This window comes from Perissodus microlepis, chromosome 22, assembly GCF_051167445.1.
Source record: "Perissodus microlepis isolate ML-2025 ecotype Zambia chromosome 22, ASM5116744v1, whole genome shotgun sequence".
Taxonomy (NCBI): Eukaryota; Metazoa; Chordata; class Actinopteri; order Cichliformes; family Cichlidae; genus Perissodus; species Perissodus microlepis.
The window spans coordinates 25,521,083-25,642,440 of NC_140481.1; the positions used below are offsets into that span (position 1 = coordinate 25,521,083).

Genomic DNA, 121,358 nt, shown 5'->3' on the forward strand with positions numbered 1-121,358 from the left:
GAGTCAAGCTCAACTCCCAGTCCTACTGCCAGTTTCTGGAAGACACCTTCTTCAAGCAGTGGTACAGGAAGAAGTCTGCATCCTTCAAGAAAAACATGATTTTCATGCAGGACAATGCTCCATCACACGCGTCCAAGTACTCCACAGCGTGGCTGGCAAGAAAGGGTATAAAAGAAGAAAAACTAATGACATGGCCTCCTTGTTCACCTGATCTGAACCCCATTGAGAACCTGTGGTCCATCATCAAATGTGAGATTTACAAGGAGGGAAAACAGTACACCTCTCTGAACAGTGTCTGGGAGGCTGTGGTTGCTGCTGCACGCAACGTTGATGGTGAACAGATCAAAACACTGACAGAATCCATGGATGGCAGGCTTTTGAGTGTCCTTGCAAAGAAAGGTGGCTATATTGGTCGCTGATTTGTTTTTGTTTTGTTTTTGAATGTCAGAAATGTATATTTGTGAATGTGGAGATGTTATATTGGTTTCACTGGTAAAAATAAATCATTGAAATGGGTATATATTTGTTTTTTGTTAAGTTGCCTAATAATTATGCACAGTAATAGTCACCTGCACACACAGATATCCCCCTAAAATAGCTCAAACTAAAAACAAACTAAAAACTACTTCCAAAAACATTCAGCTTTGATATTAATGAGTTTTTTGGGTTCACTGAGAACATGGTTGTTGTTCAATAATAAAATTATTCCTCAAAAATACAACTTGCCTAATAATTCTGCACTCCCTGTATGCACACAGGTGAGAAAAAGCAACAGAAACAAGAAACTCTGGAGTTTTTGGAAAGTTTGACGACTGTCTTCTCTTTTTTCAATCTGGCAAGTGGGAGGTGAAAGAAAAGGTTTCAGTACAGTAACAGGATAATCACAGAGGAGGAAACAAGAACAGGAAGTAAAACTGTCCAATAACATGATGAGGAAGGAAATAAGGCCTGAAAATTACATAAAAAATAATTTTTTAAAACACCAAACCACAACATCTCCAGGTATTAATTACACCTCCTCTGTCAAACAGAGTGCAGTTTCCCTCCAGAGCTGTGTTCAATTTGTGGTCAAAGTCTGAAGGAAATTTGGTCTCAACCCCTCCCCGGGTATGGTATTAAATGTTGACCAGAAGTTATATTTCATCAATTATTATTTAATTTGTATGTTTTTATTTGTTGGAACACAGGGAAGTTGACCTTCGTCACAGCAGGTTCCCTTCTTGCTGTGCTCCTTCTATCACAAACTACCCCAACACTCGTCTCCACCAGCTACACCCGCTTGCACTCCCTTCTTCACCTCTTGTAAACTGTTGGTTGCTACAAATGTTTGATCCCACATTTTTGAGCTGATTTACCTTCACTCCTTCTGCTCCTTGCACCTGTCACCTTCTCATTCACATGTATGAGTTCTGTTTTGCTTCTACTGTTGTCAGAATTAGATTAATTCTTGATCTATGACCACAAACATGTGGTAACATGACGATTATCAGCTAAGGGTCATTGATAAATTGTTCACAGCTGACTACCAAAATTTAATCAACTGGTCCATAAGTCAAAGTTGTTGTTTGTCACGTTTGAGGTGTTCAAGAACTATCGAGTTGAAAGTGACCTTTTAACTGTGGCCACCAACGTTTAATCAATGCATCCTTCAGTTTAAGTGTTTGAGTTTGCATTTTGTGAGAATTTGACAGACAAACAGATTTATGTAAGGCACAACGGCCCCTGAGACATTATATAAAAATGCTTTAGGGACCTTTAGTCTAATCTTAGCGTCTAAAAATGAGTTCCAGCCAGAAAAAGCAAAACAAAAGCAAATCTAAGAGAGATTTGCTTTGAGAGAAAGAGGCACCGCATTGTGTAATCAGAGTATTTATACTCGCAGACATTATGTAAATGTTGTTGTCATGTTCTTTGGGAAAAGTGCACTGACTCGTCATCAACTCTTGTTGCTTTGGGCCTGCACCTGCTGCCTGCATCTCATCTCCAGAGCTTTACCCACAGACTCCATCATGGCAGACAGGCTCATTAATATTAAAGTCCCTGCTCCAGGCTGATGTAATCGTCCTCTTCTAAACTCTCTCCAGCCCTCTAAAGACCACTGATGTCATCTAATCCTCCCTCTGCCCAGCTGACATGTAACTGTACATCTGGATTTAAAAGCTCTGCAGGGTGACGCAGCATTATGTTCTTTGACATTTATCTCGAGCAACTTTTGGATGGCCGGGATGGAGTCTTGGCAGCATCGCCGCATCATTTCTACTTTCTGCTGGCCGTGAATCTGCAGCGTATTCATCTAACTGAAGGCTGAAAAGCTATCAAACTCATTTACTGGAGTTATATAAACACATAAACGTCATCTCTGCACAAACAGGAAAAAACAAGAAATAATTAAACCCCACACTCAGGCACCAAAATAGATGCCTGCTTTCCAGAACCATCACTGCTTTATTATAGATGCTACAGTGATTTTGTTTATTCATAGATGACATAAGAAGCTAGGTCTTCTGTGGGGCAACTAAAACCAAAGGAAATCCCAAATCTTAATATGAGAGTTGCTTTATTGCGGTTTAAGTAAAAAGCAATTTATGCACATTTCTAAATACCAATAAGCTGCCCTAAAACACTTACTCTACCACAAACAGAGCTCTAACTTATCTCACAGAGGCAGCAGGAGCTCTTGTTCGGTCTTAAAGAATAACGTTAAGATTTTTCATGTTTCTTTTTAAATAAATAAACCTTCTCTGATGTGATTGGCTGAGCTCAGGATGGCATGTTATGCGAGGCCCTGCCTGAAGAGGACTGAGGAGGATCAGAGAACTGAGAGGTGATGATAAAGAGGAACTTCCTACACACACACTGTACAGTGTAAACTCCAGGCTGAAGTGTAGAACAACCAAGAAAAGTCTGTAAAATAAAAGCAGCTCGAGAAGAGACTTATCGTTCTAACCTTGACAGGTGGGTGTCAGAGTGCGCACCTACTTAGACACACGGAGGTTCATTTTTTGTCGCACGCAAGACAAAATACCTGAGTAGAGGCTCTAAAATTTTCTGCTGCAATTTGACTGAAAATTCTTATATCTTATTACTTTTTTTGAATATTTTCCTGGAATTATTTAAATTTACCTGTTTAAATGTGGTGATAAAAAACACATACTGCAAAGCTTCTTTTCAACCTTCAGTCCAGATACAAAAAAAACCCAAACACAATATTTAAAAGAGAAAAGCTGGAAGCTCCTATTCAGCTGAAAGTTTTCTGTTAGATGTATGATTAATAAATTACAGTTAATACATCTGTTGACTGATCTGGAGATAAAGCATTCAGTATTTTCATAATTTTAATCTTGACATGGTGGATGAGCTTCTGAAGTTTAATACATAATCCAAAAATAGGGAAATGAACTGGTTTCGGACATATCTGGGACGTACGACTGGTTAGAAGCATTTTCAAGTTGGAACTGACCCGATCCAGTTTTCTTTGATAATATAGTGTAGATGTTTTTTTGTTTTTTTTACATTATCTTTAAAATAGGATTTTTTTTTAGGTCAACAGGTGTTTATGGGGTGTTATTGTGTTCAGCTTATCCAACTCAGGGCTGCAGGGAGGCTAACACACAGAGTGAGCCAATCACTCTCATGTATATTAACATGTTAAACCGAAAAATATAACACTGAACCTACTAAACATCATACATGCAAGGACTGACATTGGGATCTATTGGTATTCTTTTAGCACCAGTCTGCTAAAGTAAAGCTTCACTGAGCTGCTAGACTGAGACTCATACACCTTACACCCTGAGCTGCAACCCTGCAACCATGCTTCAGATTCCACCAGACGCAGCACATTTTCAGTGTGGGCTCCACATCCTTTAATAGCACCAGGTCTTTTTTTCACATAAAACATAATTTATGTTCCTGCAAATGTGCCGGTCTGTATAAATATTTCTTTTTGGACAGCAGACGGAGACAGCTTTTTACCAACTGCAAACATGCTCGCATGCGCTCCTCCAAAATCCCAAATGCAGATCGGTGGGTGCGTATGGCTTAGTGTTGGTGGGATTCTGATTGGATGAAAAGTGGGCAACAGCAGAATTCACCCCCTCCAGCGACAGCAGGCGCTCTCTGCAGGTAGATGCACAGGTCGACTGCCTTCACTCTACCCTTGCTCAAGCATAAAATGAGCACAAGTCGTGGCAAGACAGGCAGGCAACTGTTTCTGTGAGTAGGCCTGTCCAAGCAGCAACATTAAGGGGTAAATTTAGGCAACACATATGGCTGCATATTCTTTCCAATGTCCGCTAGTCTGCTAGGATCCCCTCGTGTCATCAGACGGTGAGCGTGAGGGTCCGTGTGGTACTAACCAACTAGTACAATACAGTACAATATGACAACACTCATGCACTTCATGCAGACTTTCAAGAAGTATAAGAGTGCCGTGTCTCCAGCTGTTGTGTTTGTCTCCACAGCAGAGGAACTGCAGTCTTGAGGCTGGTTCCATGCAGATATGGCAACACATTCTCATCCTGAAGGTTTGTCTGGTGCCTCTTGGGTCTAGTAATAAGTTGCTCTGTATCATCAGTGTCCTGAGGCATTTGAGAAACAACAGCCTGGATAAGGAAGCTCCTCAGGAAGTTGGTGGAGTAGTGGTGGCATCACTTCCAAGAGACCCTTGTTCACATTCCCACTGGAGCCTTTGCATTTTGCACAGTTAGTTTCTTTTTTTTCACTTGCTAAAAGCTACTTCCTTTGATTTGAAAAACATATCCTTTCAACAGTAATTCTGCAGTGACACATTAGGATTCACTCGCGCCATAACTCAGTGCCTCATAGCACACATGGCAAAAGACATCTTTAATTTAACCACACCAGTAGCGTTGACAATGCAGTACAAATTGATGCCCCGGGGATGAGAACAGGGTGGATGTGGACATATTTATAGCCTGGCACAGAAAGACAAAAAAAGCTCTTTATAGATTATTTCTGTGTTCTTGACAACCGTGAGATGTGTGAATTTATGACTCACATGATTAAAATAAAGTTGTGAAAAACTAAGGGTGTGACCGCTTTAAATAAGAGGGTGAGACAATCTTGATGCCTTTGATTACACTCCAACAAGCACCTAGTTTAAATCCATTTAGTTCTATTAACCTGCTTGAACAATACATTTACATGCCTCTGCACTCATTATTGCTGGTGTTTCTCTCTATGACCTCATAAATAGAAGCAAATTATGTCTCAGTATCACAATTAAAAAATATAATTTTAGGGATTATTTTTTTTACAACCCTGTATATCAAAATGAAACACAACAAGAAAGTCTAACACGACCTCTGCATAAAGCCTATCACCTACACATAAACATTTTATGCCTTTCTTTACTGATTAACATCCTTGTAGAAACATGTAGAAGCATGACCAATGCATCATTCATACTATTCCCAGTGTCCCAGCACATTCCTGTGATCCTCCCTGGCAGTTCAGCAGTTAGGTATGACGATGAGAGGTGTTGTGTAACTTCCTCTGCACAGAGTATGCATGACAGACATTTAAACTCATCCTGCTCACTGGTCTGCAGCCCTGCACACATGCACACACATATACACACCAAATTACACATGCATGACTGCATGCACACATATAAACACAAAGTATAATGAGTGTCAAGGAGATGGCAGAGAAAGACACTATTAGAGACTATATTAGGGTATCGCCACAGTGAATGATGGCATTAATTACCCAATCTTTAGGCATGATGTAATGTGTGTCATTACCATTTTGTTAACCTGTAAACGTAGCAGACATGGGGCTTCTGAGAATTATATGCCAGCGAGGAGGAAAGGGCTATTTTGGTATGTTATATTTTCCACCACACTCTGTCCTTCAGGGTAGACTGGCCAAATGCCCTACTATAGTCCAAGCAGTGCAGTGTCCTCATTACTGTCAGAAATTAAGCTGTCACATTTTTAATGGTGCTGAGCCTAAACTTTCCTTCCACTGCAAAGACTTTGTGAGAGCCAAAGTAGGTCAGTATCTTGGCAAAAACTCTGCGCTGAATTGATTAAATCTGGTAGAAGGACACATGTAGGCTCAACACACCCAAGCAGAGGTCCATTCACAAAACTTTTGACTGTGCCTTTGCAAACTTGTACGTTTGTATACTAAAGTTAAGTGGCTGGAAATGTCAAAGTGATTTTCAGTCTCGCTTATCTTGTCTGGCTCCTTTAAACATGTATCTGTTGAGTGCCTGTGAAGGTCTGTTTGTGCATGAAGATGTGTTGACATCTTATAGTGCTTACTTACTTACGTAAGGTCCACTAAATTTACACTGCACTGAAAGAAAAAATGTTTAAGTTATTTAAACCCTACCTTGTTTGTCTAAGTATCCAAACCCTGCGGGTGCATGAAGAGTCTCTGGGTTCTCTCTGCTTGGTCAGATGCTGCCTGCCTCCCATCGTTACGCACAAGGTGTCATCTGGCAGCGGCCCTTTGCACACGATAACAGTCCCGTTTTAGAGACCCACAATGTCATTAGACAGTTTGGAAGGTAGCCCTGGCAAACGTCACAGGTTTATCAGCCAGGAGAATGTGCTTTGTGCCCCCTTTCACCTGCTCGTTTGTTTTGTCAGATTTTTAATTTAGACACCTCAAATTACAAACCCAGTGTGTAAAATGTACCTAAGAACAGAATGCAATGATTGGCAGATCTCATAACATTGTATTTTATTCACAATAAATCAAATGTTTCAACTGAGATATTTTACTATTTCATAAAATTTTGAATTTGATGGCAGAAATACATCTCAAAAAAGTTGGGACAGGAGCAGCAAAGGCTGGAAAAGTAAAATCTGCTAAAGAGAAACATCCAGAGGAATATTTTGTTAATTGGCAACAGGTCAGTAACATGACTGGGCATGAAAAGAGCATCTTAGCGAGGCATCTCTTCATGCTGGCAGAGGTTTATCAGATCAGGGCCCAAAGATCACTGCAATACAACACAGGCATGATTTTGTCATGGAAATCACTGCTTGGGATCAGGAACACTTCCAGAAATCACAGTCTGTGAACACAGCTCAGTGTGCCCGTATCACGTAAAGAAGAAGCCACATGTGAACATGATCCAGAAATGCTACCCACACATTAAAATGTGTGGCTTATTTGTCAGAGGCAAGACTTTAAAACACAGGTGTCAAACTCCAGGCCTCGAGGGCCGGTGTCCTGCAGGTTTTAGATGCGTCCTTGATCCAACACAGCTGATTTAAATGGCGAAATTACCTCCTTAACATGTCATGAAGTTCTCCAGAGGCCTGGTAATGAACTAATCATGTGATTCAGGTGTGTTAACCCAGGGTGAGATCTAAAACCTGCACGACACCGACCCTCGAGGCCTGGAGTTCGTTGGCTTTCGTACTTGCGCTTCACTGTTCCACTTGAACGACGTATTGTTGTTGCAGTTAGCAATTAGCCTATAGCCTGTCGTTCACTCAAGAGGTGCGATGGGTGCTTCGACTTACGAAAGACCCTCGGGAACGAATTAATTTCGTAAGTCGTACGAAATTCATTCGTAATTAAGTTTTGTTTAAGCAAAAGTGTAGTTTTTTAAAATGTTTCTTATAGGTAACTTAAGTGATTTTACCCACATAGTTTTAGTTTCTAGTTTATTTTTAGTCTCTATACATTTAAACTTAGACACTGTGATTTTCCACGAAAAGTTATTATTTTCACTGTGTTTTTCCTGTTGTGACAAACCGAGGTATGCATAAGGCCAGGCTGACAAAGTTTTATTTATTTATTGGACCTTTCCTGATTCCTGTCTTTCAATGCCAAGTGTGACTCAACACTTTAGACTCACACGGTTCTTAAGAAGACTAAAGTAGCCCGGCCTGTTTCTATTTTTGTGGCAGCAACTGATAAGCTCTTCCATGTTCCATGGCTTTTTAACCAAGACTGACTTCAGGCTTCACTTCTTCAAAGATTCTGTTTTCCACAGATCTTTGTATGGCACGTGTATCAGATTGAATTTTCATGGGAAACAACCTACCGTGACTCTTAAAACAACAGAGCTCAGCCCAACATACTAACACTCACATACACACACACACACTAATGCAGACTAATGTCAGAGCTTCTCCTAGCATGACCTAGCTGCTAATCAGGTTAAAGATAGCAACAGGTGAGCCAGGACTGCTCGCTGAGTGACCCACTGTACAGACAGAGTAATCTCAATCCCTCACCCCCTGCTCACACGTGACTCGTCCGTCTCATCCACAGCTGACTTGGTGATCATGAAGCTGCAGGATACTGCTGAAGCAGGAAAATGGAGGACAAATGTGGCTGAGGGTCTGCAGGAAACTGAGACTTTGCAGCATACATCAGGGCTGCAAGAAACTTTATATTTATTTATCTTTCAATGTATGTTTAATGTTTTCAATGTGTTAATAATGATTCTGGGTATAAGGTGAGCCTGGGAAACCCCCCACAAAATAAAAATATAATAATAGTTTCATAAATACCCATTGTCTAAAGCAGGGGTGGGGGGACTCCAGGCCTCAAAGGCTGGTGTCCTGCAGGTTTTAGATGTGTCCTTGAACCAACACAGCTGATTTAAATAGCGACATTACCTCCTCAGTCAGTCTTGAAACTCTCCAGAGGCCTGGCAATGAACTAATAATGTGATTCAGGTGTGCTGACCCAGTGTGATATCTAAAACCTGCAGAACACCGGCCTTTGAGGCCTGGAGTTCCCCCACCTCTGCTTTAGACAATGGGTATTTATGACTGGAGTTCCCCACCCCTGGTCTACAGAATATAAATGTGTATATATATATATATATATATATATATATATATATATATATATATATATATATATATATATATATATATATTATAATATTATTATTATTAAAAAAGACATGTGCAGAGGAGGGATAGTTGATATATTGGACAAATGATGCTGAAGATGATGCTCCCAGGCATGAGGAAAGAAAGAAGACCAAAGAGAAGATTTATGGATGTAGTGAAGGAGGACATGGAGAGGGTTGGTGTAACGGAAGTTGATGCTAGGTTTACAGTGAGATGGAGGCAGATGATCCACAGTGAAGACCCCTAATGGTTGGGGCTGAAAGAAGAAGATGAAATAGAAGAAAAGAGAAAACACTTGAGGACCTGGTGCAAGCTAATTCTAAATATTTGTTTGTAAAAAGCCAACATATTAATCAGTCAGCATTACATTTAACATTAGATAAACGTTGTGCAGATTACAAATCTGATTTCACTTATGCCTGTCAGTTAATTATGAAGCTAATATGAATCTGGCTAACTTAGCTTAGTGTCAAGACTGTATATACGGGGAAACAGTTAGCCTAGCTCTGTGAAACAGAAGGCTGTTCTGCTGCTGCCAATGCAATGTCTCTACAAAACAGGTAATATCTTATTTTCTTAGGCTTTGTCCACATGCACATGGGTATTTTGGGAAAAAGTGAGTTTTCTTTCCTGTTTTGCTTTTTGCTCCCACCTAAATGATGTTTTAGATTTGCTTTTAGATTTTGATAATTATAAAAGCGCCACTTGTTGCACTTGATAGCACTTTTAATCCATTTTTGTATCTCCATGTGGATGGAGAGATTTTTCTGTGCATCTAGATATATCCTAAATCCCTTGTGATGCCAATGATGACAAGACTGACTGAACCTCTCGAAAACATGGAAGCAAACAAGAAAAAAACGAGTTGCTTCACACCAGCTTCACCAGCAGGGATTGTTTTTAACTTTGTGATAGTTCCAAGCCAACTCTTGCTTGTTTCCCATCTTGTAAAATAACAATTCAGTAGGCTAAATGTGATGTTAACCAATTATTTTCCTTATGTACGTTTTCTGAAAGATCATTACTTTTAAACGTGTGAAGTGTAAGTCATGATGAAAAGTAACCCCAACCCCCCCCAAACAAAGCACATTTTTCTATGTATTTAGTCCATTTGTTTAATATTTATGTATTTGTTCTCTGATTTTTAAAAACTCAAAACCTCAAATCATACATTCTGATAGCAGAGGATTACAGCTAGTCTTTAAAGCCTTGCTTTATCACTAAATTCACTAACATTTTAAGGACCCGCATTACTGTGTACATTTCTCATGCAGATTTTATCTTAGTACCAGCAGATAACCTCAATTCACAAAGTGCGTCACAGTTAAGACATGATAAGAGGTAAATTTGCTTTGGATACACAGTGCTGATGTTGTATAGTGCTAAACAAATCCATTTTCTTTCCGCTCAGGGGTCGGGGAGGGGCTGGAGCTTATCTTAGGTGTCATAGGGCGCAGGCCTTGCACACGTCACCAGTGTCTCACAAGGCTAACACAGAGACTGAGAGCCATTCACACTCACATTCACACCCACAGCCAATCTAGAATCACCAGATAACCTAACTTGGATATCTTTGGACTGTGGGAGGAAGCTGGAGACCCTGAGGAGAGCCCTCGCAGGCACAGGGAGAGACTCCTCATAGCCAGCTGGAGGGTTCAACTCCCAGACTTTCTTACTGTGACAGCACTGCCAACCATGCCACAAATCCACAAAACCATTAAAAAACACTTGACCGTGTTGATGTTGTCTTCCAGTCAAGCAAAAACAGAAAATCCTACTGTCTTTCTGGAAAAGTCAAGTAAACAACAACCTTTTGTTTTCCTCATTGGTGAAACACTTGACTCCTCGACAATGAAAGCAAAGATTGTCCGTGACAAACAGTCACATGTCTGACATCCAGCCACATAATCAGCCTTTTCCTTCACATTGACTCATATCGTTATGCTTCCTCTGCTCACACTCTGCCCTAATAGAAATTACACGTGAATCTGTCCAGTCACAAATCGCTGTGTTGGTGATGATTCTCGATTTCAGACTTATTATCATGAAGCATTCAGGCTGAGACTTTGTCTTCAAAGAAACCATCCATGTGGCCTTTTCTCAAGCTACATGATACCAGTCTGTATTTATTTTCACTTTCCCTGTGAACTATGTTGTGGAGGTGATGAGCAGGCTGAGAAAATATGTTTGTTGGCAAAGTGCATTCATTCGAGCAGAGGGCGGTGGATATAAAACGAGTCAGGCAAAGCTCACTTCTCTCTTTTGAGCATAATTTGAATGCGAACATTTGTAAACTTTCTCCGACCTCTCATGGCTTTGAAATTTAAATGTCGCTCATCAGCTGGTGGTGGGTGAAGTTTTTGTTTGCGTGAAGTCGGAGTTCAGCAGCAGGGCACGAATCTGTGCATCAGATGCTTTCTGTTCTGTATCATTAGAGGCAGAATGAGCGAGCTGCGAAATGTGTCACATAATAAATATGCAACTTCATTTAAGCCTCGTTTTTGGACGGCGGTTGTTCTTTTTAACAGCGATGCAGATTGTTTTCACACAGTCATCATGCTCCCGCCTCCTGACTGTGAAGGTTTCGACAGTTTCTCAGAGGGGGTATCAAAAAGTAAAATTTGATATGCATGAGGATTTTTGTGTCAGAATCAGAGCGAAGAAGCTCTTTCTCCATACCTCTAGTAATCTCACTTAATAATAATTACAGTTTTCCTTCCTCTGCGCCGTATAACTAACAGGATAAACCGTGTATTTTCCAGGTTAAGCCAGCTTAGCGCTCCTTCCAACTTGCTGCAGTCAAATCTCTTTGCAGGAGAACACTGCTACAGTACCCTGGACTCCACCTGAATACATTTTCAGCCCAATCTCACAGCAGAATGTAAAAAAGCAACAACAAAGCAGTGTATTCACCCATTAGCATAGGCACCAGCTGTCACATGACAAACAGAAGCAATCTGAAACTAATGTGTTTGAATGTCTGCAACACTTTTCTTTCCTTAAACCAAACCAAGAAGTTTTATTGCCTAAAATTTAACCTAACCGAGAAGTTTTGGTGTTTAAATCGAAGAGAAGTACAAACAATACCAAAGAAAATGTAAAAATGATCATTTCCACTGGAACATGAACTGTCATCTCTTTTGTCATCGACCCCTCCTTCTGGCAAATGTGGGTTTCTGTGCCCTATAAAACTGGAAAAACTTCCAGCTTTATTGCACATTGACACGAATCAATAGATATGAGATCAGACTGATGAAATATCAGCTTCATGTAAATACAAAAGGAAACTGAAGTCTGGCTGATGTTCATCCTGAATCCATTTACTTTTGCCAATTTTTTCTCCCAAGAAAAAAGTCACAAGTAGGTTAACCTCCAGGTCTCTTTGTATTTGTGACCAACTGACTTATCTGTAAGTCCCAGGTCTGCAGCTCCATTCAAAGTAGCTTCTAGAAACAGGTGACAAATTAACCCCCCGGGGCCTCCTTAGTCTTACGAAACAAGAGAGTCACTGTGTTCATAAGCTTGTTTGTTAACTGAGCTCCTGAGCTGTAAGTTTAAGGAACCTGTTTATAGTAATATGTTAACTGCATACACACGTGTTTGTCATGTATGTTATACTGAAAAATACATAAACTTTTTTTTTTTAAGTAAAACTAAAACAGTGGTCAGAAAATGAGAAGAGACAGCACAATGTTGGTTGATGTTCTTAATGAGAATCAAATGATATGCCGTGACCTTTACAGTCGCCCATTTGTTTGTTGGCACCTATGCAGGATTTTCCCAAAGCATCTCAGACAAGATTCAAACAAATCAGTGTGTTTTGGGAATTATACCATTTCATCCATCTAGGAGAGTTTAGGAGACACATAGTGCGAGTTTTTTTTACTTTATTTTTTCACCCATGTGTATTTACTTCTGTCTTGTACTTTGCATTTTGCACTTTTGATACTGCAGGTCGAACTGAAACATAATCTAATCTTAACAGGACTCATTTGAATACATAGAATTGGATCCAGGCACATAAAGACACTAATAAAACCACACTTCTTCATTTTCTTACTCTTCCATTACCTTCTTTAGCTCACCAGAATGTGATCACCTTAAGCTAAAACCAACTTTAGTTTGTTAGTACTCATATTTCTATCATGATGTTTGTTTGTTTTTTAAAATTAGCAGCAGTTACGCTCACTGAACTGCAACGCTTTCTTAAATGATCCAAAGTAAGAGATTTGTTGAGTGTAAATTTATTACAGTATGACTGCAGCTCACTCCTCCCAAAGCAAATCATAATTCATAGCAGCACTTTACTGACAGAGAAACAGTGTTACTCATCAGTGATGCTGTTGTTGCTGCTGTATCTCAACCCCCACATGCTTCACTCCTCACCACACAGCACTCATTGTTTGTGATGATAACCTAGAGCTCAAGGCTAACAAAACAATCATGGCTGTCAGTGTGACTAACCAGGTCTTTTTATCCCCCAAAATCCTGAGAGGCAGTAAGTGACAGAGGCAGAGGAGGCTGATGGGGAGTGAATACATCACTCCTGCAGTGGTGGCCAATTAAAAGCAAGTTTAAACCCCTCTCTGTCCTCGCTCTGTATTCCTCAGGTGGTTCCCATGTCATGGAGACTGGTTTCCCCTCCGGCGGGACTCCCGTGCTCACGGGAGCTGTAACCAGACACCTGCCTTTGTGTTGTTCGATGCTCTTCAGGTAGATAAAAAAACAGCCGAGGGTGGAGGAGGTGAGGTTAGAGTTGGGGATGCGTGTAGAGGGAGAGGAAAGGAAGGTGCGTCACAGATCTTTGGTTACAGCTGTTTGCAGGCTGTGCGATAAGAGGAAGAAACAGCACAAGAGGCAGAGAGAAGAGGGAAGTGCAGCGCTGAAAGTTATTTGTCTGTGAATCAATGACTTTTGTGAGCACAGCTGCATTGGGAGCCGTTGAAAAGTAGACCGATACGGAGAGGGAGGAATATTTACAGGAGCACTGCATCTCTCTCAATCACCTGGGCGCTCTGCAGCAGACAGACAGCCATTCATCAGAGACTCTCTGTGCCTGATATCAAATCTAATCAAACACTTAGGAGGACATGAAGACCGGCAAGAAATCTTTCATAGGTAGGTGCTCCTTTAATTCACTGTCTCAGAGTATCTGGGGAAAAATGTGCAGTCTCTCAGCAGCACAGCAGAGAGAGGGGGGGATGCACCATGAGACAAGCAACTTTTACAGCTCAGTCATCTAAATACTGTCCTCCCTGCTTTTTCAATCACCGTTTTATCCTCCTTAGTAACTCGTCGTATCTCTGCTCCTTTATCATTCCCTCGGCGTGCTTTGACGTCACTGTCTCTAGTTACATAAGATATTAGATGAAAAATTCAAAGACACTGTATAGCACGCTTCTGTATAACTTCTCACATTATCTGGTTTATTTTCACGATGCCCACATCGGAGTCTCTCACCTTCTCTCTGCAACAGCCGTACATCTCATCTCATTTGTCACCTGAGAGGATAAAAGCTGCTGCTGCTGGGCCTTGGTTTTGTAACTCAGACCAAGGATCAGATGATTCAGGTGTTTTGCGATAGCCTGAAAAACAGTTTGGGGCCCACACAGTTATTAAACCTTAAAGGGATAAGAAAATAGACCCTTTTTTTCCCCCTAAGAGTTGGATGTAATGTAAGAAGCTGCAAGCGGCAGATGGTTAGTTTAGTTTGGCATAAAGACTAGAAAAAGAGGAGACAGAAGGCCTCTGGCAAAAGGTAATAAAATCTGCCTGTAAGCGCCTCTAAAGCTCCCTCAATAACACACTACATTTCTCTGTTTAATCAACGCAAAAGCAAACTATAAAAATGTAAGTTATGATCTCACAGCATACAGAAAACCTCAACTTGTTGTTTATCAGCTACAACATGAAGACAAGAGACATGAAATTCATGACTATGACATCACTATCTTAAAAAAATATACAGTCCAGGAAATCCCCCTTTGGTTTGTGTTCAAGCTAAACAAATGAGATGTATTGTGTTAACAGGTGTGCTTCAAAGCTGCTGTTAGGCACCATTTGTTACATCTGGAAAGAACCTAGCAGGACAGAATATTGAATACAGATATTTTCTCAAAGCTTCCATTGTTATAAAATCTGGATGTTACAGATATGACCAAAAACTCCCCAAAAATGGTCCCTATAAGAGATTGAAACTCTCTCAGAGCTGAGAGTCAGACTACAACCTTGAGTTTTCAATAAAAGAATCCACAGGGTCCATCCAGAGGAAGAAGAAGGTGTAACGGGTCAGAAGTGTGACCAGGAGGATGCTCGTTGTTTTCTTAAACATTCAAACGATCGTCCAGCATAATTTGTCTTGTGGGGTCCGACAGTCAGCTTTGAGTTGTAGTGCAGTGTGTCATTGTGTCACGGCACACAGTTTCTTTAGTCGCAGAAACACAACCAGTTACTACGGGGCTCTCTATGACTTTGTCATCGTCTTCAGAAAGGTTTGTTGTTTGGACACGGTGAAGGGGTCACATATATGAATAATGCTGTTCTCACTACTTCAAATGGCATTTTAAAGCAGTGGGGTGCAAACTATGTAATAGTGTTGTGAAAACCATTTTCAAAGCCAGACACTAAATTTTACTTCCCTCAGTGTGCTTTAGATCGGCTGTGTGAGAATTTGCTTGATTTACAGGCATCTTTAGCAGAGTTAGAGCAGGTAATTGGATCAGTCTTTAAGTAACTGTCACATAATTGAAAACCATCTGGTTTTACCTGCATCTATAAAACTCCCTGAAGCTCTCATCTAATGTCAGTGTAATTTAATTTCCAACTTTCAGCTAAGATCAGTCGTCTAAAGACTTTGACTCATCCGGTCCTGCTCTTATCTCTTTAATGACAGTACCGTGTCCCCTAAACTCATCCAACCTGCTTTGTTGTTGCCTGATGGTTAATCTAATAATCTTTTTAACATACGGAACAACTCTGTTTGGTATTTTGGTAATCTACAAGTATTGCACAGCCTGCCACTAATTTTTACTTCCCTCTTTGTGGATTCGATCATCTCAGTGAGAATTTGTTTGATATAAAGGCATCTTTAGGAGGCTTAGAGCAGACTGGATTGATCTTAAAGAAGCTCTAAGGTAACTGAAAATTGTTCTGTTGAATAAATAAAACCAATCAAGCTTTATTTTGCCTACATGCAAGTCGATCTGGAAAGTCCTTTAATGTCAGCTGCTCAGTAAATTTGTAAAGCAAACATATGCAGTCACACAGACACTGTTTTCAGATTATCCATGTCTTGGCACCATTTCAAATGCCTGACGCTGACCAACGTCACCATCTAAATCACTTCACTCACTTAATTAATTGCTTTGGTTTCATCGCGCATTCGATTGATTTCCACTAGATATCTTCCGAATGAATAACTGACCTCATGAGAGTCACAGTGGACTTACAAAGCCATAAACCACTGATCATAAACTGGACCAAATGAATACCACGGCAGTGAGTAAGCTTTATTTGCTTCTGGGGTATCCTAGAGACGTTACCCTTCACTGGCCAAACTGAGCTGAGAGCTTCTTTAGAAACGTGGCTGCTTTTTATACAGTATGTTTCATATTATTATGATCCAGGGCAAAAACAGAGAAAAGGGAACTGCGTACAGTAACGGAAGTCACCACCAGCCACTGATTCATGATGTTTGGCTCACACAGATGCTGTAGTTAGTGAATGACAGTCTGGTGGTCTGAATGAAAATGGCTCCTGGGTCTTTATTTCTGTCTGCTTCCTTTTTTTCGTTCTAAATTGAGTTTCTAACATGTGAGAAAACACATGTTCGAAGAGAGAACATAATGTCTTTCTGCTATCATTATAGTAATTACAGCAATAACCGCAGTCACATTATGAAAATTAATAGAGGCTTTGCAGCTCCAAATAGGCTGGATCTTCCCACTTGCTTGGCAGAAAATTAAAGTAATGTATTATGGAACAGTTTGTGTGTCTGAGTCATCGCAAAAGAGAGCAAACATTTCTCTTTTTTAACTGATGAAGCAGGCGCATGAGCAGCCATCTAATCCCCCATGGAGGGTAGAAAAATAAAAAACACTTCTCATCTACTGCCCGGGAATTCAAACGCGAAACAAAGAGCGAGTAATTCTAACTCCAGATTTATCAGCCAAAATCTGCTCCCACTCGCAGGGGCCCGGGGGCTGCACTGCGACGCACTCGGGCTCGACCACCACCTCCGGTCTGGCTCTCTGCGGGTCTCTGTGTGAGTAATACTAGGTGCCAGAATGATGCAGATGACACATTAAAACAGAAAAGGGGAACTGGAGGAGGAGAGAGGAGATTTTAGCAGAGATCTGTTTTCAACTGAGTGCCAAGGCTGCCATGACTGCGTGGGTGTGAATAACACAAGGCCATGATTGCTCCTCAGAGCTGGTCAGCGATTGTAATTTGGGTTCTCCATCCTCATTAGCCTTCCTGCCAGCCCTATGGGTGGTCACCAAGGACCTGTTTGCCTCTATGACTCATTCATCCACCTTCTGCTGCCTCCTACCCACTACTCTGGTAGTAAGCAGCCAGCCGAGAGTCCAGGTTGAACCTTACTATTATATTTGAAGCACTGAAATATAATTTTAATGATTTTCTGGACTGATTGATGTTTGTTTGCTTGTTTGGCTCGTACAACATTTCAAAAATTCAGAGATATATTCAAAACAGAAAAATGTTTCCAATTTAGAGGCTTAAATGCACTGCAATTTTTATTCAACACAAGTATGTTAACTCAGTGGGTCATAATTATATTTACATTTTATCTAGCATTAACACAATAAAAAACTTTAAATGTAGCTGTTTAAAAGGCAGAGTCCTTGGAGACTACTGCAAACATGTGAATGGAAAATATCCCATGTTTTGTGATGGTTTAAATTTCTTTAAATGACATGATATTCAGCATTCACAAATATTTACATAGTTTAGAAGCTCTGAGGTCTTGAATTGTCAGTCAGATGTAACTGTAAGAGTGAAACATGGACTTTCTGAGTTACCCTTTGTTCTATTAGCGTCTCGAACTTCAAGCCTGTCTCGGGTTCACTTCCTTTTTGACTATTTTAACTACTCATCTGTCAGGATACAGAAAACTACACACAGTTTCTCCTTTATCCATAAAACTCCCTGAAACTCTCATCTAATGTCATACTTCCAGCTTTTTAGCTTTGTTCGACTTCAGTTCTTACAGTCCTGCTCTTATTTCTGAAATAGCTGGACTAACTGTGTCCCCTGAACTCATTGATAATCACACATCCTTTGATGTTCTGAGATGTTTAATCTGAATATATATAACTTTACATAAGCTGTTTGCAAGAGCTTTATTTTGAGACCTCAGCACAAGCTAAAATACTGTGATCTGGATTATTATTCAACACAATTGGATATGAACTTAAAAGTCTTTTCATGCATTTAAGGAACTCAACAATGTCTTCTTAGTTCTAAGGAGGGTTTTTGACTGTAAAGTCCATTTTGCAAGAACAATAGCCCGTCCCTGCTGACCTACTATCAACATGTGAAGTCTGTAGATGGAGGTGGATAGGTCTCCTTGGCAACACCAAACTTTGTGTCTTGTGTGACCTGTATGATAGCCTCTGCAAGTGCACTGGATGAGAGCGCTTGAGCAATCCGGAGACAAAGGCAACCATTATAATCCTTCAGCTACAGAAAGCTTGAGTTTTCATTCCTCATGATCTTATTGACTGAAGGCTCTCTTTTAGTCTTTTTGGCTGCAACTAAACTAAACAGTGATTATGAGCTTTTAGAGGCGGGGCAAAAGTGCAACACTGTTTACAATATGAGAAAAAACTAAGAAAATGTAAAAGAATATTCATCTTATCACAATTTCATCAGCAAGGACCACAAACTCAAACACAATTAGACAACATTTTTTGATAGAAGATGGCGGGTGGATGGCCAGCACCAACCTAGGCCTCACCGAGGATCGGTGGTGGCTCATAGGTCAGGCAGGTGCCAATAAGAGAGACTGACAAAGTGAGAGAGAGGGAGTGTTGGGCTGGGAATGAGAACATACAGATTTGTGGGGCAGGAAGGATTTTGCAGACTTATCAGAATCAGAATCAGAATACTTTATTGATCCCTGGGGGAAATTATTTTTTTGTTACAGTGCTCCATTATAAACCAACATAAACCAACATTAAGACAAGACAGACAATACGCTAACTAAGAATAGTACAATATATATATATATATATATATATATATATATATATATATATATATATATATATACATAAGTCACTCATTAATAAATAGCTGGAAAAGAAACGTGTAGTTGTAGCAGTAACCAGTGTGTTAAGTGGATGCGTTGTACAGGGAGATGGCCACAGGCAGGAAAGATTTCCTGTGTCATTCAGTGGTGCTTTTCGGTAATCTCAGTCTCTCACTGAACGAGCTCCTGTGACTGACCAGCATGTCATGGAGTGGGTGGGAGGTGTTATCCAACATTGTCTTTATCTTGGACAGCATCCGCCTCTCCGACACCACCTTGAGGGAGTCCAGCTCCATCCCCACAACATTACTGGCCTTACGGATTAGTTTATTAAGTCTGTTGGCATCTGCGACCCTCAGCCTGCTCCCCCAGCATGCAACAGCATAGAGGATCGCACTGGCCACAACAGACTCATAGAAAATCTTGAGCATTTTCTGGCAGATGTTGAAGGACCTCAGTCGCCTCAAAAAATAGAGACGACTCTGGCCCTTCCTGTAAAGTGCTGTGGTGTTTTTAGCCCAGTCCAGTTTATTGTCAATGTGTACTCCAAGGTATTTATAGTCCTCCACAATGTCAACACTGACCCCCTGGATTGAAACAGGGGTCAAGTGTTTCCTGGTCTTCCTGAAGTCCACGATCAGTTCCTTGGTCTTTGCCACGTTGAGCTGCAGATGATTCTGCTCACACCACGTGACAAAGGAGTCGACCACAGCCCGGAAAAGGAGCTGGAAAAGGAGCATATGACGTTCCGGTGAATTACCTCCATTATTTGAGGTTTTCTGGAAGTGAAAATCACAAATTAAATAAAAACTCAATTAACCTTCCAGCCCTGATCTCTGGAAAGTCAGCTGAATGACACAGAGGATCACCACACCAGATACGGGCCTGAATGGTTATATCACTCAAAATAACTTTCTGACATGCAGCACCTTTAAGAAATTACACCTTTTATCTCTCTACGAAGCACTAAGAATGGAGTTCAAAAAAGTTATGCTCAAAGTCATATTTTATTTAGTTACCTTCGTTCGAGTAACTTTAAATGAGTTTCAGTTACTACTCGGCCTCTACCCTAAAGATCTGGTTTCATTTTGTCTCATGTGAGGCTCAAACTGGGGCAGGTGTTTGATGCAGCGCACAAGCCAATTTGACAAAAGCAGTACCACGCTGAGGCTGGGAAGTTATCGTCAATGCCACCCCGTGAGAGCTGGAAAGCCTTTTAGTGGAACGGCTGGCAGGTGCCTCACACGACTGCTTGTCAGCGAGTGGAAATTTTGCCTGTCTGCTCAGCATCAATCACACGATTGGACAGAGTGATGGAAAGCAGGGCAGCCTGTGTGAAAGTGCTAAATAAAACCTGATTAATCTGTCATTTGACAGAAGGTAACGCTGGTGGAGAGACAGAAAGAAACTCAGTCATACGAATCCTTGCCGAGAGATGATGAAATAATATACTTGAATAATTCACAGAAAGACTACACGAGGGGAGGGGAACCCCATCATTCCAAGCCAGGGAGAGGTGTTGGTGTCCCGTAATCAGATCCACTGTGTTTCTGTGTGTAAACAGAACCGAAGCTGAGCTGTGTGTGTTTGCTTAGGTAGCCATCCAGGGTTTGATCTGTCATACTGCCAGCTGGCTCTGAGCTACTTTCTATTTGGGCCCCTTCAAATAAAGCACCCCACTTCCCTTTTCTCTTAATACATGAACTGGTCCTGAGGAGTCTCACTTCCTTTAAATGGTGCATGACTGTCACATTGTTAAAAGGGACAAAAACAGAGGAGTTTCCCACTGACACATCTCAGCTGAATGAATCCTAATCTTACCGAAACAGATGTTTATCACAGCTGAGGGGAAGTAAGCGCTTACAGTCTTAAAGTGAAGTACAAGTCAGCAGCCTATAAAGTGAACAGTTAATCAAAGGAAAATTTTAAATTCTGATCATAAAATCATAGTTTTAGTCAATTTTCTGTGAATATGCTCAATATTTACTGTTCAAAACTGAAAGCTTGATGGTTTAGTTTATTTTTTTGATAATAAAAAAACCAAGTGGCCCACTTGGACTGCAGGAAATTGAAAAAGGATATTTAATCAGTATTTTCTGATAAATACTAGTTTGCAGATTAACCTGTGAGAGCTAACACATCTCAGGGTTATTTCATTTGGTAAGAGAAAGGGATGTTTTTGGTGTTAACAGCAATGATTAGTTCAAAAGCCACGAATTATATTCTGATTGGATCCAAGGTTCGTATGCTTGACTACCGTCGATGACGACTTACATCTCGTGGTGTTAATCAGTACCAGAGTGTAAACTACTCCTCACATTGGAAATGTCACTCAAGTAGAAGTAAAGTCATTTTTACACACCAATACAACAGGAGATGGCCTCATCAGACACGTTCGCAGTACTGAAAATACTCAGTGCGGTTTAGTTAGGGGCTTCCTGCACACATTACACCCACTCACATACTGTGAATTCACTGCACAATTACGCTTTTTACTCTCACATGGGTGCAGTCGGACGTTACACAGACTTTGCAGTGGCAGGTTAAAAACAACAACGTTTAATGGCCGCCTCAGCTATGCATTTCCATTCAAAGCCCGGAGCAACAGTGCACATTTGCATTTTTCTGTATGACTTTATCAGTCTCTCACGTTGTTGTGGAGGAATTTTAGCCCACTCTACTTCAGCTCATTGAGGTCTGCAGGCATTCATTTATGCACAGCTCCCACTGCAGCACTTCAGTCAGATTAAGGTCTGGACTTTGACGGGATCATTGCATCATGTTGAGTCTTTTCTTTTTCAGTAATTTTGTTTTGATTTTCCCTAGTTGCATGATCCAATTTCATCCGTGTTTCAATTGACAGACAGATGGCCTCAAGAATACTTTGGTATTCCAAGGAGTTTGTGGTCAACTGGATGACTGGAAGGTTCCCAAGTCCTGTGGCTTTAAAACAAGCCCAAATCATCACCCCTCCACCGCCATACTCCACAGCTTGTATGAGGTGTTTTGTTTTCACCAAATATGGTGCTGTGCATTAGTGCCTTACATCTCCACTTTGATCTTGTCTGACCAAAGGACATTGTTCTGGAAGTCTCATTCAGATGCAGCTTTGCAAACATAAGCCCTGCTGCCATGTTCTTCCTCGAGAGATGTTCTCCCAGCAACCCTTCCAAACAAGCCACACTTGTTCAGTCTAATTGTGCTGTGAAGAACTTTGACATTTAACATGTTAACTGAGGACTTGTTTTTCCCTACAATTTCTCTGAGCATTGCACAGTCTGACCTTGGGGTGAATTTGCTGAGACTTCCCTCTCCTGGGATGATTGTGGCATTGTGTTAGGATGCCTGAAACTCAAGACCACCAAAACATAAAAGTGCTCACACTAGATGATGAGCCATTGATTAGCAGCACCTTGCTCCTACCCAACCTCCTAAATAGTATGTCAAGTCATAAGAGTGTACTTATGAATAATATTGTTCTATCATAATATTAAATGGTATCCTTCAGTTTCATTGGTAGTCTCTTCAGCCACTTGCCTCAAAGTTGAGAAATGTTTAACCCAAGTTATTTTTTTATGAGCTTCTGAATCTTTTTTTCTGTGGTCTCTGGTCATCACACCACTGCTAGTACTTTCCTGTATTGAATATTCTTGTATAAACCTGAGAAACTGAGAAGAAATTTTCTTGAAAATCCAGTAAAATGGTCACAGTGGCTTGAATATCAGCTGCAAAGCATATTTTCTATGCAAAATATGAATCAGTTACTCTGTGAAATAAGTATGGTGATGAATAAATGCAGAGGAGCTAGAAAGAAGTGCCTCTCATATACGCTTGAATAAATGCTGTTTTGCACTGCAACATCATTGCTATCACTCAGTGAGAGATTAAATAACACTTTCAATCAGCAGATACCTATTAATGTCAACACTTCCTGGAAAATTTGCATGCACTCACCTTCCTTGCTGGGCAGTGTATACCCATCTGCATTATGGCACGGTTATGTAATTATATAACAGGGTTAGTGGACCACATCTGTGACAGTTGGACCCATCACTGCTTAAGCTCAGATGATCATGATGTCAAATGTTATTTCTCTGAATTTATATAATTATCGTGCAAAGTCACCTTCATAACCCCAACCTTGTGTGTGTGCCGTGCGCAATGTCATGGCTACACTTTTTACTTGGAGTGAATTACTTAGAACGAGAGAAGCAGGGAGATTTCTGGAAACTTCTTTGCTTTAAATAGAGGACTGTCTGCAGCACATGCAGTATTTTTCCTTCTTTTTTCCCCTGTGCACTTTATGGCTTTATCACCTTTTTGTTGGTTATTGGGATCAGGCACTGCAGCTGTTGCAGGCTGAGGGTGAAATGCAGCAGTCGTGACATACATTTCTGCATACCCTCAGAAGATGAAAGCGTTGCAGCAGGGGGAAAAACGGGAGCTGCTGCCACATGATTTCACAAGACCATTCCTGGGATTGCACTTCTTCCTCTCCTTCTCCATAATAACTGGCGATAATCCCTTTTGTGCCTGTGGTGCTAACAGCCAGTTTGGAGATTTTCCATTGAGAGAGAACAAGGAGGGGAGGAGGGGGGGGGGGGGGGGTTGGAGGAGGAGGTGCTGGTGGTGGGAGTGTGGTAGGGGGTGCTTTCACCCACCTCCTCTTCTTCCTCCTCCTCCTATGCGGTGGGCTCTCTCGTCATTCCCCCCACCTCGCCCCCTGCAGGCAGAATATGGCTGCAGCGGAATCCCGTGACGTCACGAGACTGTTGCCGTGGAGACGACGTTGACGAAAACGGGGCGTCACCTCCTGATACCACGTGGTCCCCCTATAAGCTACATTGGCTGGCTCGAGCAGCGGCAGTCCAGAGCGGAGCGCGGACGATTGGAGTTCAGTCTGCGCGTTTGATGCCACATAAAAAACCAACGGTAGCTAACGGTTAGAGGACCAGGACCACAGAGGAAATATCACTGCATCTTTTTGCTTCATATTTTTAAACTTTTGGATATTTATTTATCGCTGAACATGGCCGTGACTGAAGCTGGGTGTGATCTAACTTACTGCAAAATGAGGGGAATTGTAGCTGTTCTCACTGGTGAGCCTAAAAAAATTACACTTTTATTTACAACGCTACCCAAATATTCATCACTAAATCAAGCTGTAAATTACAACAAATTAGGCCTGTCTTTTAAATTATTTTTAGTAATAAAAATCAGATGTAAATTAATTAATTAAAAAGATTGTTTTTATTTATTTTGTTCTGCATTTAAATGGTGGAAAATTCAAACCTGGACATAAACGAAACCGGTATGGAAATCTGAATAAGTATGTCAAATCGGGTTATTTGTGTTGTAATAAGGATTTGTGATGGAAAATGTTTTGTTGGCTGCCACTGTTGGTATCTGAATGAATGACCCAAGTGGTTGCATAACCTATAAGCCCGCGACATAAGAGGTCTATACACACTACACGCAAGCCTACACTGGAAATGCGATATTTAAAACTCACAAATTGCGGATTAGGACTCAAACACAGATTTTTTTTCTCTCTAATTAGAGAGAAATGTTTGGATCACGATTGGATCATACTAACATAAAGGGGTTCCCTCTTTTTCTGCAGCTTTCATCAAGGAGAGAAAAATGGGTCTGAATGACTTCATCCAGAAGCTGGTGTCTACTCCACATATCTGCCAACAGTGAGTATTCATATTTTAAAATAAAATAAACAAATGAGATGGTTGGAGGTGTAAGATTTTGGTTTTGAAAATTGACCTTTAAGTGAGGGCACAAAGAACATCTCTCTTGGCTCCAGTTACTTCCTGGATTTCAGCTTCTAGTGTTTATTTCTGACTGCTATCCCATTCATGATTAGTGCGCACAGGTCCCGACCAATCCAATCAGCCACCTGGGTTTAGCAGGACATTCTGTTAAAAGCATAATCTGGGTCCAACAAGCCAAGTTAATAATAGTTCTTTCATGAGAGGCTTGCTAACAATCTCACCACTGCATAATCACCTCTCAAGCAAATCCCCTGTGTTCCCTTGACAAGGATAAACCTGTAATTCAATTATTACATGATACATGGCTTGGCCCTGTGTCAGAGTGGGGTGGGAAAAAGACAAAAAAAAAAACCCAGGTGTTGCATCTGACCTCTCCAGATGCTCCAGGGGGGCATCTGAGCTGGACCCCTGAGTCCTGCAGAGCAGGCTGAACCCTGTCTTTGCGGATCAGCAGCTTAAGGTTTTCTCAGACAGGTTGAGCTTTGACAAGCCTTGGTGAACTTGACCTGTCTGGAAGTTTCAGACAGTCATTGGAGTCGCACCCACGCAGAGGACATCCATTCAGCTTCTCAGTTTCAGAAACCTCTTAAGAAATCTCAAATCCAATCATCTGTGCTGAATAAAAACCAGGTGAAGTCAGAATCCTCCGTATGAATGAGTCTTTGTCTCTCTGTTTTCAGTGTCGAAGTTAACAACTTCCTGAAGATTGATGAGAATCAGAACGAGGAGGTCGAAAATGAACTTCCTGATAGTGATGTAAGCAGAAACTATTTACTTTCATCACAGTCTGACTCATTTTATCTGTAAAATGTGGCACTGTTGTGATCTTCCCCGTGTTGTATCTTTCAGATGTGCCTAAATTCTCAAAGTTCACTGACTGAGGACACTCAGTAAGTATACTTCAAAGAAATCTCTATGCCACAATTTTGACAAACATAAATGAGAACAAATTATAAATGAAATTTTCTATCTTTTTCTCTTCTTTAGGATCAAGCCCTGTGATTTTGACTACCTTAAAATCATTGGAAAAGGCAGCTTTGGAAAGGTGAGTCTGTCCTTGTGTGCAGCCTTTTATGTAACCGCTCTCCTCCACACATATAGGTCATCTCTGCAACTACATTACTAATGCAAATGTTTGATGGCAAACAGGTTTTACTGGCTCGGCACAAGGAGACCACCAAGTACTACGCTGTCAAAGTGTTACAGAAGAAAATCATCCTGAAGAAGAAAGAGGTAGGACCCCTCCTCTATCTATTTTCTCTCTGCTGGTAATGTGAAATGCAATGAAAACGGCATGTTATAATCCATCTTCTCTCCTCCAGCAAAAGCATATCATGGCTGAGCGCAGTGTGCTGATGAAGAACATCAAGCATCCCTTCCTGGTGGGGCTGCACTACTCCTTCCAGACTACTGACAAGCTGTACTTTGTGCTGGACTACGTCAACGGTGGAGAAGTAAGCCACAGTCCGGCAGAATGAGGACAGAATATATAACCTTGTTTGAAACAGATGCTGACAGATGTTTGCTTTTTTCTACTCCAGCTGTTCTACCATCTCCAGAGAGAGAGAATTTTCCTGGAGCCCAGAGCCAGGTTCTACGCTGCTGAAATTGCAAGTGCACTTGGCTACCTCCACTCTCTGCACATAGTGTACAGGTAAAGAGTGATGCCACAGCTCCCCCTAGTGGACATCTGTAAACCTGTGCCCTGATGCATTTAGAGTAAACATTTTTTGTCTTGTTTTTGACAGGGACCTGAAGCCAGAGAACATCCTGCTAGACTCACAGGGCCACATTGTCCTAACAGACTTTGGCCTCTGCAAAGAAGGCCTTGAGCCCAACGGTACCACGACAACCTTCTGTGGGACACCTGAGGTAAAAGATACATCCTTAGATATTTGTTCATCGTTAGTATGAACTCAGTACGACTTCTGAGGAATAATGTTGGACTTGCATTGAACTTTTCTCTCTGTTTTTCTCTCAGTATTTGGCTCCCGAGGTTCTCCAGAAGCAGGCGTATGACCGCACTGTCGACTGGTGGTGCCTGGGATCGGTGCTCTATGAAATGCTCTATGGACTTGTAAGTGGAAACCGGTGACTTTATGCCTTTTTAAATCTCCTGATTGTTTATACAAGATTAACACAACTCCTTTCTTTTTTTTTGAAACAGCCTCCATTCTACAGTCGCAACACGGCTGAAATGTACAGTAACATCCTGCACAAGGCTCCGGTGCTCAAGCCCAACGTGTCGAATGCAGGCAGGGACCTGCTCGAGGGGCTTTTGCAGAAGGACCGCACCAAGAGGCTGGGAGGAAAGGATGACTTTGTAAGTGCACACATCACATAGAGCCCTGATTCCCAGACTGTGGGCTGCAGTCCCCTAGTGGCTTTTGCAAGTACTGCAACTGGGCTGCAAGAAGTCACCTGCTGTAAATTAAAAACATTAATCTTCAACAGTATAATTTAGTATAAAGTTGCAGTTAAGGGTTTGCATTTTTGAAAGAAATGGAACAAGTCAAACAAAGGGTTGGAATTAAAATAATTACACAATCATTCTTCATTTTCTGACCTACTTTTGAACCCGAACTCGTCCAAAATCAAGCACAAAACAAGGAAATACTTGATCTTAGGCTTGCGTGATGATCGAAGCTGTTATTAAAGTTTTGGGTGGTCCAAAAAGGATTTTCACATATTGAAATGTGCCACTGACCTCTCAAGTTTGGGAATGGCTAACATACAGGACTGTAACAGATTGTGACACTTGTTTTCCATCACTGTGCTCATCCAGTTTCTCTTTTTTCCTTCAGCTTGAACTGAAGTACCATTCGTTCTTCTCTCCAATCAACTGGGAGGACCTGATGGCCAAGAAGATCACACCTCCATTTGTTCCATCAGTGGTATGTATTACTCATTATAATTTAATCAGAATGATTTGTTGTCCCAGAACAAGGCTATCACAGTATCACTTTCATGTTTCACTTCACGATTATAGTGAACTACATTAATGCAATATTGAGAGGCTTTAACCATAACTGTACAAAAGCATTAAAAAGAACAGTTACACAATATTTACAATATTACTGCGTCTGCTTTATTGACATCTGCTGGAAATCCAAAGCCTTTTTGTTAATGGAATAGTCAGGAATAGAAGGAAACTCATACATCTAGTGAATGTGGACATTGTGCTTATGCTGTGAAACACCCTCATATCAGTGGCAAATTCATTATTATACATGCAATTTTTCTAACGTCTTCCCCATCTTTGTGTTACAGTCTGGTCCCACGGACCTGCGACACTTTGACCCTGAGTTCACCCACCTGCCAGTGTCGTCCTCTCTTTGCACAGACACGCTGACTGTGACCAGCAGCGTCAAGGAAGCAGCCGGAGCCTTTCCCGGTTTCTCTTACGGGCCTCCAGCCGAACACTCCTTCATGTGATCGCCAACATTTCTTCCTGTCTGTCCTGAGAATGAGCAGGAAGCAGGACAAAAGCTCCAGACTGTGTTGCTTTGACACATGGACCAAACTGGAGCGGCTTGTCTAGGAGGACGTTATAAGAGGATCTAACTGACAAGAACACTGAGGGATGAGGGTCAGATCTTGAGTTAGCTTGTGCATGACCAGTGTACAGATGAAGGACTCTCATGTTACAACACAGCCGGCCCTACAGACTTCTGCCTGTCTGTAGGGCATCAAACTACAATACATATGTGCCATGCATGGATGCACGTCATGGCCCTAAAACATCTCTGATGGCTCCGGTGAAGTGACATGAAGAGAAGTGCCTGAAGTTCAAAAGGCAGTTCGGACGACAACAGCAGAGCCAGCTTTATCGGAAAAAACAAAAACATCGAGGCAGTTTCTTTTGTTTGGACTTTTGACAAGAACGCTAGCCGTTTAAAGGTGATGCCTTCATTTAATTTCTACATATGTCCAAGCTCTGCGTTTTTCTTAATGTTCACACTGTGTTTTGTCTTCATGTGAATGCTCAATTGCACTCGAGGAAACAAGGGTCAGGAAAAGTGAAGCTTATTTTGCTTGAAGCATCAGAAACTTTGGATTAGACAGCTGTATATCTCTTATTTAGCTTCATATCTCTGCTCTGAACAAAAAAGAAACGACAGTATCTCGATATTACGCACCTGCTAGTACTTCTTGGACCAAACAGACTCATTAAGACTTTATTTTTGACCCGTTTGTCCTCATGAACTGAACTTTTATTGTACTGTGTAGAAAAAGAAAAGAAGTTACATATATTTTATTAACCACAAACATTCACTGTTTACTAGATTATGAATAATTTCTAAATGTCGATTGGTGTATCAAAATATCCAAGTAGATTTATTTCATCCAAAGCAATATAATTTATTTTTGGGTTTTCACTTCCTTGTCATCTTCATCTAGCGACTACATTAGTTTATATCTGCTGTTTGCAAACTTTACAAAGGACTAAGGAAGAGTTCAACCAGCAATAACAGCCCCACATCAATGATAGCACATTGTATATCAACCTTATTTTAACTTAAAAGTGATTGCTGTTTTATTGCAAACACTCCAGACAAACTGTAGAGTCTATGATCACAAATGTCTGTGTATTTATGCATCATGTAGAGAAGAACTGTGAATGTCTTGTGCCTGTCCAAGGCGGCCTGATCCGTGTATAATGTATCTACATATCTCTTCCCCCTAAACCTGTTGGTCCCTTTTTGTAGAAAGATATCTTTAAAAGAAAAAAGCTTAATGAACTCTGAGAGGAACCCGCTGGGTGGAGTAGGCACTGGCGTTGTTGAGCCTCGGGCCTCCTGCGTAAGATGGTTCTGGAAAGTGCAATAAAATATTGTTAACACGGAAAGAATAATTAAATATTTTATCTCTTTTTATCAAAAGTGTAAGGTAACTTTATGCTCTGATAGTCATTATTAAGAGAGGCTTGTCACCTGAGCACGGATTACTCATGATATCTTTACTCCATTTTTAAATCTCCATATTTCAGGTTTCTGCATCCCCAGAAAAGAATTTTAAAGCCTGCTGAAAATAATCATACTAAAAAACAAGGCAGCACACAGCTCTAGATCATTTTCTTCCATATTTGGAAGCGTTAAGTTTCTGTTTTGTATTTTTTATGTATATTTATTTTCATGCCACTGCTACTGTACAAACAAGACTATTTACATGATCAACTGAAAAAACTGAACTGTAATCTGTGTCAGAAATGGCAAATAAAGTCTCTAAATCTAAGTCTCGTCTACTGATAATTTTTTTTGTATTAATGACCTAAATCTAAAAAGTAATTATTAACTGAAGATTGTAACTGATTGCATGCTGCAGGTATCTCTGCTAGAAAGAGAGGTTAAAGTTCACAGGAAATCTTCCAGATGTATTTACATTTTATTATAATGAAATTGTGGAAGCTAAATGAATAATTTTTCTACATACTGACAGCTTTTACTTTAGCTCCTTCTTAATTCAGTTGTGCTGTGAGGATATAAACAGCAGGTGAACAGGTATCTCTTCCTTACATTTAAACTATGTCAGCAGGTGTTCTGATGAAGGAAAAATACTCAAGCCCCATTTCCTCCAGTTTGCTTCACAGGCAAATTGATCGTTGGAAACACCATCAACGGGCAAACAGGTCAGCAGCTGGCCAGGCACACCTTTTTATTTACCCTGAGCCATAGGGTTACAGGTTGAGTATAACCTTTCCACCGGAGTCCTTTTAGCCTTTTCCCAAAGGAGAATCACAAGGATTGTGACAAAAGTATTTCCAGGCTTTCTAATCAGTTTTTAAACAAGGGGCATAATTTCCTCAAGAAGAGAAAAGATTCAGATGGCCAGAAATGGGAGAAAAATAGACTTCTTCTTTCGGCTGCTTCCTTTAGAGGTCGCCACCACCTCCTCTCTGAGGTGCCTGGAGCTCCATGTTCAGCGTATCCACTTTCCCTCCTCTGCACATGTCAATCTCAACCGAACTTTGTCTCCAAACCCCTCAACCTGAGCTTTCCCTCTCCTTTCATTCCTCTTCTCTCCAGACTCTCTTCCACCTGCTAACTACTCTCACTACAGATCACATTACACAATTATACTGTTCACTCACACTTCAGTGCATAGTCATATATATTTCCACTCTAAGGCAACGAACAGTGGTTTTCATTGTTAACTATTCAGTTTATTGTTAAGTTAGTTACTTGAGGTATGAGAAGACATTAAAAAGGATTTTTTTTAAATATGCAGGTGAAAACTACACATGAAATAAAATAAAGACATTTTAATGAGAAAATAGATAATCTAGAACACTACTGTAAGGTCTGGGCTTCTCTGCTTAGGCTGCTGCCCCTACCACCCGGTCCTGGATAAGCGGAAGAAGATGGCTGGTCTACTGTTTTAAAAATCTTTCAACATTAAGATTGTCTTAAATTTTAAAATAATTGCTGATTATAATAGAATTATTGCTCATATATTGTTAATTTATTTATGTGCTACTATTGTGTCCAGTCTTTTGAACGGCACAGTAAGGCTGAAAATGACACCTGGACTTTAAATCTTAGACTGAGCTAGTTTAAATCAATAAAGTCTGAACTTACTGTACCATTTTTTAACAATTTGTTTGATATAAACGAGCTTTCATGCGATAAAACAAACCCCGAGGTAAAACTGGACGCATTCAAAGCATGCTCACCTGTTCAAATAACAGCTGTTTGCATTTTACTCTCACCTGTGTCTGTGCGATGCTCTCGTCTCACTGTGAATCAGCCCTTCGCACATGCGCAGAACAGTCCGCAACGACCACTTCCTGCAAAATAGTGCTCCCTAACAACAGACAAAGCTTCATATGGTGGTTTCAACCAAAGGCGCTTAATTAAAAGCGTTCCTCCATCACTCCTTCAATGGTAAGACGTGTCTCGATGATTTTGTTGTGTTTCGGGTGTTTGTTTTGCAATCAGCTTTGCAGCTGAATGCAGCAGAAGTGAGATGCTTTCACACGCTGCCATTTCAGTACCTACTCCAATGGCTGCTGGTCCCGACTAATCTCTGGAACGGGAAACTTTATGCCCGGGGGAAAACAAGTACAGCTAGTGATTAATTCCCCAGTGTACAGGGTTGGGAAGACTGCAGTGCATGCAAATTGAACAGCTGATGGCAAAATTCACCGTAATTAAGTTGCCACTAAAGAATAAGTGATAATCGACATTGTCTGCTAACGTTGGGACGCTATCGTTCCGGTGTGGTCTAAATGCTGGTGAGTTCGTGCTTTTTACTTGGGTCTGTTTGTTTCTTTTAGTTTGTGCCAGTCACTTTAAATTATTTAGTCACGTCTGACTTAGTATGTTGTGCGAATTAATGTTTCGGTTGTCCCCGGATAGAACTGATGAGTTGCTGTTCTCCAGGAAGTAGACCGATGTCTGGCTTCACCTTCACAGTAAACTGTTCCCGGGTGCTAAATTCAGCTAACCTAACGGTAGTCTGTTAGCAATTGGAGGTGTCATGGGTGGGAACTTTTCGCATGACTTAATGCAATCTGTCGTTCCAGGATTAATGCTAGAATAACATACAGGACAAACAACGATGGTAGCATGTGCACTAGAGCAAACGCATTTAATAATCACAATCCACACACAGATTTGCAGCCTGCACACGGCAATCAATATGACATTCTTAAGGAGCGATACCAGTTATTAGTAATTATTAGTAAGGAGGGAGTTGTGAATTAGTAATATTAAATCCGTGTTAACCACATATTGCTTTAGTCATTTAAATGTATATATTAAAAATGTGTAGTAAGGCTTTTAAAATTTGTAGTAATGGTTTTGTCATTCTGTTATTTGTCTCTGCATATGTCGTTTTTTAATGCTTTATTACTTTTTTGTGTACTTTGTACACTTCCTTTTCGTGTTATTCTTATTCATATTCATAGAATATTCATGTTAAATATGGCTCGGCCCTTCTTAAATAAAACAAACCACAACAATTGAAAGGACGCCATCAGAAGCCTGTTTTATGAAGCAGGATTTGGGTTTATCCAGGTAACTTCAGGGTTAACCATTAGTTTTTTCTGTACTAGGAAGGCAGTTTACATCTTATATTGCCATGGTAACTTGTGCTGCAAACCTAACTTGCTATGTAGCATGCATGAAATCACCACCTACTGACCAGTCAGATGTGAAAATTCCTGGAAGATCGCTTGTCTGCAGCTTGCAGAAGGCGTGTGAAGCTTTTCAATAGCAACTTTGTGGTTCAGTAGTAAATGTAGATTTTGTTAAAATTTTATTTTGTTTTTAACTTTCCCAGTACTGTCTAGCCTTGTATATTTTAATTATTTTATTATATTATGTTATATTACATTATACTATATTTATAGTATTGTACTTGACACAGCCCTATTCTGACGTGCAATTCACTAATTTTGGCACATCCAAATTAAATTTAGCTGAATTATCAAAATGTTACTAAGAGTTTTATTGGTTGGGATTTCATTGACTTATCCAAAAATGTCTATTACGCATAGCTACACAGTACATGGAATTCAGTGGTCTTGATATCAGTATTTGAAGCAACAGTAATTGTAGTGTTTGTTCCCTGTATGTTCTGTTTTACCTTTTTTTTATTACTATCATCATAATGTAATAAAATTATACTTTAAAAAGGTTTTTCAGGTCTTTTAACTGTCAGCTAAAACATAATGGGACTACCAGACAAATATGTTGTTTGCTGACAGATTGATAGCGGTCAACAAGGCTCACTCATATATGTATATAATGTAGCTGCTTGTAACCCAGAACATTTTTGCCATTATACACAAGGTCAGTTAAAAATGTTCAGATGACTCTTATCTTCACAAACAGAATCAATCAGAATCAGAATACTTTATTGATCCCTAGGGGAAAACAAATGGGCTGATGACTCTGCAAACCTGAATAATACATTTAAATTACTTTTTTAAAAATCCATCAAACAATCAAATAATTATTTTCTTGTTTAATCTTTTCTCTGTCAAGTGGAAGTAAAATAAGAAAGAAAGCTCTCTTTTAATTTTTTGGTTTTCTTTATTATTTTATGTTTTGTTTTGTCTGACCAGCAAACAATAAACTGAAAGGTACTCAGTTTTTACTCTATGATTTTAAAAATGAAATCAGATCTTCCCATTTGAAAAGCTGACTCCAGGTTTTACATATAAATGACTACAATTATTATTTTCTTGTTAATTTACTGACCAATGTTGCAGCTGCATTATATAAGTATTTATGTTGGTTTAAGTGGGTCTTTTTGTTTTTTGCAGAAGGCGTTCATTAGACTGAGAACTCATATAATAAAGATGTTTGGTAATCCAATGATCAATTAATAATTCATTTTCTTAAATGAGAGACCTGCAAAATAATTTTTTTCTTGTTTTAATTCAGTTAACTTTAAAAATGTCATTAGCATATATTTTTTTTTAATTCACTTATCTAAATCTCGCATAAGCCTGCATGTTCTTTAATGAACCACTTCTAAGAACAACACCTACCTGACACATTGATTTGGTGTTAATTTGCAGACTGACCTATTTTCTCTGATTGCTTTTACATTATGTCAGTTGAGTAAATGCTCATCCCTCCAGCTGTGGGCAGAGGCCCGTTAAAGTGAGCAGTGGACAAAACGAGGTTAGATCTTATCCCCCTGGGGCATCTATTGATATGAGAGCATGCACCTGAGCAGCTAATGCTCCCAGAGGGTATGTTTTCGTTGAATGTAGGTTAGTTCGCATGTAAGGTGGCACGCATCCTTAATCCTGCAGTAAAAACAGAGTGGCGAGGACGTTGGTGAGCGTCAATGCCACACGTGCCTCACCTGTGAGTCTCGTGCTGGAGATTAGAGCAGGGTGCCCCACTTCTTTCATCGCCACTGCCTTCCTACTGATCGAACCCTGATAGGGGCAGGAGAGGGATTCACTTTATGGGACAAGGGGAGGGGGGAGTCACGTATGGGGTACTATATAAGACTGTGCTCCCACCATTGACTCTGTGCCTGTTTGTCTTTGCTTCTGTGGTGGTGTGAAGCAGGGTCCCGCCAGGCTCTCCAGGTACAGAGAGTAGGCTGAGTGTGCAGACATGTCAGGCCGCTCCGCTGCAGAGATGGATGACTCGCAGGAGCTGCCGGTGAGTATGCATGGAGTCATTTGCATAGTAACTTTACTGATTTCCTGTAACTGTTGTTTTTGTGTATGATAACAAAAATGTGGCTTAAAGTTCATGCAAATATTTAAGATAGCAAATATTTCATTTTCTGTTCATATTTTCTGTTTTAGCCAACGCAAAGTTGGATTTTAGGAGACAGCTTCAGTCAGTCTTTATCTTTATTTTCTGTTTTTGTGTTCATCTCTATGAGAGATGCCAAAGAAAATGTCATTATACCCAAGCATACCCACCGTTTAACAGGTTTTTTTTAAAGGTCTTAATCACTCAAGTTCAGTCAAGTGTTCTGATAAAATGATAAGAAAGTGTATATACTTATGATATGATATGATAATTAGATTATACAGACTTTTTGCCTTATTTGTATATAGACCAATCATGATTACCTGCATGGTCACCACCAAAGGCCTGTTTTGAGGCAGGAAATTCTCTCACAGTGTATCGTTTTTTTTTGTGGAGCATTAAAAGGCTTTTGCTCTCTTTTTATCATCTAAAAGAGAATTGATGGTTAATTGAGACAATCGATGATATGCAGATTCATCTGCTACCCGCAAAATACGTCTATTAAAGTATTACAAATCTGTTTATACACGAGAATTATTTACAGCGGAGTACAGCTGTTTTCTCTTGTCAGTGTGGTGAGCTGTTTTACTTTTTAGAGTTCTATATTCAACATTCAGTTTGAGTTTTATTAACAATATTTTACCTTTATTATATTTTACTTAAACTATAGATTTCTATTTAATTTAGCCCTTTCCCTCTAATCTCTCTAACTGAGCAGTTTTGTTTTGTTAGTTTACCTTTATTTTATGGACTTATTCTACTTTATTTATGCAAATTTTCTATACATTGTGTTTAATGTTTTGGCTGTAACACAGGACGATTTGAGATGCATAGATCATAATGATGTTATATTATATATTGTTTGTTTTCAGTGCAGTAAAGAACTGTTCTATTACCCAGAAGGTTGTCCTTTACTATTCATGCTGATATCACAGTGGCTGATAAATGTCAACCCATGCACCTTTTTTTTCTTAATTAAAACTACATAAATAAATAAAACTGACTGTGTTCTGCTGCTTTGTTTAAATTGTGTGAGCTGTCTGACTTGTGTGTCTGCATTTTTGTGCATGTGCAGGCAAAGAAGGCCAAGATTGACGTAGATGGTAAACTGAAGAAAGAGTCGGGGTTGGTATCTACTTATATGGGCTCACCTTTTTTTAATTACTGTTTAATTACAATAACATTTTTCCTGCTCTTTCAGTGATTTGGGGGATGATGGGAGCCCAGCTGCTGTTTTAGGTTCATCAGAGCAGGAGAACTCATATTCTGCCCTGTCCACAGCCCAAATTGATCCAGGTCAGTAGAATATGTTTAAAAATCAAAAGCTCATAATGTTCAAAAATGTTGCTGTAGTTTATTGACATTTCATGTGTGGCAACAGGTGAACAGGAGCAGTCCAGCGCAGAGAGGGGAGCTGCATCTCAACCATGTGGTGACTCAATTAACTCGTACGGTCATTCTGGTACGAACAGAAACAGACTCGGCTCTAAACAGTTCACAGTGATGTTACTCTTGTAAGTGCTCTTGTAGCTAAAATAGTCTCTTTTCCTGCAGCCACCGATGCCACAGCCACATCTGAATACACCCAACAGGTTTATCAGGGAAGCAAGTGAGTATGCTGCATGGAAGTGAGACATTAAACTTTATGAATCACTTTAGATTTATAGAGAGAAAAATGAAACATTCTCACTCACATATGTAATAAGTTTTCAAACAAAGCATACTAATCAGTTTCCACTCAGTTATTAACTTGTCAGAAGATCATTGTGGGGTAAATGTATAGATCTGTTTGAGACAGTTATTATAGTTTTGTATTTTCTGATTAGGTTTTATTTTTATTTGGTTATATTTAGAAAAATCAGTACAGGTATTACAATAAAAACACAGAATTTTTGGAAAGTGGTTGACTCGCAGTCTCACTGATACAAAGTCTCATCAGGCAAGTTTTGAACTGAACTAAATTTTACTGAACGATTATCTAGGGATGGGTATTGTTTAGGTTTTATCCGATACCGGTGCCAAACTGGTACTTTTGAAACGGTGCCGGTGCTTAACCGGTGCTCGAACCGGTGCTCGAACCGGTGCTTAAAGAATGGAGAACACAAACTTTATCCAAAAACCTCCTTATGTTTTTTTTTTTTTTTTTTTTTTAGCAGTCTCTTTTTTTTCTGCAAAATGATAACCAAGTTAGCCTTTTCTGTTGATACAACATACCTCCTTTGGTTGGAACCGGTGCTTAAAAAATGGAAAAAACGAACTTTGTCCTAAAATCTCGCATGTTTAGCTGTTTTTTTTGTAAAAAGATAACAGTGCTAGCCTTTTCTGCAGCTATAGGGCATATATGGTATCACTCTATCAAACAAGAAGACAGCCGCATGTAACTATGACGGTGTTTGCTAGTTCACCTTACGTGCATTAATTTAATAACGTGGTTAGCCTACTCAATGTAAATTACACACGAACAACATTAAGCTACTCGCGCAGAGAAGAACGGCTGCTGCTGCCATAATCATTCGTCATCATTTCTGCTACACTGGCAGGCCTAGGGGCCAGGACTCTCCTCTTCGGGTTCTTGGGGGATGTTGCTAACTCCAGGTCCGATAACAGGCACCACACCCGCAGTAGATGTGCTCGGTGTGAGGTCTTGCAGCAAGCTATCAAATACGGTGCATTTCTCGGCTTTTAACAAAACCGCTATGCGTCGGCAGAACGTACGTACCTGGGCCCGCCTACTATCCTTGGAAAGATAAAATGATTGGCTAGAATCCAAAGTGTATGACATCTCAGGGGAAAAAAAGCACAGAAATAAAGCATCGAAATGTGTGCTGCTTTTCGGTCTGGTTACTACCGTTTATGTCAGAACCGGTGCCATCATGGAACTGGATACCGGTACCCATCCCTACTGTTATCTTAGTTTGGTAAAATTATTATTTATTGTTGTCAGTTTTCCAGGTTCACCAACACCTAAATCAGTAGTTTCAGTTGTTTTAGTTAATTAAAATGTTTTTTTTTTGTTAAATCTAGTTTTATTTTTTAGTGTAGTTTTAGTTAACCACAGTAACCTTGGTGCACGATTTGTGGCATCCTGACTTTACCTGCAACGTTTGGACCTCATTTTAATTTTGTTGAGATGTTCCAAAGAAGACTTTTATTGATGGCTGCAGTTTTCTCCTTTTGTACAGCAGCTTCTACTCTCACCACGTTGCAGGTTTGTCAGACCACCAGGTTAGATTACTAATGTGCTTTTATGAATGTAAAAGTGATAAAGTAGGTGTTTGTATGTAAATGTGGTGATGAAAAATCCAACTCTTTGTGTGTGTGTATTTGTTTTTTTTGTTTGTTTGTTTGTTTTTTCTTACATCAAGACAAAGCCTGGCTCTTTTGTTTTGTATAATGCACCTGCTACAGGTGTACTCACTTTTGTTATAGGTAGTCATTCTCTCTCTCTCTCTCTTTCAGCCCAGCAGTAACGTCATACACCAGTCAGGTGGCGTTTCCTCCTCTGGCCCAGTCCACTGTGTACTCATCCTTCCCCCAAACAGGCCAGACCTACGGTCTCCCACCTTTTGGTTAGTGCCTGCTCTTTTTGGACGACCCTTTTTAAGGACAGTCTGCTCTCTAAAATCCAAGCATCACACTTCATGACTTTGCTTTTAAAGCCTCACTGTGCTTTGGCGCTGAACCAGTCTGCTTTTAAACCCTGCTTTTACACAAAAACACAAATCTTGACGGGAGTACCCAGTTTACTAACTTTGCTGCATCTTCAGTGACCCACTTTCTCCCCTGCTGCCTCTTTCATCTTCAGCTTCCATTGCTCTCTTTCATCTTCAGGTGCTATGTGGCCAGGCATAAAAACAGAGACAGGGCTGCCTGATGCGCCCTCTGGTGGCCAGCCTGGGTTTCTCAGTTTCAGCTCCACATATACCTCAACCCAGCCAGGCCAGCTGCACTACTCATACCCCAGCCAAGGCAAGCTGCCATCTCACTCTGTCTCACTGTCTGCAAATACCTGAAGAACACAGTAAAGGAGAACCTGCAGCGGCACAGCTCTGATTTCCTCTCTTGCCATTATAACATCATGTAGAAGTATTTTTATTTTTATATTTTAGTCTTTGCATCTCTTTTAATGCAAATGTTTCTTTCTCTAGGCTCAAGCTTCACAACATCCAGTGTGTATTCCAACATCCCTTCAGCTACAGCTGCGACTACAACCGCCTCGGCGGTGGCCCATCAGGTGAGAATCAGTGATTCTCCAGTAAGATGAAGAATAAAATTATCTTTGTGTGTGTTTTTAAGAGCGGTTGGTGCACCGTGGGAGTGGAAAATTGCCTTTAAAATGACCAAAAATTAAAAGGAAAATATTCCTTTCAAGCTATGAATGTATGCGAGCAAAGTGTTAATATGGTGCAAATCTCAAGCAAGGAATGCAGAAGTCTTGTATGTGTGTGCTCAACATGTTTATTGTGTGCTGTGGTTGGAGATCAGAATGCTAGATGTAGTGATCTATAAAAGGATATTAAAAGCATTTGTAATGTGAGCAAAAGTTCAGCTCAAACTTACTTCCATATTTTTGTCTTTGAGGGAGGGCAGAAATCCACAGGAAGTAGATGCTTTTGGGATCAAGTTTTGATCACAGAGGGTTCATCGTACTGTCTGACACAGAACCTGAGTTTGTGTTATGTTCAGTGATATTAGAACTTCTTGAAAAGATGAGATTGTTCCCGCGTATTGTTGCTCAGCCCTGCGTGGAGTCCTTTCCCATCATTCTGCTGATCACGTTTGTTTGTTGTTTCACTTCTCTCCAGGATTTTAGCAGCTATAACTCTCTGGGACAGAGTCAGTTCTCTCAGTACTACACTCTTCCTCCCAGCTACGTGCCTGCTGGGCTACCTAACAGTGATGACCACAGTGGCGGTGCAGGTGTTGCTGGATATTCAGCAGTGAAATCAGAGGAGGCCGCCTCAGCTGGACTGCCTCCTAGAGGTTTTTGGCTTTTCATTATCTTTTGCCTTTTACTTTTTTTCTGCCTTTGGTTTCTTTACCTTAAATACCTGTCAGCACTTTGTTCTACAGCACATGGTAAATAGCTGTGTAACAGTAACACACATTGCTGTACCTACATTTAAAGCAGGAAAAAGCACAGTAAGAATACTTAAACCAAAACGTCTCATGGTACTGTCTTTCTGTAAGTTAACTTTACATAAATAAAAACCTGAAAAATAACTAAATGAATACTGCACACACTGTCAAGGTGCTTGTGTTATTGTGTAGAAATATTTAACAAACTAGTTGAACAGTTAGGATGAAGTATAGTGTACTTTTTATTTTATTTATTTTTTATCAGTTCTCCTGTGCACTTGGCTAAAATTTCATTTTCAAGATGCAATTTGTTCTACATCCTGGAGGAACTTATAACAGAACTCTTCTGTTTTTTGTTTTCTGTCTGGAGCTCTTTTTAGATATCCACTGCAGCCCTGAACAGCTCGAGACATTTCAGAGATGCAGATGAGAAATTTAAGATCTAAAGTAGTTGGATCAGACATTAAACTGTCAGCTTTAGACCAGGTTACACTGAAGTGTGAAGAGAGCAGCTAATATTCTGGATCTGCACCTCAGTAAACAAGTGAAAAAGTCTGCAGCCAATTCTCCTTTTTAATCCCATAATGTGCTGTGGAATTCAAAAAGAATTTAAGTGGAAAATCTAAATAACTAAAATGAGAATCTTCTTTTGGCTGCTCTCTTATTAAAAGGTTGTTTTTTATGCTGGCTGCCACGCTCATGTTCTTGGTCTCGTTTTAGATGCGTCCCCACCAGAAAACCTGCCTGTTTGTGCGGCTCTTCCTACAGCTGTGGCAGTGCCCGCTGGAGCTCGAGATCAGGACGAGGTCGGCCGCAGGAACTCGGTGGGCAAAGCCAAAGGGAAGGGCAAGAAGTCTGATAACTCTCCACCTGCTGAGAGTGACCTGGAGGTAACCATTTAATTTACTTATTAAACAGTAGTGGATATAATTAATAGCAGTGAGTTTGTTTTGACATTTGTGAAATCCTTACAATGATAGATATATTAATTAACTATTACAGGAACTGAACCATTTCTGTGTCAAGTCCAAGCCCAAGTTATGTTTATGGGGGGTTTTTTTTTTCATGCTTTTTGAAATATAATGGGCAAGTTAGAGGAGCAGGAAAAAGTTCACTGTAATATGGAGTGCAGTCCAACAGGTAATCTTGTTCTTTTGTGTTTCAGCGCATTTTTTTATGGGATTTGGATGAAACCATCATTATATTCCACTCTTTGCTCACCGGCTCTTATGCTCAGAAGTTTGGCAAGGTTGGTTTTTCCAAAGATGAATCCTTTGAGCTTACAATGCAAAAATTAGACCTATTGAATTGTGTAACATGCTTATTGTGGGTCTGTTTTATTTTGTTCAGGACCCGGCGACTGTGTTGAACTTGGGCTTGCAGATGGAGGAGCTGATCTTTGAGCTGGCAGACAACCATCTTTTCTTCAATGACCTCGAGGTACAGTGAAGTTTGTTTAGACTGGAGTGAATATGAGAGATGAGCAGCTTTTGATTGTTCACAGCAGCTGGTACAAACCAGAATTCCAGATTTTATTTAATTTTATTTTTTACAAACTCACTAACTCTGAGTTACATGTCAGATAGAAGAAGGCAGATAGACAATAGGCTGACTGTCAAAAACCGGTTGAACTGCCTTAAACAAACAAATGCGGCGCTGTTTCTTGACATGAGCACTTCTAAACTTACAACCAATCAAAAGGCATTTTATTATACATGTGGATAATAATCAGGTAACTGGTGAGTGTTTTTTCTGGTTCCACCTCCTTCCATTTTAACAGGTTGAAGGTGTTCAAAAAGCCCCACAATTACTTGTTATACATGTTTTAGTTTCATATTTAATTAGTCCCTAACAAAACGAGGAAAAGAATCCCTCTGCTTGTGTTTTCTTCCAGGAGTGTGATCAAGTCCATGTTGAGGATGTGGCGTCTGATGACAATGGACAGGACCTGAGGTGTGTTACACGCTGCCCCGCTAACTAACCCAGACACTACAAAATGCTTTGTGTCGTTCTAAGTAATCACAGGTAGTTTTTCTTTGCTTCAGCAACTACAACTTCATGGCGGATGGATTTAACGGCCCCAGCGGTGGAGCTGCATCAGGAACCACCACAGGAGTTCAGGGAGGGGTGGAGTGGATGCGTAAACTGGCTTTTCGCTACCGCCGGCTAAAAGAGATCTACAATACTTACAAAGGAAATGTCGGGGGTGAGTTTGCAAAGCAGCGTCCTGTGAAGGCTTAAGTGACAGCAGCTCAGACGAAGGAAAAATACATTCTCACATTAAAACACCAGACTTTTCTTCCCAGCTCCCAGAAACCAGCAGTGACTGGAACTTAAGCTCTTTGTTTTCCTGCTCTTTTTAAACAAATAAATGTTTTAGTACAGCAGCCAACAACAAACAGCAAACTGTTAAGGAGGTGAGCTGCACTCAGACTTTGGAGTTTGAGCCACAGTAGGTGGATCATTTTAAACATTTTGTAAAAGGCGTGCATTTCTGTGTTGCTCCTGACGGAGTTTAGAGCTTGCAGTGAAGAGGCTCAAAGGCTAAGCATAGACGTCTGCTTTGTTTTTTTTTTTGGTGTTCCAGGCCTGTTGAATCCCATGAAGAGGGAGCTGCTGTTGAGGCTTCAGTCCGAGATCGAGAATGTTACAGACTCCTGGCTCAGCACTGCGCTCAAGTCTCTGCTGCTCATCCAGTCCAGGTTTGAGCACCTCAGGTTATCGTTTTAGCTCGTAGGTAGTATGTCGTAGATTAGTTACTCCTTGTTAAAATATTTTGTTTGCATCTTTGAGATTCACCCTTAACCCTGAGTTATTGTAGGGTCTTTATCTTACAATTCAAACTGCCTTGTGGCAACTGTTGTTGTGATTTGGTGCTGTATAAATCAAATCAAGTACAGTTGAATTGGATGATGATGTTATAAATCTGTGTGTGTGTGTGACACCCACCAACAGGGGGAAGTGTATGAACGTGTTGGTCACCACGACTCAGCTGGTTCCAGCTCTGGCCAAAGTGCTGCTCTACGGCCTGGGAGACGTCTTCCCCATCGAAAACATCTACAGTGCCACAAAAATAGGTACGTATGCAACCTGATTACTCTGTGTCAAATTTAAAAAAAAAAAAAGATCTGTTTATATCTTTATGCGATTCTTTATTTTCCTTTTCCCTGCGGTTTCCTGTCATGTAGGAAAAGAGAGCTGCTTTGAGAGGATCGTCTCTCGCTTTGGGAAAAAAGTGACTTATGTGGTGATTGGTGACGGCCGAGATGAGGAATTTGCAGCAAAACAGGTAAAACTCAATTTTTGCCTTTTTTTTTTTTGTCTTAAACTATTTCATTTGAAATTGGATGATCTGCAGCATTTTATGATTTTTGACCCATTTTAATGGAACAATTCGATTGTGTTTTTGTGTGGACAGGCAGAATTTCAGATTTTTAGGAAAAAAGATGCAGGTACATGTTCTACATGGTATTTGTTGTCTTTTTTCTTCCTGATCACGAGATCATGTACCAAGAAAAAGAAATAAGGCATGGTTTACTAGGAGAATATGATCCTGGATGACATTGACTTGAGTAGTTATTTACAGTGTGGCATGAAAGAAGATGGTTTATAACCAATAAACAAAAAAGATAAATGAGCCATTTTTCCACCTGCTGAAGTTACTGTTTAGACTGACTTGAATTTTCAGAGCAGGTTCATCCTAGATCCTCTCTGAGAAAGTACCTGAATGGTACAAAGTTAACCTGTCAGGAAAAAACGAGATGAAAAGGACAGGGGAAGCTGGTTGACAACGAGTGAACTTTCAAAATAAGAGCCAGGAAGTTGTTTTTTTTTTTCCATGTATTTTTAAGAAGTGATTATAAATGCAGGGATTTTCTTGCATGAAAACACTCTGCAGTAAAGTGGTTTTAAGAGATGTTTAATTAGTCAAGCATTAAATATTCCTTTGGATGTTTGCACAATCTGTTGGAGCAGTCTGGCTGACCCCCCCCCCCCGGAACCCTGATTTTTCTACAATTAAACTAAATAAAGTTACCATATGTAGACGGGAGACCCACAAACATACTGTCTCACATGGACTTTGTCAGGCTGTGCTCTTTACAATTACACACTCTGCTTTCTTATGCCTAATTTTTTGTCTCCTTTCCTCTGCAGCACAACATGCCTTTCTGGCGGATCTCCAGTCACGGCGACCTCGTGTCCCTTCACCAAGCGCTGGAACTGGACTTCTTGTAACGAGGATGCTGTTGAATGTTGTGCACTCAAAGGGAAAACGTTGTCGTCGTACTGGTGACTTGTGGAGTGAAACTGTGTGTGTGGAAAAATTCTCCACAAGCCCAGCAATCCACACTCACCTGTTAGAAATCTGCTCTCGCTGTCCGACAACTTGCAACTCGCTGTGTGTTGGTGAACGCTTTGAGGCGGACTTTGGGTCGGAGCCGCCTGCGAGAAACAAACTGGACGCGTCAGTCATCAGAAGTAAGGTTCCTCTTGCCCAGCACCCCCTCCTCTACGGCAGCTAAGCTCACTGCGGCTGAAACTGGCACTGATTTGGACACGGAAGGGATGACTTCTATTATCCAGCTTCTTCACGGTTTTTGGCTTTTGTTTTCACATAAACATCCAAATGTCCTGCAGCGAACATCATCCCTCAATCTCTCACTGAGTTTAAACGGCTAAAGAGACGTTGTTTGTTGGTGGCTTTGTCTGTGGAGGTTGTCATAGCTTTTTATTTTGAAAAATCTCTTTCCGGGGTGACTTGAAAGCATCATTTTGCCTTTTTCATGTTTTTCATTATGTTCCTGACAGTCATCAAGTATCAATTAATCCCACTTTTATGTGTTGCCTCTCATGTAGCCAGACCGTTATTAAACAAAAGGTACTCAGTGATGGAGGGCAGCAGGGGCCATTCATCTCTGACTATCACTACAAGACCAAACCACACCATCAGTCAGCACCATCAGTTCTGACCTCTCCACTGTGTGTGATCCGTGGTCACCGAGCATGTGCTAAGGATAAGAGCCGCAAACTGCAGGAAGTGGTAATAAGTGTGGGGAAAAATGCACAGAGCATCATCAGTTTCATGGATGACTGGGCAGAAGGATCGCAATTTTATTATTATTATTTTTTCCCCCATTGTGTGGTTTTCAGACTCGTGGCTTCATTTGATGTTTTATAAGGCACGAAAACAAATATGTGACTTAACAGAATACTGCAAAAATAAGTAATAAAAGTTTAATAAATGATAAAGAATAAATATTATAATAGCCTCCAATTACACTCCAGGGCTGGACTACATACGTAGAACTACATCCACGTGAAACTTAAATATCTGACGTTAGTGTAGTTATCCTTTTTCCTCTTGTGGCTGTAAAGAGCTTCTTTAATTGAAGCTGAAAGCTGAAGTTTTGTCATGACTGGTGATGTTTTGAATATATTTGGACTTGAAAACATTTTTTCCACCCTATGCCAATGATAATCAACACTCTTTGTGTCCTTTGGGCTCCTCAGAGCGCAGTCCCAAGTGTCCTTGAATTCCCAGAAGAGAGGTGGATTGACAAATCTGTAACCAGAACGAAACCGTGATTCAAAGGTCCGCACTATCATATTCATTTCACTGTGATATGGATCTGTTGATGCCTGGTTAAAGTGTGCTGGTTTGGTCTTTCCAAAATTGTTCTAGTACAAGTGAACACCCGATTAATGGGAGTTTATTTTTTGCTCATAAGCTAATCACAAAGTAGAAGTCTTCTTTTCACTTTCCTCCTATTTAAAGAAAAACTGAGCCCATCTGTGGTTTTAGAGAAATGTTACACAGCTGAAGATCATGTAGTGTTCTTATTTCTTTGATGACCCAAGTAACCAAGTCACAGCCTGATCCATGTTTTCAGAGTGTTTGAGTAGGAAAATATGAGCATCCATGGCTGGATTACTGAGACGACCCAGCAGGGACACATGAGGCTAAACCAGACGCTTTCATACATGTGCCGTAGCCTTGAAATGTTTTTGACGTTACCTTGTCTGATTCGGTCCATTGGGGTCAATAACCTGCGCCTCTCTAAAACAAATACACGAGAACGAAGGAGCTTAGTTTGCTCTTCTTTCTGCATGCAAACTTAAACCGAACATATTCCCACAAATGAGAACACGTCTGAAGCAGATTACTTCCTGGTGTGCAGGGAGGACATAGTCCAGGGTTCATGTGTAAACTTGATGGCTGAGTTTCTCACAAATGGATTAACCGAAGTCCTCGATCATGAGACTTTGTTCTTCAGCGATCATCACAGTGAGTTATTCTTATAATCTGGGAAACTTGCTGACTTTCAGATGAAAGCATAAAATATTCTGGAGTGTTGTTTCTCTTTCATCGTCGTTGTTGTTTGTTGATTTTCTTTCTTTTTCTTTTTTTCATAAAAGTATTTTTTCATTGTTTTTCAAAGTACCAGAAAACTTGCAGCCGAATATTTTTGTCGTTTTGAGGCTCTGTTGGTCTTATTGGAGTCGTAGATATGATGTGCATCAAATTACTAATTAGGAAGATGATTAATCATTAGATGCAGTCTTAATTTTGTCTGTGAATGTCAGAAAGTGGTACAGAAGGCAGTCTAAGACCCAGATATTATTATAATAAAGGGGAAAAAAGAAGTAAACGAGACATGGCTTTACACACCTCCTCAGTTACTTTGAGTTATCGTCACTCAGCCTCACAACAACCCAAAGTCTTTCTAAATCATATAGGAGGGAATCAAAAATAAAGGATGACAGTGCAATAAACTTCTACTTTGCTCATTAACTGTATTTCGAGGGGTTTGTTTTGTTATGTAGACGGCGAGGAGCGCAGAGGGATGGACCTTCGCCAGTCTGAATGAGATTAAGACTGAACAATAACTGAGCCTGAAGAAGATTTTCACACACATGCAGCTTGACCGTTAAGAATGTGTATTTGTGTGTCGTTTTGTTTGTGTCCCGTGTGCATATTTATATTGTGCCTTTAACCATCATCTGTCTGCTTAATCTCAAAGGGAAATATCTTTTTATGTTTGATACGCGTATCTCTGCATTGTTATTATCCAAAGTGTTATTTTACTTTATTTTTATCTCAATACTTTTTAAGTACTGTCGAGATTTTCTTTTGTTACTGAGTTTGACTTTTTTGACTTGATTGTTCTGTCTGCACTGCAACTGAAAGGTCTGGTAGAAAACTCCACATGCACTGCGGCTCAGTGTTTAAAGAAATTTAAAGTTCGGCGTTCAGATGTTTTCCTCCTTTTGACGAGGAGAATTTTTTTTTTTTTTTCTTTTGCTGTGAAACATTTAGCATCGCTTAGACAATCACAATCCCCAATGTTTTGTGTTTTTATTTTTTATGGCAGGTCAGAAGGTGAAAGCAGCTGTAACAAAGCGTGCTCGCTCTGTCGTTCAGTTACTACCTTAGTGAATCCAAGGGAGAACGAGCAGTCCTCAAACAGAAAACTGAGACCTTTGCATCTGTTCAGCTTATTGAATGTTTATTTCTTTACTTTGTCTGCATGTCACGCCTGTTTTGAAGTATATTATCGTGGCCGTACATAATGACCATGAAATGTTTAAGGGACTATAATCTTAGATTTTCTTTTTTTATGCCAAATATTGCTGTTATTCAAAAGCTGTTTATTTTATATATATTTCATCTCAATTTCAGACATGTGAGGCTGTTTGCGGTCACATAGAGAGCCTGAAACTCAACACTATCATAATAATCAATGCTAATTATTTAATGACAGTAATCACTATTTCCTCCCAACAGCCCTGTAAGGTTTTCCTGTGTAAGACAATATAATGTAAATACATTTTAAAGGTTTCAGACTCAAGTTTGTGTGTTTTATTTTATTCAAATGGGGAAAAAATTAAAAAGAAATGTATCTGCAAATATAGACCGGAAGACCATAGATTACACAAGTAGTAATAACATATTTAGATTAAATATAATCTTAAAGTTAGTTTCCAGTGGAGTCCTCTTTCTAATGAGAACAGGAAGTAGATTTTTTTGGTTTCTCTATTACAAGACTAATCCAGATGTACCAGCTATTGCTCACTTGTGTCCACACAGACCAAAGAGATGCTTTACGATACTGCTAATACAGTTTGTCCCCAAATTCTTCAGACAAAGACACAGTTTTTGTAGTTTTGCTTCTTTACACCAACACAGTGACTTTTGATTCCACCAAAAAACGGAATCATTGCATCAACTGTTTGGGAAGACATTTTTATACACAGTCCTCCAGGTTTAGAGACTTAAAAGTTGAATAATTGACTGAACAGCAGTTTCATGGCCAGGTTTCCCTTGTAATTCCATACTAAATACATACCACCTCCACCCCTCTCCTCTCCACCTACCTTTTGTCCTTCCTCCACCCACCTTCTCTACAGCTTCAATTAGGAAGATGTAGAAACTGCAAAATGCTCCTGAAGAAAATTATATCTTGAATATGCTGATTACCCTGCTGCCACCATCAACAGACTTTAAATAAGCAAAATAAAAGCAAATAAAATCAAACTGGAAGAGTGTAGTATGAATGTGAATCAGTCTTTTAAACATGTACTTGAATCGGCAAGATAAATCTGCTTGAAATAATTTTCAAGCAGACCAGTTTGGTCATTCTCAGCAGGTTTGTAGTTTCTTTAACTCTCTAATACATTTCACCCAGACTTTTAATGGCTTCATATTTAGAGACTGTTTTCCACTGATGTGGAATCTCTTGTCTGCCCTGGAATTTAAAGTCATAGTGCCTTTCCAGTTCATGCTGAAATCGACACACAAACCATTTCCAGTACGCTTGAGATCCATCAGAGGGGATTCTCCAGGTACAATACCGTGAACCAGCACTTCTGTACTGTTTATCGGGAGTTGACCTCCCTGAATAATGATAAGGGTAAAAACTGTAATTACTTGAAACCAGTTCTGTACAGACGTGCATGCCAGACTCACTTGTATGTCCCCAGTGCTCCCAACTGATCACAGACGGTTGGTGAAAAGGAGTGGTGTGGTCATAAGGACTGTGAGCTTTCATGGTATTGGTACAAGCAGCTCCACAGAATGGACACGTTACCCAGGAGCAGTTACACAGCTGATCTATGAGGAAATCTTCAGCCTTCAGGCTGGATTCATTCAGCTTTTCCAGGGAGAGGTGATGCTCAGTGATAGATTTAAATCCTTTTTTAATCTCTTCCTTGAGGAAATCAAAATGTTTTATGTCACTGAAGTTTTCAAAACATATGTTGTCAAATGTCAGCTCATCCTTCAGAGCATTGGAAAATTCCTTCATCCACATGTCTGTGTTTCCTCTCTGAATTTTGGCTATTTGTGTTGACGTTGATAAAGCCTGACTCACAAGTTTATTCATGTCGTCAACATTTTTCTTGAGTATATTCAGAGCTTCATCATTGTGATCAGTGATATACTTCTGCACTTCTGCTTTGATGAAAGATACTTCTTGTGTCCTTGGATATGTGAAGTAGGTGATGAAATCATCAAAGTCTTCTTTCTCAGCGAGTGACTTCAACACATGTTTCTCCAAGTTCAGTCTGTTCCCACTGAATGCTGGGAAAATTACACCAGCGAGATCAGTGGCAGTCTTCTTGCAGACAGCCGTAACAGTGTTAGCTTTCAGCTTGTTACAGATCAGCTCTCCAAGTACAACAGCAGATAAGTTGCCTTTACAAAAGCTTTTAAAAACTGTGTAATACTGTGTTTTCTTGCTTTCTAAATAAATGAGTGCATCATTGATCACTTTAAATTTTCTGTGAGATGCTACAGCCCAACACTCCACCCTATAGAACGCAAACAGTAAGAGATCAACTGTAAACATCTTCTTCAAAGTATATTTCCTCTCTGACAGAAATTTCTGCACTTCCTTTGTTACATGATTGGCCACTTCATATAAATAAGTTGTTTCATAACCTCTTTTAGCTACACATTTGCTTTTGATTGCATCAAGTGAGTCTTTTTCAGCTTTGTCAATGAGCAATCTGATCTGTTGTTGTTCTTCATGGGAGAAAGGGCCAAATGAAACATGTTTGTGGTAGGCCTCAATCATTCTAATCATTGACATCTGTCCACGTATCTTTATATAATCTGAATAATCACCAACCTCTGATATATTCTTGTATCTGCCACTCGTTTTACATTCATTTATGAGAGTCCATTCAAAACCAAGTTCTTGAAGGATCGTTAACTGATCTTTTTCCAAGTTGATGTCTTCAACAGGTTTTATATCTGCTGTTAATTCAGTAACCCAGCTGCTCCAAACAGAGCTGAACTGTTGTTGAAGCTCTTCTTCATCTTTGGCCTTATCCTTCAGTTTCTGAGTGAGCTCTTTGCTCTTCTGTAGCAGTTTGTTCTCAAACTCTGATTTCCTATCATCAATCAGTTTACAGGCTCTCATCTGCTGGATGACTCCATCAAGTTTTCTTTTCACTCTGTTCACTTGTTCATCATGAAACTCTTTAATTTTGATTTCAAATCGTCCTCTCCACTGGCCCAGCATTTCTTTCACATTGTCATCCTCAAAATATTTTGTCATTGCTTCTGTGATCTCTCCATAAGTTTGTCTTGATCCTATAACAAGATAACTCAACCGAACCTCATCAAGTTTTCCATTTTGAATTCTGTTATGAAGTTGGTTTTCAATGGTCAACATGTTGCTTCTCAGGGTCCAGGTCCAGCTCCCATACTGGGCCATCAAATTTCTGTACACTGCAATTTCAAGTGTGTTTTCCAAATAAAAAAAAAAGTCATTCAGCAGTGCAGTCCACAGGTCCTGGATGTTTGTTTTGAACTGTGAGAGAGTGATCCCAGCAGACTTTGAAGCTTTAGAGAGGATGGTGTTCTTCACTTCCTGGATGCTCTCACTGTAACCTGGATTTGGAGGAGCCATGGGTGGACTGCCCTCCCATAGCGGGGCACAGTATTTCACATCTGTTTGAACATCAAATTCAATGACATCACTGAAGCACTCTGCATCACAAACTTCCTCTTTGGCTGCTAGTTTGGCCATCTGGTCCAGTTTTTCTTGCAGGCGTCTCTTTCCATCCATGTTTTTCTCTGCTGCTGCAACATCTGTGACATTCTGGTGAACAAACACACAACTGGGAGAAAGTTGAACTTCCTTCATCCTAATGAAAGCCTGAACAACAATCTGCAGAATGTCTTGCATCTCAGACAGATTCTCTCCAAAGATGTTGATCAGTGTCAGGTTTCCCAGACCAACAACAAATGTTGCCAGTTCATTGTCATGATGAAGATTGTTACCTTCTACCTCAAGAGCACGCAGTCCTTCAGTGTCCACCACTAGAACATAGTCAAACTTCAAGTCTTTCTTCATCTCCTCTGATACTTTGAGCAGCTGCATGACGGCACCTTTGGTGCGCCTGCCAGCACTCACTGCAAACTGCAGCCCAAACATGGTGTTCAGCATTGTTGATTTTCCACTGCTTTGTAGGCCCAAAACTGACAACACAAAAACTCTCTGGTCCCCCAGTTTCTTGATGACTTCTTCTAAAAGACTGGAGATCCATGTTAAAGGCACATGACCTGCATCACCATCCATCAGCTCCATCGGGTGTCCTGATATCATCAGCTGTGCAGCCAGCTCAGGGTATTTAGACCAGTCAGTGTTTCTGCTCTCTCTTTGTGTTGTTTTATGGGCTTCATAGATCTGACCCATTTCTCTGAAGATGTGCTCCAAACCAAAACTTGCAGAATGAAGTTTTTTTGATATATGTCTTCAAGTTCAGTTTGTTTTCTTAATAACAGATCTGATTTGTCCTGTTTGTTCTTCAAAGCCAAGACCTCAGACCACTTTTCATCATAACTTTGGAGAATTGAAGAAAGATCATCTGTGCAGACGGCATCTATGAAGATCTGAGTCCATTTTAGGAAATACTTTTTCTCTGTTGGCGGCAATGATGAGAGACTTCCAGTGAACAACTGCATCAGGTTACTGCAGGAAGCAGCACATTGTTTCTGACGTATGTTCATCAGTTCTTGTTGCTTTTGACTTTTCTCCTTTTCAATGTCTCCTCTGAGATGAAACAGTTCTCTGTGTATTTTGCTCCACTGATGCCACAGTTGGCCTTGACAAGGGAGAAATTCATCTTTGATCTTTGAGACATCCATGTTATCCTTTGTAAGCAGATTGACTATTTTCATAGCAGCAGATTTCCCTCTTAGACAGGCTGGGTCAGTTTCATCCACTTTGATTCCAGAGAGCTCAGCCATGGATTCAAGCTGGAAGGATGGTTTCAAGATGGGACCATCAACAGAAGTTAAAATTTCTCTAATGATCCTTTTCAGGTGTTCAGATACATCTGCAAGGTTTCTGTCTTTGAGGCCCATTATGTATTTTTCATTTATTGTCTTAACAGCATCACAGCTGCCATCAACAGTGAGACAAATGAGAGGCTTATGAAACTTAAAAAGAGATGATATAAGTGACCAGCTTTCTTCATTGTTTTGCAGAGATGCCATAAGAAAAATACTGATGGAGGATTTTTCAATCAGTATGTCACGCTGTTTTTCAATCAACAGAGCATCACCATGGAGATTACAAAAGGCAATGCAGTCATTGAAGGCATCACTGGGTTTTCCAGCAGGGCAGTACCAGGCAATCTCTGCCACACCATCCATCAAATAGCGAGACTTGGTGCTTCCTGGGGAGTTTCTGTGGAAGAAGGTGTCGTGACGGTTGTTGATCAAAGTGTTCATCAGCTGAGATTTAGACACTGACAAAGAACCCAGACGGAAAAATGACACCAAGGGTGTTTCAGCTTTGTAAACTGGAACTCTCTTCATGGTGACGATCGTTGAGTTATCTTTGATTTGATTTACCCTCCAAGTTTTTGTTATTTCTCTGAAAGTCCACAGAGGAAACTGAATCTCCTTTGTAACTGGGTCAGGAACAAGTAAAGGTAAGGCATACTGACACTGAGAGCTTTGTAATCATCATCTGTTGTAGGAAGCTGTCTGAGCAGTGAAATACTGCCATCTGAACGTCCATTGGATGCACATGAGTCTGTTCTGTCGCAACACTGGCGCACAGTAAAGCCAATAAATCATTAAAATTATTCCCAGTGATGTCAGTCACTTGAACCTTCTTTGGATGGGTCAGGCTGTTGTGTCCTACAGGAATTATTCTGGCCCTGTAGTCTAACATTGTAAGCCTGTGAAGAAAAGTGTGAGCTATATCTTTCTCAGATGTAACATGGTGCTGTTTCACAGTTGGACGAATTTCTGCTGGTGAAAACTTCTGTTGAAGTTTCTCTAGAAGGTGAAGTCTCTGAAGCAGCTTTTCAGTTTGTTTTTGATGCAGCTTCTTTCTGCTGATTTCCTCGGAAATCTCCCAGGACTGCAGAATATAAGCATATAAACATGTGCTGTATGTAAAACATTATAATACTATAATGTTGATAAAGTAAATAGTCCTTTAGATCTTTTTAAATACAATTTTGACTTTTTATCCTCCTATTATTTCTGCTACTGTCACCTTCTGTGGTTTCTGTAAGTTAACAATATACCAGAATGACATCAGTGTGTGATGGAAACAATATTTTTTTCTAATGTTTATTGAAAATGCATTTGACGTTATAGCCTTGAACACATTTTACTCATTTGTGTTACTTTATTAATAGAGTGTTCATTAAAAATGTTACCATTCTCTTGAACGTTGAGTTAAATTTTTCCTTCTGCTGTTTTTTTGTCACCATTCTTTGACTGTAAAACATCACTGAGTTCATTCAGTGGATCATTGAATGATGTTAGAGTTTCTGTGTGCATTCTTACAAATAGTCGATGGATTCATCTGTTAAACTGTGAATCTGAAAAGCAGAAACTGTAGAAAAGCAAAGGTTTTCATGTACTATTATGCTGTGAGTGAGTACTTATTAGTGCAAGGGTCAAGGGTCCAGTGGTGCCTACTGCTGCAGCCTAAATATGACCAAAGGTTTTATTTTCTTCAAGTATTTTCAGTTTTTATTTAATAAAACTGACAACATTGTAATTGTAAGAGAGAGGTTGTTATACGCCAGCCTGTGACTGCAGCGATAGCCAATCAAATGTAACATAAAATGCATGGTTGATGGTGCTTTTAAGATCTGGAAATAATCAGTAGTCTGTATTAATTAACAATAATTTAATCTTTCAAAATTTCTATTATCTTTATTTTGTTTCATTGGTAACCTGATTTTCAAACCCACATACTCCCTTTATCACCTCTGAAACATTTTATTTGGAGATTAAATATCGGAATTTCAGGAGTGGGACCATGCATCCTAACACGCTCCTTCCGGTTCTCATCTATATGAGAGTTCTGCAGGATGTTCATTCTCATTTACGTGCGCCTCCCTCCCTCCCTCCCCTTTTCACTTCTTTAACTTCTTCACTTCTATTAGGTACATGGAGATCTGCCAGGCCCGGGAGCCATTGCCAGTCCCCTTCGAGGCCTTCCCCAAACCACAGCTCAGTTCATGTCCAAGCATTCACCTTTACCAACTAAAACGCTGTCAAACCTAAAATAAGGACATGGGCACAGCTAGTGAAGGGTTCTCTGAGCTCAGTCATTCATCTGCTCATCAGTTCTGATCTTGGTAAAATCCTCTAACATCTTTATTTAATGCAGTCTTTTCCCTTTTGTATACAGACCCTTTGTTAAGAATTCTGGGACTTGTGTGCTTTTCTATCGTGCGAAGAATTGGAGATCAGTAAATTGGCCAATGACTCATATCTTGAGTTTTAAAGGCTGGGCTCTACATGCATTTTGCTACAGGAATAAAGGTTAAGATATGGAACTATTACTGTCACTGTAGTGTAGTTTCAAAATCATGTGCCAAGTTGTTTATTTCCTGGAGGATAAAGGATGACAAGTTATCAAAAGACACTCCTAGACAGTACTTGCAGCAATGATGGAGAGGAGGTCATAGACCAAAGGGTAAGTACTGGATAAAAGAAATGATCCAACCCAAAACTGGAGATAATACTAAAAAGGACAAAATAAATAGTGAAATACAAAAAAAAAAGAAGAAGAAGAAGAAGAAGAAGAAGAAAGAAAATGATGATGGTGTGTTTATTTATTTATTTATTTAATTATTTGTGTAGTAAATTTGAGATTTTATGTAGTTTTACCGACCTTTTTTTCTGGGTGGAGGGTTTGTTTTGAGGGATGTGAGATGTCATGAGTGGAATCAATCATTAATTTGTCTTGTCTTTTGTTTGTTTGCTTGGTTATGAACACGAGTACTAAATATATTATTTTAAAAAATTAACAGAATTCATCTTTGTGAGAATAACCACCAAAGATTTCATTTTTACCTCTTTTTCAGCTGTACTCTCATCTGACTCAACTCCTGAAGAGAAATGTAACAAAAATCAGGTTTTAGGATCAGAGAGAAAATAAATGTTTGAAGAATTACTTTATGAAAAGCTTGATAAAAGAAATCTTCACTTTCTTTTTTTATTTCAAAGTCTTACCTGAGTGTTCAGCATCAACAGGTTTTTTCACGAGAAAAATCTGGAAAAAAAATAGTTTTATTTAACATAACAAGACATGGCTAATAATTAAAATATTGTGTATTAAAATATTCTATATTAATAAAGATCTACTAAGCAATTAAAATCAACCATCAAACTTGGGATCAAAGAGAATTTTGTTCTACAAAAGAATAAATAGTGTGAACACTGTAAACAACAGGTGCAATAATTTTTGGTTTAAGGAAAACTTCTCATATGCTTACCGTGGTTGTAGTTTGACTTTCATCCAACACATCTATTAATATAAAACAAACAAACAAACAAAACATCTGTACAGCATCAATATAAAAAATGTTTCATGGCTAACCAAAAAAGTAAAAAAGATTTCAATGTGACTTCAGCTGACCTTTGTCACTTTTCAAAGATCTGGTTTTAGGCTCTCTTCTTTCTCCTGCTGTTGTGTTATGATGGTCTTCCATGTCATCAGCCTCTCCTATTTTAGGTCTTTCAAAGATTAAAATAAAATGAGATAGACTGTATTTTTACTTCTTTTTTTTTTTTTAATAAAACAGTGAGAGCTATAGTTATAATATCTATAGATATTTGTTTGTTTGTGAATGATTTTACTTAAATATAAGCATAAAGCTGACAATAATTCTTTTGAGTTATGGGCTGCTGAAATGACCTGAGTGTTGGTTTCAGTGTTCAAAAAATACAAACACGGTGACATAATTGAAAAAAACATCCAGGTTTTTCTGTCTGTTCATGATGAAGTTATACAGATTATGAACTGTTACAAATCCTCCAAATTTACTGTGGTCAGTACATACAAAAATTACTCCAATTTCTTTCCTTCAATCTCAAATAGAGTTCTGTCCCATTGTCTCCTTGTGCTGGTTTCAACTGTGATTTGGTGCCATCTTGTGGATGTAGTTTGTATTGTCTCCAGAAACTATCTTGACTCCCAGTCAGTGGAATACATATTTTCTGTCAGTTTTAGGGGTTTGTCTATGTGCCAGGAGACCCGAGGAATATACTACAAATAAAGTTCAGCAAAGCCACACATTCTTTGCATCAGTTGTCTTGACAAAACCTAAAACCTCAGTTGGTATCACAACGATGGCCATCAGCTTTCTCTGTTAAGCAGCGCTTTCTGCTTCAGGCTCTGTGCACGCTCACATAAAAATTGGTGTAAAAATTCCTTATTAGTGCTGCCTGCTTATTAGTGCTGCCTGCTTCAATCTGAGATTTTATCAGATGATGATGATAGAATAGTGATTAAAAATCTCTAAAAACAAAAATATGGAAGTAAAATGCAAAAGATCAACGCTGCAGAAAGTCATTAATCTTGGAATTTAGTGCACAAAGCAGTAAAACATTTAAATAATATTTATTTACTCAACTTAATTATTTATTCACTGAGTGTGTGCCCGATTCTTCTCTTTATTTTTAAGGTGCCTGTGCACGTCGGCTTTGTTGTACACCACTGATTTTTCATTAGCAAGTAACCCAGGAAATCACTGTGATTCATCATGTCAACAGATGAATTGTCTCATGTGTAATGTGGATGAATTAGAATGTAGGATAAAAAAAACTTTTAACGACTCCTTTAGCACGTTAGCAAGGAAAGCTTTCACAGAGAAGATTCAAATGATCAACTTCTATCATAGAATGAGTTTAATGAAACAGGCTTAAAACACTGAGATCCTGACAACAGAAATGCGGCTTCAAGGCATTAAATTAACCTATAATGTGATTATTCTGAAAGTTTCATTTTAATTTACAATGACGCTTCTATCTAAAAAAGAAAAGAAAAGAACAACTGGACCCCAACTGTTCCCCCTGACTACCACTCTACACCCCCATAGCACAAAAGACCCACAAAATCTTCTGTATCGATGTGGAAAGTTGTTTTTTTCTTTTAAGTACTCAGGTGTGCACATATTTTACATGGTTTCAGCACATACTTGCACACACTTTACAGAAACGTCACCCAATAAAAATAAACTCACCTTTGCAGAGTGTTTTCTGAGCTATGTCTGGTGTGTGCTGTTGCCTTCTTATAAATCCTACCACACTTGTCTTTATGTATGGTGACATCAGTAATATCAGATGTAAGGCCTGCCCCTAACAAACCCCTCCCACCTGCTTTCAACAAATGGAATATGACATGAGAAATATAACAAGCTTTTGAATGTTGCATACACATGACTTTGAAATGTGTGTCATCAAAAGTAAAAGTGAAAGAATTAGCCAGTATTTCACAACAACAGTGACCCCAAGGCACTATATACCATAGGTTAACCCTAGGAAACTCTACAATGTTAGAGTGAGTACCTGAAAATTAACATGATCCACTGTGAGCAGCACTTGGTGACAGTGAGAAGGAAAAACTCCCTTTTTAACAAGAAGAAATCTCCAGCCGGAGCAGACTCATGCAAGGGCAGCTATCTGCCATGACCTGCTGTGGGTTGGTGGTCGTGGTGAGAAATATGGGAGGAACAACAACATTTAAAGACATGCAGTAGTGGTGTATAAACATTTGGCGAGTGACATCAGTAACCTTGAGAAGACGCGACTTGTTTATAATATCATTCAGACACTGCAGAGCAAAAAATGAGGCAGTCACTTGTTTCCTGCAAATCTGCAATCACTATACTTTCATCAGATTTTAATTGAGTCATTAGACAGAAATATGTCACTTAGAGGTCAAATAGAGTTTTTTCTTAAACATATTCAGAATGAACATTTTAGGTCTTCAACAAAAATTTGTTTATATTTCTATGATTCCCATTGGAAAGTGTCTGATTTGCAACAGCTTCATTTTTCATCATGATCATGATACCAAACACACTGCCTATCCAGTAAAAGGATGGAAAAACACACAATTGAACAATATGAGTCATGGACTGGCCTCACCAGAACTTTAATGAAGCAGTGTGAATCTGATCATCTTGATAGAGAACAGAACAAAAGGGCAGCCAACACCCAAAGAAGAACTCTGAAGTTCTTTAATTAAAAAGCTTTCAGGAGAAGAAAGTTGACACTGGAAGGCTTCATAAACAGCTCACTATTGGCTTTCTTCTACTCTGCTTCAGCATCTTTCTGTTTGAGTCCTATAAATATTCTTCATGTGACAAATTTATTAGTAAATTATGAAGAGATAAAGGTTGGTTCAAGACTTTTGCACACACTGTTCAAGACCTGAGTTACCTAAGTACTTTTAGGATTTTAGTAAACAGGCTGTTGTTTTTGTTCCCCATTCCTTGTTCCTGCAGAAATGAAAAAAGTTTATGCAAATGAACGTGATTATCTTGTGTCTCAGTTTCCTTTTCTGGTACAGAGTTTCTGTTACACAGGGAGTAATATCTGACAGGTTAGACATTTTGTCAGGAATGTACAGAATATACATGGTATCTTTGTGAATTTGGTTAATTTTTATCATTCTAACCATGCATCTAGTTAATGTCCACCTTTATTATCAAATCATTTCCAGAGACCCTTTTATTTTACAGCATACACTTCCTAACAAAGCAGAATATAACAAAATGGAGGCTGACTTGAGACTTTTGCACAGTATACAGCTATCATGGCGGGGTCCGCCGGTGTGATGATGAGGTGGACACAGAATCAGACACGGTGGGAGACGAAACTAAGTTTCAAAACAAAGTGAGCCTTTATTTGGCTGATACATGAGTAAATCAAACAAAAACAATAACCAAGACTATTAACTACACTATGGTTTTAACTATGAGCGTGACCTTGACTATGAATAACATGGGGGTTAGGGGAAGGGTAAACTAAGTACCTAGAACATGGAAGCAAGACTTTTAAAATAAACAGGAAACATGACGGGACACAGACGTGACCTGAACTTGACGACATGAACAACGCAGACATAAAACATGACAGATACGACACACTCAACAAAAAGGGGAACTTTAACACAGAGGAAGATGACACAAAGGAGGAATAACTATAACTAGGCGACCTATGAGCTAAAGAAGACTAAATGAACAAAAACATAAACAATGAAAATCAAAATACAGTGAAACACAAAAACACTAGGTCACACGACTCAGTGACAACGGCATGTCTGCGTGTGTAGTTATTTAAAAAATTTTTAGGACTTAAGGAAGTCGACTGTTGTTTTTGTTCCTTGTTCCTACAGAAATGGGAAAAAAAGATGCCAAGGAACCTGATTATCAGGTTTCACACTTTCCTTGTCTTTAGAGTTTCTGTTGCGCAAGAATAAAGTTGCTGCATAATCAAAATCTACATATGGACCGGCTGCACAGACGTTTTTATTACCTCTGACAGATTGACCTTTTGTGGATCTGTGGATGTAAACAAAATGTGCATGCATGGTATCTTTGTGACTTTTGTTATTGTAGCTGTATGTTTTCCTGGTTCTCTGCGTTTCTGTCTCTCTCCTCTGTCAGTATGAGTGTATGTGTGTATATGTGTTGTGCTTCTGTATTTTTATTAAGCGTTTTCTGGGTCTCTGTCCTTGCTGATCTCACACCTTTTGTGGACCTTTTTTAAAGCATTAACCTACCCAGGCCAAACACACTTCACTGGGATATATGGAACAGATAGGTTAAACAAGAACTTAATTACCAAGAGGCAGGAAGCAGGACACTGTCTCAGTTAAGGAGATCCCACAAGCACTTCTATGATCTGCAAGGGTCAAACATAAAAACCATTAATATTCTTCATTCCCCAGTTTTGAATCTATAGAGTTATATGAAAAGAAAAATCACAAAGATTTCAAACATGGCATCATAAACATGAATTAGAAAACTAGACTGTTGAATTGGTGTCACAGGCATCTCTAGTAGAAGTTATGGCCTGGCCTGTATAGCGCTTTACTAGTCTAAAGCACATCCAGTCATCCACCCATTCACGCACTGGTGATGGCAAGCTGCATTATAGCCACAGCTGCCCTGGGGCGCACTGACAGAGGCGAGGCTGCCGGACCCTGGCGCCACTGGGCCCTCTGACCACCACCAGCAGGCAATGGGTGAAGTGTCTTGCCCAAGGACACAACGACCGAGACTGTCCAAGCCGGGGCTTGAACTGGCAACCTTCCGATTACAAGGTGAACTCCCAACTCTTGAGCCACAAGATACAAAGCAAAGTTAGGAGCACACGTAATTGAGTCAGAGGAGAGCTGAAGCTTATTTATATATATGGATGGTTTAGTTTCAATGCCCCCACCATGTTTGAAGGACTAATGTACAAGCTGTTTGCTGGAATTTCCCAGAGAGTGTGAGGTATACCTGAACAACATTCTTGTCCACAGTACCACCTTCCATGATGTCCTTAGAGCCCTTAGACGAGTTATGGTGACTTTCCAGTGGACAGTTAAGCATCAGGAAGCGTTCACTTTACTATAGAAAGCTGTTGTGGGGGCCCCAATTATTTCTTACAGAGGCCTAAAATAGCTTTGTTTTCCTTCAAATGGATGACAGCATGTTGGATCAGGCACAGTTCTGGGTCAGATGACACCCAGAACTGGTAGGGGCCTTTTTACAAACGCCCCTGCTGTGTCACTAAGCGGGAGCTGCTTTCAGTGGTGTATGCCGTATGGCACTTTAGGTACTACCTTAGGGGCTTTAACTCCATAGTCAGAACTGACCATGCTGCCTTGCAGTGGCTCATGTCTTTTAAAGAGCCAGAGCACCAGCTAGCATGCAAAAATGCAGACGCACTTTCCTGCAGACCCTGCAAACAGGAGTGTAGTGGCAGGTTCGGAGAAACAGCCTTCCTGACGGGGACTTGTTGCGGTGGATGTAGCAAAGTGGAGATGCAAACAGGAGAATACTGACTTCAACCCAGTACTGTGGTGGATTGAGGAGCAGTGACAAACTCAATGGGAGGAGATTGCCATGCTGTCTTGGGCCCCAAAGGGACTCGGGTCCATGTTTATACTTTACAGCTTAATAATCGGGTACTGCAAAGGGGCTTTACTTTTTATTTAAAAACTAAACCTTACGTTACCTTTTAATACAGTGTTATTTTTATTAAATTATTTGTTTAAATCCAGGTAATTTTACCAACTATTTTCTTCCTTATTCACATGCTCATATTTTTATATATTTTGTCATCTTCATCTAATTACAAAACTAGTATTTAAAATGCATTGAGTTTTTTTTTTTTAATTTGTTGGGTTTTTTTTTTGTATAATTAAGTAGTTTTTCTTTACTTAGATTAATATTTAGTTTTATTTCCTCTTCCACAACTCTACACTGCTTTATTAATAAAGATTACTGCATTTCTAAACATGGGATTCTTCAGATTGTTGGTATTTATGAAGTGCTTTTTTATTTTAGTGACCACTCAAAGTGCTTTACACTTCACGGAGTAGTAACCCACACAACACTTCATTCCATTCAAAAGTTGTCACTTACAGATTTCTACATCATGACCAATTTTGTACACTTTGGCATGCAGACTGCACAAGACAACATGTTCTACCTTCTGAGTCACATTTTGTGTGGGCATTTTTTTGGGGTGGGGGGGCTTCAGAATATTGCATGGCAGAAAAAAAAATTGAACCACTGGTGTATTTATTTATTGGAATGCCCACTACTTGGCACGGAGTAGCATTGAAGGTACAACATACAAGCAGTGGCATGTTTGATATGGGCGACATGGGCAATTGCCCAGGGCGGCATCATCGCATCGGCAAAAATAAAAGTTGCTTGCACCCATGCTGCCCACATCATGCCAGCGCATTTTGGGGACTGCATGGGTACCGATCGGTTTTCTATTGCCCATTTGCCGGGAGTAAAGGCGCCCTGCATTTGCAAGGTGCGCCTGCTGCTTGCCACACAGGGAGGAGAGGGATGGGGCAGTGGGGGATTCTCTGGCTGGCCGGAGTAGCATCTAATAACCAGCTCGCAAAATAAAACAAAATTAAAAAAACCCAACAAATTAGGGCTGTCAATGTTAACCCCGTCATCACGGTTAACACGATTAAAATTTTAACGCAATTAATCCATCTGGAGTGCAGAATGACTCAAAATCCCTGAAATGTCTCTGTCAACGCAATTTGAGCAGTTCGTCCATTCTGCGCTCCAGATGGGTGGATTACGTTAAAAAGAATGTAATCGCGTTAATCGTGATGACAGCGTTAACGTTGACGGGCCTACAACACACACAGAAACTGAAGACATCATGATATAGACTTATAATTTGCACCGATGTGTTTTCTAAAGTCTGTCACACACATATACGCGAAAAGTGAGCGTGAGAGCCCTCGATACGCCTGCTTGCTGCTGCTGCGCTGAAGTCTCACACACAACCTGTCGAAAGGGGAGGGGGCGGCTGCTTCCAAATAGTGCACACTTCATTCATAATATTGTCAATCCAAGCCCATTATGTATTCATTATTTTTCAAGGGTTGTGTGAAATCCCAGAAAAAAATTATACAAGGTGTAGGTCTGTTAGTCTATTGGTCCATGTTGTGGGGTTGGAGGGAGTGGGAGTGTTTTACACAGGGCACCAAACAGGCCAGGACCTCCCCCTGCACATCATATTCAAAGATTCATTAAATCATTAAAAATAATCTGTGATACTTCACAGTTCATAGTTGACTTCACTATCCAATACAGACAAAAAAGAAGTATTGCAGTGGTTGGAGCTGAAACTTTGCAGACATGTAGACAGAGAAGAGGAATTTGTGGAGGCTTTCATGTCAACTATCAAAGATATTTTTTCTTGTAAAATTATGTTTATTAAAATAACCTTGCTGAATTTGAGCAGAAATTTCCTTTAATTTCTCTGGAACCTTGGACCATTTTGTGATGAAAGTTGGCACACATGTAGAGAAGGTAACTGAGAGGAGTATTCAACTGATGTCAACAATAAAAGATGGTTTTTAATAAATTTTTTATGTAATGTTATAATCGATTGAGCATGTCAAATTTGACCAGAAGTCCTTTAATTTCTCCAGAATTGAGATGAAACACACATATAGTGTGGGTGTCAAAGAAGAGGAATACGTTCAGAAATTCATGTCAAGTATCACAGATGATTTTTAATACATTTTTAACATGAAATTATCACATTCCTTTAAGTTTTTAAATCTGAGCAGTCCTGTCCTTTAATTTCTGTGAAATTAAAGGACTGTGAAAGCAGTTTCTGATAAAGAGAAGCCAGTGAACAGTGCGTGAGCACCTCCATGATTGTACCAGTATGGGTTTCTTCAGAGCAACATCCAGGTACAGAAAGGGTTGTTTATGCCCTCCTAGACACGCAAAGTGACACCGTGTTCATTGACCAAGATGTGTCTAATAACCTCCAAGCTAAGGCTACCCCAATAAGGTTGAAGCTCACTACACTGCTTGGTAAGGATGTTGTTGTGCCAAGCGAACGCATCTTAGGTCTCAAGGTAAGAGGCTATAACTCCTCAGAAATGATTGGACTCCCTCCTGCTTACACTAAAGAATGTATACCAGTTAACCACTCTCACATTCCTACCTGTGAAACAGCAAGGCGGTGGAATCATCTCAAGGAAATAAGGAACGAGATTCCTCCACAGCTAGAATGTGAAGTCGGCCTTTTAATTGGCTACAGTTGCTCTAAGGCATTAGCTCCAAAGCAGGTAATCTTAGGAGGCGAGAACGAGCCCTATGCAGTTCGCACAGCATTGGGCTGGAGTATTGTAGGCCCGACATCATCTTATGGTGACTCTTCTAGCATGTCTACTGTGTGTCACAGAGTTGCAGTTAAAGAGCTTCCCCTAGTGACTCCAGCTGACGTAATCAAGGTCCTTGAGTCTGACTTTAAGGATAACGACAAGGATAACAAGTCAGTGTCTCAAGATGACATTCTCTTTCTGAACATGTTAAAGGAAGGCATTTACAAAAACACTGAAGGACATTATGAAATGCCACTTCTATTTAAGGAAATACCTCCACCTGCAGACATCGACATGAACATACCACTTGGAGACCCAGAGGTTAAGAAGGTACAGGCACTGAACACGCTCAAAACAGAGAAAAAAGGTTTATCAGACAAGTTAACAAAGTTTTCCTCATGGTACAAAGCCACCCAAGCCATAGCTCGACTCATTCGCTGTGCCAAGGGAGACAAAACAACAGGCCACAGTACAGTACAAGAAAGGCAAAATGCACAATGTGCTATTCTAAAGGACACACAAGTAAGACTGTTTTGGTCCTTTTCAAACCAAACAAGCTCGCAAAGAGCACAAGCGTTATGGACTTCTTTTTACATGCCTTTGCTGCAGAGCAGTGCACATAGAAATGTTGGACAACATGACTACAGACGCCTTTATCAATGCGCTCCGCTGTTTTATAGCCATAAGAGGAACAGTCAGTGAGATAAGATGCGATCAAGGAAGCAACTTTGTCGGAGCTAAAACTGAGCTACAAGAAGCTTTAAAACTAGTGGACTCCAACCGCATTACCACATTTCTTGCAGAGAAGCAGTGTGACTTCAAAATGCACACTCCTCATTCAAGCCATACAGGAGGTGTATGGGAAAGAATGGATGAATGGAGATTAGCACGTGTAATGGACACAGTAACTGACAAAGACGGACTTGTAAGAAAAGTAAGGATTTGCTTCGGAGAAAGGAAGACTGAGAAGGGACAATGTTCTAGTAAACGTTCTATAGTGGAACGCCCAGTGCAGAAACTGGTTTTGCTATTAGAGACTGTTTAACTACATTCTAAGGTTTAAAGCTCCCTCTTTTCAATGGAACTATGTGTTATCATACAGTTTAATGGTTAAGGGTCATTTCTTCATTAGGAAATCATTATCGCTTCAGTTAATTCCCAGTTAAGCTCTTAATGATTTGGTGGGAGTGTAAATGACCTCATTAACATTTGGTAAAGTGTTTTGTAAACTTATGAGTGGCTATTATATTGTTGGAGTGAATGCTTTTATTCTGAAAGTCACAGAGCGACAAGGTGCCGTAAATCAAGTGGCGTAAACCATATAGCAGAAGCGCGAGTTTTAATGCACAGAGAGAAGGTGTGCTCTATGGTTAATGGACGGGAATGGGAAAAAGAACGGCTATTAAGGTGCAACACTGAGTTGAAAGCAGTTTCTTAGCACCTGGTTGATGAGGGAACAAGGTTTGTAACAAAGTTTGTCCTGTAGATATGTATTTTATTGTTTTACGGAGCATATAGCTGCTGACCGCTACTAAGCATAAAGGCTAAGTTTTCACCCACTAGAGGGTGCTAACGTACCTCGTCATGTTTAGGCAGCGATGCAACGATTTCACTGTTATATGCAATAATTTACAAGTTTTAGTGTTATTTGTTATGTAAGGTAAAGAGAATTAATTTGTGATTAATAAATAAGTCAAAAGGTTAAAGGTAACACACTGTTTGATTTGCTAATAGTCTTTTATTCTGTATGTTGTAGCTCTTACGGTGTGTTCACATACACGGCTGTTTAATAAAAGGATTGTGAACCATCAGTTTGAGAGACCATCTTTTCAACCGGGGATGCTACAGTACTTTTACAGTTTTTTTCTTGTTGTTAATGCAGTAAACACATATCCCGTGTTTTCTTGTTGTACTGTATTTAAAACAGACTGAAATAAAACAACAAATCAATTGGTGGCCTAAGATGTTTAATCTGTCCAAAGAAGGTGAAAAGCAATTTCTCAGTCTTTGTTTTCTGTTTGTAAAATTTGGTGCCCATGCGCTATGTTCATTCATATAGTGTGCATCACTCATTAATTTAGCTGAAACTCCCCACATGGATTTGGCATACCAAATAGAAACAAGTGTTGCTGCTGCTGAGCCATCTCTGGGTCCTCCACCAACCAAAAAACTCAAGTTCTGTGTGGAAGCATTCTACAGTCAGTGCTGCAGATGAAACCAAAGTGATATGTAATGTGTGCAAAAGTCAAATCAGCAGAGGCAGACATATCAAACACCTGTCATAATGTTCACAATTATATTTTATTAGTTGTTGGTTTAACCATGGATGAGGCAATGGCCGTTATGTTATTTCCTTTTCAATGACGTTACATGTTCATTGCTGGATTTATGGAAAAACATCAACTAATATCGTCATCATTTATTTATACTGCATATCCATAATTATTATAATGGATATAATTAAAGTATACTTACACTTCTAAATAACGTTATAGTGTAACACAAAAAAATTGATTTTTACACCTATTTTGAATTTTACTCGAATACAAATACTCTTCCCCCCTTAACAAATGCAAACACAGATACAAATATCAGCTGCTTTGCACATCTCCAGCAGGAAGTTAGCTCGCTAGTTTCCAGCTAAATGTGATATACCATATTCTGAAACGTACAGCTCTGCTATCACTTCCAACATAACTGAAGACAGAAAACTAAACAGTGACTTTTTTCCACTAGATAAAAGTTAACGGGAGAGTTCCCAATGGTTAGGGACAATTCCAATCGCATGTCAGGATGCTGTAAATGGACCAAAGTTCAGTCAGATTGCAACGACAAGGGAATGGAGCAAGAGAATTCAACATTAATGAATTAATGGTACGAAAGTGGAGGAAGCAAGAAGAATAACTTGAGTAAAGTTTGACTTATCTGAATGTTTTGTTTTGCTTAATGCGCCTTATAATCCGGTGCACCTTATGGTCTGAAAAATACGGTAGATATAAAAATATGGATATTTACTGATAAATGACCAGAATTATAATATTTCTGACTGTCTGAGACAATATTTCCCAGATTCAAATCGAATCATGGATAAAATCAAATCAGGACCTTGTGAATTGGAATTGAATTCATTCTAGGAATCAGTGATGATACCCAGCCCTAATCACAAGCCTGCGAAGAAAAGTGTGAGCTAGATTTTTCCTAGATGTGGCATGGTGCTGTTTCATAGTTGGAAGAATTTGGAGAATTTCTGCTGGTGAAAACTTCTGTTGAATTTTGTCTTGAAGGTGAAGTCTCTCAAACAGCTTTTTTGTCTTTGATGCAGCTTCTTTCTGCAGATTTCCTCCAAAATCTCCCATGACTGCAGAGTATAAGCATATACACTTGTGCTGTATGTAAAAACATTATAATAATATAATGTTGATAAAGTAAATAGTCCTTAATATCTTTTTAAATAAAATTTGGACTTTCTTACCTTCTTATAATTTCTACTACTGTCACCTTCTGTGGTTTCTGTAAGTTAACAATAAACCAGAACAACATCAGTGTGTGATGGAACCAATATTGTGTCTAATGTTTGTTGCAAATGCATTTGACATTGTACCATTAACCATTTTCTGCTCATTTGTATTACTTTATAAATAGAGTATTTATTAAAAATGTTACCATTACCTTGGGAGTTGAGTTTAATTTTTCCTTCTGCTGTGTTTTGGTCACCATTCTTTGACTGTATAACATCACTGTGTTCATTCAGTGGATCACTCTGGAAAAAAAAAAAGATGACAACAAATGAGCTGTCAAAATGGATGACGTTAGTTTCTGTGCGCATCCTTAAAAATAGTCTGTGGAGTCGCCTGTTAAACTGTGAATTTTTCTCACCAAATCATCTGTATGAGATGTAGAAAATGACAAAAATGGCCCAGAGCCACAGCTGGTAAAACTGAACACCTTATGTGACTATAAAATAAAAAAATTCAAGATATTCAATTACTTCCTGCACTGGTATGGATGCTACAGTTATAAGGTCTTACCCTGTCTCCTGCTTGGGTGGTTGAAGGTGACACACTGGGACTCCATGTTGGACATTGGTGATTTGGCCTAAAGACATGTGAGGCAGCCCACGTCCTCAGGACACCCATTTCTTTCTTATTGCCCTGTGAAATTCTGGGATTCAACTACATACAAAGTCCACTTTTATGAATTCATGCTCTAGACTTTCTGTATCTGAAATGAGAGATTGGATAACAAATAAATAAACATTGTTCAAAAACATTCAATATCTGATCACATGTACAGTTTTACCATCTAGTTTCTGTCAGAAGCCTTGGAAAAACCTTTTTCATTACACCAGGAAACCTTTTTCATTACACCAGGTTGGCTCAGAACAAATTTTTCATGTTTCTTTCTTTCACCCGTTTTCAACTAAGCATCTTTACAGTAACCCCACTGATAGTTGCACAAGACAACTTTGACGTCTTCACAGCCCTGTAAGCATTTGGGGGGCACGGACAACAGGTCCTTTCCTGAATGACAGATTTTGCCAGTCAGAAACAACCAGTTTTTCCCAGTTTCCACCAGAATGTATAATTTTTCAAGCTTTTGGAGCATTTTTGAATACCTGCAGTAACCTCCATGTACTAACTGTCATCCAGAACAGAGGTAATGGCTGACCCACCCAGCTCTTCAACCCACTCACAGATGAGGATGCTCGCTTGTGGTACTCAGCAATGGGAGTTGGTGCTCTGACAGGCGCACTCAGTGACGGGCACCATTTGTTGGCATCACGGACAGAGTCACTGAGATTTTCAAGTGTGTTCGGGTCTGGGGAACGTGAAGCTTGGAGATTGCGCAAATGTATGCAGATAGCAATATTTTTAATGGGTTGATGGCCTGTCAAATCAAAATCGAATCACTTTTATTGTCACATCACATTTCTAGTACATTGGTACAGCGCATGTGACTGAGATTCTTTTGTGCAAGCTTCACAAGCAACAGTGGTGCGCAAAATACAAGAATGTAAGAAACAAGCCAATTATAAGAGCAGGAATGTGAGAATTGTGAGAATAAATATATGTACAATTTTAAGGATGTATGCACAAAAAAAAAATGTGTGTATGTCAAAAATAGCCAAGTCAGCAGTTGAATATTGTGCAAAAGAAATGGCATATGTACAAAATGGAGTGCATAGTGTTGGATTTCCGGTAGGTGAGAGTGAGGTGTCTATGAAGTGTCACTGTTTCATTAGGTGGCCTGATGGAAAAAGCTGTTGCTCAGTCTGCAGGTTCAGGCCCAGATGCTGCAGTACTTCCTGTCTGACGGAAGTACTTTAAACAGGTTATGGTGGGGGTGACTTTGATGATCTCCCCCGCTTTCCTCAGGCACCGCTTCCTGTAGATGTCCTGGAGGGAGAGAAGCTCACCTCCAGTTATCTGTTCAGAACATCGCACCACTCTCTGAACAGTTTTGCGGTTGTAAGTGGTGCCGTTGCCATACCAGGTAGCGATGCATCCAGTGAGAATGCTCTCAATGGCACAGTGGTATAAAGTCCGGAGGATGTGGGCGCTCATGCCGAATCTCTTTAGTCTCGTGAGGAGGAAGAGGTACTGGTGCGCCTTCTTCACTGCTTTGTTTGTGTGTACTGACCATGTAAGACCCTCTGCAAGACGTGACGTTGAGGGTGAGATGGTTCTCTTGACACCAGTGAGCCAGAGCACTGACCTCCTCCCTGTAAGCTGTCTCGTCACCTTTGGTGATAAGACCCACTACTGTTGTGTCATCCGCAAACTTCACGGTGATGCTGGAGTTGCTAGTGACCGTGCAGTCGGGTAGTGCAGAGAAGTTGAAGTCCCTGACCAGCCTCTTGAAGCATTTGCTCACGATGGGGGTCAGGGCTACCGGTCGGCAGTCATTCAGTGATGAGATGGTGGAGGATTTGGCTACAGGGACGATGGCAGCCATTTTGAAGGAGGCTGTGTGTGTAAACACTCCAGCCAGCTGAGCCGCAGATGACTTGAGGACTGCTAGCTTTGCGCGTATTCACCTGTCTGAAGCACCTCCGCACATCCTCCACAGACACAGTGTGCACGCTGATGTCATACCCAATGCGTACACTGTCCAGTCTTGTCGTGTTTGCTGGGTCGAATCTAGCGTAGAATACATTTAGATCCTCAAAGAGAGAGGCCATGGACTGCGGTCTGCTGATTTTCCCTCTAAAGTCTGTGATTGTGTTTAGTCCCTGCCACATACTCAGAGGATTGTCAAATTGTTGTTCCACTCTGTCCTTGTACTTATATTTCACTGTTTTAATTGTCTTACTGACTTGGCAATGTGCGCGTTTGTAGTCCGATGTGTTCACGGAGGCAAAAGCAGCGCTCCGTGCCGCCAGTGCCGTGTGAACCTTGCTGTTAATCAACGGTTTTTGATTTGGGTAGACCTTAACTGTTCTGGATAGGACAACATCTTCCACGCATTTCCTTATAAATCCGCAGACTGAGTCTGTGTACTCATCAATGTCGTCAGCAGCCATCAAAACAGTCCTGCAGCAAGAACTCTGATTGGTCGGACCAACAGTGGACCGGTCGTGATAAAGCCGCCTTTGGGTGCGCGGTTTTCTGACTGCTGATCGTGCTGTAGTTCCCTGAGTACTCGGTCGGTGTCAGCTTGTGGGGGAATGTAAACAGCCGTAATGATCACTGCTGTAAAATCCCCCGGTAGCCAGAATGGCCGGCACTTCAGGTACGGGTGCACGTTCGCATAATCACACCAGCTGTTGTTGAGCATGAAACATACACCGCTGCCTCTGCTTTTCCCAGTTAGTGCCTGTGACCTGTCTGTGCAGTGCACGGAGAACCCTGGTAGTTGTATGGCAGAGTCCGGTACCTTGTCCGATAGCCGGGTTTCTGTGAGGCACATCACGCAGCAGTGCCACATCTCTTACTGGAATGAGATCCATGCCCGAAGTTCACACAGCTTGTTCCCCAGAGACTGTGCCGTATCAGTTGAATGAGAACACCAGATCTTCTGCTTCTGCGTTTGCGGCCTCCAGGGGCCCAACACAAAGGCAAGATGAATGGGGGGGTCTGCAAACTTGAACTTCAGAGAACGATGAGAGAGTCTAGCTCTTATGTTCAGTAAAGTTTGGTGGTCATATACAAAAAAAACATAATATGTTACTGGTGGAAAAAATAAGGTAAAAGTAAAATCAAACACAAAAAGCAACTGTTGCTTGGGGGAGCTCATGACAAGGCTGCCATACTCGGTGCCATCTTGGTCTAGAGAAACCACAATTGAGGTTGCAGCTCAGAAGCTTTAAAAAAATCTTTTTCATTACACCAAATTTGCTCAGGATTAATTTTTCCATGTTTCTCCCTTTCACCCGTTTGTCATTGGATAAAGCATCTTTATGGTTACCCAACTGATTGTTGCACAAGACAATTTTGACATCTTCAGAGGTCCAGGTCCTACAACAGGTCCTTTCCTGAATAACAGATTTTGCTAGTCAGAAACGTCCACATAATCATTAGTAATAGCAAAAGAAAAAAAAAAGTGACCATGAAGGAATTTTTTCCAAGTTTTCACCAGAGTATATTTTTTTAAGCTGTTGGAGCATTTCTGAGTACCCGCAGTAACCTCCATGTGTTAACTGTCGTCCTGAACACCGTTAAAGGCTGAACCATACATTCATCTCTTTAACCGAGTGACACTCACCGTGTTAAAATTTTTAAAAAAACAAAAAAAACAAAAAGTAGATCAGGTGCATACTGAGGCAAAAACGACACGGGTTAGCGGTGGCCCTACCCTAATTGGGTTTGTGGAAATTTGTGACTAATAGCCATCCTTCTGGGTGTCCCTGAATGACAAGGTGTATTGCGTGATCTGAGGAGACATGATAAAAGCCACACCAGCTGCATATAATTTTGTTTAGATTACAGTGCCCAGCATTTCAGCAGACTCATGTAACAATACTTACAGTGCAGACATTAAAATAAAACGTACACAACGCATTTAAAAATTCTTTATTTCAGTTTTGCAATAGGTTGCATATGATGAACGCAGCAATGGTCCTTGACGGGTGATCGCTTGTCGTCGGCAGTGATGGGCGCCGGTCCTTGATAGGTGCTCCCAGGGACCAGCACTGGTCCTCGATGGGTGATCGCTTGTCGTCAGCAGCGATGGGCGCCGGTCCTTGACGGGTGCTCCCAGTGACTGGCACTGGTCCTCAACGGGTGAGCCCTTGTCGTCGGCAGTGATGGGCGCTGGTCCTTGACGGGTGCTCGCTCGATGTGTGACGTCCTCAATGGGTGGAGTGACAGGCATGGATCCTCAATGGGTGCATCAGTGACGGGCGGTAGTCGAGGGCGAACTAGAGACAGATGTCAGTGTTCGCCCAGTGCTCACTAATCGTCCGCAGCGACGGGCACTAGTGTTCGATGGACACTGCCAATGACTGGCTGCTGCCGACGCTGCCAATGGATGAATGGCTGGCGCTGCCGGTGACTGGTGCTGGTCCCTGACAGGTCCTCAAAGGCCGCTGCCAGTGACTGGCTGGTGCCGACAGGCATTCCTAGTGACAGGCCCGGTACTTGAGGGGTCCTCAATGGGTGCTCTAAGCATCAAGCGCCAGACGGGTGCTCCCAGTGACCGCACTGATCCTCGACGGGTGATCGCTTGTTGTCTGCAGCAATGGGTGCCGGCAGTGATGGGTGCTTACTTGTAGTCGGCAGTGATGGGCGCCGGTCCTCGACGGGCGCTCACTTGTCTTCCGCAGTGATTGGTGCAGGTCCTTGACGGTTGCACCCAGTGACTGGCACTGGTCCTCAACGGGTGATCCCTTGTCGTCGGCAGTGATGGGCGCTGGTCCTCGACGGGTGCTCGCTCGACGTGTGATGTCCTCAATGGGTGGAGTGACAGGCAGTAGTGCTCGACGGGTGAACTAGAGACAGATGTTGGTGTTCGCCGAGTGCTCATTCTTCGTCAGCAACAATGGGCACTGGTGTTCGATGGACGCTGCCAATGACTGGCTGCCGCCGGCGGTGCCAATGGATGAATGGCTGGCGCTGCCGGTGACTAGTGCTGGTCCCTGACAGGTCCTCAAAGGCCGCTGCCAGTGACTGGATGGTGCCGACAGGCATTACTAGTGACAGGTCCGGTACTTGACGGGTCCTCAATGGGCGCTCTAAGCAACAGTCGCCAGACGGGTGCTCCCAGTGACCCTCAACGGGTGATCCCTTGTCGTCTGCAGTGATGGGTGCCGGTCCTTAACGGGTACTTCCAGTTTGGGAGCTGGCCCTCGTCTGCTGCGATGTGTGCCGCCCTTGACTAGTGCTCCCAATGACGGGCACTGGCGCTCAATGTGTGCTCGCTTGTCGTCCTCAGTAATGGGAACCGGTTCTCAATGGGTGCTTGCTTGGGTGCTATTGTGTGCTGCTCAAACACATTTTTAGCATATCAGCTTTAACTAGGAATTAACAGCTCTGCCTGGGGATCCTGATACAGGAAGCTGGAACTGCAACCCAATACTCTCACCTTTTTGACTGTTTTTTTGACCTAGCTTTAAGATTTGTTATATCCCTAAATAATTTGCTGGTTGCTTTGTTTCAGATAAGTGCTGTCTCAGATTCTGCTTTTGATTCTTTTTTTCGCTAAAGATCGTAAAGATTATATATAGCTAAACTAAAAATAATAACTAAAAAAAACCCACAGAAGCAGGGCAGTGCAGATCAGTGCAAAGTTTCCTCTGGCTCCGTCTTCCTTCCCACCATTCTCTGGGTTTCCTCCTATGTTTGCTGCAGGTAAGAAACAAGTGTGTAGTGTCAGCTGTCCGGTAGGTAATGAGTAAAGAACAGAACAGAATCCATTTCATCTTCAAACTGCTGTCAGACATTATCTATTACACTCTGATCACATCACTCAGACCAAAAACTGCTTTCTACAAAGAACAGAAAGGAGACAGCGTACCTTTAAAAGTTTAGTAGTTTTAAATATAAACCACTGGCCCACAGTGCTTCAATCAGAGTGTGAGTGTGTTAGTGATGGTTAGAAATGTGTAGGGCATATTAGGAGATGAGCACCCACTTTAGCAAATAAACATCTTATCGGTTTCTCTCTCACAAAAGGAAGGAAGCAGGTTCACCTCTGATCATAAAGTGAAATCAACTGACTCACCTGAAGGAACAACAGTCATGTTGATGGTGCCGATGGGGTCACTACTGAGATGAGCTCTCTTCCTGTGGCCCATTCGTGTTTTAACACGACACTCATATATTCCTTCATCATCTGTCATCACATTCTCCAGAATCAAAGACACATTGCCATGCTCCATCTCGCTGTCCTGCAGATACACACGGTTCTTAAAAGATGGATGTTGGTAGAATGACTCAAAGTGCCCATCCCGGTACAAAAGAACAAAGTCTGGCTCCAGGTCAGGTCTGCTCCACTCTACAGCTACAATGGGTTTGCTGTTGTTTGGAACTTGGCAAGACAGAATGACCTTCTTTCCATGCTCAGCTGTGATGTTTATTTGGACTGAAAGAGAAAATAACACAGAGCAAGAGAGGTCAAATGGATCAAAGTACAACTTCTAGAGGGGACAATGAGAATGAGGAGCTACAGAGACCTGAAGCAGAGGGAGTAAAGTACATAATGCATACTGGAGTTTGGCAAACTGATGTGTCCTCAACCATTAAAACCCAGGCCCCGCTCCAAAAGGCAAGTTTTAATAACAACTCTGATTTTGTTAAGAGTAGACCTAATTCGGACTCTGTAAACTTAACCTGACCTATAACCTGCATTACTATACCATATTTTTCAGACCATAAGGCGCACTGTCAATGAACGGGTCTGTTTTCATACATAAGGCGCACCGGATTATAAGGCATTCAGTGAAACAAAACCGTCAGATAAGTCAAACTTTTCTCAACTCGTTCTTGCTTCCTCCACTTCCGTACCATTGATTCATTAATGTTAAATTCTCTCACAGCTGCTCTATTCCCATGTTCTACTGCTTGACTGATAGCCTGGAGTTTAAAATCTGCTTTGTAAGCATGTCTGTTAACAGGTGCCATTTGGGGGCCTTTATACACACACACACAATACGGTAATATTGTGTTGAAGCACAGTACGTATGAGGCTCCTGACTATGGTAGCCATAATGCTCCGACAATCCATCAAGCGGTGCGGCTTCGTGGCTTACTAAAGTCGTACTAAAACATTTTTGACAGATTTTTGAGCACCGTGTACCACATAAAATCTGTTCGAGGTCAGTAAGCTCAACCAGAATTCATACATAAGGCACACTGTAGATTTGTGAGAAAAATTTATAGTGCACCTCATACTCCAAAAAAAATATGGTAATCACTTTTTTAAATGAATTAATTCATATGAAGCTTAAGATACAAACTACTGATCAATCATTTGTGGGCTATAATTGGTCACAGCTGGATCTTGGAGATTATTTGAAGTTTTGAGTGAAGAAATGGCTTTAAACTCCATTGAGTCCAGTTTTAAAGAGAATTTTTTTTTAAATCCAGTCTGCAGGTTGTCTATATTCTGATCACTTTCAATATTTTTCAACCACAAGTATATAATTATGCAACATGACTTTCCACTGCAAGTCACCAAAATTGATCTTTTAACAGCAGTTGCTGTGAGCTGCATTTTGTCCTTGTCAGATTATAGCTGAGTAATGCTTTGGTCAGATGCCAACTTGTTGAGAATAAATCACAAAAATGTAACATTTTCTGTAAATTCTGTGAATCTCGGGCAGCTCGTCTTGCGGGAAGTGTTTCCAGCTACGCGTCATGTAGCTGGAGTCGAGTGTTTTAACCGATGGATGAAACTATACATTTTTAGACATAAGTTGTAACGGCCGCCGTTTTCTTTGTGAGTATTTATTACACGGCGTGCTGCGGGGAAAAGCCTGTTCTAAAGTTTGAGTCTAAGGTTTATTTTTTAGCACCTGGCGGCTCTTTTTTACTTCTCATCCGTAAATAATCTGCTCTTTCACGTGATTCAGTTTATTTTGAAAAGTCTCAACAGGATCTTGAGCTTTATTGTGAAAGGTTTATGTGGAACATAAACAAGCGGACACGCGATGGTGTTACCGTCGTTGTTGCTAACCACAACGCATAAAAACAGGCGCTTGTCCATCCGTAGTGTGGTTATATAAAATATAAGAGAAGGAGAGAACTTTAAGAAATTAATATAGCCACTACAGTGACCATCAAAACCATAAAAAAATATTGCCGTAAACAGTTTATTTTGCGACACCACGAAACAAACAATAGCGTAAAATGAAACGATAGACGTTTTTATATCGTCATCCGATATATATCGTTATATCGAACAGCCCTACATGGAAGCTCCACACATAAAAGCCCAAGATGATGGAGTCAATCTCAGGACTTCTTGCTGAGGCAACAGTGCTAACCACCATACCACCGTGCTGCCAGGCTAGTAGACTAAATGAATCATGTAAGCTGTGAATTTGTATACTAAGGATGAGAGTGTGTATAGTGTATTAAAGGAATCAAATAAAGTTAAATAAGCATATTAAGAAGATAACTGGAAATCATTTCACTCAGATGTTCAATTCATCATTATTTCCATACATGGTGCTCCATAATATCAGAGTAAGATATAAAGCAATGTGGTGAAAGCATTCCAGGTAATATAAGTCTCCACTCACTGTATGTTTCTGTGTGTGTGTGTGTGTGTGTGAGTGAGAGAGAGAGAGAGAGAGAGAGAGAGAGAGAGAGAGAGAGAGCGAGCGAGCGCGCTGACATCTGACCAACCGGCAATCGTCAGTCTAACAATTGCCGATTGGTGATATATTCGCGCATGCGCAGACTGCAATTTAATCATGCATGGACTGATTTTCGCGTTTACAAAACAGAAGAAGTCCAAACATGGACAAACTAATAAAAAAAAAAAACAAAAAAAAAACGCTGTCATCATTAACGCGGCTTAAACGCAGTCCTCACGATAAACACGATTAAATTTTTTAATGCGCACAGCTTTTGCAGCTTCATCAACAAGCATTTGGGTGCACTCTGAGGAGGGTGCATTTGCTCGCAGATGAAAGGGGGTGCTGTTAAAACAGCGCTATTATTACTTTTTTTCTGTTGACTGCTTCTATTAACTCCATCATTATTAGCAAACTTACTCATGGGTAAATAAATAAATAAATCGCCCTTGTAAAATATATATAAAATAAAATATTATATAAATTATTATACATCAATTTGTCCAATTGCCCAACCCTAATGCAGTACCCTGTAGGTTCAAAAGAAAAAAAAAAAGAAAAGAAAAAAAAAAGAAGGTGTAAGGAAGGTTCCAGAAGCATGGGTCAACCAAAAAAGGACTTCCTGGTTATGTGACAGCACTGATCTAAGACAACCAAACCCCGATGACATCATAACAATACGTCAACGTCAATCACAAAGCAAAAATGGACAAGAACTCACACACAGGCAGAGGAGAGATCAGGATCTGCTCGGCTTGTTTGTGTATTTGACTTCTCACATCAGATTCTTTAGATTATTTGACTTTGTCCAAGTCTCTGGTATTCCTGACAGGTGGTGTTACTGCCAATTCTAAACCAAGACTGTATATATTCCCCAACACACACACACACAGAGAAACAGCGAAGGGCTCAAAGTTTTGCCATATCTAAGAATCAAAATAACATCTGGATTTTTTTCTTTTTCTTTTAAGACAGGCTGATTTTAACGCTCTCCTCCCACCATGATTTCTATATTCCGGCTGTTTGTATGTATGTGAGTGTGAGGAGCTTCAGTCTCTCATCATAAGCCACCGTGAGTCTTTACATGCTGGAACAAACGTATTTATCAGACACCGCTGAGGCAGATGTTAAAAAGTTTCTTTTCGGTTCTAACCCAGCTTTCCTTCCTCTGACGTGAAACCTGACAGGTCGCTAAACATGCACACCTACACATTTACATAATAATGCGAACTTATTTCTCAGTGAGTTCCAGTTATTTTACAAATCATTTCAAAACAAATGCATTTAAAATCAGCTCAACCTCACCTGCACAGCCCAGCTGGACGAAGACGTACAGTAAACCCAAGCAGAGGCACAACGTGAGAGTCCCAGCACTCATGTCCTTATTGTGAGCTCTCCTTCGACTATAAAAAATTTGTATGTTTCCTATACGATAGATAGGAAACGAGTGTGTTTGTTTGTTTTATTAAAAACTTAATAATCCTTTCCCTGCACGTATCTCCGGTGCGTCCTCCTCGCCGTCGATGGATCCACTAAAAGCCGGTGAAAACTGGATTCTCACAAGTCCCGCCAACTTAACCGAAATACTATAAACCAATAAACAGGAGGGCTCCCATCAGCTGATATTACCTGTGAATACATATTGGTTGAAAGTACACATGTGTACATGTGGATGTCTGGGATAGGTCAGTTAAATGAGCCGTAATTTAAGTCAAGCCTGCCGCCTCTTATCCGTCGCATAAATTTTCTTGGCTTCTACACTAGCCTTTACGGCAGCGCCTTTTCTCCTTCGTTTCCGATCGCAAATAATAGACCTACGCACACATACAAGTGCGCGCACAACTTGGATTGGGACAGCCTGGTTGCGTCCCATTCAAATTTCATTAAAAATCATCTTTGATCGTTGACGTCAAACTTTCAACACATTATGTCTGTGAAGGTTCTCAGTCATCCAGGTCATCGTTGTCAAAGGAGCTTGCAAAGAAAAGCGTCTGGACTTCTTTAAGTTTCTTCAGAACTGAAGAAGCTTCTCGGATGAGAGGTGAAACGTCTTCAAGCAACTTAAAGAAGTCCAGACGCTTTTCTTTCCAAGCTCCTATGACTTTCAACACATTCCTCCTCTGGTCCACCTACTGTACAATCTGTGCCAAGTTTCATCCCTTATCAGCAGTGTTGGGTAAGTTACTTTAAAAAAGTAATTAATTACTAATTACTAATTACTTAGACAATATTGTATTTAAAATACTTATCTAATTACTGTGTCAGAAAAGTAACTTAATTACTAAATAAGTAATTTAACTAAATACTTCTTAAAATCCCTATAAACCTTGAGTGGGCAAACAATAGAAATTAAACTCTTTAAATAATAAATACATTTTTTTAAAGACGGAGACTCTACAGTACGCAGCGGTAGCATCTATTCCACAATGTAGCCTGCAATCATTTTTTAAGCTCACCTTCAGACGCTTTCTGTGCTGCTGAAGTAAAATCACGTTTTGCCTTAGCAGGAGTTGCTGCGGTGTTATCCATGGATGATGAACAAGAATCACTCAGAAGTGTTCGTCTATGCTCTCGTGTCAGGCGCTTCAGTAGATTACTCGTGCTATTAACAGCAGCCGATAGTTTTTTCTCCCCAGGACATAGCTTACATATTACTGTAATATTCTTGTCTGCTTGTTTCAGAAAAGTGAAGAGACGGGAATATGTCCATTTCAAAAAACAGCCACTCGCTTCAGCCAGAGTCCGACATCTTCCGCTTTAGAATACAACTATGCAGCAAACTGGCACAAAATGACGTGTACCTGCACTACAGCGATGTTAAAGCGGCAGAGTTTACTTCTACATTTAGAAGACAAATTATTGAAATTAAATAATGATATTCAGCGAGTTTAATTATTTTACAATGTAACGCAAGTACATTGTAAGTAACTGTAATTAACATACCTAAAAATGAACAGTAATTAGTTACTCTACTTTTTCAGTGGAAAAGTAATTTAATTACAGTAACCCGTTACTTTGTAACGCATTACACCCAACACTGCTTATCAGGTGAAATATTCCCCCAAAATTAAAGGACAGTTATGCTCAAATTCAATACAGTCAATTAAAAAAAATAATAATAATACAATTCATTTGAGGGCGCATTTCTAAAACCCAAGGGCACCTTACAAAGAGAAAAAAAGAGATGAATAAAACAGTAGATTAAAAATAAATTTAAAATAGCAAAACAATAAACAAGATTTGACAACAAGTAAGATCTGTATTAAAGCCAGTAGCCAGTTTAAACAAGTATGTTTTCAATTGTGACTTAAATCAGGGAAGGGAATCTATATTTCTTATGACTGGAGGAAGTGAGTTTCAGAGCCGAGGAGCAGCATGACCGAAAGCTCTGTTCCCCATAGTGATAAGACGAGCAGAAGGAACAACAAGATAATTGGCAGATGAAGATCTGAGAGAGCGGGAAACAGGGGTGATATAAAGCAGATCACACAGATAAGGAGGGGCAAGGTTATGGATGCACTTAAACGTGAGAACTAAAATTTTTAAGTTTATCCCAGCTTCACATCATATTCAAAAACCATAAAATCATTGAAAATCATCCTTGATAGTTGTGAATTGGTAGTTGAGTTCACTATCCAATAAAGGCAAAAAAGAGAAGTATTGCAGTGGTTGGAGGTGAAACTTTGCAGACATGGAGTGTGAGTTGCAGAGAAGAGGAATTTGTGGAGACTTTCATGCCAACTATCAAAGATCACACGCACACATAAAACATATTAAGGATTGTACATTACCAGATGTTATTGTGAAAACTGTACCATACTGAATTTAACAAGATAAATATTTTATATAAATGTTTTATAGAGAGAGTGTATGCAAATTGCTAACAAGCAGTCATTATAATTCAACATACATTGAGAATAGCAGGCAAATCAACAATACACCTCTTCCAATTAATGGCTAACTGATATTATGCTGAACACAGTCCAAAAGATTCAATAAGCCACATCAGAGTCTACTGTCCGTCTACTGTTTACTATCAGCCAAGTGGCTAACAAAGGTAAACAGACGTTTTCCCAATCCCTATTAATGAATGTTATCTTGTTTCAAGATACATAATACCTGCCATTATCCAAAGACACGTCTCCTTACCTGTATCTTTTACTCGTTTCTCCTTTTCTTTTCTCTTTTTTTCTAAACTGAAGACCTGATGGCTTTGACCCTTTCTTGTTGATGCCACTTCCCACCACGATGCTGCCCTGGGCAACCGCCCATGTCACCCATATTTAAAACTAGCTGCTGCTGAGAGGAGTATTCAACTGTCAATATCATGTCAACAATAAGAGATGATTTTTTTTATAATGCAAATAACAGATAATTTTTAATTAATTTTTTTTTGGTGATGTTTTAATCGATTGAGCTTGTTAAATTTAACTAGAAAAGTTCTTTAATTTTCCAGAATTTGAAATGAAACTGTGCACACATATATTATGGGTGTCAAAGAAGAGGAATATGTTCAGAAATTCATGTCATGTGTCAGTGATGATATTTAATAAATTTTTAACATGTAGTTATCACATTCCTTTCAAGTAACGAGTAAAGTAAGGGATTACTATTGCAAAAACGGTAATTAGATTACCCTTACTTTCCCGTAGGAACGCTGCGTTACTGCGTTACTAAAACCGTGATGTTTTTTGCGAGAATGTCTCATGACAGTGACGTAAGCGAGTGCGACGTTCGTGACAACAGCTGTCTGCAGATCAACAATGGATCATATATCGAGTGCGGGAGAGAGTATGAGCGTGCAGCGTTTAAAGCGTGGAAGTACTGACCTTACTTTGAGTTTGATTCCATAAAAAGTGACAAAAACATTAGCGTCCGCTGTACAGTGCTTGGGAAGAAAACTTCTTTTTACAGCGAAAAAGAGGTCGCAATATGGCACTCCCCAGTGGCTGCAGCCAGGTGCTCTTGAAAAGACCCAAAACTTCCAAGCAAGCATCGAGTGCGCTACCACGTAATGGGAAATTCACAGACAAACTCGCGGATTCTTCCACGAACCGCTGCGGCACACCTGCACCAGGGCAAACCTCCGCCTACCCCATGATACAGGTGAAAATAGAGCAAAATAGACCAACAGGACCGCTAGTCTTTGATTTTATTTATTTTCTGCTGTGTTTTACTTGCATCTATTTGAAAGAGTGAGTGTAAACACAAAAAAAATATTTTATTTCATGTGCTGGAGTGTGCAGAAAATAGGTTTAAATGTTAAACAAATTTCTCCCAGTCAGAGAATGTTGCATATAATTTAATTTTTGCTTAACTATTTTTGCTTTATTAGTTTTAAGTTAAAAGATTAAACTAATAAAACAAGTTTTAAAAAGAGACTTTTTCATTTATTTGAGTACATCTAAAATTTAAAAAAAAGCAAAGGTCTCCATCACAGTGTTCATGAAATGCTGGGTTTATCCATCTTCTGCGGTGGGCCTATGGTGGAGCTCTGAAAATTTCCCTGTAAGGGGGCTGCTGGTGAAGATCATGAGTCCTGCTTGATCCTTGCGATGAGCTTCAGTTTTCCTGGAGTTTCCGACGCCTCTCTTAGTGGGTCAACAGAACATTTGGCACAGGACAGCTGTGATGAAAGAAAGGGAGGAAGTTTCTCCAAACCTCAGGCCCAAGCTGGGGGACCTGATGGTCTCCTTCACTAGTTTTCCTCCAGGGTGGCTGTAGCTGTTGTAGCTGTGGACTCTTATCATTAAATGAAAGAGAACAAATTACACTTCTGTGAGTCTTCTAATAACAGAGAGATGTTAGATGTGTATTTACCTTAATTTAATGAGTCGTCAGTCTACAATAATAGATACAGAGAAAAACTCAACAATCATATGACCCCCTATGAGCAAGCACTTTGGTGACAGTGGGAAGGAAGAAACCTCCGGCAGAACCAGGCTCAGGGAGGGGCGGGGCCAGTTGGGGTGAGAGAAGGAAAACAGGATAAAGACATGCTGTGGAAGAGAGACAGAGATTAATAACAGATATGATTCAATGCAGATGTCTGTGTTAAATGTCTATTAACACATAGTGAGTTAGAAAGGTGCATCATGGGAAGTCAAAAATGCATCATGGGAATCCCCGGCAGCCTACGTCTATTGCAGCATAACTAAGGGAGGATTCAGGGTCACCTGGTCCAGCCCTAACTATATGCTTTAGCAAAAGGAAAGTTTTAAGCCTAATCTTAAAAGTAGAGATAGTGTCTGTCTCCCGAATCCAAACTGGAAGCTGGTTCCACAGAAGAGGGGCCTGAAAACTGAAGGCTCTCCCTCCCATTCTATACTCTAGGAACAACAAGTAGGCCTGCAGAGCGAGAGCGATTACTTAACTGATTATTTAAGACCTTGTATGTGAGGAGCAGGATTTTGAATTAAATTCTGGATTTAACAGGAAGCCAATGAAGGGAAGTCAATACAGGAGAAACATGCTCTCTCTTTCTAGTTCCTGTCAGCAGAGGTGGGTAGTGACAAGTTACATTTACTCCGTTACGTTTACTTGAGTAAGTTTTTGAAAAAAATGTACTTTTAAAGTACCTTTTTTGCACGATACTTTTTACTTTTACTTGAGCACATTTGTGAAGAAGAAACGATACTTTTACTCCGCTACATTTGCAAAATTCCACTCGTTACTTTTTTAAAAAAATAATTAGTTTAACACATTAGATAACATGCCGCCAGTGGAGTTTCCGGTAACTTTTTTACCAATGAGATGTGGCCATGCAGTCACATGACCAGTTTGAAACTGTGGCAGGCAGAGCGGCCCAAGCATTTCAAAGTAGCAACACACGGAAAGAAGAAACATGAAAACATGGCAGAGTCTACGCTAGAGCTAAAGAGGATGAACAGTAGTGATGGGATTTCCGGCTTTTTTTAGAGAACCGGCTCTTTCGGTTCGGCTCACTAAAAAGAGCCGGCTCTTTCGGCTCCCAACCGGCTCTTCAGGTTGTTTTGTTGCTTTAATTAATTTATTATTAACAATAATATAAAATTATGCACAAAAGGAATTACTAATGTAAAAAAAAAAAGTGGTTTTATTTATATATGTTGCGGTGGCCCCTAGAGACAAAACACGTACAAACTCCAAAAAGCACATACAAACTCCAAAACTATGGAAGCCCGTTTCCACCACTAAAAAAAAAAAAAAAGGATCCATAACTCAAAATTTTGAGTTATTTTCTCGAAATTCCGAGTTATTTTCTCAAAATTCCGAGTTATTTTCTCGAAATTTCGACATATTAACTCGAAATTTCGATTTATTAACTCAAAATTTTGAGAAAAGTAACTCGAAATTTCGAGTTAGCGCTGCCAATCAGTAATCTACGTGAATGACGTCATTTCCTTGTTACCCGGAAGCTGAAGCCCTCAGCTACAAATGCTACAGCTAAGCTACCAGTATTACATCCAGTCATGAATGCACAGATTGCTGAGTGTTTTCAGCCTGGCTTCACAAATGATGAAATCCCTGTGTTATTAGCTGAATCACATGGTGTTACTATCAGCAAACGTACTCGCGAAAGCGCCAATTTGTTGGGATCCGTTTTTGAGTGCGCGTTCCTCTGCGCCATATGCTTCCGGGTAACAAGAAAGCGACCTCATTCACGTATATTTTTGATTGGCAGAGCTAACTCGAAATTTTGAGAAAAGTAACTTGAAATTTTGAGTTATATTTCTCGAAATTTCGAGTTATGGATACTAGCTTTTTTGTTTTTATTTAGTGGCGGAAACGGGCTTCCATACAAAACACTAGCATGAACTGAACTTCCAAAACAGAGCTACCTAGATCACTTAAATTCCACAATTGAAAGCATGAAAGCATATGTGTATTGTTTGTGTATTTATACACAACCATTCATATATAGTCAAATAATTAAAAAAAAAAAGAAATGTTCATTTACCTGTTACTACCACACCACCAAATCCGGTCATTGGTACTTGCTGGCTTGTGTAGCCACTAGGTAACAAAAGCTCAACACTGCCCCTAGCATCCTGGAGCACTTCTGTTGTCTTTTGTACATGTTTTGAGTTTTTATGTGCTTCTGAGTTTTTACGTGTTTTGGAGTTTGTACGTGCTTCAATGTTTGTACGTGATTTGAAGTTTGTATGTGCTTTGTCTTTAGGGGCCACCGTAAATATACTTTTATTTATTCACTCCACATAAAATGTAATAAATAAATCATATAATACAAAAACCAACTATTCACATTTCAACGTAAAGCACAAGGCTGCATGCGGAGTGAAGCGGAAAGAAAGTGTGAGAGAAAGAAAAAAAAAAACAACCCACGGCTCGCAATAAGGAGCCGGCTCGCGTCGTTCACGTCAAAGACCCGGCTCTAAGAGCCATTTCGTTCGCGACCAACCCATCACTAATGAACAGCATTTTCCTCACATACCAAGGATGTTTCGCTTCAAAGCAGCACAAAAGAACAGCTGTCTTCAGTGAGAGCCAAAACAAACCAACTTTTCAGCGTGAAACAACTCAACTGTGTAACCTGAGGAAACGGTGAGTTTTCTCTAAATATCTTTTTAGCTGTGGTTAGCTGAATGTCAGTCTTATGTTACAGCAGCTGTGTCGGGCTCGAGCTGCGAGTCATATTTTCGGCGCTACGTTGTAGTGAGATATGTTTGTGGGTGTTTTGTGCAGCTTCAGCTGTCTTTTTTTTTTTTTTTTGCTTCAGCTGTCTTTTTAACTGCTCGCTGGTTAGCTAGCGTGAGCTATAAGCTAACAGCTAGCCTAGTTATTGACGCTAGAGTTCCACGCACATGCAAACAGCTCGTCTCTACTGCTTTAACTGTTAAAACAGAAGGCAATACTGCGGGTGACAGGGTTTATTATGTGAAACAGCAGCTTGTTTAGTTTAAACAGTCTGCATTAAGCTGGGCAAACACTGCGATTTTTTTCAGTCACGTTATTCCGCTCCTGATCAAACTGTACAATTAAGTCGCATGGGTTAGAAGTTCATAGGTCACGATGCAGGGTCTCACACTATACGGCCTGATGCTCTGATGCGACCTGAGTGCTCAAACTGTGCATCCATAACATGAAGCTTATCATACAAAATCTGTCGCTCGCTCTCCCTCTGTCCCTCCCTCCCTCTTTTACTCACACACACACACACACACACACACACACACACACACCATCAACTTTGCTAAATTACTAATGAAAAATCGCACAGTGTATGGGCAGCTTTTGGAGGCTAGCTCCAAACAAACATCTGCAGCTTGGCAGTGTATACAGCACTATAATGACCAGACCTAATTCTTTTGAAAACCTTACATCTTTTCACAGGTCTCCACTTCATCAGACATCACCTAGACTCTGAGCTGGATGAGGCCAGCACAAACAGTGGCCTAACCGACTAAGATGATGGATCCATGGGGTCAGGAAAGCCAAAAGCAGGGAAGCTGGAGAGGTACCTTTCATGTCCATTCACTGGAGGTGTGGATCTATTGCATGGCTTTCCTCACATCAAGAAGCTGTCGATCAAAATCAATACAGCTCTTCCTGCATCTGGAGCTTGTGAAGGATTCTTAGTCATGCAGGACTCCTGTTCACTGCTAAACAGTTACAGCTTCACAGAAAGAACCTTGAGAGCAAACTGCTGCTGAAGCTTAACCATCACCTCACTGAGTGAAGAAATGGCACATTTTTGCTAAATATGCAGAAATAGATGCACACCCATACAATTTATGGTAAACTGAGCTGCCTTGTATGAACGTATGTTGAAGATGCCTCGTTCTAATGTTTTCTCTGAGGCTGCTGTGCCATTTGGAGCAAAAATGAATATTTACAAGTTTACAGCATATCTTGTCACTGGAAATTGTTTGTACTGTTTATATATTTATATTATTTACTGTAGGTATTGGTGAAAAAAGCTTTATGTTGTGAAAAACTGAAATCTGGAAATTAGAATTGTTGTGCCTTATTTTGTTGATGTTTTTACATATATTCCTTTTGAAAATAGTAAAATTTGTATATTCATTTATTTTTGTTTGTCTGATAACATTTATTTAAAAAATAAATTGGACATTTCAAACAGTTACTCGCTACTTGAGTAGTCTTTTCGCCATGTACTTTTTTACTCTTACTTGAGTAACTGTTTTGACGACTACTTTTCACTTTTACTTGAGTAATAAGATTTTAAAGTAATGCTACTCTTACTTGAGTTCAATTTTTGGATACTCGACCCACCTCTGCCTGTCAGTACTCTTGCTGCAGCATTTTGGATTAACTGAAGGCTTTTCAGCGAGTTTTTAGGACACCCTGATAATAATGAATTACAGTAGTCCAGCCTGGAAGTAAACCAGAGCAGCTGGGCTATGTAAGAAGTGTAGAGGGTGGGGGATGGTGTTCGCGGTCACATCTAGCGGATGTGTGGGCAGGAGCCTGATGCAGACACTCCACCTCAAGTCAGTACTGCGCAGACTTTGTCTCCAAAAGTGCAACACAGCAGCTCCCACAAGAGGGAAATTTGGCTTCATTTTTGTACAATAGGAGGAAGTGCACCCAGGTGATCCATCTTTTCTACAGTGACTGCTCTAAATCCTAAAATCTCACTTGCATGTGGGAAGAGTTAGTGAGTGGCAAATGTAGCAACAGATGTTACTGATCTCACTAAATGTAAAGAGCAACGTCTGGTAGGATTTAAAGGAGCCAGCTGCATCTACACAAACCAAATAGAGCTCAGAAGGTGAGTTTATTGGGTGATGTTTATATATGCAGTGTGTGTGTGTGTGTGTGTGTGTGTGTGTGTGTGTGTGTGTGGAATAGAGAGAGAAAGAACGAGAGCAGAGAAGAGAGAATATCTTGTAAAAACAATAGTATTTGGTTATGTACAGTCATTGGCTTTGTGAGGTAGTTTACTTTTATTCTGACTGTTTGTAGGTTAACAGGACGTTTCTTTTATTTCCGCTGACAGCTTCCCTTAGAAATCGAAACTAAACCGAGCTGCACAAACCAGGAGGAGCTCAGAAAATTAGAGACCGGTATGTATGTTTTATTATATATATGTGTGTGTAAGTCCTCACTAAAACAGTGCTTGCCAATGTGTGATCATAAAAGGCCCACATGAATAGTTGTTACAGGCTAGGTTTTCTTTCTGTGAGTGTCTGAGTTTGGTGGACTTGTCACAGGTTTGCGTGCTTATACAGGGACCTAAAGAGCTTTTCAATGGCTCTGTGTGTGGAAACAACACAAGCTTCACTAGCTGGGATAGTTACAAAGCTTTATGAATGTTTTCTTTATGGATGAGTGATACATTTTATTATTAAACACCTGAACATAATACAACACAACCTCTCATAGGGATATAAAGTCAGATACGCATTTTGAAATGACAAGGAGTAGGTGTACTTTTATGTACTGTATAGCCTGTATATTAAATGAATATGTAGCATAATAAGTATAAAATCCAGAAAGCTACACAGCACGGGGTGGTTCACTCACAAACACAAGTCTAACTTAAGTTTCAGACTTTTTTTTTGTTAAAAAAAAAAAATCTAATTGTTATAGGCTTAAGTTTACACAAAATGTGAAAAACCTGCATTGTCATGAACAAAAATTTAAACCTAATTTTTCATGATTTGTTGGGTTAACCCTCTGAGGTCCAAAATATAATTAGCCATTTTTGACTACTTTTGATTTTACATTTGAATTTCACCTACAAATTGTTTTATTTTTTATTTGTTGCCTTGCTTGGTATCATTCTTTTCAGCTCAACCCCACGTGTCTGAATTTACTGTTATTTTTTCATTGACATACTGTAAGAATACAACTGATCTGAAATCACACAAAAAACATAAAATCCTAATAGTTTTTTTTCTTTTTTTGTGGTTTTTACTCTGCTGTGAAAACCACAAACATGTTTGGTGAATTATTTTCATAACTTGAAATGCAAATATAAATTGTAATTTTTGAAAACTAATGCACAAGTTTTGTAAAAAAAAATTAAAGTTATATACAACTATTTATCCTACTAGCCAATGCATCTTGCATTTTTTTATTTCTTTTTTTTGTACAACCATTTAAAAATACTATGATAACTAAAATGAGAGAACAATCAGGTGTCACAATAAGATGCCCCACAAATTATTTGTGCCAGTAAAAAAAATTGTTTGTCCGTGACATGACAGAGGAAAACACCACAGGGATAAACCTGCAGGCCTGAAAGCAGGAGGTGTATCACTCCTCCAGTTTTCCACTTGGAGACAGAGTTTATATTACAATCCACCTTTGTGACATTTATTAGTACCCTCACTGACACACAAAACAAAACAACAAATACACTCCATGCTAAACGTCACAAATCTCTCCCTCTCTCTCTCTCTCCCTCTCCCTCTCACTTGCTCTGTCTCGCTGCCATTACTCCCAAAACTTTGCCCTCTTCCCAAACAACAAAATCCCATGTGTTGCCAATTTTTCATTAACAACACGTCAACAATAAATATTGCATGGTACATTTCCCCACCAACAGGAAAGAAGTAGCTTTTTCTCTTTCTTTGCTGTTTACCTGCTGTCCTTAGAAAATGCTTTTTTTTAACCGCACTAAACATGACGATAGGATTTGGAAAAAAGCATCACTTATATATTTTGTATCATAACTTTGTATTTAGTGGCATGTCATTAAAATTTATAAACACTATGCAATATATTCATTTTTAGAATGTATATTCAGTGCTAACTGTAGCTAGGCAAAGTCTTAATGTTATCTTATTTTAATAAATAGCACTGTCATATGCAAAACTAGAGTGGCACTAGAGGTGGCAAGAGATCATTTTAGGGTGGCCACCCATGCCACACCTCTAGATCCGACCCTGTGCAGCAGCCAGCATGACAAATTTTGGGTCCTTCGCTCTAGCTAGCGGTGAGCATAGCTCATGCTGTGTCCGATGTGAGAGGGCCTTATGGCTTCATGCCATAAAAAAAAACTACCATCAAGGATGATTTTTAATGAATTTTTGATATGCTGTTATCATGTTGCATTTAGCTTGTTGAATTTGAGCAGAAATGTCCTTTCATCATGCAGTGGGTTGAGATAAGACTCTCCTCTCATTCTGAGGAATGAGTTAAAAACTTTGTGTCAAGGATGGGTTTTTTAAATTTTTAATTAATTTTCTGGATGATATCAAAATAAAATGAATTTGTTCACAATTGATCATTAATATCATAATTGTTAATTATATTCAAACTAAATTTACAGTCCAATCCATCCTCCTTAAAGATTAAGTGCACTGCCAGCAAAATTTGGAAGAAGATTGAAGGAACACATCTTGGTTGAAAAGAAAATGTACTATAGTTTTTTTTCCTTCCTTACTGTTCAACAGACAATTAACTAAAGAGAAACACTACCACAAAACACAGTGTAGAAGTGCACAAAGATTTAAGTGTAAGGAAGTATGTGAGGGTGCAGGTTTCTCAGTAGGCAGTGTCAGAGCAAAATAAAGCAGCAAATGTCTGTTGTCAAAATCATAGCAAATAAGGCAATCACCATCACATCGCAAAGGGGCTATACAGCCCCTACCCAATTTCCTTCGGGGTCAACCTTCAGGATCAATAAAGTTTTATTGAATTGAATACAGGATTGAGATCTGGCAATTGTGTAAGTCATTTGAGTACAGTAAACTCCTTGTCATGTTCAAGAAACCAGTTTGAGACGATCTGATCTTTGTGACATAGCATGTGATCCTGCTGGAAGCAGCCATCAGAAAACTGTGTGGTCATAATGGGATGGCTACGGTCAGTAACAAACACTCAGGCAGGCTGTGGCATTTAAACAATGTTCAGTTGGCCCAATGTTTGTCGAGAAAATGCCCCCCACACCATTACTACTACCACTACTGGCCTGAACTGGTGGTTGTAGATAAAATGGACCGATGCTTTCAGGTTGTTTTCTGACCCTACCAACCAAATGTCACGGCACAAATTGAGACTCGTCAGACCAATCAATAATTTTCTTCTACTCACCAGTTGTAGTAAACCTGTATTATACACTCAGAGATGCTCTTCTGCACACACTGTTCGGAACAAGTTGTTATATGAGATACTGATGCCTTCCTATCAGCTCCTTTACTCACTTGGCATTTTGTGTCCGGTAACCACTCTGTGTAAACACTGGAGATGGCTCTGTTGGAAAATCCCAGGAAATCCTGAAGCTTGGTTTGAACTTAGGCAGATTTCCTAGACCATTATTTGTAGTTAGCAGTGCACACATATAGCTCTCCAACATCAAAATTCTTCTTTCACATCTGTTTTCACCTCTTAAGCTGATCTTGTATTATATCACATAAAATATTGGCATATTTGTAAAAATTCTGCTATTAATGTTCTAGTTAGTGTTCTGCTCAGGAAATCACATGATAGGGTGGGCCTAGGTTTCACATTGAGCATTCACCTGTAATGATTTTAATTTTGTCTTACTATTGATTTAATTCAGTCACGTAGATCTCACTTTCTGGTTCATTTTTATCTTGCAGGTGGCTCAGATGAAAACATGAGCAGAAACACAGAGAAGGTAGGAAAGTCCAAATATTTGTCACAAGAACTTAAAGAATATTTAAGAATATTAAGAATAGTCTGTCTCAGTCTTTGACACTGTAATTTCTGAACATACCATGTGTGTTTTTGTTTTGTTTTTTGCTTCTTTACTACAGGCACTAAAAGAAGTAGACACTCAGAACAGGTCATGTCAAATAAAAATCAAGACTTTACCGAGACTGCTTGACAGACTTCACCTTCAAGACAAACTTCAACAAAAGTTGTCACCAGCAGATTTTCTTCAAATAGGTCCACCTGTGAAACACCACCATGTAGAATCTGAGAAAGATCTAGCTCACACTTTTCTCCAAAGGCTGATAATGTTAGACTACAGGGCCAGATATACTTCTGTAAGATCAAGCTGTCAGATCAAGGAGTCGTTCAAAGCCTCCTGCAGTGACTGGGAAGTTTTTGTGAGCAGTAGTGTGGACACACAGAAGAAAGAGCAGACTTCTGTGCATCCAATGGACGTTCAGATGGCAGTATTTTACTGTTTAGACAGCTTCTTAAAACAGATGATGATTACAAAGCTCTCTCAGTGTCAGTATGCCTTACCTTTGCTTGTTCCTGACCCAGTTACAAAGGAGATTCAGTTTCCTCTGTGGACTTTCAGAGAAATAACAAAAACTTGGAGGGTAAATCAAATCAAAGATAACCCAAACATTGTCACCATGAAGAGAGTTCCAGTCTACAAAGCTGAAACACCCTTGGTGTCATTTTTCCGCCTGGGTTCTCTGTCAGTGTCTAAATCTCAGCTGATGAACACTTTGATCAACAACCATCACGACACCTTCTTCCACAGAAACTCCCCAGGAAGCACCAAGTTTCGCTATTTGATGGATGGTGTGGCAGAGATTGCCTGGTACTGCCCTGCTGGAAAACCCAGTGATGCCTTCAATGACTGCATTGCCTTTTGTAATCTCCATGGTGATGCTCTGTTGATTGAAAAACAGCGTGACATACTGATTCAAAAATCCTCCATCAATGTTTTTCTTATGGCATCTCTGCAAAGCAATGAAGAAAGTCAATCATTTATATCATCTCTTTTTAAGTCTCATAAGCCTCTTATTTGTCTCACTGTTGATGGCATCTGTGATGCTGTTAAGACAAAAAAGGGAAAGTACATAATGGGCCTCAAAGATAGAAACCACTCAGATGTATCTGAACACTTGAAAAGGATCATTACAGAAGTTTTGTTTTCTCTTGATGGTCCCATCTTGAAACCATCCTTCCAGCTTGAAACCATGGCTGAGCTCTCTGGAATCAGAGTGGATGAAACTGACCCAGCCTGTCAAAGAGGGAAATCTGCTGCTATGGAAATAATCAATCTGCTTACAAAGGATAACATGGATGTCTCAAAGATCAAAGATGAATTTCTCCCTTGTCAAGGCCAACTGTGGCATCAGTGGAGCAAAATACACAGAGAACTGTTTCATCTCAGAGGAGGCGCTGAAAAGGAGAAAAGTCAAAAGCAACAAGAACTGATGAACATACGTCAGAAACAATGTGCTGCTTCCTGCAGTAACCTGATGCAGTTGTTCACTGGAAGTCTCTCATCATTGCCGCCAACAGACAGAGAGTATTTCCTAAAATGGACTCAGATCTTCATAGATGCCCTCTCCACAGATGATCTTTCTTCAATTCTCCAAAGTTATGATGAAAAGTGGTCTGAGGTCTTGGCTTTGAGGAAACAAATGGGACAAATCAGATCTGTTATTAAAAACACAATCTGACCTTGAAGACATATCAAAGAAACTTCATTCTGCAACTTTTGGTTTGGAGCACATCTTCAGAGAAATGGGTCAGATCTATGAAGCCCATAAAACAACACAAAGAGAGAACAGACACTCTGACTGGTCTAAATACCCTGAGCTGGCTGCACAGCTGATGATATCAGGACACCCGATGGAGCTGATGGATGGTGATGCAGGTCATGTGCCTTTAACATGGATCTCCAGTCTTTTAGAAGAAGTCATCAAGAAACTGGGGGACCAGAGAGTTTTTGTGTTGTCAGTTTTGGGCCTACAAAGCAGTGGAAAATCAACAATGCTGAACACCATGTTTGGGCTGCAGTTTGCAGTGAGTGCTGGCAGGTGCACCAAAGGTGCCTTCATGCAGCTGCTCAAAGTATCAGAGGAGATGAAGAAAGACTTGAAGTTTGACTATGTTCTAGTGGTGGACACTGAAGGACTGCGTGCTCTTGAGTTTGGAGGTAGCATTCTTCATCATGACAATGAACTGGCAACATTTGTTGTTGGTCTGGGAAACCTGACATTGATCAACATCTTTGGAGAGAATGAGATCCAGGACATTCTGCAGATTGTTGTTCAGGCTTTCATGAGGATGAAGGAAGTTCAACTTTCTCCCAGTTGTGTGTTTGTTCACCAGAATGTCACAGATGTTGCAGCAGCAGAGAAAAACATGGATGGAAAGAGACGCCTGCAGGAAAAACTGGACCAGATGGCCAAACTAGCAGCCAAAGAGGAAGTTTGTGATGCAGAGTGCTTCAGTGATGTCATTGAATTTGATGTTCAAACAGATGTGAAATACTGTGCCCCGCTGTGGGAGGGCAGTCCACCCATGGCTCCTCCAAATCCAGATTACAGTGAGAGCATCCAGGAAGTGAAGAACACCATCCTCTCTAAAGCTTCAAAGTCTGCTGGGATCACTCTCTCACAGTTCAAAACAAACATCCAGGACCTGTGGACTGCACTGCTGAATGAAAGTTTTGTTTTCAGTTTTAAAAACACACTTGAAATTTCAGTGTACAGAAAACTGGAAGTCCAGTATGGGAGCTGGACCTGGACAATGAGGGAAAACATGTTGACCATTGAAAACCAACTTCATTACAGAATTGAAAATGGAAAACTTCATGAGGTTGAACAAACCTATCTTTTTAAAGAAACAAGCAAAACATATGAAGAAGTCAGAAAAGAAATGACAAAGTACTTTGAGGATGACAAAGACAGAGAGATCGTGGCTCAGTGGAGAGGACGATTTGAAATAGACATTGACGAATTTCTTACTAATCAAGTGAAAATGGTGAAAATAAAACTGGATGGAGTTATCCAGCAGAAGAAAGCTTGTAAAAAAACTGGATGAGAAGAAATCAGAGTTTGAGAACAAACTGCTGCAAAAGAGCAAAGAGCTCGCTAAGAAACTGAAGGATAAGGCCAAAGATGAAGTGGAACTTCAAAGACAGTTCAGCTCTGTTTGGAGCGGCTGGGTTGCTGAATTAACATCAGATATAGAACCGATTAAAGGCATCAACTTGGAAAAAGATGAGTCAACTATCCTTCAACAACTTGGTTTTGAGCAAACTCTCACAGATAAATGTAAAAGTAATGGCAGATACAAAAAATTATCAGACGTTGGTAAATATTCAGAATATATGACGACAGGTGGTTATCTGTTGGTTGATACTTGCAAAAAATATACTTCAAGAGGTGGTTTTTCCTATGAAGAACAACAACAGATCAGATCGTTCATTGTCCAAGCTGAAGAAGAGTCACTTGATGCAATCCAAAGCAAACCTGTACTTACAAGAGGCTACTCAACAACTTATTTGCATGAAGTGGCCTATCATGTGACAGAAAAAGTTCAGAAGTTTTTGTCAGAGAGGAAATACACTTTAAACAAGGAGTTTAAAGTTGATCTCTTGCTTCATGTGTTCTACAAGGCAGAAAGTTGGCTTCTACAGTCACACAAGAAATTTAAAATGAACAATGATCCAATCACTTATTTGGAAAGCAAGAAAAAACAGTATTACACAGCCTTTAGAAGCTTTTGTAAAGAAAACTCATCTGCTGTTGTGCTTGGAGAACTAATCTGTGAGAAGCTGAAAGCTTCCACTGCTGAGGCTGTCTGTAACAAGACTGCCATTGATCTCGCTGGAAGGATGAGGTGTAATTTCCCAGCATTCAGTGGGAACAGACTGAACTTGGAGAAACATTTGTTGAGGTCACTCGCTAAGAAAGAAAACTTTGATGATTTCATCACCTACATCACAAATCCAAGGAAACAAACAGAAGCTTTCATTAAAGCAGAAGTACAAAAATACATCTACATGAGTCACAACGACAAAGCTGTAAATATACTCAAGAAAAATGTTAATGACATCGAAACAACTGTGAGTCAGGCTTTATTTACTGCAACACAAAAGATCCAAAATCAGAGAGGAGACACAGACATGTGGCTGAATGAGTTTTCTAACATCCTAAAGGATGAGCTGACAATTGACAACATTTATCCTGAAAACTTCAGTGGCATAAAAGATTTTCACTTTCTCAAGAAAGAGATAGAAAAAGGATTTACATCCATCACTGAAAAGATGAGCCTCTCCCTGGATAAGATGAAGGAATCCAGGCTGAAGCCTGATGAAATCCTCATAGATCAGCTTTGTAACTGCTGCTGGGTGACGTGTCCATTCTGTGCAGCTGTTTGTACCAACACCATGAAAGATCACAGTCCTGATGACCACAGCACTCCTTTTCATCAACCGGATGGGATAAATGGATATCCCTGTAGAAAAACTAAAGACCTCAGCGTCATTTTCTGCACAACACTTGTTACAAGTGAAGAAGCTTTTTACCTTAGGTCTGATTCAGAGGAAGCCATTCCCTACAAAAAGTACAAAACTGCTGGTCCGCCGTATGATACCTGGAGCATCACACCTGATGGGTCTAAACTGGCATATTGGAAATGGTTTGTATGTCAGTATCAAAAGCAACTGGAAGAGCACTATGGGAAAAAGTTCATGGGCAGAGGAGCGATTCCAGATCAATGGAAAAAAATAACTAAAAATGAAGCCATTAAAAGTCTGGATGAAATGTTTTAATGAGCCAAAGAAACTGCAAATCTGCTGAAAATGATGATACTTGTTTTCAGCTAATAACTCGTGAATCTAGTTGTGACAGTCTGATTTTGTCTGAGTGAGAAAAATTAAATTCTATAAATTATTAACATGAAGATGATGTTATGAGTGACTGTAAGTTAATTCACAAAAAATACAAAAGTCACATTCTCAATGTTTTGTCCTTCTAGGCTTTCAGAGTGTTTTCCAGTTAAATACATGTTAACCTAATTTTGTTAATTGGGATACCATTTACCTGTTTATAACAAAGATTTTTTTGTTTATCAAATAGTCAAAAAATGTAAGGAAACTAAATCTAAAAACTGCTGTCAAACAACTTAACCAAGTCAATGTACTAAATATATATAGACAAAGCTTGCATCGAAGAAATGCAGAGATTACCACCAAACTCCCATTTTGATCCAGGAAAATTTCATTATTAATTTCATTATTTCACTTTTTTATGTTTCTAATGCTTGATTTTTCAGGTAAAATTCTCAGAATTATATTTGTTAAATCTTTCTTCTCATCTTCTAAAATATGTACATTACATTGCACTGTGTTAATCTGTAGATCTTTCAGAAAAATTCATTCAGTGATTTAAATCTTTTTCCATGTCCTGTTTTTAAATGTATTTAATGACAAGTGTTAACACACTTTGATCATTAATTTCAAACATTGCATCTGAAACCACAACAAAAACATCGTCTTTTGTAATTTAGTGGTGAAATTTTCAATTTGATTTTAGATTCAATGTTTAAGTTAAAGTTTATTCTCAAAGATATATGATTTGAGGTCTATTTGACTGTCTTATGCTAATTTCATCTAAACCTTTTATATCCACACTGAATTTTGTTTAACTCGATTTTTATTTCATCTTAGCTCTTTTTTGTCTCAGCACTGGAATGATTTTTTTATTCTTTGTTAGCGTTTGGAAATGTTTACCGTGTTTAGTCAAGTAAAAAAAGACAACTGTCAACAGTTTGAACACCTTTTTGTTTTCTATGTCTTAAATAATAAAATAGTTTATGCTTCATCTCATTTGAATTGCTTTTTTTTCCATTATGTACAACATTGAATGCAGAATAGTCCATCTAATTGTCAAAATCTGCTAACCTTATATTTCATAAATTACACTGACATGGAGCAGCAACAAATTCATCAACAACTGATAAAAAACAGATGAAACAAACCTGACAGCTCTCTGCTAAACTAAGTCAACTGGCTGTTTGTGTGATCAGATTTGTAAATTTGCAAATAAGTTTCAGTTACCTTCTTTTCATGTGTAACTTTGCTACACTTCTGCCATGGCGGATCAGCAAATGTGTGAGGAGAGTTGTTTGTAAATAGGTTAAGTCAATGCATTAGGCCTGAGCTCAGGCTCACAAACTCAGGAATTCTCTCAGGCTGTACCTGTCACGGACCCGGTTCCGGGGACTCGGGGTCCGTGAGCAGTGTGGACCATTATTATTGTTATTGTATTGGATGTATGTTTGCTGCACTGTGCTCTTGTGTTCCTTGCTGGTGTGTGTGTACGTGTGGGTGTCTGCGGGTGTGGCTGAAGGATGGAGGACAGCCACCTGCAGGCCTGAGGGGTGTGGCCCTGCCGGCTGCCGGTCACGCCTAGGTTCTCACACACCTGCTTCTGATCAGGCTCGTCGGGGGAGCTACTTAACAGAGCGATGGAGCTTCCTCCGGCGCAGGATCGTTGAGTTAGACTCCATGTCAGTGTTTAAAGTACTGGTCAGGGTATGCCTGCTGGAGTTGGTGCCATAACGGCGGTGTCTGTTGTTTTTTCCTCAGGAAAGCGGAACACGGGACTGCAGGACGCACAGGGTGTGCGTAGGCACGGGAGCAGAGAGCACGGAATACCAGCACTTGAGAGAAGGCACAACACAGGAGTTGAGGGAGCACTCTGGAGACCTATTGCGTGGTGTACATTTACCCCCCACTGTAAATAAATGCACTGTTCATTGCACTAAGTCCAGCGTTTGGGTCCTTTCTCCAACATCCCCCACGGCTTGCCCTGGCAAACCGTGACAGTACCTGTACCATAAATTGCTGAGTACTTACCACTAGATGGCGTAGTACTCAGCAATTTAAGTGTGAAATTGGTAGCAGTGGTTGTGCTGATACAAGGCCGGCTCAGTTTTTACAGACTACAATGGATTATCATGTGCTTGCTGTAAATTTAAGCTAATGGGGTTTTTAGTGGCTGTCACAAGTAATTCATATTGGAGCTGCATTAACTGAAACAGTTAACTAAAAAACTCCCTCTGTGAGTGTCTCACAGGATCTGATCTCAAACTGGAAGCCAGAGAGATGTGCTTGAAACTCACTGTTTAACCTTAACACAATGTATTCAAAATCACTTTGAGCACAAATGGCAGGCTGTAAAATATTGAAATATGGTTGCAGTAAAAATGTCAAAGTACTTGCTTTGTTACATGACATTGTGAAATGTGAATAAGCAGTTTAACTGTGTACAAATCCCAGGAGCAGCCTGCACAGCACAGGCTGAACCCTTTAATATGCTAGCGGCAGCTCACTGGAAGGTCGGTGATTCCTCTGTGACCTTCTCATCTTGACCCTTTGAAACTTCTGCCCTGATCCCAAACATCCACAAACTAAAACCTGTGCACATTTTGCTTCTTTTACAGGAACGCAGTACTGACACATTAATAAATAATGTAAACACACTGACCACAAAAAGGGGGGAAATTAAGTGAAGTAAGAGAATTAAAAGGGGAAAAAAACACATGAGACCAGCATATGGATGATATTGTATGAGCTGATTATGTTTATTTAATTAGTTGTAAGGATTTTCATCCATCAATGAGCAGATGAGCAGCCTCTCCCTGGATAAGCTGAAGGAATCCAGGCAGAAGCCTGAAGAAATCCTCATTGATCAGCTGTGTAACTGCTGCTGGGTGGCGTGTCCATTCTGTGCAGCTGTTTGTACCAAGTACAGTTTGTAAGGGGAGGGCGGCATAGACACACAGTGGGGCTCAGCGTCATTTTCTGCACAACAAATGTTGCAAGTGATTGCACGTTTTGCCCTAAGTATGATTCAGAGGAAGCCATTGCCTATAAATGGTACAAAATTGCTGGTCCACCGTATGATACCTGGAGAATCACCCCTGATGGGTCTGAACTGGCATATTGGAAATGGTTTGTTTGTCCATTTAAAATAGAACTGAAACACCACTATGGGTTAAAATGCCAGGGCAGTGGAGCGATTCCAGTTCATTGGAAAACAATATCTAAATAAGAAGCCATTAAAAGTCTGGATGAAATGATCAAAGAAACTCCAAATGTCCTGAAAGAGTGATAACTTGTTTTCACCTAATAACACGTGAATCCAGCTGTGACAGTCTGATTTTGTCTGAGTGAGAAAAAGGGAAATCTGTAAATTATTAACATGAAGAAGATGATATGAGTGACTTTAAGTCAACTCACAAAAAATAAAAATCCAAAGGGAAAAACAAAAGTCACATTCCCACTCTCGCTTCCATCTAGACTTTCAGAGTGTTTTCTGGATGAGTACATTTTTAACCTAATTTTGTTAATTTGGATATTGTTTGCCTTTTTATAACAAACATTTTCTTAATCAAATAGTCAACAATGGGAGGAAACAAAATGCAAAAAAACTGCTGTCAAACAAGTTAACCATCTTGATGTTGTATATGTACATGGACCAATCTTGCATGAAAGACATGCATGTTAACCAAAAAAGGCCCATTTTGATTCAGGAAAAGTTAATTTAATAATTCATAATTGTAAACACATAATTCTAATGTTTGAGGTTTGCGGTAAAATTCTCAGAATTCAACTTGTTTTATCTTCTTTTCTTCTAAAATGTGTACATTACATTTGACCATGTTAAAGATCTTTCTTTACCTTGAATCTGTTTCATGCCCTGTTTTTAAGATGCATATATTTTTAATCTGATCATTTTTAAGTTCAGAAAATATACAGTTTATCACCTCCATGTAGTTGTATTCAAGTTTTCTAATTGTAATCCATTTTCAGAGGAGAACACAAATAAATCCATTATATTAGTGCATCAACATTCTTATGTTTTTAGATGTGTTTCATTAATTATGCAACACTTTTCAAACATTGCATCTGAAACCACAAAAAACAAAATTATTGGTGTCATTTTTTAATTTGATTTTATTCAGTGTTTACGTTAAAGAGTATTCTTATTAATATATGATTTGAGATCTGTTTGACTGTCTTTGACTTCTAACTTCATATAAACCAGTTATATCCACACTTAATTTTGTTTAGATTTTTATTTCAGCTCAACTATTGTTTTGTCTCAGTGTTGAAATTATTTTTTTTTATTGTTTGTTAGCATTAGCAAATGTTTGAGGATGTTTAGTCAAGTGAAAAAAGAAAATTGTCAACAGTTTGAACAATCTTTTGTTGTCTCTGTCTTTAATAATAAAATAGTTTAGGCTTCTTTTCATTGAAATTGCTTAGTATTTTTTCATTGTGTACAATGTTGAATGCAGAATAGTCCATCTAATTGTCAAAATCTGCAAACCTTATATTTCATAAATTGCACTGATATGGAGCAGCCACAAATTCAGCAACAACTGATAAATGACAGGCAGAACAAACTTCACAGCTCTCTGCCAAACTAAGCCATCTGGCTGTTTGTGTGATCAAATTTGTAAATAAGTTTCAGTTAGCTTCTTTTACTTTTTCTACACTTCTGCCATGGGGGATCAGCAAGTGTGTGTTTAGGTTTTTTTCAGCTGTCATACGTAGCTCATATTGGAGATTTGTTAACTGAAATAGCTAAAAACAACTCACTGTATGAGTGTCTTGATGCATGCTCAATCATCCAGGTAAGTAAATCTCCAAAAGTTGATTCTGTTCATCTGGACGTAGCGATTTCAGTGGGAGAAACGTTTCATCACTCATCCAAGTGACATCTTCAGTCTCAGCTGACTGCAGGTTTCCCCAATCTTAAAAACAGTACATTTGCACAATGACTGAAACCAGCCCACTGAAGGAACAAAGGGCTGGGAGGTCAGTTCCTTCATCATAATTATACAAATTCTCATGACCATTGATCAAAGACCACTGATCAATGGCCATGAGTACCATTCACATAATTTTGGACACATGTTCTCATTTAATGTTTTTTCTTTATTTTCATGACTATTTACATTGTAGAGTCTCACTGAATGCATCAAAATTATGAATGAATACATATGGAATTATATAGTAAACAAAAAAGTTTCTCAGCAGTCAGTGTGCCATATGATTGCATTAGCAATAAATTTAATAATGCTCTATATTAACAGTTACACGCTATATAGAACCACTTTATAGAATTCTATTTGTTTGCAGATGTTGGCAGCTATCAGCGAATAGTTATCAGCTATTTTGAAACAAAAAAAAAAAAAGGACACTTTTTATCCATAACAAGAACTCCATAACAGCAAATGAACTGTACAACACAAAATGCAAATGCTGTTTATGGTCTCCTCACAACAATGATAAGAAAAATAAACTGGGCCAATATGCCATGTTTGTTAATACAGCGATACTCATGTTAATGTGATCTCTGGTCTCCCACTCAGAGACACAGGTCTCCGAGTATCCAGCATTCAGACGGCTACCTGAGGACACTCATGTGAGAGAAAATCTGCTCACACAGATATGTAGTACCAAATACTGTCAAATAAGGCCTCTGCAATGTGCTGAAGACAGTTAAACTTGTCAGGTAGTGATGTCCAGCAGGCTAAAATGCAAACTCCATAAACACGCACTGCTGTGGATTCCAGCTGCGTTTGTAGTTCTGCAAACTTTGACCCCACAGAGTCGAGCTTTTCAGTTCAGTCAGCTGCATTTCGATGTCCTCTGTGTACAGCTAGTTAATGCGAGGCAAATCCAGTTGCTCATTAAAGCTTTCTGGTTTGATCAGAAAAGAAAACATTGGTCCATACACCTGGAAGTCCTGAAAACACATTGTGAATTCTGTCTCGAGTCTACGGATGTATCCGTGTATTTCCGCGGTGCTGATGCTGTGCTGAGTGGACAGCTCCTGAAGCAGATGGTCAGATGATTTCTATACATTTTACATCAGATAAAAACTTTGCTTGTAAGATTCAAATAAGTATGTATTAAAAGCTACACATTTTAAATAAGAATAAGAAAGAAAAGTATTTCTTTGTGCCCCCTTTTCCCTGTTAATGCCCCACCTGGCCCCCTGGCAAAACTTTGCTTGACACGCCCCTGTTGTATAGAAACTCCGTCATGCTAGCTAGTATGCAGTACGAGTTATTGTAACTGACTGTAAAAAGTCAGCACCACCACCAAACAACTTATTTTTATAAGAGTTATTTTTACATTTAACACATCGGCCAGCATCTTGATTTAGGTCAGGAGACTGTAGAGACCAGGTCATCTTCTTGGCCCAAAGAAATCTCTGCTTGTTGCTTTTCCTTACTGGTTGTTTCTTAGCATCTGTTTGACCATTAAGGCCTGATTCATGCAGTCTCCTGGGTGAACTAAAACTAAAACATGAAAAAACATTAAACATGGTGAACTGACATGGATACCTGAAGCCGTGACGCTGATGAGCAGATGACCTGACAAGGAATGACTGAAAACACATAGACTAAATACACACAGGAGGATAATGAGGGAAATGGAAATACATGGGGAAACAGCTGACACACATGAACATAATGATGTCATAAGGGGAGAGTAAAACTAAACACAGAACACAGGGGCTGTGTCCGAATTCAGGGGGAAGGATGCTTAAAATGCCATATTTGGATGCAATGACGTCACAGCGACGCGACGAGGGCTGTCCGAATTCAAAGAGCACTCAAAATGTGGCGACAAGTGCGTCCTACTTTTCTGCGAATTTGAGGGTTAGTTGTGTCCGAATTCAGAGGAAGGATGCTTCAATGTCATATTTGGAGGCAATGACGTCACGGCGACGCGACGAAGGCTGTCCGAATTCAAAGAGTACTCAAAATGTGGCGACAAATGCGTCCTACTTTTCCCCAAATTTTAAGGATGGGTCCGATGTATCCTTCGTGTCCTACTATATCCCAGGATTCATTGCGGGTCATACAGGAGATTTGTTTCTGATAGCGATGGTGGTCGAAGCAGGAGAGGAAAACACTTTCAAATGTAAGTATATGAAAATCTGGTTGTACAAAAGTTAAATTGTTATAGCGGTCGTGTTGTTAAGCTTTGGGCATCTGCATAGACATGTTTCTTTTATTTAAATAACCGTAAACCAGCTTGTCCCGCGGTTTTTTATGTATTGCCGCTTACATACAGCTAATTTTGGTTTTTTTCGAATTGGTGATATGTTGTGGGGAACAAAGACCAAACGGCTTAATTTATTAAAACGAGGAGAAAACGATCACCTCTTCACTGGGGTGAAGAATTGGGCCGGTACGGTGTGGATGTACAAGAATAAATCAATGTACACATCATATTCATATGAGTACAGTCCTATTAACCTTCGTGCTGTACAGCAGCGGTCCCCAACCTTTGTTGCGCCACAGACCGGTTTATGTCAGACACGGACCGGCCTTTAAGGTATCGCAGATAAATACAACCACATAAAATGATCCGACCAAGACAAAAACTGTGGTATTTTGTAAATATAATAATAAATGTGAATGTACTGTGTAATTGTGTAACTTTATTAGCAGCGTCCTCCTGAAAATGCCCCAACATTGACAGTAACATCCTCCTCTCTGCTGCTTAATGCTCTCTGGTCGCTATGGTAACATGTAAATATTTCTTTCAAAATAAGACACACAACTACAACAAGGGAAAGACCCAGGGAAACCGAGTTAACGATAAAAACCCTGAAAACCATAAATTTCACAGCGGAGCCTCAACTCTCGTGGCCCGGTACTAAACGACTCACGGACCGCTGCTGTACAGAACCTGTGATGTCCAGACGGTTCCTCCTCCGGTTTGCAGTGCTACCGGGATTTAGAAATAGTTGCGCAAAACCGAGCGTGCGGCTCCTACCGGCTTTAAAGGGTTAAAGAGTAAGCAACCTAACTAATAGGGTTGCAAACTCCCAGCAAAAAAAAAAAAAAGGGAACCACCCCCCACCTCATGATGCGTAATCGATGTAATCAACTTTAATTTGATGCAGGGTGAAAAAAATGCACAGAAATCAATTATTTTTCAAGAATAATTAAATAGATTCAACATCTTTCTCAACAGAATTGCAGACTGCACAGATGGTATCTTCCCAAAGGAAAAAGTACTATAGCTTACTAGGGTATATTAGACTTAACAGTTACTATGTACAGTCAGAGGCGGAGCCAGACATTTGAAACACCCCGGGCTTAGCCATAAAGGGTAGTATGCATGTGGGATTTTTTTTTTTTTTTTTTTTTTTTTGGGGGGGGGGTCTGTTTTGAGTTTTGTTCAAAAAAGAATGACTTCATATCTACAGGTTTCTGTAAGAGCGTACGTAGGCTGCCATGACAGACCACTACTTCCGTTGTCCGGTTTTATACTTCCGGTTACTCAAAGCGAGACCCAGCGTTCAGTCGTTGCTAACAACAAAATCACTTACTTTGTGCGGTAATAAGTGGCTTTACCTGTTCGAAGATGAGCTCGGGTTCAACGTGTGCTGTCGTCGGCTGCCACAATAATTCAAGAAAACTGAAAAACGCATTAGAAACATTTTGCCTTGAGCATCAACAACTTAGAAAGGCCTGTCCGTGCCCACCGCCCTACGCACTGCACTCTATGCTGCGGAAGGAGGATCGGAAACTAGCGTGGCTGGCAGCTTTAAGACTCAAACACCCTCCAAAGAGAGTTCATGTTTGCTCCTTTCATTTTATCGATAAAAAGCCCACAGAGCTACACCCCGACCCGGAGCTTTATCTGGGCTATGACCGACCCCCACCGAAGAAAAGAAGAAAGCTCACTCGGACCACTTTGAGTGTGACAGCTTCCAGTAATACGAACAAAAACACAGAATCTGTACCCGGTAAGTGAAAGTGTAAATGTGGTTTGCCACCGTTTCGCATTTTAATCACGCAATTCTTTACTTTTACTAAATAATAGCCTATGGTGAATGGCGTTAGTATCAGCACTAGCTGGTTATTAGCAGCAAAGTCTCAATTTTAACGAAAGTTTACACCCGTGGTTAGCAATTAACACCAGCCGCATTCTGCCAAAAGATTAGCCCCAAGGGCTGTAAAAGTCTTAGGTTTGTGTTTATAAAGAACATGTTTTTTCAAGTCGAGAAAACTCAAGTAAAAACGTTAAAGGCAACCTTTGCAAAAATACCAACATTTGTGACTTTTTTTAGAATGAAAAATAAAATCGAATCACTCTAATTGAATAAAATTGTGACAAATTTTTGGGGGACTTAGGAACATTTTATGTTGACATTTATGATTTTGCATTTTTGTGAAAAAATGTAGAATGAGAAATTTCACTCAAAAATATAATAAGCTAAGTGACACTTTACAGTTTCTCTTATGCTAACAGTTTGACTGTACATCTGATCATATTTTTGTCTTATTCAGACTCCACAGTGTTATATTCAGTGGAATTAGACCAGGCCAGCATCTCCACACAACCCCCTGAGCCACATCTGCACTCAGTCCACACACAGTGGGAGGATCCTTCGCAACAAGACCATCAATACTGCAACAGGTCTCGCAGAAAATATGTGCAGGATAAGTTGACTCAGTGTGATGAAGTTGCATATTTCATTCTTCAAAATGATGCAGACGCTTTGCTGTACACTGGGATAGCCTTAGAAACATTTAACACACTTGTGTCGACACTGGAAGGATATGACAACAATGAATTTACCATGCCTGTCCGAGATCAAGTCCTCATGACACTTATGAAATTAAAGAGTAACCGTGTAATAGGTGACCTAAGCTGCCAGTTTCATATATCACAAAGCATGGCCAGCAAGATCATCTCACACTGGTTAGACAAGCTGGAGGAAGTTCTCCGACCATTAATTCCATGGCTGCCAAAATAAACTATTCAACCAACTATGCCTGAAGCCTTCAAGAAGAACTTTCCAAATACTACATGCATTATAGACTGCAGTGAGACCCTTTTACAGAAACCCAGAAATCTGGGCTCAAGAGGGGAATCATACAGCCATTATTATTCACACAACACAGTCAAATATTTGGTTGCTGTTGCACCATGTGGACTAATCATGTTTGTGTCTGCGGCATATGGCGGCCGATGTAGTGACAAATTTATCACAATGGACTCTGGAATATTAACATACCTAAAACCTGGTGATGAAGTCATGGCAGATAGAGGTTTTACAATTAAAGACTTACTCTTTGAGAGAAAAGTTAGATTAGTAATACCTGCTTTCACAAAAAAACGTAGACAGCTAACTGAGGAACAGGTAACATACACACGTCGGATTGCAAATGTAAGAATCCATGTTGAAAGAGCAATCAGACGCTTGAAAGTCTACAAAATACTTTCACAAATTGTTCCTATAAGCATGGCTCCTAAAGTAGACAAGATACTGAGAATATGTGCTGCTCTAGTGAACTTAAGAGAGGATCTCATTCGTGATACACAATAATTGTGTATGTTATGAACAATTGTGGACTCAGGGATATTAAGATGGTTACTCAGGACATAAAATTGTGTAGTGTAATGTAAGTATTTGAAAGTTAAAATTTGATGTACATATATGTAGAGAGTAAATAATTCCAGGTCTCCCTTTTTTATCTTCTGTTCTAGAAGAAAGGTTATGTGATACAGTGTGTGTGTGTGTGTGTGTGTGTGTGTGTATGTATATATATATATATATATATATATATATATATATATATATAAATAACAATTGCAATCAGTTGAACAATTATTACTTTTTTATTCAACCACAATGTGATAAATTTCTTAAATGGAAAATAAAAATGTTTTTCTCAAATCTACAATAATTAGTTGTGCATTCTTGACATTTTTTTGTGTTGGAAGATTACAGAAATACAGAACTATTCACAACATTTAATGTTGTCAGTTTGTCATTCATTTCCCACCATATGTTACAACTATGTACATTTTAGTTGTATTGAAATATTTAACAGATTTCATGTTGAATGTCTCCTTTCATTCACAAGACAGAGACCAAACTCTGCAGACATGTTGGTGTCTGACTGTCCCATTTATAGTTGTAACATGCATTAAACCTTGCCCATTATCTTCAAGTATTTCTCATTTAACTGAAACCGTCCTGCTGCATACTCCTCTACAAGTCGAGGTAAGAAATATGAGAAGTAAAACCCTCTCAAGCGCTTTACTTGTTCCTTTACAAATGCTTCATCATATTGCACTGTAAATGAAACATGCTCAGTAGGTGTCCAGATCACAAGTGTGGCAGTCTTGAGCCCTGTGCAAAACATTGTAAGTTGCACTTGCATGTAATAGCCTCTGCTGCCAGTTTTCTGCAGCTGCAGTTCGTCATCTACCAGTTTGATATCGCTGCATTTCTGGGTAAGCTGCTCCGTGAGTGAAGGATAAGTCGGCACAGGACATTTTATTTCTAGAAGCACATCTGAGTCAATGACCCTGTCAGGACTCGCAGAGAGCCATGGCTCCCGGATGCTGATAACACTACCCATGTGAAGGATGTTCATACCCTGTTCTTTCAGCTGATGACAAGCTCTAACTTCATTTTCTTTACCATAGTTTGTTTCATAATTCCCACGAAAGGAAGGGTACATGTGCTCAGATAAAAATTTGTCATTTTTTGTGGTGGCACGTACTGGAACTTTTTTAGCGGAGCTTGCTGTAAGTCTGATTTTTCTGCAGTTGTGCCACAAATCAGATGCACTTTGCTCTTTTTTTTCTTCTTGTAATTGTTCTGCTTGCTCTTCAGAAACTTGAATGTATGCCTGGTAGAATGCCCTGCATGGATTACAGCTTAGTTTGTAACTGTGTGCTTGGTGTGGCTGAAAAAATTGCTCATTAACTTTACTGTTGCGGTGAGGACCTGCAGATGGCGAGGCATTGTAACACTTTCCAATTAATGTGTTCTTGAGGAGGAAAAGTGGTTTCACTGGTGCTTTGCTAACACTGTCAATAAAGTCTTGATGTGTAAAGTGATATGGTGTGTTAGGGAGAGATTGTGTCACTGCAGTCCGGGAGTTCACATCGTACTGCTGCTCTGCCCTGTGATGTCTGAAGTTTATCTGGCTTAGACGTTTAGGTTCAAGGTTCTTTGCTGTCCCTGCATTCCACCTGCGCTGCTCGTCTGTACACGCAAGCCCTGTCTTTCCACTGATCGCAGCATTCTGCACCTGTAACAAACATTAATAGTTTTTTCTCACTGTCAATACTCAAGATTTAACATAATGAGGAAGTTTACACTAACAAAAGCAGGACACCGACCGTGTACTGCTTTTGTTAGTGTAAACTTCTGTGTTGTGCCATGCGCTTGTGAAGTGGCTGTTTGGTCTCTCCAATGTAGAGGTCTGGGCATTCCTCGCTGCACTGTACAGCATACACCACATTGTTAAGTCTGTGTTTTGGCGTTTTGTCTTTCGGGTGAACCAGTTTTTGTCTGAGCGTGTTGCTGGGTCTGAAATGCACCGGGATGTCATGCTTGGAGAAAACTCTCCTAAGTTTTTCTGATACACCGGCTACATAGGGGATGACAATGTTGTTGCGTCTCTCCAATGTTACCTCTACATTGGAGAGACCAAACAGCCACTTCACAAGCGCATGGCACAACACAGAAGAGCCACCTCCACAGGACAAGACTCAGCAGTCCATCTGCATCTTAAGGATAAAGGACACTCTTTCGAGGATGCCAATGTTCACATTTTGGACAGAGAGGACAGATGGTTTGAAAGAGGAGTGAAAGAAGCCATCTATGTCCACTGTGAGCGACCATCTTTGAACAGAGGCGGGGGTTTACGACACCAACTCTCTGCCATCTATAATCCAGTTTTGAGATCCCTTCCCAGACGCCTTAACGCCCACTCACATCCTGGGCCATCTGACCTCAGGAATTCGCATGATAAGGTGGGGCCAGGTTTCACAATGAACACACCCGAAACTCTGGCTGATTGGGACCCACACCCAGTTTCACACCTTGGCTCAGGCGATTAGAGGATCATCAGGGGGTCCTTTTGTCCCTCTGTGGGGGGATACTCCCACTAGGTTTATATCTAGGACTCTCCACCATTTGACCTTAGAACTGAAGAAGCTTCTCGGATGAGAGGTGAAACGTCTTCAAGTAAACTTAAAGAAGTCCAGACGCTTTTCTTTGCAAGCTCCTTTGTGTACAAATATACACAGGGGCGATTGTAGCCCATTTTTGGGGGTGCTTCAGCACCCCCAAAATGAATCAAAGCACCCCCAAAGATTTCTTACTTTTTTTGACAATATTTGCTGTTTGTGGGACACACTACTAAAAATATAAAAAGCATACAGTACGTACTTGAGATGGAACATTTTAACAACATGAGTATAGATAACCCCTCTCCCCTCCCAAAATGGTTTGTTCCAGCTCGGCTCTCCCCTGCTCTGGTGCCCTTTCTGCCAGAGCGATGGTGTCTGAGGCGGAGCGGAGGTGGAAGCGCCTGACTTAAAACAGGACATATTAGCGGCATTTAACCCTAAGTTACTCTTTATATAGTTAGGTAGGAGTAAGGCCATGTTTCTTTTTAGCTGAAAAACATTACACCAGGTAACCTGCAGTGTTGAAAACGTGTTTGCTACCCTACAATCCGTCCTGCTCTGTAGTAAAATCAGCGATACTTGACCGTCTTGTTGCTCCCATTGAAATGTATACAGCCTATTTAAAATCTAAAACTTAACATTATCTGTAGCCTGCTGTTGTTACCGCTGTCCTGTTTGAAAAGGAATGAGAGAAGCTGGTTATTTTGTCATATGTGCCGATATTAAACCCAAGGTACTTACTAGCTAACTGACTGGATTCCCATTAACCTTATAACTCCTGTTGTGTGTGTGTGCAGAGAGACAGCCAGGTTCATAATGGATATGAGGAAGTTTTTTTCAAAAAAAGGAGCCACATTCAGGTAAAAGTGTAAGATCAAATGATCCATCAATAAAGGATAATGTTGGATCAGTGTTTCAATATTTATATCCTTTATTAGATGTACGTGTGGTTTGGTTATTTGCCTTTTGGTTAAAAGTAAACTGAGAGAGGACTTTTTTATTAGTGATCTTAATAGTATTTTTTTTAATCTAATTGAATACAATCTATTTGTGTATGATTGTCAGTCCAAAGAGGGAGAGAGGAAAGAGGAGAACATGAGGAGAAAGTACAAGGTCAGGAAGAACCAGGTAAGAAAACAGACAGGAAACAGTGACAGGCACAACACAAACTGTTAAACTGGCAAAGAAAAAACTTTTTGAAGCTCAAGAGTGAGGCTGGTGCCATTCCAGATATGTTAACATTGTACAATATTCTGGATAATCAGATCTTCCCCACACTGAAAACTGTTATTCAGGTTGACCTAACAAACCCAGTTAGCAGCCGTAGCTGTGAGAGGTCTTTTAGTGTCTTGAGTCAGCTCCATACCTGGCTGAGAAGGACCATGGGTCAAAGCAGACTCCAGCACATGGCTGTGCTGTGTCTGCAACATAGGATAAAAGAAAAAAAAAATCTGCAGAGTCATATTAGTATCTGCAGGAAACATCTTTTCATACATTGTATACATTGTACCAGAGGCCAAGGTGTCTCCATTTTTCTAATTTTTTAATAATATTTTGTACATTTCAAGGACTCTTCTATTTTTGGAGTGTATTCTTTGTGTCTGTATTGTATTATGCATACACTTTAAAAGTGAATCTATGTCCAAAAAATGCACTCAGTTTACTTTTTACTCACTGTGAGCATCATTCATTATTCTCCCGCAGTAATTAAGGTTAGAATATGTTTGTTTGTTTTCTTATTCCAATCCATTCTTCAGCATTTAAATAACCTTTATCAGATTTGATGGTTTTGTTACAGACTTTTCAAAAAAGTGTTTTGCTTTTCTTTCACAAATGTGGGGATTAAATTGTGTTAAAATGTACAAAACAGTGATGTCATGTTTTGTGACGAGGACCCAGGCACAGAGAGACTTGATGAATATAAGAATCTCATGATTTAATAAAGAAATTTGCAGACTTACACAGAGATGGTAAAATTATGATGCCTGATAATGGAGATGAATACAACAGACGATGAGGACAGGGAGGAACAGATTGAACTCGGGACAACTGGAGACATTTAAGGATGCAGGGACTGGCAGAGACAGGGAAGAAGTCTCATCGTGACGAGTACAGTTTACCTTGCCTGGATGGGCAGCTCTCTGGGTGCACAGCACCCCCAAAGCTCTGATCCTAGAATCGCCCCTGAATATACATATATATAAACAAACATGTATTATACTACCCTGTGTCACTTCTTATAACTATAGTTTTTCTTGTCTTGTAAATTTGCCCTTAATGTGCAGTCTTTTATGTTTTTTTATATTTTATCTTCATGTGATTGTACAGCATACAGCCCACACAAAGTTAACGAGTGGCTTTCACATGTAAACAGTGCTCCACGTAATACTTGGCTAGATGGCAGTAGCGTGACTCCTTAATCACAGCCTTTGACCAGTCCAGTGTTTCTGTTTCAGTGATTTAAACATTGTGATATCCAGATAAGTGATATACCTTCCACAGAATAGCAGCCGCATGACTACATAATCTCCCTAATCCGGCGATACAGGAACAGCCGACTGTCTCCACTACTCCACTTTCTCTTAGCATTACCCATGCTAAGTGTTTCGCTTGATTAATACTCTGGCTCGGCTCTACAGCTGTTTAAGAAAAATAAAGTCGCCTTGTTTGTTGAGCAGTACTTTATCAATTTTGTTGCTGTGCAGGTAATTATACGCCTCGGTGCTCTTGTAATTACGTAATTCCTCGCCATCAATGCCTTCGGAAAATACAAGGTAATTAATAATGTCGATGTAGCTAACATCGGGCCATAGTTCCCATAGCTCCGCCCCATCTACCCACTCCGTGAGAAGTGACGGGTGAGGCACTGCAACTGAACTGTCCTTGCTGCTTTTTAAAACATCTCTACTGTGTATCCACCTTCGATGTGTTGCCATTTACTCCAGGTACAAGAAACTGCAGTGAGAGAAATCTTTATCAACAGTGAAGGTGTAATCCCGCAACTGTCAACAACAGCGCAAGCGGAAGTAAAAAACCGGCTTCCGCTATGAATCGGGGTAATGGCGCGAAATCAGAAATACTGTGGATAGGAAAAAAATATATCACATATGCAGGACACCTTAAACTAGTTTTTTAATTAAGCAGCAAGACAGAACAAAATCAGGGCTGCATCAAGACACGAGGACTAAACCCCAATTCAACCAGACCCAGAACTGATCCGGAATTAAAACAGGACTACAACAGTTCAAAATCAGGACTACTGAGGACTTAACCAAGACAGAACAAGAATCAGAACTAGATGATAGTAGCACTAAAAATCATCGTAGACCTGCACTACACTTATTTTTTAATTCTACCAAAGTCCACTATTTAGATTGAGAAAAGTTTATATAATTATTTAGCCTTGTTGTGCAAACAAGCCTGCATAACTTGATAAATATAGAATTTGAAAAATAACAAACCTAAAAAGAAACACTAGGTACGAGATACATGAGTACCTATGATACGGTGATACTTTTGGTAAACAACCATTTGACTAACATGTGTGTCTCACCTGCTCTTGTTCCATCTCTGTTCTGTCCTCATTCTCCTCTCTCTCCCTCTCTGTTCCTCTCTCTCCCTCTTTGTGCTGACAATCATCAAATATACAGTTGAAACCAGATATTTACACACTCTTCAGATAAAAACACTTTTTTAATTGTAACATCAAATCAGACTAAATGTTAAATTGTTTTAGATTGATAAATATAAAAAAAACCATATTTGTTAACTTTAAGAGTAAAGAGAGAAATTGTCTGTATTTCTTAATTGCAAATGGCACCAAATTGTATTCAAAATTGAGCCACACTTATGGAGCTCCACAGTTCTTTTCCTGGTGTTTTGGTTGATATCTCTGGATTTTCCCATGTCAAAGAAACAGGCTCTGTGTTTTGCCTTATATGCATCCACAGGTGTGCCACCAATTTACTCACATGGACTCTACTAACCTATCAGAAGCTTCTTCAGCTCAGAATGGAATCGTCTGGAGTTTTCTTATTAATTAACAATAAACTTAGTGTATATGTACTCCTACATTTGATCAAAGTGATAAAAATAGAAGCTCTGTCTCTCTTTATTCTGACATTTAACTAATTCAAAAGATATTTCAATATTTATTTAACCAAAACAAAACAAGTTTACTCTAAATTGATGTTGTACAGTAAAAAAATGTTCTTGTGTTTTCCATAAAGTGTATGTAAATATCTGGTTTCAACTGTGAATATACTGCTGTGTATTGAAATTCCTCTTGTTTTGCATAGAAATATACTGAACAACATACAAAGCATAATATATAAAATACTACCAGAGTTTTTTCTTTGAAAGAAGCCCCTTATGTCCATTCTTGTATATCAGTGCATTACTGAAACCGATTTATTTAGCCGTGGAGGGTAACAACTGAAAATATGAAATAAACACACATGTAAGCTAAGACTCTCTAAAGAAACTGCATTGTTGTTGTTCGGCTTTTCATTTCGCCATTTGTTGATTCACTCAAAGAGCAAGTAACGTAATATGGGTCAAATGATCAGTTTGATATCAATCTTTCGTGATACATCGTCATATTTACATTATTTGTACAGTATGAATGATTTGCTTTGGTACCTGGTCGAACTTCAGTTCTCCTCTGTCTGCTTGGCTGTGTTTCTCTAACAGCGCACTTGCAGGCAGTGTTGCCAACTAAGGAAAGGAAGGAAGTAAGGAAAATCGCTATTGGTTGTCCTAAAAGTCGCTAGAAGTCGCTAAATGACGTCATCGCCTAATTTGCATAATTGGTCATGCTAATCTAATTGTAACCTATGTTGTTGGAGAGAGAAATAACATTGTGGAAGAGACATAAAGTGAGTAAAAAACGTCCTAAATGCATTTAGATTTTTTTTAGAACTACAAATTAAATTTCTTTTAGCAATTATTGTTTTTTTTTAATGTCACAATTCCAACCCTGCTCCTTTACCTGGGCTTGGACCGGCAAAAGTGACCCGAAATAGGCACTCTGGTGGAGTTACTTTGTGTGTGTGTGTGTGTTTATAAGTAGTTTTAAACCTTGTGATCCACAAAACAGCATAAGAGTAAAAGAAGAACTGACTGCGTTACAGCACCCGCTGCTTGTTGAGAGTAAAAGCGATACGCGCTTTCACGTCTTTTTTTAGCGACTTTTTTTAGAAAAAAAGTCGCTAAGGGGTCTGAGAACTCGCTAAATATAGCGACAAAGTCGCTAAGTTGGCAACACTGCTTGCAGGCAGCAGCTGCCCCGCCCCGCTGGATCATACCAATATTAGGGGGGGTTTACGCACAGTCGTAAATTCCCACAGTGTGCACTATGTGCTTCGAATATTGTGTGTAGTTTTTGTTTTATACAGTGTCAGCCAGGCATCTAACTATGAAAAAATTACACTCCAAAAGACCCCGGGCTTCTGAAAAAACAACCCGGGCTTAAGCCCAGTAAGCCACCCCCCATCCGCTCCGCCACTGTATACAGTAATGGACTTCTATACATCTTACATCAGATTTAAACTTTGGGTGTAAGATTCAGATAATTATTTATTAAAAGCTAGATATTTTAAATGAGAATAAGAAAGAAAAGTATGTCCTTGTGCCCCCCTTTTCCCTGTTTTTTTTTTTGTTTTTTTTTAAAATATGAAACTTTATTAAGAAACAGTATACAGAACATGTATACAACCAGAACAAAATTAACATATGCCAGGGGGTGTAATACAAAGAATTACAAACATTCAAATAATTTGTAATTACTACAAATAGTAATAGTTTTCATAGCCTTTTTGTTAAGTGATCCACTAATCAATTTTATGTAACATAAAACATCATTATAGTAATGTTTAAAATTAGGCTTTTTGTTACTGTATTTGCATTTGTGAAAATAAAATTTAGCTAAGATAACTAACAAGTTTATTATAAAGTAAACATCTTCTTTTTTTTGCCTTCGAAAGAAACAAAATACAACATTTTCCCATTTCACAGTAAAGTCTTTATAGAGATGTCCAGCAATGAATCTACTGAAGTCTTTCCAAAATGTTCTAGCGTATGCCCTTTTCCCTGTTCAGGCCCCCCTGGCTAAACTTTGCTAGATCCACCCCTGCACAGTTACCAGCCATCAGCTAGTAGAAAAGGATCCTGGTGTAGAAAGTAATATTAAATAAATTCTAACAACAGCTTATCAAGCTTAAACGTGCTGCTGTTTCTTCAGCCGCTGGTTTCCTCTTTCTGGCGCGAAGTAGGCCAAAAAAAACAAACAAGAGAGACGGACTCCCGACAGAAAAGCCGATCAGCTGATCATTAATCAGTTTCACATTGAAGTAGCAGCAGGAGAAGGAGGGAGAGAGAAGAGCCAGACGCTCCATATATTGTTTGTTAAGCTTAACGCTGGAATGCTTTACAAACATTCAGAGATGAACTTACACACTTGCTTTACTTCTCTGTGGAATAACTTTCTCGGAGATGAAATGCTGGTTTGGTAGCCAGGCTCCATATACTCAACCAGACCTCCCACAGGTCTGGCACGCCACTGCCGCTCTATCACGTGATGCACACTGCTCCGACGTGCTAAGGTTATGAGCTGAGTTATGCCATGTCACAAGTTTTGTGAGGTGCTTTTTTGATATTTAATGGATCGGATTACATTTTTTATTTCTCTCTGATATCATCCAGTAATTTAGGTCAGTATCGGACTGATACCGATATGTAATATCGGATCGGTCCATCTCTAGTCCTTTCACTTGTTTCCTGTTTTTCAGGGTCCCATATAATTTCTTCAGAAGTAAGTACTCTATATGATGCCAGTATTTTCCCATATTTTCTAGATCCTGTACCAGTACTGTGTGTAAAATGCCATCAAAATCTCAATTAATTGTTATTCTTATTCTTCTTTCTCACCTTTCTTTCTCTGTCTCCTTTCATTTTTAAAGGTTTATGAAAATATCCCTAAATCTGTCATTTATTAATTTTAATATTAATTAATGATCATGTCTCACCTCTAGTGTTCTTGGTCTTAATTTCAGGTTTCTACCATGTGTTGTAGATAGTTCAGGAGGTTAACTCAACCAAGCAGTTTTTGTTTCCGCTATGTACTGTTTAGAATCCACAATAGGGAGAATGGTGTAGGTTTAAGTTTATTAGATTGATGCATATAACAAGACAGTGTACATCAAAGCGGTTGTTTTCATTCAAAGGCTTTATGGCTTTTCCTATAATGCCTGGTGGCCCGGTCTCTAGTCAAAATGCCCGGGCCTATTTCTTGTCCCAGTCCAGCCCTGTTTTAGGTTGATATCAAATGCTTAAAAGACGGAGAAGTTGTTTAACACTAACTATATTATTGCAAAAGTATTGCAAAACTTTATAACCATCAGATATCTACAGCAGATGCTAGGTCTGCTCCTCTCAAACGTCTCCCAACTGCTCTAAACAAATAGGACATGACATGAGAGGTCAAACGACCTTTGGATCGCTGCATGCATACGTCTCTCAAATGTGTGACATTGAAAGCAAAAGTGAAAGAATGATTCAGTTTAATTTACATAGTGCTATTTCACAATAAGAATGACCTTGGATCACTCTATATTGGAAGGTAACCATGTGCTGTTCTTCCTTCAGCCCAAAGATCAAAGAATTGGGAGATTCAACACCTACTAAACTGCAATCACTGTAAAACTCTGCATTAACAATGTAATGTTGTACTTTTAACTGGTAGTCTTATTAAAATTGTGGTCTGGCAGAAAGGCTAAATGTGTTAATGTATATTTTCAGGTCCAATTCAGATGAATACTGTGCAGGTATTCTCAGTCCAGAGCAAAGTGGCGGTTGTTCTGGAGGCCCTGTCTATGAAAAGTCTATGAAAACAACAGCACTGAGACTTGGACAGTATCTGATATAAACTAAGTAGGTAAAGAAATTAATATGCAGTTCACTATAGTTAAAGTACCAATGTTAAAGGGTATTGGAGGATCATACATAAGAACCCATTTACAACAGATATCTACAGCAGATGCTACGTCTGCTCTTCACAAACGTCTCCCAACTGCTCTAAACAAATAGGACATGACATGAGAGGCAAAACGACCTTTGGATCGCCGCATGCATACGTCTCTCAAATGTGTGATATTGAAAGCAAAAGTGAAAGAATAATTCAGTTTAATTTACATAGTGCTATTTCACAATAAGAATGACCTTGGATCACTCTATATTGGAAGGTAACCTTAGTTAACTCACAATGTTAGAGTGAGTACCACAAAATTCAGATGATCCTCTGTGAGCAACACTTGGTGACAGCGGGAAGGAAAAGTTCTCTTAAAACAAGAAAGGACCAGGTGGCCCAGGCTCAGGGAGGGGAGACAAGTTGTTAGGGGTGGTGGTGGGGAAAGACAATATTGTCAAATTTAATGGAATGCAGTACTGTTATATAAACACTTAGGTTGTGAAATAACTGGAGTGAAGAAGAAGCATTATATTATCATTCAGCATAATTGTATAAAAGGAGAAACCATGTCACTTAGAAGAAAGTTTTGCATACTTTTTCTTCCTCTGAGGATCTTTGATTGTAAATCTGCAGGACTGCCACTGGTTACCTGAATTGTTGCTTTAATCTTGAAAATGGCTGCACCTGGTTAACATCACTCTAACACTACCCAACACAAACCAGACAGTTACTGGCCAGTTGTTTCCTACTAAGCTGCAGCCACTGTAAAACTCTGCATTAACAAAACAATGTTGTATTTTTAACTGGCAGTATTATTAAAATTGTGGTCTTGCAGAAAAGCTAAATGTGTTAATGTGTATTTTCATCCAGACTGACAATTGGGACATTGAATGTCACCTCTCCGGTGGGGAGGGGGCCTGAGATTGTCTAAATTGGAGTCTGTTTTATACCAAATGCAGAAAAAAATGTTTTAAGAAAGCAATTAAGTTCATGTTCCAAAAAATATGATTGTTTTCTTGCAGGACACCAGGAGAGATGAGTCCTCCGTCACAGATGGTGTGGTCAGTGAAGATGGTCGCCTGCAGGTTCAAGCCCATTGCATCTCCAACCCACATCCACTGCCACTGTACTTAAGGGAAGTTAAAGACTTTCTTCTGAACTTACATTTGGATCACCTAAATCAATGACAGTCATTCAGGCACTAATGCCTGGACTGGAAACAAGCCATCCTTAAAATATTACAACATTCCAGCTCCTGTGTTGGAATGAAAAACAAATGTGATGTTTAAATCAGAGACTGCATTTGTGACAGAACAATAAATATATTTTATTTTGATTATATAAGTAATGTAAGTACAAAACAAACTTGAGGTAGGCCTAAACTTATTTTCAGAATAATTACATCTGAGACTTTGTTTCATTGTAAGATTATAACCGTGATGGCAATATAATTGTTTGTTGTTCAGCAGAACAGTGTCCAGTATGTTGACTGTTATACTTTTTTGCATTTGAAAATAAAAGTTAAGCTGATTTTAAAATCATTACAAAAAGTGTTGTTAATTATGTTTAATCATATTCAGGTTACCACAAATTGTTTTTCATTTAGTTGAACTTGAAATGTTTGTCAGTAGGTAAACAATTAGTATTGTACAGTCAGAAATATGAAGTTATTCTTAATACTGCAGACTTGCAATGAATAAGTTGTCCTAACAGTCATCTTAAGTAAGCTTTACTTAGTTTTTTTTGAGGCAACGAGTTTCCTTAGTTTTTTTGAGTTCTAGGAATTAATGAGGTTGTACGGTGTACTCAAAATGAGTAAGTTGCCCTAACTTGGTCATCTTAAGTAAACTTGATCCAATTTTTTTGAGTTCTGGGAACAAATGAGCTTGTACAGAGTACTCAAAATAAATAAGTTGTCCGAATTTAGTCATTTTTAGCTAAGCTTTACTCAACTTTTTTGAGGCAACAAGTTTCCTTAGTTTTTTTGAGTTCTGGGAACTAATGAGATTTTACAGTGCTTTTTGTTTCCGCTATGTACTGTTTAGAATCCACAATAGGGAGAATGGTGTAGGTTTAAGTTTATTAGATTGATGCATATATACCAACAAGGCAGTGTACATCAAAGCGGTTGTTTTCATTCAAAGGCTTTAGGGCCGGTCTCTAGACAAAATGCCCGGGCCGATTTCTTGTCCCAGTCCAGCCCTGTTTTAGGTTGATATCAAATGCTTAAAAGATGGAGAAGTTGTTTAACACTAACTATATTATTGCAAAAGTATTGCAAAACTTTATAACCATCAGATATCTACAGCAGATGCTAGGTCTGCTCCTCTCAAACGTCTCCCAACTGCTCTAAACAAATAGGACATGACATGAGAGGTAAAACGACCTTTGGATCGCTGCATGCATACGACTTTCAAATGTGTGATATCAAAAGCAAAAGTGAAAGAATAATTCAGTTTAATTTACATAGTGCTATTTCACAATAAGAATGACATTGGATCGCTCTATATTGGAAGGTAACCAAGTGCTGTTCTTCCTTCAGCCCAAAGATCAAAGAATTGGGAGATTCAACACCTACTAAACTGCAATCACTGTAAAACTCTGCATTAACAATGTAATGTTGTACTTTTAACTGGTAGTCTTATTAAAATTGTGGTCTGGCAGAAAGGCTAAATGTGTTAATGTATATTTTCAGGTCCAATTCAGATGAATACTGTGCAGGTATTCTCAGTCCAGAGCAAAGTGGCGGTTGTTCTGGAGGCCCTGTCTATGAAAAGTCTATGAAAACAACAGCACTGAGACTTGGACAGTATCTGATATAAACTAAGTAGGTAAAGAAATTAATATGCAGTTCACTATAGTTAAAGTACCAATGTTAAAGGGTATTGGAGGATCATACATAAGAACCCATTTACAACAGATATCTACAGCAGATGCTACGTCTGCTCTTCACAAACGTCTCCCAACTGCTCTAAACAAATAGGACATGACATGAGAGGTAAAACGACCTTTGGATCGCTGCATGCATACGTCTCTCAAATGTGTGATATTGAAAGCAAAAGTGAAAGAATAATTCAGTTTAATTTACATAGTGCTATTTCACAATAAGAATGACCTTGGATCACTCTATATTGGAAGGCAACCTTAGTTAACTCACAATGTTAGAGTGAGTACCACAAAATTCAGATGATCCTCTGTGAGCAACACTTGGTGACAGTGGGAAGGAGAAAATCCCTTTAAACAAGAAAGGACCAGGTGGCCCAGGCTCAGGGAGGGGAGACAAGTTGTTAGGGGTGGTGGTGGGGAAAGACAGTATGGAAAGGGGATCAAATTTAATGGAATGCAGTACTGATGTATAACTAAAATGTAGAAAAAAATGTGTGTCGTTTCATTGGAGGAAACGTAACTTCGAAAAAAGTTGTTGGCTTACTGATAACATCACTCAAACCTGCCCACTACCACGTAGGGGCGATCGTGGCTCAAGAGTTGGCAGTTCGTCTTGTAATCAGACCGACAGTTTCGGTCGTTGTGTCCTTGGGCAAGACACTTCACCCGTTGCCTACTGGTGGTGGTCAGAGGGCCCGGTGGCGCCAGTGTCCGTCAGCCTCGCCTCTGTCAGTGCGCCCCAGGGCGGCTGTGGCTACAATGTAGCTGCC

General features: G+C 39.8%; 2 protein-coding genes and 2 pseudogenes across 7 annotated transcripts; 3 read left to right on the plus strand and 1 right to left on the minus strand.

The window, feature by feature from the left end:
- Positions 1–13,489: 13,489 nt before the first annotated feature.
- LOC146363282 (serine/threonine-protein kinase Sgk1) lies at positions 13,490–30,149 on the plus strand. 2 transcript variants are annotated; one of them, XM_084920131.1, is made up of 13 exons: positions 13,490–13,976; positions 24,755–24,830; positions 25,595–25,670; positions 25,764–25,804; positions 25,902–25,959; positions 26,064–26,147; positions 26,237–26,368; positions 26,456–26,568; positions 26,663–26,786; positions 26,896–26,991; positions 27,082–27,237; positions 27,719–27,808; positions 28,185–30,149. In XM_084920131.1, the coding sequence occupies exons 1-13, from the start codon at positions 13,949–13,951 to the stop codon at positions 28,347–28,349; spliced, it is 1,239 nt and encodes a 412-aa protein (XP_084776257.1). In that variant the 5' UTR covers positions 13,490–13,948; the 3' UTR covers positions 28,350–30,149. The 2 variants fall into 2 exon arrangements, with proteins under 2 accessions (XP_084776257.1, XP_084776256.1); XM_084920130.1 differs by lacking the exon at positions 13,490–13,976 and adding an exon at positions 23,983–24,230.
- Positions 30,150–31,665: 1,516 nt separating this feature from the next.
- On the plus strand, positions 31,666–48,072 carry eya3 (EYA transcriptional coactivator and phosphatase 3). Of its 3 annotated transcripts, none has more exons than XM_084920127.1 (19): positions 31,666–31,798; positions 34,949–35,044; positions 36,219–36,268; positions 36,345–36,439; positions 36,525–36,605; positions 36,698–36,752; positions 38,603–38,712; positions 38,975–39,112; positions 39,292–39,377; positions 39,949–40,126; positions 40,943–41,112; positions 41,388–41,471; positions 41,573–41,662; positions 42,117–42,175; positions 42,268–42,428; positions 42,810–42,924; positions 43,178–43,299; positions 43,411–43,511; positions 44,378–48,072. In XM_084920127.1, exons 2-19 carry the CDS (start codon positions 34,997–34,999, stop codon positions 44,456–44,458), a joined length of 1,824 nt encoding a protein of 607 aa, XP_084776253.1. In that variant the 5' UTR covers positions 31,666–31,798; positions 34,949–34,996; the 3' UTR covers positions 44,459–48,072. The 3 variants fall into 3 exon arrangements, with proteins under 3 accessions (XP_084776253.1, XP_084776255.1, XP_084776254.1); XM_084920128.1 differs by having other exon boundaries at positions 31,669–31,798; positions 34,946–35,044; XM_084920129.1 differs by lacking the exon at positions 38,975–39,112.
- Positions 48,073–48,170: 98 nt separating this feature from the next.
- LOC146363284 (interferon-induced very large GTPase 1-like) lies at positions 48,171–74,062 on the minus strand (annotated as a pseudogene). The gene is made up of 8 exons (XR_014799295.1): positions 68,400–74,062; positions 68,041–68,131; positions 67,844–67,881; positions 56,131–60,404; positions 55,988–56,019; positions 55,725–55,764; positions 55,566–55,600; positions 48,171–53,607 (listed from the first exon to the last, which is right to left on the minus strand). The product of XR_014799295.1 is annotated as an interferon-induced very large GTPase 1-like (transcript).
- Positions 74,063–87,517: 13,455 nt separating this feature from the next.
- LOC146363285 (interferon-induced very large GTPase 1-like) lies at positions 87,518–97,575 on the plus strand (annotated as a pseudogene). Its single transcript, XR_014799280.1, has 4 exons — positions 87,518–87,845; positions 88,074–88,140; positions 91,627–91,664; positions 91,804–97,575. The product of XR_014799280.1 is annotated as an interferon-induced very large GTPase 1-like (transcript).
- The last annotated feature ends 23,783 nt before the right edge of the window (positions 97,576–121,358 follow it).

Excerpts from the sequence above, each read along its gene's own strand:
- LOC146363282 (XM_084920130.1), top strand. The coding sequence starts at position 24,161 with ATGGCCGTGACTGAAGCTGGGTGTGATCTAACTTACTGCAAAATGAGG. Across the intron at positions 24,831-25,594 it reads ACTCCACATATCTGCCAACA|TGTCGAAGTTAACAACTTCC; the intron begins GTGAGTATTCAT and ends CTCTGTTTTCAG. Across the intron at positions 25,960-26,063 it reads GAAAAGGCAGCTTTGGAAAG|GTTTTACTGGCTCGGCACAA; the intron begins GTGAGTCTGTCC and ends GATGGCAAACAG.
- eya3 (XM_084920127.1), top strand. The coding sequence starts at position 34,997 with ATGTCAGGCCGCTCCGCTGCAGAGATGGATGACTCGCAGGAGCTGCCG. Across the intron at positions 36,440-36,524 it reads CACAGCCCAAATTGATCCAG|GTGAACAGGAGCAGTCCAGC; the intron begins GTCAGTAGAATA and ends GTGTGGCAACAG. Across the intron at positions 41,472-41,572 it reads ATGCTCAGAAGTTTGGCAAG|GACCCGGCGACTGTGTTGAA; the intron begins GTTGGTTTTTCC and ends TATTTTGTTCAG.